Genomic DNA, 144,179 nt, shown 5'->3' on the forward strand with positions numbered 1-144,179 from the left:
ATAAATAGATATATGCATGCATAGATGATGTTATAAACATGATGGAGAGATGGCAGATAGGTAGAATGATAGATGGTCAGTGGTTTTTAATCCTTCTGGAATCACAGACCTCTTTGGTAATCTAACTATAGCTTGACTTCAGAACTCCCTCACCAGGACAACACATGCATACACGTACACAGAACGCAACTTTGCACACAGTTTTAGGGGATTCATGAAAAGCTGCTGCCACAGAATGATTGATGATTTTTGTGTAGTCCCATGAAAAGGTATACTTAATTTCATCATAGAAACAAAGAACAACTCAGCAAACATGGAAACAGTGTTATAGGCATGCAATATATTCACAACTAGGAGCAGCTGCCACATTGCCTGCCCCAAAGCACACACACCACACCCACACCCACAAGCAAAAGAGTGAACCAAGCAAAACCAGCTGCTCTGACCTTTTCCATGAATGTATATTTGCTACTTGTTCATTCGTTCTGTCATCTGCTGGCACTTGCTCTCCAGAAATGTGAAAGGTCATGAGCTCATCCAGGACCTGCTATCCTCCCTGCATTTAGACAGCTCCCACCTACCTGATGCCGGCCTGTCTGATGATGATGAGCCTCCCAGTGCCAGCCTGCCCCCCGACCCGCCACTCCGATGCACAGTGCCTGTGACCAGTGGCTGCAGGATGCCTTCCACATCAGCCTCTGAAGAGCTGGGGGTCGGGTGGGCATGCACCCATGCAAAAGGCTCAGAGACTCCCCCTTCCATAAGCCCTCAGACTGCAGTGCTGGTGCCTTCCCCCATACTGCCTCACCTCACAGAAGGGCCAGGCACCACTTGTATCTCTCAGATGCAAAACTGCCAACCCCTTTCTCCTGTCTTGGGTTGGCTGGCACTGGGGTGGGCACCTAGGGTATAGTCTCTGCCCATGGCACTGGGCCTCCATTTCTTCCACATGTGTGCACCTCCAGCTTGGCCTGGCTGTAAGGCCCAAAGCAACTTCCCTTCCCCTTGGAGGCTCTGGGATTGGGATGAGTGCCTGGCACCCATCTCCTTCTCCTCTTTTGTGGCTATTGGCAGCTGCTGGCTCAGGGGCATCCCACTTGCAGGCTCTGGGTTCCACTCTCAGGGAAGGGCTCCAGGACCCATCCCTACACCCACCCACAGCCAGGAGGGCCAAGGTCCCATGCTGGATATTTAAATTTAGAGGCTGGCTTCCAGGGTGCATAGATAAATACTCTCTCAGAGTCAAAAAAAAAAAAAAAAAGAAATGTGAAAGGTCAAAAAAATGGATAGAAGAACATTTCCAACTTAAGAGCATTCTATTGGCTATTTTAAATTATTTTCCTGTGAATTGGAGACACATCACCATTGTAATATTGGGACAAAGCAGTGTGGTGTGTGAGGAAAAGCCCAGCTGCACCATTTCCGTGACGTTGGCAAGTTACTGTATTTCTCTATTTCCTCACCTGTTGGTGAGGAGTGAGTGTAATGACATCTTAGTGTTATGACACAACTAAACAAGACACAGTAAGCAGTTGACACAGTAAATGCTCAGTGCTAGTGGTGGTGGTTATAATAATCATAGTCTAGGCAGCTTAAAGACAATAGTAAATAGGAAATGCTACATTAATGCTAATTCCCTTAAAATGCAGTGTCGGTCAGTGTTCTGTGGGCACACAATGTGAGAACTATTGGGCTTTTTAGCAAGTTAACATAGGATGGGAAATAGTGCTGTGGCCAGCTTTGAAAAAATAAAGTCTGCCCAACTCCCTCAGTCTCTTCATTCTCCTTGAACACTTTTCTTTTTCTTTTTTTTGAGTCAGAGTCTCGCTCTTGTAGCTCAGGCTGGAGTGCAATAGCGTGATCTCGGCTCACTGCAACCTCTGCCTCCTGGGTTCAAGTGATTCTTCCGCCTCAGCCTCCCACACAGCTGGGACTACAGGCACACGCCACCACACCCAGCTAATTTTTGTATTTTTAGTAGAGACGGGGTTTCACCATGTTGGCCAGGATGGTCTCGATCTCCTGACCTCGGGATCCGCCTGCCTCGGCCTCCCAAAGTGCTGGGATTACAGGCGTGAGCCACTGAGCCCAGCCTGATTCCCCTTGAACACTTAATATACTGGTTTCAGATTGGCCAGCACCTATGTTAATTTACAATTGTTCTGTGAATTTACTATTGTCCTACTCTTGAGGATAGGGGAATGTTCATATGAAGAAAAACCACTCAGTTTGTAATTTTACATCACCCTTCTCTACATAAAAAAATTCACAGACAAAGATAGTATTTGACCTCTAATACCAATATCCATGTATTCATTAATAATATTGGATTATTAATCACCCTTTGATGTTACTGGTACCATCAGATGCACAACCCTTGAAATGGCACGCAGAGTTAGTGTCACCTGTATAAAGCACAGAAACTAAGTTCTTAAAGTGCCCAACTAAATCAATGCTTCTTTAACAGAAATGACTTCCTTTTTTAAAAAAAAAGCTCAGAAACTTACCATTCCCACTTTATAAACTACTCACTGATTATCTCTTTATTTGTACAAGGCTGAAAGCAATTTGTGCTGTTTCCTTTTTGGATAATTATTTTTAAAAATAGAAATTGAAATTTACTAATGATTTAGGAAGTACCAACTATCATTAGTTGCCAGCAAATCTAGGCCTGGTTCCGACTACTTGGAGGCTGAGGTGGGAGGACTGCTTTGAGACCACAAGTTTGAGTCCAGCCCAGGGCAGCATCGTGAGACCCAATCTCTAAAAAGAAAAGAAATGTATGCCAGCAATGTAATCTTTTTGTTTGTTTGTTTGTTTGAGACAGAGTCGCCCAGGCTGGAGTGCAGTGGTGCGATCTCGGCTCACAGCAACCTCTGCCTCCCGGGTTCAAGTGATTCTCCTGCCTCAGCCTCCCAAGTAGCTGGGACTACAGGTGCCTGCCACCACACCCAGCTAATTTTTGTATTTTTTTGGTAGAGACATGGTTTCACCATGTTGGCCAGGCTGTCTTGAATTCTTGGCCTCAAGTGATCCACCCACCTCAGCCTCCCAAAGTGCTGAGATTACAGGCATGAGCCATGGTGCCCAGCCCAGCAATGTAATCTTAACAAATTATACAAGGTGTAAATTTAAAAAGCTTCTGCATTTATGTACTGGATGCAGTTGTTGCATGACTTTGTACTATTCTGTGAGCAGCACTTTGTTCTATGAACAGGAGCACTACCTGGTAGGTGGAGCAGTTTCTGTTTTCGCTTTTTCTTGCCTATTCCTAATGGCTCATAATGAGACACTACCCCTTTATGTCCAACTGTTTAATATGCCTCAAGTCAGATTTCTTTAAAACATATTCTAACAATGGCACACATTGATTTTTCATCTGGCCCCTGTCTGGAGGGCAGCCAGTAACCAGTAACTGGGTTCAGCAGGGCACTGCTGTCCACTTTTAGGAATCAGTAGTCTCTACGACAGGGAAAAAGAGAGAGTACTAGAAGCCACCACTCCTGGCCTTATGGCAAGGCGGAGACTAAAAGAAGGTTAAAACAAGGCTGCGTGTGGGAGCTCATGCCTGTAATATCAACACTTTGGAAGGCTGAGGCGGGTGGATCACCTGAGGTCAGGAGTTCAAGACCAACCTGGCCAACATTGCAAAACCCTGTCTCTACTAAAAATACAAAACTTAGCCAGGTGTGGTCGCGGGCACCTATAATCTCAGCTACTCGGGAGGCTGGGACAGGAGAATCACTTGAACTGGGGGCGGAGGTTGCAGTGAGCTGATATCGTGCCACTTCACTCCAGCCTGGCCAAAAGAATGAAACTCTGTCTCAAAAAAAAAAAAAATAAATAAAAATAAAACATAGATGCTGGAATTCTATTCCATAGTTGTCTCTTTTATATATATATATGTGTATATATATATACGTATATATACATGTATATATATACGTATATATGTATGTATGTATACATACATATATATACACATATATATACACATATATGTATGTGTGTGTGTGTGTATATATATATATATATTTTTTTTTTTTTGAGATGGAGTCTCGCTCTGTCGCCCAGACTGGAGTACAGTGGTGTGATCTCGGCTCACTGCAACCTCCACCTCCCGGGTTCAAGCAATTCTCCTGCCTCAGCCTCCTGAGTAGCTGGGATTACAGGCACACACCATCATGCCTGGCTAATTTTTGTATTTTTAGGAGAGACGGGGTTTCACTGTGTTGGTCAGGCTGGTCTCGAGCTCCTGACCTTGTGATCTGCCCACCTCGGCCTCCCAAAGTGCTGGGATTACAGGCGTGAGCCATCGTGCCCGACCTTTTTTATATCTTTACTCTCTCCCTTTCCATCAGATAGTTCCTTCTCCCATGCTGCAAATTATGATCCTGCATTCCTTAACAAGGCAATGATATTCAGTGAAAACCCTGCCAACTTGCAGAATCTGGTGTGGTCGAACAGTGACCTCCCTGGTCATGGGTCATCTGCTGCTGCTATACTTAGGACGGCTGCTCCTCCAGGTAATTTTTTGTTTCCCCTACCCCTCAAGTATGCCTCTGCGGTTCCCCGCCTGGAAATCCAGCCATGATCCCCTCTGTCAATACTACTGTTGCCAAACTGACATCAGTGAAGGGGTGACTGATTCATTCAGTAAATACTTCTTGAGTGCCTACTGGGTGCCAGTTGTTGTCCCTAGGTTGGGGAGACAGCAGTGAGAAAAGAAACCCAAATTCCTGCCTACATTCTAGTAGAGGAAATATACAACATATTAGTCTAGGGAAAAGGGCCATAAAGAAAACAAAGCCAGTTAGGGGCATGGCATGATAGATACATGTGTGTGCTGGTCTAGCTAAGGCATTCAGGAAAGACCTCTCTGATGGGATGTTTGCTCAGTGTCCAGAATGAAGTGGGGAGAGGGTTAGGCCATGCAAAGCTCTAGGAGAGAGAGAAGGCCCTGGGGCAGCAGCGTGCCTGGTATTTGAAGAACCCCGTGTGTGGTTTTAGGTTCTATTTTAAGCGTGGGGTGATGTAAGGAAGGGCACGGTTCCCTTCATCCTACTCTTTCACTTCCCATTAGAAAGTGAGCTCCATGAGTGCAGGAGTTTCATCTCTTCTGTTCGTTGCTGTTTCCTAAATACTCAGAACAATGCCTGGGACACAGGAGACACACCAGAGATGTTGGTCTAATGTGTCAATGTGCATCGTGAACACAAGCCCAGCATGCATAAGAGATGTGCTGTATGTCTGGGGTCAGCCAGAGAAATTTATAACAGAGGAGAAAAAGTAAAATTTAAAACCCAATGCTAGGTTGGGCATGGTGGCTCATGCCTGGAATCCCAGCACTTTGGGAGGCTGAAGTGGGTGGATCACATGAGGCCAGGAATTCAAGACCAGCCTGGCCAAATGGTGAAACCCTGTCTCTACTAAAAACACAAAAATTAGCTGGGCATGGTAGTGGGCACTTGTAATCCTAGCTACTCGGGAGGTCGAGACATGAGAATTGCTTGAACCCAGGAGGTGGAGGTTGCAGTGAGCTGCAACTCCAGCCTGTGCAGTACCACTGCACTCCAGCCTGGGCGACAGAGCAAGACTCTGTCTCCAAAACACACACACACACACACACACACACACACACACGCTAAAGTCCTAAAGAAAAAATAGGCCAGGCATGGTGGCTCACACCTGTAATCTCAGCAATTTGGGAGACTGAGGTGGGTGGATAACTTGAGTTCAACAGTTTGAGACCAGCCTGGGCAACATGGCAAGATCCTGTGTCTACAGAAAATACAAAAATCAGCCGGTGTGGTGATGGGCATCTGTAGTCCCATGCCACCACCGTGCTGGGAGAGTTGCTTGAGCCTGGGAGGTCGAGTCTACAGTGAGCTGAAATTGCACCACTGCACTCCAGCCTGGGCGACAGAGGCAGACCTTGTTTCAACAACAACAAGAACAGAAATTTAGTCTGGCACCAGGAGGTTGAGTCTGCAGTGAGCTGCATTCCAGCCTCACTCTCTTTTTCCTTTTTTCCTTTTTTTTTTTTTTGAGACTGAGTCTCACTCTGTCACCCAGGCTGGAGTGCAGTGGCGCCATCTCGGCTCACTGCAAGCTCTGCCCCCTGGTTCATGCCATTCTCCTGCCTCAGCCTCCCGAGTAGCCGGGACTACAGGTGCCCGCCACCACGCCCGGCTAATTTTTTGTATTTTTAGTAGAGATGGGGTTTCACTGTGTTAGCCAGGATGGTCATGATCTGACCTCCTGATCCGCCCGCCTTGCCCTCCCAAAGTGCTGGGATTACAGGCATGAGCTACTGCACCCGGCCACCAGCCTCACTCTCACTCTCTCTCTCCATATACATAAAATAACTTAAAAAAAACCCAGATTCTCGAGCTCCACTCCCAGAGTTTCCGATTCAACAGGTTTAAGGTGGAGCTTGAAAATTCACAAATTCACATTTCTAGCAAGTTCTCAGGTATTGTTGAGGCTGCTGGTCTGGGAACTGCACTTTGAGAATCACTGGCCTAGAAAGACACCTTAAAAGACATCAACTGGTGCTGGGTGTGGTGGCTCATGCCTGTAATCCCAGCATTTTGGGAGGCCGAGGAGGGCAGATCACTTGAGGTCAGGAGTTCAAGACCACCCTGGCCAACATGGTGAAACCTGGTCTCTACTAAAAATATAAAACTTAGCTGGGAGTGGTGGCATGTACCTGTAATCCAGGCTACTCAGGAGGCTGAGGCAGGAGAATAGCTTAAACCCGGGAGGTGGAGGTTGCAGTGAGCTGAGATCGCTCCACCGCGCTCCAGCCTGGACGACAGAGTGAGACTCCATCTCAAAAAAAAAAAAAAAAAAAAAAAAAGACATCCACTGGTACATAAAGGTGAGCCTTTGTGAATCAAATTTGGTTCCCCTTGAGGTCTCCCCCAAAGGGAGGAAGGGAAAGAGTCCTCTCTGTGGCATTGCACATGGTGGAACTAGTATCCCTTGTATATTATTCTCATTCCCTTTGCTCGCATTAAACTTCATTTACCTTTCTTTACTGATTATTTGTCCTTTCATCCTCTGTCCAGTCTCCCCTAAAGGTGAGTGTTTTCCAAGGTCCAGGATCTCTGCTATTTTCACCTTAGCATCTTGCCCTTCAAGAATCCACCCACTTCTTCTTCTCCTCCTCCTCCTCCTCCTCCTTCTTCTTCTTCTTCTTCATCTTCTTCATCATCATCATGTAATAGCTGACATTTATTTCAACTTCCTATGTTCCTGGTAATGTACAGGACTTTACATAAGTATCAGTTAGGATGCTGCTTTTGGTAGCAATGAGCAGAAAACTCAACTGAAAAAAATAAGGGCTGGGTGTGGTGGAGTGTTCCTGTAGCCCCAGTTACTTGGGAGGCTGAGGTGGGAGGATCACTTGAGCCGAGGACTTCAAGGCTGAAGTGAGCTATGATCGCTGCAGTCCAACCTGGGTGACGGAGTAAAACCCTGTCTCTAAATAAATAAATAAATAAATGAATAAAGAAAAATTTCATCTCACATATCCAGTAGTCCCAGCTAGGGCAGCTGCGGGGTTGGTTGACTCAACATTGTCTCAACATTGTCATCAAGGGCTCCTTCCTTCTTTCTACACCACCTTTCTTGGCCTGTTGGCTTTGTCCTCAGTGTTGAGTCCCTCATGGTCAGAAGATGGCTGCAATGCTGCAGGCATTGCACCCAGTCATGACATTGTCTCTGTCTTTTTAAGAGCCGGGAAGCCTTTCCTGGAGGCACCCTGCAGATCTCCCCCTCACATCTCATTGGCTAGAGTTAACTTGCATGTCCACCTCCAATTGCAAAGAGAATGGGATTCGCATGTTGCTTACTCCTGAGTTGGGGTGGGTCACCTTCTCTGAGTACTTGGCTGTCATTTGGACTGAGCTGGCAGTCTGCTGCAGGGAAAGAGAAGGGAAGCGGGTGTTGGGTGATCAATCAACAGCTGTGCTCTGGTTATCCACTGCTGTGTAACAGCCAAGACAAAGCTGATGAAAACAAAAGCCCCGGTCAATTCCATGTGAATGTCTGAATGTAACTTTACAGTCTATGTATTTAAAACCATGTTTATTTCTTGTTCCTCAAAACCAGCTCTCCCCTGTGTTGGGGAAGAGTTCCACCACCGCATCAGGGTGACCTTGCATGTATCCACTTAGGCAGAGTCTTGGCAGAACGCCTCATGGTCTTCCTGGATGTGGGAGGCTGGGAGGCCTGTGTACATAGCCACTGTGAGGAGATCTTCTGTTCGCCTCCTTCTCTCTCCTGGGAAGCTGTCATGAGACAGTTTCTCATATCTTGGGGGTTCTGGTGATGTGGAGGCTTTCTGTCCCAGCTTCCTCAGAATAGAGCTTCTAGGATTAGCACTTTGGCAACGGGGTATCCCACAAGTCACACTGCAGCCATGTGGGTCTTTGATTTGGTGTCATACACTTCGTGGTATGTAGGACAAAGATCACAGGAAGCTGGCACATTTATTCTTTTTGCTGTCTACGTAAGTAATAAACTCTCTAAATCTTAAAGTAGCTCCTTGTAACTTGACTGGTTGACTGAGAACTTGGCTTTGGCCTTGACACCCTGCACCTCCACACTTCTATCATCAACAGAGTGTACACAATAAATAGTCATTGAACACATCCTTTCTTCCAAGGCTGAAAATCTTGAGCGATCCCTTACCCCTTTCCTCTAGGTATCCTACATCTTGGCCTGTCAATTCTTCCTCCATGAATGTTTTCATTTCTGCCTCTACTTCTATTGAATAACTTTCCTGTTTCTAATCCTTCCCCCTTACAACTCACCTTCCACACTGCTCCCAAAATAATCTTAAAATGCCATTTTTGTACATGGTACCCTAAAGTTTATAGTTCACAGATTTATGGCATGCTTTAGGTTCTTTTTTTTTTTTTTTTTTGAGATGGAGTTTTGCTCTTGTCACCCAGGCTAGAATGCAATGGTGTGACCTCAGCTCACTGCAACGTCTGCCTCCCAGGTTCAAGGGATTCTCCTGCCTCAGCCTCCTGAATAGCTGGGATTGCAGGTGTCTGCCACCATACCCGGCTAATTTTTGTGTTTTTAGTAGAGACAGGGTTTTGTCATGTTGGCCAAGCTAGTCTCAAACTCTTGACCTCAGGTGATCAGCCCACTTCAGCCTCCCAAAGTGCTGGGATTACAGGCGTGAGCAACTGTGCCTGGCCACACATCAGTCTTTTCTTCTTGCCAGCTTGCCAACATGTTGTTCCCAGAACATGTCAGAATGGCATCTCTTTAGAGGTGCAGCCTAAGTGCCACTTTTTTTCTCCAAGAAACGTTTCTCCACCACTAGCTTTTCTGAACCTGTGTGTTACTGACTTCTCTGTGGGCTTGTGGATCAATCAGAATAGAAAATGGCCACAGACAGAAGAAGATAACCAGACAGAACAAGCTCATTGCCAGTTTATACTAAATATGTCTGAGATACCTCAGCTAGGACTGGTATCCTTGGTTCAGAGGTTCTTTACTGGAGTCTCAGAGGCCCTTGAAGTTGGCTGCAAAATTCTGCTGTATGCGCCAAACTGCTAGGGTCAGAGGGAGGGAGGAAGTGTCTGTAACTATAGCCAACTTCTTATAGAGGTTGGCTTATGATACAATAAAGACTAGGAACCCCTGACCTAGGAAAAAGATGGCATAACTTAGTGGGAGAAAAAATAAAGGAACAACAAACTCCACTAAATTTTGGAGTCACAAGACTGGATCAGTATCCTAGCTCTGTGCAGCACTGGCATGTCATAAGCCTTTCTGAATCGCAATGTACTCATTTAGAAAAATTATATCTACTCTGCCTCCTCAATTGGGTTTCTATGGGGAATAATTTATATAAAATTGTTTTATAAATGATCACATGCCCTGCTAATATGTATGTTACTTGACTCCAGACCATACGGCTCTGTTTATATGTTCCCATTTACATAATGTCTCAGTTATTTAGAAATAATAGGTTCTTACTTGTCTTTTCTCCCCCTCCCTCCAGTTGTCTGAGGGTTTCATTGGCCCAGAGTTCATTGCCATTACCTAAATCATGGTCAAGATTTAGTATCAGATTGAAGGTCATGGCTCCTTTCACCAGTCTGATAATGGGAGGCCCACCCTGACCACCTTATTTAATCCTGATTATCTCCCAAAGGCCCTGTCTCTAATCAACTTGTAAATTTGGGGATTAAGTTTCAAATACATGAAATTTAAGGGAATACATGCAAACCATAGCATTAACCAATGCATTGCTAGATATGTGGTTATCTAGATGACTGGGAAGAATCACAACTAATATTAGAACCTGCTCCTACACATGCTTGAGTGAGTAATTCAGGAAACTGCTTTCATGAAAGGGTTTAGTATCCTTCCCTTGGTAGGTAGGTCAGATCGACAAACAGCACTGGGAAGAAGCAATAGAAGCAAAGGAATGGCCTATAACTACTACTGATTTTATCACTGGTAATTTTTCTCTATGCCTAGAGAAAAATCTGTCAATGGGGCTGGGTGCTCTGGCTCATGTCTGTAATCCCAACACTTTGGGAGGCCAAGGCAGGCAGATTGCTTGAGCCCAGGAGTTCAAGACCAGCCTGGGCAAAATGGTGAAACCCTGTCTCTACTAAAAATACAAAAATTAGCCAGGCATTGGTGGTGCACGCCTGTAGTCCCAGCTACTTGGGAGGCTGAGGTGGGAGGATCACTTAAGCCCTGGAAGGAGAGCCTGCAGTGAGCCATGTTTGTTCCACTTAACTCCAGCCTGGGCAACAGATTGAGACTCTGTCTCAAAAAAAAAAAAAAAAGAGAGAAAAGAAAAACTGGGACTAATCTCAGCAGTGGTCCAGACTCCCTCTGTAATCAAGCTCTTTGGTTTGATATAGATTATGGAGACTGAACTACTCTATATAATGATGCAGATATAACACCAGAACATGACCATGATACCCTTAACCATATCATAGAGAGCTCACTGAAATTAGGCATTGGTTCACTGGAAACTCTAGAAGCAAATGGAATGACTCTATAGTACCACTATAGAAAATAACTAGTTTCGTTTATTGGATAAATACTCGGGGCATATTTGAAGAGGAAACAGTCAACCTTAGTTGTTGATGACATACATGAGTTACTTTATCAAGTACAGTGAACTGTTTTTGGTTCCAACTCTCCAATTTTAAAGCATAACCATTCAACGTGGCAATGTGCAAACGTAGATATGACAAAGAATAGCTATGGCATTCATGTCACCCCCAACTGGTGGATAATGGGATTCACTTTACACCTTTCTCTCAATAATACTGGATTGTTCATCTTTTTTTTTTTTTTTTCTTTGAGATGGAGTTTTGCTCTTGTTGCCCAGGCTGGAGTACAATGGCATGATCTTGGCTCACTGAAACCTCCTCCTCCCGAGTTCAAGCGATTCTACTGCCTCAGCCTCCCAAGTAGCTGGGACAACAGGCACCTGCCACCACGCCCAGCTAATTTTTTTGTATTTTTAGTAGAGACGGGGTTTCACCATGTTGGCCAGGCTGGTCTCAAACTCCTGACCTCAGGTGATCCGCTCGCCTTGGCCTCCCAAAGTGCTGAGATTACAGGCATGAGCAACCGTGCCTGGCCACGCATCAATCTTTTCTTCTTGCCAGCTTGTCCAACATGTTGTTCCCAGAACATGTCGAATGGCACCTCCCTAGAGGCGCAACCCAAGTGCCACTGTTTTTTCTCCCGGAAACATTTCTCCACCACTAGCTTTTCTGAACCTGTGTGTTACTGACTTCTCTGTGGGCTTGTGGATCAATCAGAATAGAAAATGGCCACAGAAACAATGATAGACTGGATTAAGAAAATGTGGCACATATACACCATGGAATACTATGCAGCCATAAAAAATGATGAGTTCACGTCCTTTGTAGGGACATGGATGAAATTGGAAATCATCATTCTCAGTAAACTATCGCAAGAACAAAAAACCAAACACCGCATATTCTCACTCATAGGTGGGAATTGAACAATGAGAACACATGGACACAGGAAGGGGAACATCACACTCTGGGGACTGTTGTGGGGTGGGGGGAGGGGGGAGGGATAGCATTGGGAGATATACCTAATGCTAGATGACGAGTCGGTGGGTGCAGCGCACCAGCATGGCACATGTATACATATGTAACTTACCTCCACATTGCGCACATGTACCATAAAACCTAAAGTATAATAATAATAATAATAATAATAAAAGAAAAAATAAATAAATAAATAAATAAATAAATAAAAAAAGAAAAAAAAAAAAAAAAAAAAAAAAAAGAAAATGGCCACAGACAGAAGATAACCAGACAGAACAAGCTCATTGCCAGTTTATACTAAATATGTCTGAGATACCTCAGCTAGGACTGGTATCCTTGATTCAGAGGTTCTTTTTTTTTTTTTTGTTTTTTTTTTTGTTTTTTTGTTTTTTTTGTTTTTTTTTTTTCTTTCTTTTATTATTATTATTATTATTATTATACTTTAGGTTTTATGGTACATGTGCGCAATGTGCAGGTAAGTTACATATGTATACATGTGCCATGCTGGTGCGCTGCACCCACCAACTCGTCATCTAGCATTAGGTATATCTCCCAATGCTATCCCTCCCCCCTCCCCCCACCCCACAACAGTCCCCAGAGTGTGATGTTCCCCTTCCTCTGTCCATGTGTTCTCATTGTTCAATTCCCACCTATGAGTGAGAATATGCGGTGTTTGGTTTTTTGTTCTTGCGATAGTTTACTGAGAATGATGATTTCCAATTTCATCCATGTCCCTACAAAGGACGTGAACTCATCATTTTTTATGGCTGCATAGTATTCCATGGTGTATATGTGCCACATTTTCTTAATCCAGTCCATCATTGTTGGACATTTGGGTTGGTTCCAAGTCTTTGCTATTGTGAATAATGCCGCAATAAACATACGTGTGCATGTGTCTTTATAGCAGCATGATTTATAGTCCTTTGGGTATATACCCAGTAATGGGATGGCTGGGTCGAATGGAATTTCTAGTTCTAGATCCCTGAGGAATCGCCACACTGACTTCCACAAGGGTTGAACTAGTTTACAGTCCCACCAACAGTGTAAAAGTGTTCCTATTTCTCCACATCCTCTCCAGCACCTGTTGTTTCCTGACTTTTTAATGATTGCCATTCTAACTGGTGTGAGATGGTATCTCATTGTGGTTTTGATTTGCATTTCTCTGATGGCCAGTGATGGTGAGCATTTTTTCATGTGTTTTTTGGCTGCATAAATGTCTTCTTTTGAGAAGTGTCTGTTCATGTCCTTCGCCCACTTTTTGATGGGGTTGTTTGTTTTTTTCTTGTAAATTTGTTGGAGTTCATTGTAGATTCTGGATATTAGCCCTTTGTCAGATGAGTAGGTTGCGAAAATCTTCTCCCATTTTGTAGGTTGCCTGTTCACTCTGATGGTAGTTTCTTTTGCTGTGCAGAAGCTCTTGAGTTTAATGAGATCCCATTTGTCAATTTTGGCTTTTGTTGCCATTGCTTTTGGTGTTTTAGACATGAAGTCCTTGCCCATGCCTATGTCCTGAATGGTAATGCCTAGGTTTTCTTCTAGGGTTTTTATGGTTTTAGGTCTAACATTTAAGTCTTTAATCCATCTTGAATTGATTTTTGTATAAGGTGTAAGGAAGGGATCCAGTTTCAGCTTTCTACATATGGCTAGCCAGTTTTCCCAGCACCATTTATTAAATAGGGAATCCTTTCCCCATTTCTTGTTTTTGTCAGGTTTGTCAAAGATCAGATACTTGTAGATATGTGGCATTAGTTCTGACGGCTCTGTTCTGTTCCATTGATCTATATCTCTGTTTTGGTACCAGTACCATGTTGTTTTGGTTACTGTAGCCTTGTAGTATAGTTTGAAGTCAGGTAGCGTGATGCCTCCAGCTTTGTTCTTTTGGCTTAGGATTGACTTGGCGATGCGGGCTCTTTTTTGGTTCCATATGAACTTTAAAGTAGTTTTTTCCAATTCTGTGAAGAAAGTCATTGGTAGCTTGATGGGGATGGCATTGAATCTGTAAATTACCTTGGGAAGGATGGCCATTTTCATGATATTGATTCTTCCTACCCATGAGCATGGAATGTTCTTCCATTTGTTTGTATCCTCTTTTATTTCCTTGAGCAGTGGTTTGTAGTTCTCCTTGAAGAGGTCTTTCACATCCCTTGTAAGTTGGATTCCTAGGTATTTTATTCTCTTTGAAGCAATTGTGAATGGGAGTTCACTCATGATTTGGCTCTCTGTTTGTCTGTTATTGATGTATAAGAATGCTTGTGATTTTTGCACATTGATTTTGTATCCTGAGACTTTGCTGAAGTTGCTTATCAGCTTAAGGAGATTTTGGGCTGAGACAATGGGGTTTTCTAGATATACTATCATGTCATCTGCAAACAGGGACAATTTGACTTCCTCTTTTCCTAATTGAATACCCTTGATTTCCTTCTCCTGCCTAATTGCCCTGGCCAGAACTTCCAACACTATGTTGAATAGAAGTGGTGAGAGAGGGCATCCCTGTCTTGTGCCAGTTTTCAAAGGGAATGCTTCCAGTTTTTGCCCATTCAGTATGATATTGGCTGTGGGTTTGTCATAAATAGCTCTTATTATTTTGAGATACGTCCCATCAATTCCTAATTTATTGAGAGTTTTTAGCATGAAGGGTTGTTGAATTTTGTCAAAGGCCTTTTCTGCATCTATTGAGATAATCATGTGGTTTTTGTCTTTCGTTCTGTTTATATGCTGGATTACATTTATTGATTTGCGTATATTGAACCAGCCTTGCATCCCAGGGATGAAGCCCACTTGATCATGGTGGATAAGCTTTTTGATGTGCTGCTGGATTCTGTTTGCCAGTATTTTATTGAGGATTTTTGCATCAATGTTCATCAAGGATATTGGTCTAAAATTCTCTTTTTTTGTTGTGTCTCTGCCAGGCTTTGGTATCAGGATGATGCTGGCCTCATAAAATGAGTTAGGGAGGATTCCCTCTTTTTCTATTGATTGGAATAGTTTCAGAAGGAATGGTACCAGCTCCTCCTTGTACCTCTGGTAGAATTCGGCTGTGAATCCATCTGGACCTGGACTTTTTTTGGTTGGTAAGCTATTGATTATTGCCACAATTTCAGCTCCTGTTATTGGTCTATTCAGAGATTCAACTTCTTCCTGGTTTAGTCTTGGGAGGGTGTATGTGTTGAGGAATTTATCCATTTCTTCTAGATTTTCTAGTTTATTTGCATAGAGGTGTTTGTAATATTCTCTGATGGTAGTTTGTATTTCTGTGGGATCGGTGGTGATATCCCCTTTATCATTTTTTATTGCATCTATTTGATTCTTCTCTCTTTTTTTCTTTATTAATCTTGCTAGCGGTCTATCAATTTTGTTGATCCTTTCAAAAAACCAGCTCCTGGATTCATTTATTTTTTGAAGGGTTTTTTGTGTCTCTATTTCCTTCAGTTCTGCTCTGATTTTAGTTATTTCTTGCCTTCTGCTAGCTTTTGAATGTGTTTGCTCTTGCTTTTCTAGTTCTTTTAATTGTGAAGTTAGGGTGTCAATTTTGGATCTTTCCTGCTTTCTCTTGTGGGCATTTAGTGCTATAAATTTCCCTCTACACACTGCTTTGAATGCATCCCAGAGATTCTGGTATGTTGTGTCTTGGTTCTCGTTGGTTTCAAAGAACATCTTTATTTCTGCCTTCATTTCGTTATGTACCCAGTAGTCATTCAGGAGCAGGCTGTTCAGTTTCCACGTAGTTGAGCGGTTTTGAGTGAGATTCTTAATCCTGAGTTCTAGCTTGATTGCACTGTGATCTGAGAGACAGTTTGTTACAATTTCTGTTCTTTTACATTTATTGAGGAGAGCTTTACTTCCAAGTATATGGTCAATTTTGGAATAGGTGTGGTGTGGTGCTGAAAAAAATGTATATTCTGTTGATTTGGGGTGGAGAGTTCTGTAGATGTCTATTAGGTCCACTTGGTGCAGAGCTGAGTTCAATTCCTGGGTATCCTTGTTGACTTTCTGTCTCGTTGATCTGTCTAATGTTGATAGTGGGGTGTTAAAGTCTCCCATTATTAATGTGTGGGAGTCTAAGTCTCTTTGTAGGTCACTCAGGACTTGCTTTATGAATCTGGGTGCTCCTGTATTGGGTGCATATATATTTAGGATAGTTAGCTCTTCTTGTTGAATTAATCCCTTTACCATTATGTAATGGCCTTCTTTGTCTCTTTTGATCTTTGTTGGTTTAAAGTCTGTTTTATCAGAGACTAGGATTGCAACCCCTGCCTTTTTTTGTTTTCCATTTGCTTGGTAGATCTTCCTCCATCCTTTTATTTTGAGCCTATGTGTGTCTCTGCACGTGAGATGGGTTTCCTGAATACAGCACACTGATGGGTCTTGAGTCTTTATCCAATTTGCCAGTCTGTGTCTTTTAATTGGAGCATTTAGTCCATTTACATTTAAAGTTAATATTGTTATGTGTGAATTTGATCCTGTCATTATGATGTTAGCTGGATATTTTGCTTGTTAGTTGATGCAGTCTCTTCCTAGTCTCGATGGTCTTTACATTTCGGTATGATTTTGCAGTGGCTGGTACCGGTTGTGCCTTTCCATGTTTAGCGCTTCCTTCAGGAGCTCTTTTAGGGCAGGCCTGGTGGTGACAAAATCTCTCAGCATTTGCTTGTCTGTAAAGTATTTTATTTCTCCTTCACTTATGAAGCTTAGTTTGGCAGGATATGAAATTCTGGGTTGAAAATTCTTTTCTTTAAGAATGTTGAATATTGGCCCCCACTCTCTTCTGGCTTGTAGGGTTTCTGCCGAGAGATCCGCTGTTAGTCTGATGGGCTTCCCTTTGATGGTAACCCGACCTTTCTCTCTGGCTGCCCTTAACATTTTTTCCTTCATTTCAACTTTGGTGAATCTGACAATTATGTGTCTTGGAGTTGCTCTTCTCGAGGAGTATCTTTGTGGCGTTCTCTGTATTTCCTGAATCTGAATGTTGGCCTGCCTTGCTAGATTGGGGAAGTTCTCCTGGATAATATCCTGCAGAGTGTTTTCCAACTTGTTTCCATTCTCCCCGTCACTTTCAGGTACACCAATCAGACGTAGATTTGGTCTTTTCACATAGTCCCACATTTCTTGGAGGCTTTGCTCGTTTCTTTTTATTCTTTTTTCTCTAAACTTCCCTTCTCGCTTCATTTCATTCATTTCATCTTCCAGGGCTGATACCCTTTCTTCCATTTGATCGCATCGGCTCCTGAGGCTTCTGCATTCTTCACGTAGTTCTCGAGCCTTGGTTTTCAGCTCCATCAGCTCCTTTAAGCACTTCTCTGTATTGGTTATTCTAGTTATACATTCTTCTAAATTTTTTTCAAAGTTTTCAACTTCTTTGCCTTTGGTTTGAATATCCTCCCGTAGCTCGGAGTAATTTGATCGTCTGAAGCCTTCTTCTCTCAGCTCGTCAAAGTCATTCTCTGTCCAGCTTTGTTCCGTTGCTGGTGAGGAACTGCGTTCCTTTGGAGGAGGAGAGGTACTCTGGTTTTTAGAGTTTCCAGTTTTTCTGCTCGATTCAGAGGTTCTTAATTGGAGTCTCGGAGGCCCTCGAAGTTGGCTGCAAAATTCTGCTGTATGAGCCAAACTGCTAGAGTCAGAGGGAGGGAGGAAGTGTCTGTAACTATAGCCAACTTCTTATAGAGGTTGGCTTATGATACAATAAAGGCTAGGAACCCCTGACCTAGGAAAAAGGTGGCATAACTTAGTGGGGGAAAAAATAAGGAACAACAAACTCCACTAAATTTTGGAGTCACAAGACTGGATCAGTATCCTAGCTCTGTGCAGCACTGGCATGTCATAAGCCTTTCTGAATCGCAATGTACTCATTTAGAAAAATTATATCTACTCTGCCTCCTCAATTGGGTTTCTATGGGGAATACTTTATATAAAATTGTTTTATAAATGATCACATGCCCTGCTAATATGTATGTTACTTGACTCCAGACCATACGGCTCTGTTTATACGTTCCCATTTACATAATGTCTCAGTTATTTAGAAATAATAGGTTCTTATTTCTCTTATCTCCCCCTCCCTCCAGTTGTCTGAGGGCTTTATTGGTCCAGAGTCCATTGCCATTACCTAAATCATGGTCAAGATTTAGTATCAGATTGAAGGTCATGGCTCCTTTCACCAGTCTGATAATGGGAGGCCCACCCTGACCACCTTATTTAATCCTGATTACCTCCCAAAGGCCCTAATCAACTTGTGAATTTGGGGATTAAGTTTCAAATACATGAAATTTAAGGGAATACATGCAAACCATAGCATTAACCAATTCACTTTATAATGAGATTCACTTTGCACCTTTCTCTCAATAATAATGGATCGTTCATCTTTTTTTTTTTTTTTTGTGAGATGGAGTTTTGCTCTTGTTGCCCAGGTTGGAGTGCAGTGGCATGATCTCGGTTCACTGAAACCTCTGCCTCCCAAATTCAAGTGATTTCTCCTGCTTCAGCCTCCCAAGTAGCTGGGATTACAGGCACCTGCCACCATGCCCAGCTAATTTTTTGTATTTTTAGTAGAGACGGGGTTTCACCATGTTGGCCAGGCTGGTCTCAAACTCACAACCTCAGGTGATCCACTCACCTTGGCCTCCCAAAGTGCTGGGATTACAGGCATGAGCCACCATGCCCAGCCGGATTGTTCATCTTGTATGACAAATCTATAAAGGTTTTTCCACCTAAATAATCAGAATGTTTTGGCTGTGTCCTACCTAAAATGGCCAGATGACTCTAAATGTTAGTCAAATTCTGAACCTCAGGTCACTTGTACATAAAGTGAACCCTCAGAAATGAGCCTCCTGAGTGATCTCCGGACCCAATCATACAAGGGTTACAGATTTCATTCTTTTGTAAGAGCTCTTTTTCCTCAGCTGGGAGCCTCTGAATTGAAAAAATTGCTTATTAGTATTTCAGCAACTCTTGAAAAAAGTTTTAGTGATACTTACGAATTTTCTTCAAGCAGTACAATATGAGATGAATAATTTCACCTCAGCAGTACCCCAAAGTAGGAGTTATTGACACTTGAGCTGCTCAGCAGGGAGGAGCTTATGGTGTTTTTATGTTAACAAAACATTAAGTGTTTGTTATATTTGATATTGTTGCCCAAAATGTAAAAGTTCCTAAAGAACACAAGGTTTTCATCTCATTAGCACTGCCTCCCTTGATTTATTCAGTTGGTTAAATCTTGGCTCCTGGGAATCTTTACTCAGGGTTATTTTTCAATCCTTTGCTATTATTCTCCTTGTAGTTATTGTGTTTACCCATACACAGTGGGTACCCATACACAATGGCTTACCCAACACAGTGCATTGTATTCTCTCAATAATTTTTAAAATTTATTTTTGAGCGACAGTGTTGTGCTCTTTGACCCAGGCAGTAGTACAGTGGTGCAATGCTACCTCACTGTAGCCTGGAACTCCTGGACTAAAGTGATTCTCCCACCTCCGTCTCCTGAGTAGCTGGGACTACAGGTGTGCGTCACCACACTCAGCTAATTTTTTTTTTTCCAATTTAGAAAGTTTATTTTGCCAAGATTAAGGACATGCACGGGCACGGGACACCACCTCAGGAGGTCCTGATGACATGTACTCAAGGTGATCAGGATTCAGCTTGCTTTTATACGTAAAAATATGGAACATTTCATGAATTTGCATGTCATCCTTGTTCAGGGGCCATGCTAACCTTCTCTGTATAGTTCCAATTTTAGTATATGTGCTGCTGTAGTGAGCACTACCCAGCTAATTTGTATTTTTTTGAGATGAGGTCTCAGTCTGTCACCCAGGTTGGAGTGCTGTGGCGCAATCTCGGCTCACTGCAACCTCTGCCTCTCAGGCTTAAGTGATCCTCCTACATCAGCCTCCCAAGCAGCTGGGACCAGAGGCGTGTGCCACCATGCCCGGCTAATTTTTTGTATTTTTGGTAGAGACAAGGTTTCATTATGTTGCTTAGGCTGGTCTCGAACTCCTGAGCTCTAGCAATCCACCTGCCTTGGCCTCCCACAATTCTGGGATTACAGGTGTGAGCCTCCATACCCAGCCCTGCCCAGCTAATTAAAAAAAAGTTTTGTTTTGTTTTGTTTTTTTGTAGACATGGGGTCTTGTTACATTGTCTAGCTGGTCTTGAACTCCTGCTCAAGCAATTCCCCTACTGTGGCCTCCAAAGTTCTGAGATTACAGGTGTTATTCACAGAGGCTGGTCCTTTCAAGGATTTTTAAGTGCTTTCCAGTAGTCACTCATATGTCAAAAGATTGCCGTAAGGATCAGACAACTGGAGGAAACCAGCATGGACTATGTCTTTCCCGAGGGTGACTCTGAGCCCTAGCGCAGCTATTGATAAACATCTGACTCTTCTTCCTAGACTATGTCAATAGCAGTAACTGAGAGTAATGCTATGCCATTTGGTCACACTCTCAGCTTGCTGACAGGGTGACTAAAAGTGGGGAACTGTCAAAGCAAAATTAAAATGGAAACTAGGCTTGAAACATTCCTGAGCAAACCAACCAACTAGGCCTTAAAAATAGCCCTAACCTACTTAAACTGTAAACATAAATGAAACTTAACTTGGGTCATTTTTGGTAAATGCTTATGTTAGAAACAAAACTTAACCTCAGCCAATCATAAGCAGCCAACTAACATGATCATGAGACTGGGGACTTTCCAAGAAAGTAAGCCAAAAAAGGCAACCAATCAAATCATTTCTTAATTTTGCTTCTGTATCCACTCTATGAATACTTGCCTCTGATGTTGTGTCATTGAAACACTAAATCCTCATCGGGTTTGGGGTTTCCCAAGTCACGAATTGCTTCTTAAGTACATTCTAAAATTTTATTGTGCTTGCTTTTTTTTTTCTTTTACAATAGTCCATGTGTAATACTTTTAGCTCATCATCTCCAAACTCCTTCCATGAGTAATTTTTTGGTATATGATGCTTCCTTGTACAGGGAATTCCTCAGACAGCCGCATACGCCCTAGTTCCAGTGCTCAGAACAATGACACGTCTGCCAATATTTAACACTTTTAAAATACTGGTGTTGGTGGTTGTGTTGATGATGAAAGGCAGTGGGGAGGATGGCCTGGGTTCAATCTCTAGCTCTGGGCTATCAATGTATAACATGGAGCCAATAATATCTACCTCACAGAAATACAGATTATAAAATAAAAAATAAAAGCATGTGACACCTAACTGTACAATGTGTGAAGCTGTTTAAGTCCAAACATGGAATCATTACAATGTAAGATGGCCTATATGTGAACGTCAGCAGCTATCACAGCCACGTTCACATATATGTAAATTATCAAGGGGCATTACGCTTGGCACTGTTTAAAAGAAAGCAGGCAAGTGATCAAGTGAATTTTTATTACAAAAATTTTATAAAAATGGATTTCCAGGTAAAGATGGCAGAATAAAGCAGGACTACAGAATATTCTTCCTCTAATACCTAATAAAATGAATAAAAGATGTTACATGCCACAATATGTTTTTCAGATCATTACTGATAAATCAGAAAGCTTTATGAAAATCCAGATGGAAGGAAACACACAGTTCTGCCACGCATATTAAGATGCATTCACTCTCCTGCCCTAATAATTATCATATAACCTTATGGTAGACGACAGTCAATTAGTTGCCAACCAATACTTAAAAATTAGATTTCATATACTCTAAACTTCTATCTTTTCTAGAAAAATAAATTCTGTTTACACTAGGCCTGCTTCCCAGGAATCATGTGCTCCAGTTTACCGAAGTCTCTACAACTCTTACCTTCATTGCTTGCCTAGCTCCTGTAAGCACTTGCAACCCGTAGGTGGGCATTAATTCCCATTCTTACAGAGAAAGAAAATTTGAGGCTCAGGAAGAACAAGTAACTGCCCAGTGTTAAGTTACAGTAGTGGAGGCTGGGTTTCCATTCAGGTATTTCAAATAAATGATACATTTTTCCATACTCTACCAACTGAAAATAAGGTGAATTCACCTATTTAATCCCACTTTGCTCTACTCTGCCAGGAGCCAGTTTATATGCGTGAGAATGAATGTTTCTCCTAACACATGTGTATGATTCTGTGCTCTTAGGCTACAAAAGCCATGCGATATGAATTTTTTATTCTTTCTGTCTAAAAGTATGTGATTCAGAACTTGCCACATATATGTTTACCCTGCTGTAGACCAAGAACCATTTTTTGGGACACTAAGTCAAAGCTGCTTATTGTATCTCATGGTTGTGTCAAAAAACTACACAGTATCATACTTAAGTGCTGCACTTTTAATTTTATTAAAAAACAAGCAAGTATCTTCAACATACCAAATGCTTTCACATTTCTGCCTGCAGGCACTGACCACAAAAATACAGACCCAACACAACAAAAGCAATTAACACAGGGTATTTAAGTGGTAGTTACAAGTGGTGGGGAGGGGAAAGTGCAAGAGGCCAGTTGGCTGCGCAAGTGGAGTCATCACATGTGTCCCCAACATTGTGGGTTTAGGGATCCAGTGCAATCAGTTCACTTCTAAGAGGACTGGGGTTGAGGACTCGAGCTAGGCTGCTCTAAACTTGTACAAACAGAATTACAAATCAGAGTGCCAATTTATCTGTAGGGTTTGTTTAAGCAGTTCAAATCTGAAAGACTGCTGGCAGAGCCCTGAACTGGATTGAGAACAAACGTTTTTATGAGCCATCATCATCCAACTCCACAAAGTGCCTGCCTTACTCTAGCGTTTTTCTCAGCCAAATCTACTCATCTGATCAGGATGCCCTCTTGCCTGGACAATGTCAGAGGAACAAGGAAAACAACTGAGCTTTCCAGCTCTTCCTTTTCAACATTCCATGTTAGTCACCAAAAAGTAACACATAATGGAAATTCTCTAGATTACAGCTTATTTCCTGTTTAGTGCATTCTGTGTTGATGTCGTCCTTTAACAGTGAGGTAGCTCAGGGCATCCTTAGACAGACTGAAGTGTTCTTGGTCTGGTATCTGATACCAGCAACACATTTTTTTTTTTTTTTTTGAGACGGAGTCTCACTCTTTGGCCCAGGCCGGACTGCAATGGCGCTATCTCGGCTTGCTGCAAGCTCCGCCTCCCGGGTTCACACCATTCTCCTGCCTCAGCCTCCCAAGTAGCTGGGACTACAGGCGCCCGCCACCACGCCTGGCTAAATTTTTGGATTTTTAGTAGAGACGGGGTGTCACCGTGTTAGCCAGGATAGTCTCAGTCTCCTGACCTCGTGATCCGCCTGCCTCAGCCTCCCAAAGTGCTGGGATTACAGGCGTGACCCGCCTTTTTTTTTTTTTGAGATGGTCTTGCTCTGTTGCCCAGGCTGGAGTGCAGAGTGGTGTGATCTCGGCTCACTGCAAGCTCTGTCGCCTGGGTTCAAGCAATTCTCCTGCCTCAGCCTCCTGATTAGCTGGGATTAAAGGCATGTGCCACTGTGCCTGGCTAATTTTTTTTGTATTTTTAGTAGAGACGGCATTTTACCATGTTGACCAGGCTTGTCTCAAACTCCTGACCTCAGGTGATACGCCTGCTTTAGCCCCCACAAGTGCTGGGATTACAGGTGCCCAGCCTCAGCAGGACATTTCTATTTATAGTTTCTAGGTGATTTATTTTCTGCAGACATTCTTGCAGATGGTTAAGCTCAATCATTTCATTTAAGTTTTATAAACGTCTGTATTAGAGGATGGCATTTTAAAATTCTTTCCCCAGAACCCTGGAATGTACCTTTTTGGGCTATGCAAGCCTCATGCACTGACTACACAGGGCAACATGGGTAAATATATATGTATTGATGTGTATTTACATATCTAAAATTAAATAGACTATATACTTAAATTAGAAACACAAAGAACAAAGGCTAAGTTCACTGCTTTACTATTCAATAAAATAGCTTTAAAAACTGTGAAACAGCCAAGTGGCCACATTCTAAGCAGCGATGGAGACCTCCAAAATATTCTGTCCACCAAAAAAACATGAAGTTTCTGAATATGTAAAAATTAGTAGAAAATCAATTAGGTGAGAAAGTCATTATAGTATTGGCTTTCAAACTCTTTATAAAAAATAGCAGAATCATTTTAAATGTGGAATTATTTTATCTACTGAGATCTGAAGCAGCACTCAGTATACACAAGTGTGGCTGCATTGATTGCAGTGAGAAGGCAGGAGCCTCCATGGCTCACTGCCCCTTGGAGGCGCACTGCACTAACTCCTGAAGCAACTCCTTGTCCCCCAACACTGCATGGGTCACAGTCCAAAAACTGATTCCACATATGAATCATATCAATTTTTATGTAACGGAGTTCAGACAAATATATCTATTTGGGTATGATACAAATAAGTTTTTCATAGAGTTCTTTTAGAAAAGTGATTTTGAGGGAAGAGGACAGTGGAGTAGAAGAAAAACAATTTTAAGAACATACAATTAATTCAATTTTTCGGCATGGTATCCCACCTAGCAAAAGCCCTAGGTGAATACATGAGGTTCAGACCAGAAGCTTTCAAATTTCAGTATGCTTAAGAATCGCCTGAGGCACTTGTTAATAAAAACAGAGATTTCTATGTTGCATCTCCAGAGACAGGGAATCATTAAGTTAAGGGTTGGGCTCAGGAATCCATACTTTCAACAGCCTGCCCAGGCATTCTGATGCTGCAGATAGCCTGCAGCGCGTACTCTGAGGAACAAGAGAAAGGCTTCAAGGGAAAAACTGAAAAAGACAGGGGGATACGGTTTAAAAGCAAAACCCAAACCCTTTTCTGTCTTGTTGCTGAGAATGAATTCAGATTGGGATAAACAACCTTTTCTTTCTTTTTAAATATCTAGATATTTTAAATATATCTACTTATATTCCACTGTCCTCAACTGGGTAGAAATAGTAAAAAACATTATCAATATAAAACACTGGTTCTTGCTTCAATATTATCATTTTGAAGGAAAACCACACAAAGCCATTACCCATTCTAATGACTTTTTTGGCCAAATTATGTATTTGGGTCCATATTAATCTTTAAATTAGTATAACCTTTAAAGTTTTCAAGTTAGTGCAAATTTAAAATTCAATAAATATATTAAATACAATTTTACTTTATATTACAAATGCAAATTATTTTTCTTTTGACATGCCGGTAGTATTCATTTTTACAACGCAAATTGACTTTACAATTTCTGAGTCACAGTATACTTTATAACTCTAAGCAAATGTATTTCACAAAGCAAACACTATATGTTTTTGACATACTCTAAAAAAATAAAAATCAATAATTTTGATTATAAAATTTGTATAAACATTAGCTACATTAGGGGTTCACAGCTAATTGTTGCAGAAAACCTAAAACACACTTAAATCATGTAACTTTACTAGTAGACAACTTGTATTTTAAAACACAAGTCAGTCTGATTTCTATTAAACATGAGAAAACACTGAAAATCATCATCACCTGCCGACGAGATCTTTAAGAGCTGCCAGGTATTCAGTATTTAAGCCACTACGTTTATAGGAATTAGGAATGTATTGGGATAGTAAAAAGATGAGAGAAATCTGGAAACAGACATGGAGATATGATTTCCTTCATGTATTTCTTCCTGAGAATGTAGAAGTTATTTTTTTAAATATCAAGACAATTTAAAATGGAACAGGAAAATCTTACGGCAATTTTTTTGGTAAAGTGTAGAATCCCTGGTAATATAAACAATCACTACCCTAATATGTAACTTGCAAACATGAAGTCTTATAAATTGTACTTATTTAAACAAGGCACATGCCTATACACTTATTTGAAATGCTGGGTAAATGTGCCCAAAAAAGTAAGTGAATTTTGCAAAAACAAGATAATGATACGTTTTATGATATGGTATTCTGAAATAGCTTCCCTAAATGAAGTCTAAATAAGTGAATAAGCCAGCAGAAAAACTTCATGACAGATCAGTAGTGATGCAAAAACCTTACTAGATTACGATAACCAAAAAATCAACTTATTTAGATAAATGAGGGCATTTTACATAAGCCTGTTCCAAATATAATGTAATATTATGGTTGGTATTAAAACTATAATTTTTAATTGTAGTTTTCACAATTAAAAAACTGTATTAGTTATTGTGATTATTTTAATTCCAACATCCTAAACTGATTTGCTTCTACTACAATTAGCACTACGAATTATATAACAGGTAAACTACAACCTACAGCAAAGTGGATTTAACAGTGTATTTACAAAATGTGATGTCTTTAACAATTTTGATCATGAATGAAAGGATAAACTTCATAATACTCAGAACATGATTGGCCCATTAAAAAAAAAACAACAACAAAACTCTGCCATCCTCAATGCCATGGTTACCTACCATGAAAAGTATATAAATAAGCTGAAAACAGATCTGCTCACAAAGTTTCTCAAGACTAGAATTTAAGATCACCCGAGGAGATCTGGAAGAGGTTAATTTAGCAAAATAAAGTATTTCATAAAATGTACTGACTACTGTATACATTACAAAGTTGCTCTTTGAAAACATGGTCTGGGCCTTAGGTGAGGCAAACTTAGGTTTATGGCAATTCACGGATGACAGATTCATAACAGACCCTCAAAGACAGCTAATGGTATTTTGGGGGATACATTCTGATCTTTCAGAGATTAATGTCATTAAAGACCACAAAGCCTACAAATGGGCCATGTGTCAGAAAAACACCAGGCTGGATGCCCACTGGGTCAGCCTACCTGTGGGTCATGACTCTTGGGCTGGTCAACAGCAGCGAACAAGTACCCTTTAATGGGAACCATGAAACTAGCCCTTCAGTAAGTTTGTGGCAATTGAGGGGCAAATAAAACAATGAAACAAAGCTTTCAGTTATCCAAAAGTAATTCCCTAGTGCTTTCCATGCCCTCCTTCATTTTTCAATACAATGAGGAAGATTTGTGAAGAATAAGAATATCTAGATTTCTGTCAGGAGAATTAAATTAGAATTTTAATTAATAGACTAAATTTCTATCTGATTGTGACTAGCAGAATTTATGTGATCAATTTAACTTAATAAATAAAGCTACAGAACGTAAACACTAAACACAGGTACCATACCACAAGGTAAATAATAAATAATTTAAAAATATATCTCTCTCATTTTAAAATAAATATGATATAAACATTTTAGCAAAGATTTCTGTCCACTTACCTCTCTAAGGGGAAATTCTGTTAAAAGACTACTGTATTTCAAAATACTACAAGACCACCAAATTTTTAAAACTTATCAGTCAGCCTTGAGCTTTTCCTAAGCAATTAATCTCACCATTTAAGCACATTTTTTGAAATGTTGACACTGTCTTTTAATAAAAAGAGTGGCTGATAAACTGTTCAGCTCAGAACCTATAACTTACAATCCCAAGTGCTCTGAATCTTATTTCTTACCAATTCAATTATCTGTTTCTCTTTTGGCTACACTGGTGTTATAAAAAAGATCCTGAATTTCAGCTCAAATGGTTACCTACAGAATTAAACAACATTTACGTGTCTGAATAAGTTCCTAAAATATACACTTGGTTTGGGCTGTAGAAAATCTTAAGAGGCATGCTGCAGGAGGATGCCCACAATTAACCATGCTGGTTTGACAGTAATCATTTCCTTTCAAAAAAGCAGGTTAATTTGGTCTTTCCACCCACACCTTGTTGGAGATACAATGTGTCCATCCATTGTGTGTCCGTCATATGCATGGTTCAAAAATAAGAAATGAGACAGCACATACTTCAGAGTGAGTCCCACTCTCAAAACAGTCATAACAAATTTTCACTCTCATGTAAGTTTTTGTGACTTTTCGTAAGTTAATACTATTCATTTGAAGTATTTTGCTGAAAAAAGAACAAACATTTGTAAATAACTGAAGGCTGGCAGGTTTGGGGATGCTATTTACAAAAAAGTATACCCATTATACTACTAGTGAAATTAAGACTGAATAGCTGATAGAGAATTTCTATTAATACTTTTGGATGAACATGTATCTACTTGCGTGAGGATTCTATGCAAAGTTTTCACTCCCTCATCCATCTATTCAGTCTCCTTTATATCTTCTTGATCCGAAGTACTAGAGATGTCATCATCTGTTTGTTCTCCAGAGAAATATAACATCATTGCATGTGTCTTGTGAGTTATGGTGACAGTGCAGGGCCCTTGGGCCCAAGGCTCCCCATCCACCTGCATTGGCATCATGGAGCACTTCAAAATCAGCTGATATTAGGGAACAAATAATGTTTAAAAGTCAGTCCCCCAAAATTTAGAAAGGTCTTCCTTAATAATACCATCCACAATCCCTTAACCCTATGCATTTCATTTTTAGAAAATATTAATCTGAATATGTTTTTATTCATTGATTAAGGAATTCTTTTTTCAAGTGAACGTTTTATCTCAGGATCTTGAGCCATGTTTCTGTTTCTTCCTCATCCCACTCTAGCCCCTAGTGTACAGTGACCAGCTGCATGAGCCATAAACCACTGTTTAAAGAAAGGTATAGCATGTATATTTTACATATCAACAGCTCAGAATTGGATTGGGACAAATTAGCCTGTTACAGCTATATTTCACCTACCCTCACTGTATGTGCCTGTCCTATTCGAAACGGATTAGCCAGTTTTACTTGAATCTGAGCACAGTGGAAAGACCCATATACTCCAACGACTTCCAGTAGACCATCGTCATGCCTAAAATTGGAAAAAGAAAATATGGATTATATGATGCAATAAAATAAAATCAGTTATGCTAGAGCAATTACTTTTTAACAGAGTTGGACCATCAACTTAAAAAATATTTATAACTAATGAGATACACAAAAAAGAAAATTTGAGGAAAAATGTTAAAGACTATAAACAAGAGATTGCTTTAAATAAAATAGTGACATAAAAAAACAGACCACAAATGTACATACCTGGCTAGAGGGTAAGTCTCGTCCCCCATCCCTTCCCATAGTCTGCAGCCACCGCCCCAGTATCCGATGTTCAGAACTATAATACCTTCCAAGCTGGGCAGTGCTACTCGCTCACCATCCAGTTCTAGCTTTAAAGAAGTACAAATAGATAGTGACTACAGGGTACACACATCCATTTAGAATTCACATCTATTTTCATAAATGTGCTTATATATGAGAGATGCACGTGTGGAAGATGCTCCCTACCTCTCACTCAGGGCCTTTCATCTGCCCTTTTCTATCTCTTCAGTAGAACTGCTTCTATCAACATCATCAATAATGTTCTTTTTGTTGAGCCCTGTGATTTTTTCAGGCCTTATCTAACTTGCTGTTTCAGTAGCACCTGACACTTGCTGACCCCCTTCCTCTTTTCCTAAAATCTTCTTTCCCTTTGCTTCCTGGGAACCACAGACTCTACTTCCCTGGATGTTCCTTCTCAGGAAAGTAAACTGCACCAGATCCATCTATCCACTGCCTATAAAACACGTCCATGGACTGGCACCAAAAACTCTTATGTAAAAAATTGATCAAGCAACTTTTCTGCAATTTGTTCCCTGTTCCCCAATGTACTTATCAGGAAAGAGTAACAATCTCCCCCTCCTCCGTCTCTTAGCTAACTCTTACTTACTCTTTCCTGGTAAGTAGGTTAACTCACTCCCAACCCAGCTGTTTAAGCCAGAAACCTGGCAGTTATCTTTGATTTCTTTGACTTTTTACCCTCCACATCCCCTTAATCACTAAAAACAGCTGATGCTATTTCTATGTCTTTCTCTCTCTTCACCATTTATTCCCTAAAATGTTCCTATCTGGCCTATCTGCCTCTAGCTTTACTTTCTTATGCATCCCTCACAGAGCAGTTGGATCGACACTTAAAAAATACAAATATGTCATCCTCTAATTACAACCCTTCAATGGCTTCACTTCAACCCTTCAATGCCCATGATGAAATGCAAGCTCCAATACCAGGCAAATATGACACTCTGTGATTTGACGACTGTCCATCTCTCTAGCCTCAGCTTTTGTCACTTTCCTTCCTGAAAGCTATGCTCCAGCCTGAACTCACTCAAATATGCCATGTGTGCCTCTGGGTCTTTTGCAGATGCTGTTTTTAGCCTACAGCAATCTTCCCCTCCTCCTTCTCTTAGCTAACTCTTACTTATTTTCAGATTCCAGCTTGTCACTTCTTCCAGAAAGACTTGCTTATACTGCCACTTTCCCTAGTCTCTGTAGCTCCTAGGTTACGTATTGCAGTTATTTATTCCTGTAAGACCACATGCTTTTCTTATATAACTTCTCATACTGCATTGCAATGTGATTTAAATATCTTTTTGGTTTTTTCTTGGAGACAGGGTCTCAATCTGTCACCCAGGCTGGTGTGCAGTGGTACAATCATGGCTTACTGTAGCCTCTGCCTGCTGGGTTCAAGTGATCCTCCTGCCTCAGCCTCCTGAGCAGCTAGGACCACAGGTACGTGCCACTATGCTCAGCTATTTTTATTTTTTATAAAAGTGGAATCTCACTATGTTGCCCAGGCTAGTCTCCTTGCCTCAAGCAATCCTCCCACCTTGGCCTCCCAAAGTGCTGGGATTACAGGCATGAGCCACTGTGCCCGGACTGGTTTAAATATCTTTCTTCACCCTAGACTGTAAATGTAGAGCAAGGGATTTATCACTGTTTACCTCCAGTATCGAGGACAATGACTATTTTACAGGTGTATAAATAAAATTTATTTTATTTCTGTATAATTAAAAATAATTTGTATTTTTATATAAATAAAATGTCAGACAATAAAATAAAGGTCTTTATTTTATATGCTTGTATGCTTTACTCTACCAATACTCTCAAAGCCTAGGAAAAATAAAATATGATAAAGTAACATAACACTCTTTTTAACAGAAAATCTTGCTTACTTCTACGCCATGACAGCTCAGAGACTTTGAGCTAAACATTATGCCTAACGGCAACATTTTTCCTTGACTAATGTATAATCAGTCTCCTTACTCCCTGCTCACTGTCTCTTTTCCCAAGCTGTTTATGGTCTCTTTTTATTTATTTTATCAGTTCTAGGTTTCTCTGAATTAATGTCTTTGTTGTTGCTATTAACCATTACAGATTCTTTTTGGAATCAAGCAAGGAATACATATAAGACTGCCATATCTGGCTGGGCGCGGTGGCTTATGCCTGTAATCCCAGCACTTTGGGAGGCCGAGTCGGGTGGATCACGAGGTCAGGAGATCGAGACCATCCTGGCTAACACGTGAAACCCCGTCTCTACTAAAAATACAAAAAATTAGCCGGGCGTAGTGGCGGACGCCTGTAATCCCAGCTACTCGGGAGGCTGAGGCAGAATGGTGTGAACCAGGGAGGCAGAGCTTGCAGTGAGCAGAGATCGCACCACTGCACTCCAGCCTGGATGACAGAGTGAGACTCCATCTCAAAAAAAAAAAAAAAAAAAAGACTGCCATATCATGATGTCAGAGATGCTGTTGCAATAAGCAATCATTAATATTCTATTTTTACTATTTATACATTTTTATTATTTTTTATTTATTAATTTTTTTTGAGACGGAGTCTTGCTCTGTCACCCAGGCTGGAGTGCAGTGGTGCAACCTCAGCTCACTGCAAGCTCCGCCTGCCGGGTCCATGCCATTCTCCTGCCTCAGCCTTCCAAGTAGCTGGGACTACAGGCGCCCGCCACCACGCCTGGCTATTTTTTTTTTTGGTATTTATACATTTTTATTTTGGTATGTAAGAGAGATACCCGACAAAAATAATCCAAATTAAACTTTCCATTTAAACTTCCTCTGTGTCTTTATGTTGAGTCAGGCACTGAATTAGATAACTGTAAATTATTTATCATGTATGAATGGAGGCCACTCACCCTAATAGTTAAACAGACTGGATTTACATAAACCTGGGTTCACATCTTGATTACATGTGCATTTGGGCATTAAATGAGAGAATTTGGGCAAATTACTTCATTTAAAATAGTTTTCTTTTCTGCATAATATGAATATATAATACATGCCTTGTAGAATTGTGGAGAGAATTTAGAGGGACAATGTGTATAAAGCATGTAGCAAAGTGCCTGGCACACAAATAAATACTCTATGTATGCTGGCAAAATATATTAACAAAGTTTAGCATTTCTGTTTAAAAAGTCTTCATAATCCAGAGACCACCTAAAACTTTAAAAAATAAAAAGTGTTAATAGCTTACCTCAACTTTTTTATTCAAATCTTTACATTCCTGCACTAAACAATCTTTGGTTCCATAGAATAAGTAAACCGCCTATGAAAAATGGACAGAAAATATAATATTAAAACAATCTAACCCTGTAAATAATAAGAAAAAATACGCTGTATCACAGCTCCCTTTAAGAATGTTGAAGCACACATTTTCCTTACGGTAGACTAGATGCTGATGAAAAGAAGGGCAACCAAAGGGGACACTTTTGGTGTGCAACCTCTGGCCCTATCCAACACCTCCATTCTAGTAATTTTAAAGGGTAAAATTGGAATCCACTAGGAGCAGCAATGGAAATCTATAATTAAAACACAATGTAAAAATAAAAATGCCTTTTACATATTACAGATACTTTTGGCATCATTTGTATTTTACATTTTATTCTCTTAGGCTATTAATAGTTTAAAAGTTCTAGGTGAACTGTGGTACAGTACATGAAATGTTACTCATCCTTCTTTTTTGGAAGATGACAATACAGGCCATTCCATTTAAGTTTAATTATCCTCTTTCTCAGGGGAAATGTGGGATAGAAGTGATTTTTTCTTTTTCTTTTTTTTTTTTGAGATGGAGTGTCGCTCTGTCACCAGGCTGGAGCGCAGCTGCGCGATCTCGGCCCACTGCAACCTCCGCCTCCTGGGTTCAAGCGATTCTCCTGCCTCAGTCTCTCAAGTAGCTGGGACTACAGGCGTGCACCACCACATCCGGCTAATTTTTGTATTTTTAGTAGAGATGGGGTTTCACCATGTTGGCCAGGATGGTCTCGATCTCCTGACCTCGTGATCTACCCACCTTGGCCTCTCAAAGTGCTGGGATTACAGGCGTGAGCCACCACGCCCAGCCTAGAAGTGATTTTTTTCTAAATGGTGTTTTCTCCCAAATTTATCAAAAAAGTTGTATTTTATAAAGAAAAATATTCGAATTAGAAAATTCCACTTTTTCCTAGTACTTCCGATTACTTAAGAATAGTAATGCGTATTAATCTAACAAACATTTTCTAATCACTTATGAATACAAAAAGGTTGATGTAAGGACTGAGTAAATTATCAATTGTATAAATAGTAATACGTATTACCTTAGTAACTATATTAATAAAAGGGAACTATTTCAAAATTTGAAATATTTGTAAAACAGAACCAGGAATACAATTGCTATGCATTTATTTTTGATATCCTGTTGGTTAATCACCAAACGTTATTAAAAAAATTCCTAAGCGAAACTCCATCAACGGAATCAACTATACTAGAAATCAGAGATGACCTCAGTTCAAAGCTGTGGCTAACAGGCTGCTCTTTTATCTCATCTGCCTTTTGGAGGTTTTTCAAACCAATGAAATCTACTTTTCCATTAATGACTTCACCAAAAATTTATTCTGCCTAAAATTTCCTTCCAATTTTAGCTGCCATTTAAGATAAACTATCATATATTCCATTTAGTTGCCATCTAAGCAAAATATGCTATAAAATATCCCAAATTTGAATTTAAAAAATTTGTTAGAGTTATATAATACTTTGATAAAGTTGTTTTGTTTTTTGAGATGGAGTTTCATTCTGTTGCCCAAGTTGGAGTGCAGTGGTATGATCTCAGCTCACTGCAACCTTTGCCTCCTGGTTTCAAGAGATTCTCCTACCTCAGCCTCCCAAGTGGCTGGGATTACAGACACCTGCCACCATGCCCGGCTAAATTTGTATTTTTAGTAGAGACAGGGTTTCACCATGTTGGCCAGGCTGGTCTTGAACTCCTGACCTCAAGTGATCCACCTGCCTCTGCCTCCCAAAGTGCTAGGATTACAGGCGTGAGCCACTGTGCCTGGCCTGATAAAGTACATTTAAAGATCTAATTAAAAAAAAAGATCTAATTTGACAACCCTACACAAAAGACAGCAGGTAAATATTTCTGTAAGTTAGTTAAATCTGAATCTAAGAGTGCTAAATATAATTGAACTATTGATTTTTACTGTACCTTCGGTGATAAGCAGGAAATGTTATTTTATCCAACACACCTTATTAAGAATTCTGCTAGAAAACAGAGATGGTGCCTTCTCACGATGAGCATGAAAATTGAGAGCCATGAGAGCATCAGGTCCAACAGAAAAATAGTTGTTCATTGTGAATTCCTGTGAGAAAGGGTAAGAATAAGCAACAGACTATGGTTCCACCTAAGCCTGAGCCATAATTAAATGTCAATCTTAGTCTTTGTGTTCTTTTGAAAACGGAGATGCTTTCTGCATTTACTTTTCACATGGCTATTTTATACTGTCCGGTGAAGTTACCAGAAATAAAGCTTCCATTTAAGGCTGATAACTACAGATGTGAATCTCATCTTCCATTTCTGTTTTATATGCTACACCTCGGACCTCACCATCTACTAGAATGGCTCTACTTGATGCTTCCAGGCTTTTCATACCTGTGTTCCCATTACATTTGTTCTTTACATTTATCACAGCCTCCAAGCTCTCAGCTTCTATTAGTCCCAACCCAGGCTACTGGTCTCACCTTAATTTATCTTACTTCCCAACGCGGCCTGGATTCTGAGGTCAATCATTTCAATGACTGTACTCAACACCATCCTTCGTTCCAACACTCCCTTGACCTCTTCTCAATTTAGCCTTTTTTTTTTGAGATGGAGTCTCGGACTGTCGCCCGGGCTGGAATGCAGTGGCGCGATCTCGGCTCTCTGCAACCTCTGCCTCCCAGGTTCAAGCGATTCTCCTGACTCAGAGTAGCTGGGATTACAGGCGCCTGCCACCATGCCCGGCTAATTTTTTTGTATTTTTAGTAGAGATGGGGTTTCACCATGTTGGCCAGGCTGGTCTCGAGCTCCTGACCTCGTGATTCGTCCGCCTCTGCCTCCCAAAGTGCTGGGATTACAGGCATGAGCTACTGCACCCGGCCAGCCTTGTTAATCTTCTCTAAATCAAACTGTTTTCTCTGCTCTATTTCCACATTGCTGATAAGAATCTTATAATTATGATCCTGTTACAAAGTTATTTCTAAGGATGGCTGGACACAATCGCTAATAGGACACAGTAACCCTTTAGATGTCTCCTTTCCTGTATTCCCTAGTGGTTTATTTCAAAATTTACAACTCTCTTCAAGTCCCTGATAACCAGCTCCCTTGCCTTTGTTATGTTCAGATGATCTTGATTCTTGCCTCACTGAAAAAAGTGAGATCCTCAGGTATGAAAGGTATGAATTCTCACGCTCTCTTTCTGCCATCTAAAAATTCTGACTTTACTCAAGTGCACCTTTCTCCTTCAAATCAAAGACGCTCTTCCTCCTTTTGATGGTTAAGTCTAAATTTGGTCACTTGTTCTTTTCATCCTTTTCCCATTCATCTCTTATGGAACTAAATGTCTGTCCCTTCACTGCCAAAATATAATTTTCAATCCTAGTTGTTCTTTTTTTTAAAAAAAAACCCCATAAACACCTTATTTTAAATAAAATATGTCAATGTTCATTAATTTGCCTTTATTTTTTAACTGAATTTTTTTTTTCTAGTTTCCTAGGTGTCCTTTATTCAGAAACTAAGAGTGGGGCAATATAAGCTTCATAAGGGCAAGGCCTTCATCACTGAAACTCCAGCACCTACGACAGTGCCTGGCACCAGATGGGCACAAAATACTTGCATGAATGTATAGAGAAATGAAGTTCCTTCTTGTATTTGATTGTTTGGATGTTCTTCTATAGAGGTAAGCAGACCCTACTTGATTGTAGTATATTTATTTTTAATGACATATCTTATTTCTTGACAGCAAACGGCTGAAGGACATATCTTCTTATTTGAATCATCTAACTGGTGTGTGTGAAACTTTGTCCATCTTTCTTTGGAGGAATGATCTCTGATAAATATTTTTAAATATTCAGCTCTGCTTTATTACTGAACAGTAATACATCCTGGTATGAATGAGAAATACATCATTTTTTTTTTTTGCATATCCATCACCTCAAATGTTTATCATTTATTTGTGGTGAGAACATCTAAAATCCTCTCTTTTAGGCTGAGCACAGTGGTTCACATTTGTAATCCCAGCACTTTGGGAAGCTGAGGGGTGTGGACTGCTTGAGCCCAGGAGTTTGAGACCAGCCCGGGCAACATAGAAAAATCTTCTCTCTATTGAAAATAATAAAAATAAAATTGGCCGGGTGTGGTGGCATGTGCCTGTAGTCCCAGTTACTAATGAGGCTAAGGTGGGAAGATCACTTGAGCCCTAGAGGTCTAGGCTGCAGTGAGCCGTAATCACGCCACTGCATGGGCAAATGAGACCCCATCTCAAAAAAAACACAAGAAAACAAAAAAAACCAAAAAAACAAAAAACCTCTCTTTTAGCAATTTGAAAATATACATTATTATTAACTATAGTCACCAAGCTGTGCAACAGCAGAACTTATTCTTCCTAACTAAAACTTTGTACCTATTAACCAGTGTCTCCCCTTTCTCCATCTACTCTCCTACTCTCTACAGCCTCTGGTAACCATTATTCTACTCTCGACTTTGAGTTTGATTTTTTAGATTCCACGTATAAGTGGCATCATACAATATTTGTCTCTCTGTGCCTGGTTTATTTATTTAAAATAATGTCCTCTAGGTTCAGCTATGTTGCTGAGAATGACAGATTTTCCTGTTTTTTTTTTTTTTTTAAGTCTGAATAGTTTTCCATTGTGTATATATGGCATATTTTAAAAAACCATTCATTCACTGATGGGCACTTAGGTTATTTCTGCATCTTGGCTATTGTACATAATGCTGCAATGAACATGGCAGCATGGACATCTGTTTGATATACTGATTTCAATTCCTTTGGGTATATATCTATAAATGGGATTGCTGGAACATATGGTAATTCTAGTTTTAGTTTTTTGAGAAACCTCCATATTGTTTCCCAAAATGGTTGTACTAATTTGCAATACCAATAGTGTATAAGGATTCTCTCTTTTCCACATCCTTGCCAACATTTGTTATTACTCACCAATGAAATAGGATAGGAAAGCCCAAAATAAATACACATATCTACGGCCAATTGATTTCTGACAAAGGTGCCAAGAATATACAATAGGGAAAGGAGAGTCTCATCAATAAATGGTACTGGGAAAGCTGGATATCCACATGCAGAACAATGAAAATCAACCCTTATTTCACCCATTATAAAGAATCAACTCAAAATGGATTAAAGACTTAAATGTACAACCTGAAACTATAAAAGTACTAAAGGAAAATGTAAGGAAAAAGCTTCACAACATTGGCCTGGGCAGTTATTTGTTTGATATTTGTTTGATATGATCTCACAAGCATAGGCAACAAAAGTAAAAATAGACAAAAGGGATTGCATCACACTAAAAAGATTCTACACAGCAAAGGAAAACACTAGAGTGAAGAGGCAACCCACAACTTGGGAGAAAATCTCTGTAAATTATACACTCGATAAGGAACTAATCTCCAAAATGTAGAAGGAACTCAAGTTACTCAATAACAACCAATAATCTTATTAAAAAATGGGCAAAGGACTTGAAGAGACATTTCTCAAAAGACATAAAAATGGCCAACAGATACAGGTTCAGCATCCCTAATATGAACATCTGAAATCTGAAATGTCCCCAAATCTCAAACTTTTTGAACACTGACATGACACTCAGAGGAAATGCTCATGGGAGCATTTTGGATTTCAGCTTTTCAGATTAGAAATGCTCAAGGGGTACATATTCTGCACATATTCCAAAATCCAAAAAAATTAGAAATCTGAAATACTTCCGGTCCCATTTTTTTGGATAAGGGATATTCAACCTGCATATGAAAAAATGCTGAATATTTCTAATCATCAGAGAACTGCAAATGAAAACCACAATGAGCTATCACCTCATACCTATTAGATTGGCTACTATCAAAAAGAGAAATACATCTTTAATGTTGGCATTTCAGGCACTATGATAACTGACAAATACTTCTGAACACAGGAACCATTTTAAAGGATCTCTCAATACTTTATTTTTTTACGTTCAATTTTTTAAAAAAATAAATCAAAGCAATCCACTTTAATAAGCTATATAGTTCTACAAGGCTTCAAAGGAAACACTGCAGTTTTCTGTCTACTCCTCCTCATTTATAATTCCTGCTCCCAGAGCTCTTTCCATAGTTCTTTCTTCTGGTATTTATCTCTATATTTCTAAATAACATAATCAGATCATTACTTCTTGATTTTTTTTTTTTTTTTTGAGACATAGTCTTGCTCTGTTGCCCAGGCTAGAGTACAGTGGCGTGATCTTGGCTCACTTCACCCTCTGCCTCCCGGGTTCAAGGAATTCTCCTGCCTCAGCCTCCCGAGTAGCTGAGATTACAGGCACCCACGACCACACCCGGCTAATTTTTGTATTTTTAGTAGAGACGGGGTTTCACCATGTTGGCCAGACTGGTCTCAAACTCCTGACCTCAGGTGATCCGCCCGCCTCAGCCTCCCAGAGAGCTGGGATTATAGGCGTGAACCACCGTGCCTGGCCAATTTGTGATTTTTAAATTTTAAATGTTACTTACTGTATTCTTTTTCTTTTTTAGAGATGGGGTCTCATCTGCATTCTGTCACCCAGGCTGGAGTGCAGTGGCATGATGATAGCTCACTGCAGCCTTGAACTCTTGGGCTCAAGCAATCTTCCTGCCTCAGCCTCCTGAGTTGCTGGGACTACAGGCGTGTGCCCCCATGTCCAGCTCCTTTGCTTTTTGTTGTATTTTCTGAGTGGTGTCTTCAATTGTACTTTCCAATTTGATACTGAATTTTAGTTTATAAGAGCCTTTTTTGAGGTATGTGTTTCTGAATGTTCCTTTTATAGAACTCTGTTCTATTAATATTTTCATTTTTCTCTGAGAACATTAGTCCCACTCCCTGACTTCCTTCAGCTTCCTGGACTGTGTTTCCTACAATTCTTTCTTCTTCTTTCTTTGGGGCTCTCTCATGGCAGAGGCTTTCCTTAAATGTTTGTTTGTGCCTCCAATCCTTGGCTGTATACATTCATGTTTTAAGAGTAAGGCATAAAAGGCAAACTGTGAACTTTGCATCCAAAAGCAGGTCTTGCTAGGGTATAAGCTTCATTATAGGACTACAGTGCAAAAATCTGGTCCTTTTGCTAGGGGACACTCAAATATTGGTACCTGTTAATTTTTTCCTTGGGCAAGTTAGCTTCCCCAGAGAGAAATCCTCTCTGCCACTATTCTTGAAGTTGAGTGGATGAAAAGGGCCAGTGATCTCACTTTGCACTAAATCTGTTTTCAGTATGGTGTTAGCTGGCTAGAGTCTCTCTAAACTTTCCAGAGTAAACCTCCAATCTACTACCTGAGTTGAGGAGGGTAGTAAATGACCACGTGAAGCTGGGGAAAGGGGAAGTGATCTAGGGGACAAACAGCTTCTTTTGCTCACTCCTTCTATTTTCAGACCCACTCTATACTACTGCTGAGTGATGTGGTGACTTGAATTCCTAAGCCTTTGCTTGGTTCTGCTCAATAAACTGGTTTCTTTCTTGGTTTTCTGCAGTGTAGGCACTTTTGAGCTTTTTTCAATATGCAAACCTTCCTAGTTTTGGCTTCTGAAGACTGCTGTGATCTCTTTCTCCTTAAGGTTTTGTGCCTTCTCAAAGATCTATACAAGATCTTTTAGAGGCACATTTTAGAGGGATTTCAGTGGCAAGGAGATGGAGAAGCAGAGAAACATGCATCAGTGTTCCCCAAATGCTCTTCTTTAAAGTCTGCTTTAATTTTGCTGTTTATCACCCACCTACTGTAATTCTCTTTCTCTGTTTTCTCCTTATTTACTTACTAAACTCTTTAGTCTCCTTTAGTGGCCTCTCTTAATCTGTGTCACCTAAATATATCTATTTTCAAGATGTAGTTCATGGCTGGGCATAGTGACTCATGCCTGTAATCCCAACACTCTGGAAGGCTGAGGTGGGAGGATTGCTTGAGCCTAGGAGTTCGAGACCAGCCTGGACAATATAGGGAGACCCTCTCTCTACAAAACAGAAACAAAAACAAAAACTATCTGGGCATGGTGGCACATGCCAGTGGTCCCAGCTACTTCGGAGGCTGAGATGGCAGAATCGCTTGGGCCCAGAGGTCAAGGCTGCAGTGAGCTGTCATCACAATACCGCACTCCAGCTTGAGTGACAGACCGAGACCTTGTCTACACAACAAAAGAAAAAAAAAAAGAAAAGATGTAGTTCTTTGCCCTCTTTTCCCCTCTCACTCCCCACATTCTCTTACGCATTCTCAGCATTTAAACAATTATCAGAAATAAAGCTTCAGTTCAAAGGCTAATAGGGATGTGAATCCCACAATTTGGGCTACTCCCCCTGCTCCCATCCCAGTTTATTTTACTTCCTAACCCAGTCTAGATTCCTCAATCTGCATCTCTAGCTCTGTCTTTATTCCTGAGCAATAAGCCTAAACTTCCAACTTCTTGTTTAACACTTCAAAAACTTTTAGATTGATATGCCCAATATCTGTCTCATTTTCTTCCTACCCAAACCTGAAACTTGGTATTTTTCTTATAGTCATTTCCATATATCCAGTTATAAAAACTAGAAATCTAATAGTAATATGTATTTTCTCTTTTCCCTTTATACTAATCATTTGTCAAGTATTGATTAATTCTACCTCTAAAATGTCTTTGCATTGTCCTCATCCTGATTCTACCTAGTGCAGGCTTCTAAGCTATTTTCACATTATCTCCAGAGTATCTTTTAAAAATACAGATCTACTCTCTCTGTATTATTTGCTACTTGCTAACCATGCTTTGCCCTCTCTCACCTCTATTACCTCTGCCTGGAAAGTCTTTTGCTTTTTTAAGGACCAACTCCCGTATCACTTCCTCTGAATCTTCTCAGGCTGATCAGCTAGGGCAGAACTAAGCATATCTGCACCCTGTTCTCTCCCATAACACATTTACAGTCCAGCTTGTGAGGTAAGCATATAAGCTTCTGTTCTGCTCCACAGCCAACTCCCTTGAGATAAGCACCAGGTCTCTGTATCCCACCACAGAGTGCCGTATCTCGTGCAATGAAGCTGAAACCACTTGCAACTGAGGCACTAACAACATACCTTGGGTTTTCTTAAGTTGTAGTATCCTTTATTTGTTACTTGAACTTTCCATCTAAAAAACAGAAGTTAAAAAAAACAGCACTTTTTACAACAAACCCCGTACTCTGGATGTTTGGATAAATGAGGGTTTTCTATTAAAATACCATCTAAAAAAGTAACCACATGTATATGAGCATGCAAATTTAGGGATAAGTACTCACTGTAACTAATTACTTCGGCTCTTACATAATAAAACAAAACACCAGTATCTATGTATAAGTACAACTAGTATAGTCTTTCACATTTAAATTACATGGCACATTTCATCTACACAAGTCTTCATTTGTAAACCAAACAATTATGGCTAAATCTCAAGAAATCTACTTTTTGGGGAAACGTAACTTACCGATCCAGTTTAATTCCATCTGCTTCCATTACATTTCGCAAAACCTGTGCAACTGGAATTTCTCCAGCATAACCTGTACCCCAACCCAATGTATTGGATAGATCGTTGCCTGTTCCCAGAGGCAAAACTGCAACTTGTGGAATGTACTTTTCTTGTCCCTAGAATATGGAAGATATGTTTTAGATTTTTCTCTGCAGACTATTTGCTGGGTAATAATATTTTGTAAAATTTAATAAGACCAAAACAGTAAGGATACAAATATAACAACTGTATGTTGTTTTGCTAAAGCTTGTGCTAATTGCTTAATCAAAACATCTCATTTTTAACTATTTGAAGCTGGCAATGTCTAATATTCATCTGCATAATAAAAAATATAAAGCAAAAATATTCTATATTAGGTTGGGCATAGTGGCTCACCCATGTAATCCCAGCACTTTGGGAGGCCAAGGTGGGAGGATCGCTTGAGCCCAGGAGTTTGACAGCAGCCCAGGCAACATGGTGAAACCCTGTCTCTACAAAAAATACAAAAATTAGCCAGGCGTGGTAGCGCACACCTACAGTCTCAGCAACTTTGTAGGCTGAGGTGGGAGGATGGCTTGAACCTGAGAGATGGAGGTTGCAGTTAGCTGTGTTTGCGCCGCTGCACTCCAGCCTGGGTGACAGTGTGAGACTGTATCTCAAGAAAAAAAAAACAAAAAAACAACAACAAAACCCATATATATATATATGTATAGCATATTTATCTTAGAAGTCCTTCTGTAGTAGTTCTTAAAGACTAATACCTTAATCTTCATGTCATCAACTGCATCCAGGACCCACCCTACAGTCCCATCCCCTCCACAAACAAGTACTCGAGCTGAATAATATGGAAGAAGAGTACAGAGTTGTAGGGCTTTGATAGGAGGAGTTTTAGTTACATCAAAAACCTAGAAACAAAAGAAAAAGAAAAATTATTTTTATCCAACATTTTCCTTCATCTGTAAGGATGATTTCCCTCTAGATGAGTAGAGATATAGTTAAATAACATTACTGGCTACTATGTATTTAACAATATGCCAGGCACACTGCCAGACTCTTTATATTCATTGTAGCTCATCCCCACACTGACTCTACAAAGCAAGAGTTAGCCTCATTCTATTGGGCTGGAAACTGAGGTGCAGGAAGGTTAAATCACTTGCCTGTGATTCTCCAGGTAATTAAGTGCTGAAATACAAGGCTAGGTGTGGTAACTCATGCCTATAATCCCAGCACTTTGGGAGGCCAAGGCAGGTGGATCACTTGACGTCAGGAGTTCGAGACCAGCCTGGCCAACATGGTGAAATCCTGTCTCTACTAAAAATACAAAAATTAGCCAGTGTGGTGTTGTGTGCTTGTGATCCTAGCTACTCGGGAGGCTGAGGTAGGAGAATCACTTGAACCTGGGAGGCAGAGGTTGCAGTGAGCCAAGATCATGCCCCTGCACTCCAGCTTGGGCAACAAAGCAAGACTCTGTCTCAAACAAAACAAAACAAAACAAAACAAAAAAAGTTATAGTTTATCTACTATACCACACTGCCTCCTTCCTGTTCACATAAACCACAATGTGCTAAGTTCACCTTTAATTAGTGTTTCATATCTTATACTGGCTTAAAAAAAAATCACCAGTGCAAGTTAGCACAAATTTCTGGAAAGCAATTTTGCAATACATAGAAAATGACATAAGCAAATCTCTACCTCTACAGACTTGCCTTTTCTAGACAAGTCACATAAGTGGAGTCATACAATGTAAGGTCCCTTGTATCTGCCTTCTTTCACTTAGTATGTTTTTGAGGTTCATTTATTGTAATATATACGTATCAGTAGTTTGTTCGTTTTTGTCATTTCATGATATTCCATTGTATGGCTACATCACATTTTGTTTATCAACTCACCAGCTGATGAACAGCTGGGCTGTTTATGCTTTTTGGCTATCATGAATAATGCTGCTGTGAACATTTTCATGCAAATCTTTGTGAGAAATATGTTTTCACTTCCCTTGGGTAGATTCCTAGTAGAGGAATTGCTAGAAGATATAATAAATTTATATTTAACTTTTTAAGAAACTGCCAAGATGTCTTCTAAAGAGGTTGTACCATTTTATATTCCCACCACAAGAGTTCCTGTCTATCCACATATTTAAATGGCTGATCTTTTTGTAATTATTATTCTTTCCTATGATCAGGTGATTAGCGACTTGAAGCATTAATAATCATTGCATTTTAGGGAAAATGCAAACATTAATATAAAAAGGAAGTTTTTTTCTTTAGTTACCTGGACTGGATTCAACAAGATCCTAAATTCTCCCAACAGTCCTTCTCCCATATTAGTTCCACTACGAGAGTTGGCCAGGATTATTAATGGGGTCCATTGCTTTCCAAGCTTAGAGGCTAGCTAAAAAAAATTGCCATGAGTGAAAAGGTTTAGTATCTTAAAGATGAAAAGCACATTTTCCATGCCTTGAGAACAATGGTGCTATAATTTGCTGAAATAAAAACAACTATACTAGTTCTCTCAATTCAATATAAAAATCAAAGAATTCTAAGAATGGAAGGGAACCTCAGAAATTAACTATTTTAAGCTCCCATTCAATGTTTAATTATCTTCTACATTATTCTAGATAAGTCATCCAGCATATGCTTGGACACTCACATAAGGAACTCACTAGTAATGCAGCCCATTACACTGCTACATCAAATTATTAGAAAGTTTGGACTTAAACTGAGTTGAAAATCTGTCTTTCTATAACTTTCAACCATTCACAGAATAGACACTGATTTTTTTCTCTGATCTTTCACCTTGATTTTCCTTTACTGGATGTATTCTGGTGTGTTTTGCAAGGTTTTATTTCTTTTTTTTAAAATGGGGTACTCAGATTAAAAAATCTGGACTTCTAATAGCTCAAAGTCAAATGAAATTAATACTTTTCACAATGTAACCATTTCTTCTTCCCCTCTCCTTGTAAATGTAACCATTAATGAAGTTATTCTGTGGTTTTACTTAGAGATTCTCCTCTCTTGTGATCTCAGGTTGAACTCAGGTAAGTAAGAGATTGTACATTTAAAAAAAGTGTCAAAACAATATTGTTTGAAAAATTTAAAATGTCCCTTTCCTTGCAGGAATATTTACAAAGGTGGCATGTAAGACATAAAATCTTAATTTGAAAAAGGTACAATTTTAAAATAAAATAGTTCAATTATTTTGGTATATCCAATTAGAAAATAAATCCATAAATTTTTATAATGTTTCCTTAAGAGCTACATAAAGACTGAGAGATTCAGTAAGTTACATCAATTTCATACACATATCTACATACTATAAACTGTTGTCAATAGGTTTAATGTTTACCATTATTTGTGGGAGCATTTAATGTGCAATGTAAACTTATCTTTAGGGACCCTGTATAAAGTTCAAAATAGAAAAATATTTTTAAAACAAGGTGTGAGGAAAATCTATTTTCTTTTCACTGACAATAATGAATCCCAAAACTGACTGTTCATCAGAATCTTCTGAGGACCTTAAAAAAAAAGATGAATTCCTGAACTTACCCTATACCTACTAAATCAAATATGGCAATGAAGGTACTACTCAGAAATCTGTATTTTTAAAAAGCTCCCTAAATCATTCAGATGCAGGCAATGATTTAGAAACCACTAATATAACATTTCCAATTTCCTTTTAGACATGAAAGAACTCAAGAGCCAAAATTTTTGACCCATCTCTAGGAACTAGGTAGGATTTTATGGCTTACCATAATGGCATTTTATTTCCCTCCTTGGTCTTGATCTGTTATTTAAGTTTATTTTATTCCTGGCACCAATTCTTCTTACATACTGTCTTAACTATCTCAAACAATGACTTACACAGCTTTTAAAAAATCAATCATATAAGAGAAATAAACTCTAATTACCACTTCATAATCTGTTTTTTTGTCTTTACGCATCTGATTAATGGAGGTTAAATAACTTGGTGGAATGATTAGGTTTTTGAATTCTCCAAAATCACATTTTTCATTCTTTAAACTATTTTTCATACACTCATCATGTACTGTTTTCTGGCACCAAATGCACCTGTGGGAAGGAAGAAACAAGCATTAACTAATTTTAAACCATAATCTCAATGATAACCCACAAAACAATCATTTTTGTTAAAAAATAAAACATAATTTTATCACTACTTACCATAACATTTGGCAAATAAAAGATATGCACTATCTGCACAGTGAAATGGAGCAATAAGGTTTGAACATATTTGGCAGTTTAATCTAACAGCATTTTTTTTTTTTTTTTTTTTGAGACAGGTCTCACTCTGTCCACCAGACTGGAGTGCAGTGGCATGATCTCAGCTCACTGCAACCTCTGCCTCCCAGGCTCAAGTGATTCTTCTGCCTAGTCTCCCAAGTAGCTGGGATTACAAGTTCGTGCTACTACCACCTGGGTAATTTTTGTATTCTTGGTAGAGACAGGGTTTCACTATGTTGACCAGGCTGGTCTTGAACTCCAGACCTCAAATGATCCACCCACCTCGGCCTCCCATAAGTGCTGGGATTGCTGGAGTGAGCCACTGTGCCCCGCCTAACAGCATTTCTTAAAATGTGGGCCCCAAGATCCATTCAGGGCATCTGTGAGGTTAAAATTTTAATAATAACACTAAAGAGTTATTTCACCCTCATCCTCTCAAAAGTGTACAGTGGAATTTTCCAGAAGCTTTATGACATGTGCTATGACAATAGAAGCAAATACGATAATCTAGCTGAATTATAAGTGAAAGAAATGTGCAAAAATTTAAAACAATGTAACTCTCCTCACTAAATTTTCATAAAAATCATGTTACTATTATTTAAAAAATATTTTAAAAATTTATCAGTTTTAATTTATGACATGGTAAATATCAGTAGATATGATCCACATAAACAAAAGCTGATCTAAAATGATAGTTTTATATATATTTGTGCTTTGGCTGAAATGTAGGTTCATGAGGCCTAAAGTCCTTACTGTTTAAATGCCCCACTGACATGGACCCTTGAAGAGTTCCTGAGGGTCCAGCTTGAAAATCTCTTAACCTGTAAATATAAGTACAACCGTGCATTTCTTTTTGTCAGTTAATACGAAAATAATTCATATGCTTGCTTTTGAAATAGACATTAAGAACATGTGCATTCAGATTTGCAACTATGTTTGGACCCAATTGGTAAAACAAGCAGAGAACAGAGCTAGTAAAGGTCCTGGGTTTCTATTATTAATTTGCTAAGTATTTAATCCACTCACAGATAAGGCAGATCTGACTGAAGAGATAAAGCAGGCCACCAGAAAAGAATGGTTATAATTAAATGAATATTAAAAAAAAAAAGAGGATAAACATTCTTTCACCCAGAGGTCCTCTGTTGACCTTCTATTTTAAGCTGTTTTTTCCTTTTGGATATTCAGATTTGTCAAGTACTTAGTGCTGTATACTCGAGTCCTATTTACTGCTAAAAGCAAGAGTTCTCTGCATAATCTGTTACAGAGAAAACAAATAATTTGCATAATCACATTTGTTAATTTTAAACTCAACTTGAGAAACTATAATAGACTGGTTATGTGGCTGAAGTATAATATCTTTACTTATTGGTCTACCATAACTTTAAAATAGCATATCACTATCAAAAGCAATCAGAAAGGATACCCACTGAATTATTTCATTATGGTTTCCTCTGGGAAAGTAGGACTGAGGAATGGGAAGAATATTAACTTTTTAGTCTACATTTTTTTTTGTATGTATTGATTGAGATCCTAAAAACCAGAATATAAACATGAACTACTTGTATAAATTTTAAAAATTATTTTAAATAATACTAGCTTATAAAAATTTAAAAATACAAAAAGGCATAAAATAAAATCATCCAGAGAGTCACTCTTAACTTTTTGACTTATTTATTCTCAGTTTTATAGTGTATACATTTGTTTTTCACGTTAGAAGCATGATGTATATATATCTGGATAATGCTTTTCTACATTGTATAATAAACTTTTTTGTATATCATTTTTTTTAAAACATGGTTTGTAAAGAATGTATATTATTACATCATGTGAATATAGTATAATTTATTTGACCCTGTCTCAAAAAACAAGAAAAATGAACAAAAATTAGCTTGGCATGGTAACGTGTGCCTGTAGTCCCAGCTACTAGTGAGGCTGAGGTAGGAGGATCACTTCAACCCGGGAAAGGGAGGTTGCAGTGAGCTGAGACTGTGCTACTGCACTCCAGCCTGGGCATCAGAGCGAGATTCCATCTCTAAAAACAAAACAAAACAAAACGAAAAAAACCTGACCCCTTTTCTGTTTTTTAAAAAAGACATTTAGCTTATTTTTGAAAATATAAATAACATGGGTAAATGAATGAGATTATTTCTTTGCAATCTCAGAAGTTACTGAATCAAAGGGCATGCATTTTCCTAAGGTTCTGGGTGTTTGTCCAATATGCTTGTTACGAGCGCATGAAAGTGCCCATCATAACTAACACTTATTAATACTGCTCATTAGTACTTAATTTTTCTTTGATAATTTGATAGAAAAAGGTATCCTATTGTTTTATTCTGGAAGTCTTTGATTAGTAGGTAAAACTGAGTTTTTCAGCCCCCTTTTGTGAATTCATTCATGTTCCATATTCATCTTTCACTAGGTTTTAATAATTGCATGTACTTTTATTTATCTAGAATATCAACCTTTTTTTCTGGCATATTTATTGCAAACATGCTTCCGTGTTCTTTAAAATTGTCTTTTTAATCTACTTAAGTTTTTTAAAAATATATATACAGGTATGTATTTCCGTTTGTAGTTGGCTTAAATGCTGTTTCATTTAAAAAAAAATTTTTTTTTTTTTTGAGACAGTCTCATTCTGTCGCCCAGGCTTGGAGTGCAGTGGTGCAATCTCGGCTCACTGCAACCTCCACCTACCGGGTTCAAGTGATTCTCTTGCCTCAGCCTCCTGAGCAGCTGGGACTACAGGTGCGTGCCACCATGCCCGGCTAATTTTTGTATTTTTAGTAGAGACAGGGTTTCACCATATCGGTCAGGCTGGTCTCAAAAACTCCTGACCTCATTAGTCTGCCTCAGCCTCCCAAAGTGCTGGGATTACAGGCGTGAGCCACCGAGTGTGGCCAAAAATTTCTTTTTAAGAGACAGTGTCTCACTATGTTGCTCACACTGGCCTGAACTCCTGGGCTCAAGTGATCCTGCCTCAGTCTCCTGAGTAGCTAGGCTACAGGCACCTAATTAAATGCTGTTATGCTTTAAAGTCTTTTACCATTTCCTAGATATTCACCTATAGTTATTCCCCCCCCCCCCCAGTTCAGTTGTCATAGTTACATCTTTAATTCAGTGCTTCTTAACCTTCTGGGGCTATAGATTCCATTCAGAATCTCATGAAAGTGTCGGGCTTTTCCATTCTCTGTATTGGCTGGACGCAGTGGCTCATGCCTATAATCCCAGGATTTGAGAGGCCAGGCGGGCGGATCGCTTGAGGTTAGAAGTTTGAGACTAGCCTGAGTAATGTGGTGAAACCCTGTCTCTACTGAAAATATTAAAAAAATTAGCCAGGTGTGGTGGTGCATGCCTGTAATCCCAGCTACTCGGGAGGCTGAGGCAGGTGAATCACTTGAGCCTGGGAGGTAGAGGTAGCAGTGAGCTGAGATCGTGCCACTGCACTCCAACCTGAGCGACAGAGTGAGACTGTCTCAAAAAACAACAACGACAACAAAACTACTGCATTAATCTACCCGTAATTAATCTGGTGTATTATGAAGAGTTAACCTTCTCCCCTCCCCCAAAGAGCACTTGTCCTAACACGATTCATAAAACCATCTTTTCTATCCCCAATAATTTGTGACAGAACACTTATCATTTATTAAATTCTCATAAATGTCAGAAAAGATTATTATTATTACTATTATTTTTTGAAATGGAGTTTCGCTCTTGTTGCCCAGACTGGAGTGCAATGGCGCGATCTTGGCTCACAGCAACCTCCGCCTCCTGGGTTCAAGCGATTCTCCTGCCTCAGCCTCCCGAGTAGCTGGGATTACAGGCATGCGCCACCACACTCGGCTAATTTTGTATTTTTAGTAGAGATGGGGTTTCTCCATATTGGTCAGGCTGGTCTCGAACTCTGCCCGCCTCGGCCTCCCAAAGTGCTGGGATTACAGGCATGAGCCACTGCGCTCAGCCCAGAAAAAATTATTTTAACCAAGATAATAGCTATTATGAGCCTTTGCTCTATAAAGGTACAGCTAAAATGCTTACTAGGGCCAGGCATGGTGGCTTACGCCTGTAATCCCAGCACTTTGGGAGGCCAAGATGGGAGGATTGCTTGAGCCCAGGAATTTGAGACCAGCCTGGGCAATACGGTGATATTGCTATCTCTGCAAGAAAGAAAAAAAAAATGTCAGGCATGGCGGTGCATGTCTGTAGTCCCAGCTACTTGGAAGGCTGAAGTGGGAGGATTGCTTGAACCTGGGAGGCTGAGGCTGCAGTGAGCCATAATCATGCCACTGTCTTCCAGCCTAGGCAATATAGAGTAAGACCCTGTCTCAAAAAACAAAATAAAATAAAATGCTTACTAATTACTCAGTATTACATTCTTCTTTAGAAATACCATATTCAAACCTGAATCCTATTCTCTTTACATATGTTGTAATTGGTATTTAACAACCTAGATTTCAAACTCACTGGGAGGATAAGACATTACTAAAATGTCTTGATAGTTCAGCTTTAGCATCATGTCATTGGGTAACAGCTTATGATCTTTTTTCTTTTTATTTTGAAAAATTCCAAACTTTCAGGGAAGTCAAAAGGATAGCAAAATGAATACCCTAAGCCCACCCTTCACGCTGATTCTTAATAACATTTTCTCCCACAATATTCGCTTTCCATATAAATTCATATTTTGCTGAATCATTTGAAAGTAAACTGCAGACAGTGTAAGATCTCACCCTTCAATATTTCAGCAAATATATTCTACAAGCAAGAATAGTTTACTTGCTTTTTAAAATATTTTACTTAAAAATATTTTTTACAGGTATGCCTACCACCTACATTCTACCATTAACATCTTTCTGTAATTGCTTTGTCACATTTCTATCCATGAATCCGTCTTATTTTTAGTACATTTTCAAGTAAACTGAAGACATCAGAATACTTCCTAAATACATCAGCAAATAGGCTTATCACTACCTAGAATTCATGATGTTTTTTCCTTTTCATGTAAAATTTACATACAATGAAATGTACGTATATACTTCCTGAGTTTTGATAAATGAACATATGTAACTAAAACCCTTATCAAGATATAGAACATTACTCTAGAAAGTTCCTTCATATGAAAATATGGAATGCCTCATGAATTTATATGCCATTCTTGTGCAGTAGTATTTATAGAAAAAAAAGGGTTTAACAAGGCTTGTTTTCTCTAAAAAATTACCTTTTCACAATAGCTCTATTTTTAGTGTGCTGAAGGAGGCAGCTGAACTATACATACAGTTGAGATGGTCATTTATGAGATTCACTAGAACAGGGTTCTGCAAACTGCAAATATGTCTGCCATCTGATTTTGTGAATGAAGTTTTACTGGAACACAGGTAACCTCATTCATTTATGTATTGTCCATGGCTGGTTTTGCACTGCAACTATGGCAGAGTTAAGTAATTATGACAGACCAAATGGTTGGGAAAGCCGAAAATTCTTTTGGCTCTTTACAGTAAGTTTGCCCACCTCTGCTCTAGAAGATGATTTGGTATCTTTCACTGTTTCAGATAATTAATGAAATGAATAAACAAATATCAATAGAATATAGAAACAAAATTTATGATCAAAGCTGAGACTAGTTACACTGAGGCCAATGTAACTGCCTCCTGAGAGTCAGCTTTGTTTTACTAATCACAGTAATTGTAAGTGAGGTAGATGTAATAAAAAGTCCTATAAATTAAAAAGCACTTTAAGTTCTTTTTCTCTTAATGAGATAGAACACTACAAGAAACAAAGGTTCATTTAATAAATATATTGAATATGTAAAAATATAACCTAATTCCCTATTTTAGTCAGAGGAGAGATAAGAAAAAGAAGATGTAGTGGTTGGGGGTAGAAACAGGAGCACACAAAAAGAAAAAATCTACAGACAAAGTAGACTCTAGCACAGTGCCTAGCACAAAAATAGATGCTCAATAAGTATAATGACCTAATGAGTATAAATTAAAGGGCCTATCTCACTTATTCTGCAGGCTTTAAACTCAGTCATCATCTCTCATTAGTGTCCTTTGAAATGCTAACTTGTCTGCAGAGTTCACTCACTTCCCTAAGAATGAGATGCAGACAGGGAAGGAGCTCTCCTCAGGGCTAGATAAAATCCAGAGAAGGACTGTCTTGTCTGTGTTTAAAGGTTCTAAGTAGCTATTTATTTTGTTTCTCCTTCCAAAATACCTCATTCCTACAGAAGGTCACAGAAGACTGTAATCCTGTATACAATTATTGGCCAACATAAATCAGTTCAGAACACTGTAGAATATGTACAACTTCAGGACACTGTGGTCTCTTCTCTTGGGAATAATAAACATCTCCTAAATTACACAGAGATAATTTCTATTATGGAGTAAGGGGTTACTCTGTAAAAATGCACTAATGAAGAAAAGATTTATTATCTCAAAGATTCAGTGTGCTCAATGGGAGGATACAAAATTAAGAGACAGAGGTGCATGTTTTTAAAGATATGTAAATATAGCAGTGGTTCTCCATCTTTAGAAAGACCTGTAGGGCCTGTTAAAACCAAGACTGCTGATGTCCAGCCCAAGTTTCTGATTTAGAAGGTCTGGGGTTGGGCTAGGGTTGCCAGAAAAAAAAAAAAGGCAATGCCTAGTTGAATTTGAATTTCAGAGAAACTTTTTATGTTCCAAATACTGCAATATTTTATTTTTATCTGCTAAATCTAGCAACCCTAGAATTTGCATTTATAACAGATTTTGAAGAGATGCTGATGCTGCTGGTCTAGGGACCTTACTTTGAGAACCACTGAGATATAGGATATTATGTTATCACCAAAAAGGAAAAACTGGGGGAGGAGGGAAGGTGAGTAGATCAGGCAAGAGTTCCTGGAGGAAAGGACAACGACACGGGATGGGTCTTTAAGGGTGCCTAGAAGCTAGCCAGAAGAATATTGAGAGGAAAAGCTTTGAGCAAAGGGACAGAAATGTCAGAAAATGCCTGACATTTTAAGGAAATTACGAGAAGCTTGGTGTTGCTGGTGCATAAAGTTTAATGCAGGTGGTGGCAGATAAAACTAGAAGGACAGAGGCCAGAAAGTACTAGGACCTTATGTACCCTGTGAAAAAGCACTTAGGGGTTTACACTGTAAAACAGCTTACCCGATGGGGAGCAATTTAAAGGGTTTTAAGCAGAGCAGGGACTTGATCAGATTTGCATTTTTAGAAAGATCATTTGGGTGGAGGATCAGAAGCATGATTATGTGTTCAAGAGTATTTGAAATACGGTTATTTATGGAAACCATTTTTAATATAATTCTGCACAGACACAGACTGCTGGAGGCTACACCAGAGAAGGGAAGGAAATAGAACAATACTCAATTCATTATGAAATTTATTTAAAGTCCCTGCTAACTTGGCTCTCACTGATGCCAGAAGGACAGCATTTAATTTTTAAAGACACCAAATAAAAATGCATGGTTACAAAACTTTGTAGTTGTCTAGAATACATTATTTTGAACATTTATTCTTAAGCCTCTTTGATAATATGTAAAATTATTTAAAATAAGACTTAAAAACAGGTATTGACATTATAATAGGGTTCATGCTAATTAAAGAATTTCTGCAAAAAAAATTAAAAAAATTAAAAAGCAGCTTCCTATTTACTGCCTATTTCATTTCTTAAGCATGTTTATGCGCCTTTCTACTTGTCAGAAATAAAATCCATTACAATGAAGATGTCCAGACTTAAGGCTCAAAGGAGGCTAGGTGTCAGTCCGGAGCTGGAAATCCTGGAGGCCAGTCCTATTTTACCAGAGTGGACCTAACGGGCTTTAATTTTCTCAACTGCGAACTGAGTTAGAATAGATCATTTGCAAAGCAGCATTCTCCTTTACCAATTTCCAACATCAGCAAAGGACATCTTCACCTATTTTCAAACAATATTTAAGGACAAAAATGTGTTGTCCGGTGTGTATATAAAAGACATTAAAATATTCTTGGCTTAATCAAGGCCACTTATAAGATTCTACATATCCTGAAAGACCAAGTGTCAAAAGGAATATTCCTTTCAGTGTTCTTTTTGAGTATATTTCGCTATGGTACCAACAGCTATATTAGCAAAAGACATAAAAGTGCTGCCTTGGAATGACACTTGTTTCCGCTGCACATTCACAGTACAAAACCTGTGACCCATCAGTTTTGCGGCTGAAGGGAAAAGTTAATTTGTCCATATTTCATTTTTCCTTATTTAAAATAAGGAGATAATCGATAGGAACAAAAGCTAAAATATACAGTGGCCATGAAGCAGGCACCACTTAGAAACCTCTGTATTAACGTTAGGAGCCAAGTTTTATTACCCAAAAGGGCAGGCTGGCTGAGGAGTGGAGGCTGGATGCATCATCTCAGCAAATGACTACTGCAAAGCTGCCACGCTTGCACAAACTCAGGGATGTTTATTTATTACCTTGCTTCCTCAAAATGAGTTTAGGTCATCAGCAGAGATTAAAGCAGGCCTCTACACCACTCTAGAAATCCTGATTCCCACGGCGCATTCTGGGACAGTGAGTGTCCACGAAGACCATACCTGTAATCGCAAAGCTTGGGTTGACAGCCACACTGCTGCTTGCAAACCATACAGTAACTGCACAGGGGCACGTTGCCCCGGATCCAGTGGTGGGGCATGGCGTCCAGGACCTTGGTGTCATTCTTGAGCATAATCTCCTTGCACTGGAAGCGCTTGTCGGCCTTCCTGACGCAGCCCTCGTCCACGCGGAGCCCGCAGCAGTCGCAGAAGGCGCCCTGCAGAATGTGCTGCGCGCACACGCAGCAGTAGGTAGGCTGGCTGAACAGGTCCGTGTCGCGCCACCCGTGCTTGCTCTTGCGGAAGATGTCCCTGCGGTGCAGCTGCCGGCGCGACCGCTGAAGGCTACACCAGAAGGTGATGAACACCGGCAGCAGGACCGAGCACAGCGTCCACAAGATCAGGTGCCCGTCCGCAAACAGGCCCTCGGAGGGCGAGCCCGGCGCCGGCCGCCTCTCCGCTTCCATCTTCTCCAAGGACGATACCTAACCAGAAAAGAAACAGGCGGTGCACCCCGAGCTCGCCATCCCTTCCCCGCCCCCATCCTGCCTTTCCGGGGCCAAACCGGGAGCCCTCAGTGGAGGTGGCTCCGCTCTCCCGAGGGCGGGACTGCGCCTCGTCCCAACGTAGCCCGGGACCTGCCGCGCCGAGAAGGCGACGTCCAGCCGTCACGCTCCAGTCCCCAATCCCCAACCCGCCCCACGTCGGGAGCGCGTCCAGGAGCCCAAGGCTGCTGCTGCTGCCGCCGCCGCCTCACCTCGCCGCCGATCTGACCCACGGAAGGGCGCAACACACAGGGGCAAGCTGCCCTCCACCGAAAGGCCGGGCGTTCAGGCCAGGCGACGCCGGTCGGCGCCCGTAACCGTCGGCCCAGGCCTCGCACTCCCCTCCGGGGCGCCGTCTCCTCCCGGGCCCCACCCGCCCCCACGCGCAGCCCGGTGCCCTCGCCCCTCTCGGGAGGCCTCTGGAGACCTGCGCCGCGCCGGTCCTCGAAGCCCTACCTCGCGCGAGTGGAGGGGCGGCTCCTGGCCAGCAGGCCTTGGCCGCCTCGCGCAGGAGAGCGACGCTGGGTCCCGGGCAGCGATGAAGCCGGGCGGAGGAAACGCTTGAGGCTCTAGCCGCACGCACGCCGATCCGGCGCGCGGGGCCGCGAGCTGGAGGCGGGGCCTGTGGCGGCAAGCCCCGTGGCTGGGCGGAGCCAGGGCTGACGGGCGGGGCGGAGGTGTGAGGTGGGAGGGGAGACAGACCGGTCTGAGGGGGCGGGGCCGTGGAGGAGGCTGGAGACTGATGGAAGGGGCAGGGCACTGCGGCTGGGGGCGGGGCCTAGGGGAAGGGGGCGGAGTAACAGTGGGGCGTTTGAGAGGATGGAGGGTTGAATGCCAAAACTGCGTTATCGTAGAAAATTCTGGAGCGCCGCCGGTGGGGCAGGGCCACGAGCATCCTCCTCGCAGCACCGCGCCGCGCGGGGCCCGGGGGCCGCGCTCACGCCCGCCGCTCGGCGCGGACACGAGTGCCACCGGCTTGAGCCGAACCTCTAGCCGATGCCGCCGCCGCCGCCGCCGGGGATGCGTACGCCGACTGGGAAGCGAGTGGGGAGGCGACCTGCGCGGCGTCGCCCGACATGGCCGCGGCGGGCTGAGGTAGGTGCGGCGGCCGCAGTAACGCAGACCCGAGCGCTCCTCCGCTGCGGAGCGGCGGGCGTGCGCGGAGGCCGAGGGCGAACGGGGTACCCGCCCGCTCGTCGCCGCTGACCCGGAGCCCGGCCGCGGTTTCCGCCCCCTGCCGTGGCGGGCGGGCCTCCCCTGCACTACCCCGCCGTCCGCGCCCGCCAGCGCCCGAGGCCGGGGAGAAAGGGGAGCAGCGGGAGCCGGGGACTACCGGAGATGGGAGCACGCCTCCTGCTGCTGTCGTCCAGCCCCAGGTTCCGGAGGAATGCTCGCTCCCCGCTGGAGTCCCACCGGCCCCTCACGGACCTGAGCCGCGACCACGCGGGCTGCAGCATGCAGCACATCAGCGACCCGGAGAATGCGGACGCGGAAGCACCGCCGCTCAGCACCCCCAAAAAAACACGGAGTCCAGAGAGGCACAGGCACCGCCCCGGCGCGCACAGCTCCACTCAGCGGCTTCCTTGGGTACCACATACATAGATAGGAATGGGAGCCGAGGACCACTTGATGCTTGCGGACTTCCTCTAGCATAAAAGATGGAAAGAAAACACACACCGAAGCAAGGGACCAAAGGAAAAGAAAAGAAACGCAGAGATCATAGGAAAACTGCAAAGAAATACCTGATAATATCTTCCAAAGGATTAGAGAAGACATAACATTCATTAAGAATACACATATAGATGTATATATACGTGTATGTGTGTATGTATATATTGTTATGTGTGCATATATATGCATGTGTATGTGCGTATATTTGTATTAACTGTAGAAGATAAAGCTAGACACTAGTAAAAGTGGTAAAGCAGATTTTAATAATATACTATTGTAATAGGGAAGAAGGTACTTCGTGAACGGAACTGAACTTTGTGCAGAAGTGACTGGGTGTTTTAAGAGGGAGGAGGAAGGAGTATGAAGGGGATGAGCAGGAACTCAGTAGTCAGGAAAGTGAAACTTGTGAAGGGTGGGTCAGTGTAAGTAAGGTTAGGCGACAGTGCCTGTTAGATGGCTGTTATGGGAGTCAGGGTCCTATCCTCCCACAGGAACTGGGAGATAGGCCCTTTGCTTCCTGGTGATTGCATGTTGGAGGAATGGCTTTCAGGTTCTTGAGAAGGATACTCCTGATGTGTAGGAGACATTACATCCCAGAGAGACAGAGGAAGGATTCACAATTGTTTAGTTTGTTGTTGTTGTTGTTAACTCTTTAAGAAAGGGACATCAGGGGCTGCTTGTAAGGTGTTGGCAATAGCCAACAGTGAGTTGTTTTGGCAGCTTTCCCAGGCAGACACTTTAGGGGGTCTGGGGTCATCCTATGGATGCAGCTTTGAGCAGTTAAAAACTATGTGTTTAGGCCGGGCGCTGTTTCTCACGCCTGTAATCCCAACACTTTGGGAGGCCGAGGCAGGTGCATCACGGGGTCAGGAATTCAAGATCAGCCTGGTCAAGATGGTGAAACCCCGTCTCTACTAAAAATACAAAAAATTAGCTGGGCGTGGTGGTGGGTGCCTTAATCCCAGCTACTCGCGAGGCTTGAGGCAGAGAATTGCTTAACCCGGGAGGCAGAGGTTGCAGTGAGCTGAGATCGCACCAATGTATTCCAGCCTGGGCGACAGAGCGAAACTCCGTCTCAAAAAACAAAACAAAACAAAACAAAACCTGTGTGTTTAAGCGTTTTAATATGGGGGAAGGATGGACCCGATCCGTTTTGCTGAAGTCTGCAGATTTCATAGGCCAAGGTGGAGGCCTAGTTGAAAAGGGGGCTCAGGGAAGCCTGGCTACAGCTTGGTCAAGGAGGGGATCTTCATCAGTCCTAGGTATGTACACGGCACGTGGATCTGCATAGACACGTGTTTGGTGGAGGCTGTCTTATAAGGATTCTGCACAACTCAAGTCTTCTAATGGGAACAGACTTGGGGAGGTCACTCTTGAGGCTTTTTGTGGTATTGTGGCTACTGAGAGACCTGAGGAGGGTTCTGGCCACTAGCAGACTCATTTCATTCACCCCTTGGAATCTGCCCAGGCCTTGGACTTCTGCGTAGTAGTAACTTCACGCCCCAATGATCCCCCACGTTCCTTGCTGATGCTGTGATTGCTCCTCCAAGTTCTCCACCTATGTCCATCTGAGCACTTGGTATTTCTACTCTAGTGTAAAAAGGTCCTGGTCCCAAGTCTCCTCCCAAACATTGATTCCAATTTATCATCCAGATGCCCCTCCTTTGCCATCCCTCTCTGTTCCAGCAAAGGACAACACCCCTCAGGGAGATGCTCACAGTGGACTCCTTGTCCTCATCCTGACTCCCCTTTTCTCTGGCACCCGCAGGCCTCAGTGAGTCTCTCGGTCTCTGGCTGCAGCACAGGTCCTGGACTCGAGCCCATCTCTCCATCCCCCGCTCCACTACTCCCCTGGTCCAGCTGTCACCATTCTCACCCTCGAATGACTGTCACAGCCTCCCACCTAGTCTTCCTGCTTTACCATGTTCCCTGCAGGCTGCCTCTGAACTTTTATATTGAAATGAAACTCTTACTGTGGGGAGAACCCCTCCATTCTCAGACCCCTGGTACCCTTCACTCATTTCCCACTCTGGCCATCGTTCACTGAGTTCAGGCCACTCTGGCCTCTGCATGGTCCTCACGCCCACCAGACTCATGCCCTCTTCAGGGCTATTGTCAGTTCCACCCCCTTTTCCTACAAAGTTCTTCCCCATGTCTTCATTGCCCAGGTGCTCCCTCCCGACAGAGGCCTTGCTGACCACCCCTACCAAGATTGCCCCACATTTATGTAAATCCAGTCTGTTTAACTATTAGGGTGAGTGGCCTCCATTCATACATGATAAATAATTTACAGTTATCTAATACAGTGCCTGACTCAACACAAAGACACAGAGGAAGTTTAAATGGAAAGTTTAATTCAGGTTACTTTTGTCGGGTATCTCTCTTACATACCAAAATAAAAATGTATAAATACAAAAAAAAAAAAAAAATTAGCCAGGCGTGGTGGCTAATTGAGAGGAGATGGGGAAAAGTGATGTGGGGTTCCCCAATGTTGTCCAAGGAGATTTCTTCTTAGAAATCTCTCCCTACATCACTCTTGTAGTGAAATAAAACCATCTCCATGTAATTTATCAATTTTGTTTTTTGAAAAATATCCACTATTTGAATCTATTATAGAAATTTCTCTTTAAACATTCCTTTTACTTTACCCCAAAATAAATCTCCCTTTGCATTAATTTTTTTTTCTTTTTTTTTTTTTTGAGACGGAGTCTTGCTCTGTCGCCTAGACTGGAGTGCAGTGGTGCGATCTTGGCTCACTGCAAGCTCTGCCTCCCAGGTTCACGCCATTCTCTTGCCTCAGCCTCCTGAGTAGCTAGGACTACAGGCGCCCGCCACTACGCCCGGCTAATTTTTTTTGTATTTTTAGTAGAGACGGGATTTCACTGTGTTAGCCAGGATGGTCCCGATCTCCTGACCTCGTGATCCGCCTGCCTCGGCCTCCCAAAGTGCTGGGATTACAGGCGTGAGCCAACACACCCGGCCAAATTTTTCAACAAATACGTACTCAAGCCAAAAAATGATGCTTTAACTTATGACTTAAAATTGTTGGGACTATAACTCTAGAAAAAGTATTGCAGTTGCGTACCGAAAGTATTGATAAATGAAATCTGTTTTCAAAGTATAATACAATAATTTTGTAGACGATAAAATAGAAATTGTTCACCTAGGAGATTAATACATAAATAATATTTACAGAGCATTGTCTTGAGAAATGCAGTTTGATGATGTTTCAGTTTGAGCAAAAGATGAGGCTCTCAAGTATGGCATTTCTTTTGCTGCTAATGAGAGAGAATCCAGACTTTGCTGATGTGCTCCAGGGTCTCCTGTATTCTTTAGATTTGGAGGAATCGACCATGAAGGAGCTGGCTGCAGTGTCAGAAGGGGAAGGGGGAAACTTCAATGCAGAAAGGGGCTCCCCCGGATCCACTGGCCTCAGGGACCCTCGGATGGAGTCAACATGGGAGAACCTGGCCTGGCAGCTCTAGAGGCCTGAGTGGAGGGGAGAGAACAGCGCTGCACTAAGACCCAGGCCCTCCTGGGGAAGGGAGCAGCAGGGCTTGGCTCTTGGCTGCCTGGCTGGTGTGGAAAAGCTCCTTGTGATGGGGTGACTCCCATGGCCTCTTCCAGAGACTCCAGCATAGATAACGTCTCTGCCAGCCCTTCTTGTTGCTTAGAGAGTCTGGATCTCTCTTCTTTTTTCTTTTCTTCTTTAAACCTCCCTTCTTTCAGTTCTTGAACCAGGGATGTGATTTATTTTTATTATTTTATTTTATTTTATTTTATTTTTTTTTTGCGATGGAGTCTTGCTTTTGTTGCCCAGGCTGGAGTGTAATGGTGCGATCTCAGCTCACTGCAATCTCCACCTTCCAGGTTCAAACAATTCTCCTGCCCTAGCCTGCTGAGTAGCTGGGATTACAGGCGCCCGCCACCATGCCTGGCTAATTTTTGTATTGTTAGTAGAGACGGGTTTCACTATGCTGGCCAGGCTGGTCTCGAACTCCTGACTCAGGTGATCTGTCCACCTCGGCCTCCCAAAGTGTTGAAATTATAGGCGTGAGCAACTGTGCCCCGCTGGGATGTGAATTTCTGCATCAGCATTGCGTTGGTGCTGTTCACCTTATAAGCATCTACAAAACTGGGGATGTTTAAATACTTTCATACCCCGACATCCTCTAAAGATCCCTCAATCTCTGCGGTGTTTTTTTTTTTTTTTTTTTTTTTTTTTGGCATCACTATGCTTGCCCGTGAGTTGGCATTTCTCCTCCATGTGTGAATCCAGTGTTTCTGCAAGCTGCTTTTCATGTTACGTGGAGTCGATTCCTAACAGGTTGACTAAGGAAATGAAAGCCACGAAAGTTAGGATAGTAGTTGCCTCTGATGGGGGAGAAGGTGTACCAAACAACTGGGCACACCAGAGCTCCCAGTCTTCAATATGTTAACCTGGGTAGTGGGTACACAGGTGTTTGTTTTATTGTTATGTTAGAATCTGTGTATATGTGTTTTATAAACTCTTCTGTATGTGTGACGGATTTCAAAATATAAACAACATCAAAAAAGTTTTGAATAAAGAATTACCTAGGGAACTTGTTAAGAAGGCGGATTCCTAGCTCCATTTCATATTCTGATTCCAGAGACCTGGTCAGGATCACAGAATCCACATTTTTTTTTTTTTTGAGACAGAGTTTTGCTCTTGTTGGCCAGGCTGGAGTGCAATGGTGTGATCTCGGCTCACCACAACCTCCACCTCCTGGGTTCAAGCGATTCTCCTACCTAAGCCTCCCGAGTAGCTGGGATTACACGCATGCGCCACCGCGTCCAGCTAATTTTGTATTTTTAGCAGAGATGGGGTTTCTCCATGTTGGTCAGGCTGGTCTAGAACTCCCGACCTCAGATGATCCACCCACCTTGGCCTCCCAAAGTGCTGGGATTACAAGCATGAGCCGCCGTGCCTGGCTTTTTTTTTTTGAGACTGAGTCTTGTTCTGTCTCCAGGCTGGAGTGTGGGTACACCCAGCTAATTTTTGTATTTTTAGTAGAGATGGGGTTTCACCATATTGGCTGGGATGATCTCGAACTCCTGATCTCGCGATCCGCCCGCCTTGGCCTCCCAAAGTGCTGGGATTACAGGTGTGAGCCACTGCGCCCGGCCCAGCATCCACATTTTTAAATGATGCTAATGGAGGTGGTTCGAAAACCACAGTCTGAGGTGTGTTATATACTCCATGCCCACGTTACACGGAGTCCATTCCTAATACATTGACTAAGTCTGAATAAAACTAAGACCCATCACTAAGCCCGTGAAGTGTGGACACACCAGTATCTTCCCATGGAGGCTGTGGAAAGTGACTTGAGGACTTGGGTCATGGGGCGGCAGCCCCACCATCTCCTCATCGAGCTTCCCAGGGTTCAGTCCAGGGTCCAGCTCCACAGAGGATCGCAGTTCCTCCATGACACTGCAGTCCCACACAGCTAATAGTGGGACTGAGATCACTGTTTTAACTTGGTCAATCCAGTCAGCTTCAACTGAAATTAAACCATTAAAGACAGACTTTCTCTTATTCTGCTACTTCTCTGAGAACCTTGCCCTGGGAATCTTGTTAAAATGCAGATTCTGATTTCCTTTCTCAGGGAAGAGGCCTGATAACCTGCGTTTCTAAGAAGCTCCAAGGTGCTGCCACAGGGCTCTGCCTAGTAACCATGGATTCCACAGCCACAACAGACACCAGAGAACACCCCACCATTCCTCCTGCAACCAATCAGCAGTGGGCATCCTGGATTGGTTAATTTTATGATCAGTTAGAGGGATAAATTTGTAAATAAAATCTACTTGTCTCAAAAAAAATTCTGGTAGGAATGATTTACAGTATGAGTTAAGTTTATCTATGACCTTCAGCCTATGCACTTTCTCACCATCTGGTGAGAGCTGGCACAGTTTTGAATATTGGGATGCAGAAAACTGGCAGTTTTGAGAGTGTTATATACTAAAGAATGGGACAGTTCAAGTCAAAAATTGATAAATGATAACCTGTGCTCTTGCTGGTTATTTATTAAACACGTACTGGCTGAGCACTTACTATGTGCCAAGCGTTGCACAGCTCGTGCAGAGCGCCAGGCCTGTCAAAACATACCCAACAAGAAGCATTATTTACGGGCACTGTTTACAGGTACTGCACCCCGCTTCCATCTCTGCACTTCGTATGCACCATGTAAGTTTATGATCCACATTTTACAGATGAAAAAACCCAGGCACAGAGAGGTTGAGAAACATGCTTCATGTCACACAGCCAATGGTGGGACTGAGATCACTGTTTTAACTTGGTCAACCAAGTCAGCTTCAACTGAAATTAAACCATTAAAGAAAGACTTTCTCTTATTCTGCTACTTCTCTGAGAACCTTGCCCTGGGAATCTTGTTAAAATGCAGATTCTGATTTCCTTTCTCAGGGAAGAGGCCTGATAACCTGCATTTCTAAGAAGCTCCAAGGTGCTGCTGCTAGTTCCAGGACCACATTTTCGAGTTTGGAGGCTGAAGTATTTAACAGTCTGTATTGTGAAAACGGAGGGGCAGTGTAATGAACTGGGAGGAGTGTTAGATGGGATTGTGAGGCCTGGGAACAGAACCTGGACCTCAGACATCTGTGTCCCCTTGTGCTTGTCAGTTCACCTCCTTGGGCTCAGGTTAGATGAGATCTCTAAAGCATAACTTCTGCTTCAGTAGCCTGCACAGTGTGTGAAAGTGTCATTGTCTTTTATGAATCCTAGCTGATGCAGAACCCTTAAATTAGTTTAGATTTGCAGATATAACAAAATAATACACTTTTAAAAAGTGACAGACTGGGCATGGTGGCTCACACCTGTAATCCCAGCACTTTGGGAGACTGAGGCAGGTGGATCCCTTAAGGCCAGGAGTTCAAGACCAGCCTGGCCAACATGGTGAAACCCCATCTTTACTAAAAATAAAAAATTATCTGGGTGTGGTGGTGCGTGCCTGTAATCCCAGCTACTCGGGAGCCTGAGGGAGGAGAATCACATGAGTTCAGGAGGTAGAGGTTGCAGTGAGCTGAGATTGTGCCACTGCACTCCAGCCTGGGTGACAGAGCGAGACTCTGACACACACACACACACACACACACACACACAACACACTGATGGGTTTCCCCCAATCCCCATTATAGAGTATTTGAAAAAGTAAAAAGGAAGAAAAGAATCACCATCTCTCACTCCAAAGACACCCTGTGTTTGAACATTTTGGTCTATTCCATTATTTTTATGGAAACTGATTTACTTTTTTGTATGCATACTTTTGATGATGTGGTAGATATAGTGTCAATCTGGCTCTTATTTAGCATTACAAAATAACTTTTATATGTTATTAAAAAGTCCTATTTAATGGCTACATTATGCTCCATTTTATGAATATAGCTTACAGTGTGTATAACCTTACTTTTGTTGTAGCTATTTCTAATATTTTGCTATTATAAATAATTCCTCTGTTGAGGGTTATTTCCTTAGATTCTCAGATTTAGTTAACGAATTTTAAAAGTTTAAGGCTTATGGGAAAGCTTTTAAGAATAGTAGTCTCTCTTTGCTAAGTAAATTTTTATCTGGAAAATTTACCTGTGTAGGGACAGATTAATAGAAATTACCACACCTGAGGAGATACACTCTTAATTCACTAAAAGCAATAATAATAATAATATTTGTGGCCAACCTGTGTTGATGAGTTAGTAGGTCCTAGGCACTGTGTTAAGTTTATCATCCTTATTTTACAGATGAAGAAAACCTGCTTGATATCACACAGTCAGGAGTCAACTGAGTTGGGGCTTTGAACTTAGGTTTATCTGATGCCAAAGTTTGTGATGCTCTTCAACCATTTAGGGTACCTCAGAGTGTGGATTTTGAATCACCTGCATCAGCATCATTTAAAAATATAGATTCTGTGGTCCTGACCAGGTCTCTGAAGTCAGAATATGAAGTGGAGCTAGGAATCTAACTTCTTGACAAGTTCCCTAGGTAATTCTTTATTCAAACTTTTTTTTGTTTATATTTTGAAATGTGTCACACATGCAGAAGAGTTTATAAAACACATATACAGTTTTTAAAATAATAGTAAAACCCACTACACCGGTTAACATATTGAAGATTTGAGAGCTCTTGTGTGCTCACTTGTTTGATACACCTTCTCCCCCATCAAAGGGAACTACTATCGTAACTTTTGTGGCCTTCATTTCTTTGCTTTTCTTTATAGATCCCTAAGGGTATCCCTGAATGATACAGTTTTGTTTGAAAGACTGAAAAGCCCAAAGCTGGCCCTTTTGGGAAATAGCAGTAAATCATTGATATGTGAAGGTTCCCAGCAGGAGGTAAGCTGAGCAATGTCTTTGGGACAGAGTCTGGATTCAGTTTCCTTGAGAAGATTCCACCTGGGGAAGTCAGTGGGCAAGGTCTTGGGAAGATTGTTAATCACAGTGAGGGCATCTGAGCAGGGCTGTGGTTTGAACAGCCGGCAAAAATACGGCTGAAGAGGAAGGAGGCAGCTTTTTCTCTTTGCAGCTCAGCTCACTAGGACCTCCCTCGAGTTCTCAGAAGAAGATTAACAAAGAATGACTCTCAGGGAGACATAAGTATCTTTAGCTAATCCATGCAATGGGGCGTGGGAATGGGGATGTGGGAGAATGGGGAGCCCATCAGCTCCTGGTTCTTGTCTTAATCTGTTTTCTGTTGCTATAGCAGAATACCTGAGACTTGGAAATTTAGAAAGAAAAGTGGTTCATCTGGCTGATAGCTCTGGAGGCTGGGAAGTCTAAGGGCATGGTGGCAGCCTCCGGTGAGGGCTTTTGCTCTGTGTCATAACATGAACAAAAAACTGAAGGGCAAGCCAGTGTGTGCAAAAGAGACCACAAGAGTGAGCCAAGCTCAATTTTATAACAACCCGCTTTCAGGAGAACTAACTCACTCCTGTAAGAACTAATTCACTCCCAAGAGAACAAACTCACTCCCCAAATAACAGCCTTATCCATTCAGGAGGGTGGTGCTCCCATGACTTAATCAACCTCTTAAAGGCCCCACCTCCCAACACCATCAGTGGCAATAAAATTTCAACATGAGCTTTGTCAGGGGCACTCCAATCATAGCAGTCATTAAGATAAAGTACAAATAAGCTTCTGTATCAGGCTCAACAGGCAGCCTGTCTTTAGACTGGCTTCTTTCATTGAGTAATATGCATTTAAGTTTTCTGCATGTCTTTTCATGGCCTGATAGCTCATTTTTTTTTAGTGCTGAATAATATTCCATTGTCTGGATGTGCCACAGTTTATTTATCCATTCACCTCCAGAAGAACATCTTGGTTGCTTCCAAGTTTTGCCAACTATGAATAAAACTGTTATAAACATCTGTGTGCAGGTTCTTGTGTGGACATTAGTTTTCAACTCATTTGGGTAAATGTCCTGTCTTTTAAAAATATGTTTTTCTCTCTTGTTTTTTTAAAACTTTCCTCCTCATTTTTGCTCTATTTTTCTAAAAGATTTCCTTAGCTTTTTTCTTGACTCTACTGAGTTTTAAATTTCTGCTATTATGGTTTTTCATTTCTAGGAAGTATTTTGGTTAATTTGTTTTCTGAACATTCCTTTTTTACAGCATCTTGTTCATGTTCCACACAAGCAAAACTTTGGTCTCTTAGAGGATATTATGTTATTTATTTATTTTCTCCAATTGCATGGTGTCTGATTGCCCCAAGTTGCTCTTTCTTTTATCTTTTTTGTCTTTACTTTTCATGTCAGAGGCTTTGCAGATGTCTGTTGAACCTCAGGTGATTCTAATGCACCTAATGGCCTGAGAAGCAGTGCTAGAGAGTCTCCTAACCTCTCCGAAGCTTAATCATCCCAACAGAGGTCCCACCAAGAAAAGTGACACAGTTCAGTATTTTCCCCCAGAACTAGAGCTTCTCTCTTCCAATTAGAGGCCTAGCACTTTTCCTGAATGAAATGTCTTATGACAGTAGCCTTAGAAGTGGTTTCATAAATTATTTTGTGCATGGTTCACTCCCCTAGTATGTTTATTCGTACCCATCTTACGTTCTTCTGCCTGTGCCAATGCTCCTTTGCCCCTGTTTAAGTTGGAGAGAAACCTGACACTGGCCATCAGGAACATGATGCTGACCTTGGCTGTCCTCACCTGCTGGGCAGACATAGTTGAGGCCAACATCCTGGACCCAGAGTAGAAATTATAGTCCACTTGTGGAGGCATGCAGCAGGCCGGAAAGGCCCCTGTCCAAGGCCAAAACATCTTACCATTGTATTGCTGCGGCAAACAGGAAGGGGTGTATGCCTGTAGAAGTGCTGAGGATATGTAAAGGGAAGCCAGGGCCCGCGGTGTTGACACAGGGGGCAAGTCAACTCACATTAGAAATGAACCATATTTTCTTTTCTAATAAATATATATATTTCAACAATAAAGTTGTGTGTCTTAATACGTGTGATTAATCTATCTTTAGTCATTCAAAACATTTTTACAAAATAGGGTGCATATGCAAAGAGATTTGGCATAGGGAAGGAGGAGAAATAATAGCAATGATTTCCAAGTAGTAGACTTTTACTATGTGTCATGAACTTTACACATACCTCTTTTAAATAGTAACCTTATGAGGTGAATTTTATTATAATTCTTTTTTTTAATAAGTGAGAAAACAGTGATCTGGAAAGTTAAGAAATTTCCCCAATGTCACCCAGCTCCAATGTAACACAGGCAATAAGTTTGAGAATCAGCATTCAAGGCCAGGTCTGTTGATGACTCTGCTGCCCACAGTCATAACCATTATACCACACTGCCTACACAGTAGACACTCAGTCACTTTTGAATGAATGTTCTGGCAGGACCTTATTATTAACTTAGATGCAATAGCACCCGGATTTGGACACACCAACCATCCCATTAGAATCCCCTGCATCAGTTAGCTATTGTCAGAGTAATGCTATGAAACAAACCACTCCTAGTCTTAGTGGCTTAAAATAACTGTCATTTATTCTGAGGGATCTGCAGGTGATGTGGCTCTGCTTCAGGCTGTGGTAGCTGGAAGTCAGCTGAACTAGGCCAGGCTGGGTTGAGTGGGTCTCTTTTAAGCTACAGATCTGCATAAACTTGGCTCCTTTCTTAGCTATTTTGCATGTAAGCTAATTCTGAGACTCAGCTTGAAGGGGCAGTAGCCAACGGGGGGAAGGTCTTTTTGTAGCAATGACAGACATGTCAGAGGGCACACTTAACTGCACAAACCATTTCACACCCTTGTTAGTGTCATGTCTGCCACCATCCCACTGCCCAAAACAAGTCATCTGGTTGAGTCCAAAGTCAAGGCATGGGGCTGCAAAGTCATGTGGCAGAGAGCATAAATTTGGGGTGGTAGTGAAGAACTGATGCTAATAATTCAACCTACCACACCTGCCCAGACCTAACATATGCCTGCACAGTGTGACTGTAAATAAATGTTTACAGGGAAGCAAAGTGATGAGGTTTAACATATTTCCTATGTCTATTTCATGAAGATCATCACTGCTGCTGCATAGAGAATGGATTGAAGGGACAGGGAGGGAAGCTGAGATGCCAGCTGGGAGCCTGGTGCTGGGTGAGAGATAACAGTGGCCTAGATGTGGGTGGTAACAATAGAGATGGAAGGATCTAGACCCATAAGCACCACACGCAGCTTATGGAGTTACTATCATTGCTTTAAAGTTACTATCATTATTTTAAAAAATACTGTAGTCTAGTCTACCAACTATACTATAAATTCCATATTTTTACAATGTATATATAATTCTTTACAATGTACATGTGAGGTAGACATAAAAAAGATGAAAGCAAATATGGAAACGACTGTTAGAATTTATTTAATTGACCCTGGGCCTAAAAAATGTTGACACATGATAATTTTCTTTTTGGGGACAGATTTGGCATTTTTCTATACTTAAAAAAAATGTTCCTTTGGGAGGCCAAGGTGGTAGGATTACTTGAGCCCAGGAGTTCAAGACCAGCCTGGACAACATAGCAAGACCCTGTTTCTACAAAAAATAAATAAATAAAAATAATTAGCTGGGCGTGGTAGTGCACGCCTGTGGTTCCAGCTATTTGAGAAGCTGAGGCAGGGGGATCATTGGAACCCAGGAGGGTGAGGCTGCAGTGAGCTATGCTTGTGCCACTGCACTCCAGCCTGGGTGACAGCGCGAGACCCTCTCTCAAAAAACAAACACAAAACAAAGTTCTCTTGTCTCTAAAGTTTCTTTAGTTCAGTGTGATGACATTTAGAACTCTAGAATGTTGGGTTTGTCATTTGTCAATGACACTTAAATATCTATGTAATGGGACAGCTCCTTCCAAAAAAAAAGGGAAACTCACTCAAACAAAAAGTTGTGTTTGGGTGTTGTGAATATGGGTGGTAGCATTATTCCTTTACAGGCTTTTAAATGTTATCAAATAGTTAACACAACAGGTCCTCAAATAACATTGTTTCCTTCAACGTTGTTTCATTACAATGTTGATGAGAAAAAAAAATTGATTCCAGCCCCGGGCCACTGTCTGTGTGGAGTTTGCATGTTCTTTCCATGTCTGCGTGGGTTTTCTCTGGGTACTTCGGTTTCTTCCCACATCCCAAAGCTGTGCACATTATGTTCATTAGTGTGTCTGAATTGTCCCTGTGTAAGCGCATGTTGGTGGGTGTGTGAGAGTGCCCTGCGATGGAATGGTGTCTTCTCCAGGGCTGGTTTCTGCCTGGTGCCCTGAGCTGCTGGGACATGCTCCAGCCACCATGGCCCTGAACTAGAATAAGTGGGTAAATATTAATAACTATCTTACTTGTTTTTATTAATCTTTCTTAAATACATGTATAGCCTTCAACGTTTGATATTAGAAATGTTTTGGGTCCTTATTTAGAAGTTTGGTGATGTTTTGTGACCAGAAATATGCCATAGGAACTCACCTCTTGTGTATATCAATTAGCTTATGGTAAAATTGGTTCATTCTGGACCATTTGGCTTAAAGTCGCAGTTTCCAAGAATTTATCAACAATAATGTTGTGAGGACTTACCGTACCGCTTTCCTAGGCCACAACATCTGATGAATGCCTTCAAGTAGTACATCAATTAAAATAAAAGTACGGAAATAGTTTTAGGTGCAGCAGCACCCTCTCTGTCCACCTCCAGTAGATTCTCTGGAATCGCTGGCAACTTCTTGAATAATTAACCTTGGTGGCCTTGAGCTCTTTCCCCTGATCTTAGTTGTCCCTGGTTCCACCTTCTGCTCTGCCACCTTGTGGATTTATTGGGAATTGCGTCTTCTACTGGGAGCCTTGCCGACTCACCTAGTTACCGCGCTGGGGCTTTTCCTGAGAACCGGGATGGGGTTTAGAAGAGAATTCTCACCGCCGAGTGACACTCACAATAAGACACTTTGCTCTTTCGGTCTTTCTATATTCCTCCCCCTCTCGCTTCTTTTGGGACAACATCCAGAGGCCAAGCTGAAGGGCATTTGATGGCCTTGCCAGTATCACACCTGAACGGCCCTCCCCACCTAAGACCTTGCAGCAGCCTCCCAGGGTGTGATACAGGCCCCGACTCTCTCCAGTCTCACCATCCCAGTCCACCAGAGGTTTCCTTATGCTTTAAAAAAATTATAAAAATAATACAAGCTTGCTTAGAGCTTACCAGTGAAGGAGACAGATTTTTAAAAAGTAAACAAATAAATGCAATATGTATAAATTATGGTGAGTGCTGTGAGATGGAGAGTAGTGGTGGTGGTGGGGGCAGGGAACTTTTTATTAAGAAGGTTGGTAAGGGCAGGGTTTCCTGAGTAGGAGAAATTTCAAATTGAAACCTGAAGGATGAGATAGATCCAGTCATTAAAAGAGGGAGAAAAAGCACATGCAAAGGTCCTGAGGCGGGAGTGGGCTTGTTAAGCTGAAAGTGAGTGAGTGTGGCCAGATGGCAGTGAGCAGGAGGGGAGTGGTTGAAGTAAGGTTGGAAAGGGCAGTAGGCACAAAAAACACAGGGTCCTGTTGTGCTTGGTAGGGATTTTAATTTTATTCTGACTCTCATGGGAAGATGAAAGATCTTATGCAGGGAAGTGATGAGGTCTAACTGATACTTTCTATTTCATCCTTGCTGCTGCCTGGAGAACGGATTGAAGTGAACAGGGAGGGAAACTAGAATCCCATTTAGGAGCCTGGTGCCAGAAGCTGGGTGAGGGAAACAGTGGCCTAGACTTGGGTGGTGGCATTAGAGACGGAAGGATCTAGATCCATGTTGTCTAATAGGGTAGCACTAGCCACATGTGGCTACCAAGCACTTGAAATGTATAAGTGTAAAATCTACACCAGATCTTGAAGATTTAGTACAAAAAAAGGATATAAAATCTCTCATTGATAACTTGTTTATAATGATTATGTGTTAAAATAATAATATTTTGGATATTTCATCATGTTAAAATATAATATTAAAATATTTAACCTTTTTACTTAAAAAAAGTGGCCACTGAAAAAATTTAAATTACATATGTTGTTTGCATCTGTGGCTCTCTTTATGTTTTTATTGGACAGTGCTGATATAGAAAAAAGTTGCAAAATTTAAAAAAATACTTTTTTTTGGATACAGGGTCTTGTTCTGTTGTCCAGACTTGAGTGTAGTGGCATAATCTTAGCTCACTGCAAGCTTGAACTCCTGGGCTCAAGTGATCCTCTGGCCTTGGAATCCCAAAGTGTTAAGATTATAGGTGTGAACCACTATGCCTGGCCCAAAAATACTTTTATTGTGAATTTACATTGGACACATTAGAAATTTATAGCTAAGTATAGATTTTGTTTCGGGCCCACAGAAGATATTTATTTGATATAATAAAACAAAATAGTGTTCTATCCAACCACAAAGAATAAAAGGAGTGAAAAATTTGAATATACGCATACAAAACTCAAGCTGTTTAATGTGACATTTTTTCTTTTTTCTTTTTTTTTTTTTAAAGAATGCTACTGGCTGCATGCGTTGGCTCACATCTGTCATTCAAGCAGTTTTGGAGGCCAGGGTAGGAGAATTGCTTGAGCTCAAGAGTTTGAGACCAGCCTGGGCAATATGGCAAAACCCATCTTTACAAAAATATACGAAAATTCGCTGGGCATGGTGGCACATGCCTGTAGTCCCAGCTACTAGTGAGGCTGAGGTAGGAAGATCACTTGAGCCTGGGAGGTTGAGGCTGTACTGAGCCAAGTTCGTGCACTCCAGCCTAGGTGACAGAGGGAGATCCTGTTTCCAAAAAAAAAAAAATGTTTCTAAAATTCCTTAGTTATTGGAAATTATGTGAAAACAGAAGGATGTTAATAGCAGCAGAGTGCATGAAATCAAATATCGAATTTTGAGCAAATGGGCCAGGTGCAGTAATTCTTTCTTGCCTGTAATTCCAGCACTTTGGGAGGCTAAAGCAGGAGGATCACTTGAGCCTGCGAGTTTGAGACCAGCCTGGCTAACATAGTAAGCCCCTATCTCTGCAAAAAAGAAAAAAAATCAGCTGGGCATGGAGATGCACACTTGTAGTCCCAGATACTCAGGAGGCTGAGATGGGAGATTGTGAGCTCAGGAGGTTGAGGCTGTAGTGGGCTGTGATTGCACCACTGCACTTCTGCCTGGGCAACAGAATGAGACCCTGTCTCAAAAAAAAAATTATATATATATATATTTGAGCAAATGAACATGTGAGACAACTTTGCTAACATTGCATGATTTTTTTTTTCTTGTTTACAATCTGCTCAAAATATCTTTATGCTGACTGTGTGGGCAGCACATTCAGGTTTAATATCAGTTACACATTAGCATAAATTTGGAGAAATACACGTAGGGTATTGTTTTCTTTTGAGCTGGCAAAGTGACCACAGAAACATCAGATCATCTCTCTGAATACAGAATTTTATCCAAATAAATGTCACATGCCTTCCAGACATATTTTAATCATGTATTTAATTTCTTAGGCTGAGAGCAGTGTCTCATGCCTGTAATCCCAGCACTTTGGGAGGCTGAGGCAGGAGGATCGCTTGAGCCTAGGAGTTTGAAACCAACCTGGTCAAAACAGTGAGACCCTGTCTCTACAAAATAAAAAAATAAAAAAGTTAATTGAGTGTTGTGGTGCGTGCCTGTAGTCCCAGCTACTCGGGAGGCTGAGGTGGGAGGATTGCTTGAGTCCGGGGGTTAGAGGCTGCAGTGAGCCTCTGCACGCCAGCCTGAAGTGAGACCCAGAGTGAGACCCCCGTCTCAAAACCAAACCAAACCAAACCAAGCCAAACCAAACCAAAACAAAAAAAGAAACCTTCTTCATGTGATATTTATAGATGATTTGAATTTGAAATGACTTCAGCTTCTTAAACTTTTGTTGTCTTTATAAAAATACCCTTGAATCTGGAGCATGGCTGGTTCCAGTCTTATGACAGCATGTTGCGTGAGGCCCTGTAAAAGATGAGGAGTTGTCCCTGAGGTTATGGGGCTTATTGGGAAGAGCACATGTTCTAGGTTTGAAGACAGAAGACGTAGGCTCTACCTTGGCATCCATAATGTGTGAACTTGAACTTGATTTCACATCTTTGAATCTCACTTTTCTTACTTGTAAAATGGAAGTGGATGATGAACAGTACTAGCTGCCATGAAGGTCGTAGCTTTCCCCTCATCCTTTATCACACCCCACAAGGTAGGTGCTCTTATCTCCTTTTGACAGGGGAGGAAACTGAAGTTTAGAAAGGGTAAGTCACTTACCTAAGGCTACATTGCTGGAAAAAATTGAAGCTAGGATTTGAACTCCGTTTTTCTGTCTCTAAAGTCAGCTGAAAATTGTTTTTCCCCACTCATCATGCCCCTTGCTAATTTCCCTGCCTACCTCTGAGATTATTGGGAAGATCAAATTAGACTGGTGAATGGGCTTTAGAAAAATGTCATAAAAGATACAAACGTATAACAGATCATGAATTCTCAATGAAACAGGAGCATAAACGGAAGCTCCAGAGAAACACTCACAGACGTCTGTCTGGTGCTTATCTGTCTGTTTAAATGAAGTGAATATCACATGTTGCTTTTTCTGATTCAAGCTCTGAAAGTCATATTACAGAGGAACAATTTCCTTCCTCAGGATGAAAATTTACAGGAATTCGGAGGAAAATATTTCAGTGGTCATTACTAAAACGCTCAGAGTCAGATACATTCAGCATCATACCGTAAGTCCCATTAGTCAAAGCATAAACAAGTGCAGGGCCTGGCGTGGCTTCCTTCAAGTTGGCTGACTCAGTCTGGGAGGATTCACTCAGCAAGAGGCAGAGGAACCAAGGCAGGATGAAGACATTGCCTGTGCTCGTGCTGTCTCTTACCTTACTGACTGTCTTCTCAGGTGGGCACTGACTCCAAAAACAGTCTATTTCTATGCTGACATGATAAATAATAGTCTATTTGATATTTAATTTTTAAATTTTAAATAATATATAGTGTATATAGATATTTCAGTGCTCTTTCTTTTCTTATTTTTCCATAACAGCAGGCTTCCAGAATTTTTATCATTAAAGATATGTTATATTTTAAAAAAAAATCTTTAAATGTATTTGAGCACTTATTCTCAAAAATGCTGATAAATCTTCAGCTTCTGATAGCTTATTTTAGAGTTTATATGAGATCACCAAAATTTGATATATTTTTATTATGATAATATCTTTTAGAATTTGCAAGTAATTATCAAAGCACTTTTATACTATCTTCCTTGAGGGGTTGTGATGATGAAGTTTAACATAATCTTATTATCACTGGGCATCTTCCAGTAATGACTTTAAACTTGATTTAGTATATTGAGGATTAAAAAAAACTTCCATGAAAGCAAACCTAAGAGACACAGACCAGTGAACTGAAGATTCATTAAATTAATACCCACTTTTAAAGAGAGAGACCATTGCAATCAGTAAATATGTTTAGGTTGTGCAGCTTTTGCTCTGAGTTAATCATGTTAGAAAAAATTCAAAATTCCTTCCTGAGCCCTCTGGAATGCTGTGTCCTTTGGGACAGGTCCCCAGGAAAGAACTTTCGTGTTTTAACCAAAATTGAACTTGAAAATCTTTTGCCTTGGACTGTTGAGATGGCTCATGAACTCCTGAGCCTGAGTGTCCTTAAGGCACCTTCCCAACTTTTCCAGAGACCTCCCCGATTTTGACGGAGAAGCAGGCCAAACAGCTCCTGAGATCTCGGCGACGGGATAGACCAAGCAAACCCGGATTCCCCGACGAGCCAATGCGGGTGAGTGCTTGGCTCTGGCAGTTTCAAAGAAAATGTGATCATTTGAATGCCATTCACTATGAAACTAGGTGTTGGTCCCAGCATGGGCTGCTAGTTAGGGGTTCGGTTAGAGTTTCAGGTATAAAATACCTGCAATCTCAATCTTTTACCTATGCATTTTCTCCTTTGGAGGTGCCAGCCTGACTCACCTGTTGTGAACAGGATAACTTAAAATAGAAAATAATGAGGCCAACGGTGGGAGTTCCAGAATCTGGAGAGGGCTGCTGAATGTCACCCCTGTCCTGCTTGCTGGGGAGCTGTTCCCTTTAGCCAACGCTAACCCCATCTACTGCCTCTTCCCTTGGGCCCCGGAGCAGGCTGGACCAGCATCCTTGGTCAATGATGGTCTGTCCAGGCAGGGAGAATCTCTGCCCCAGCTGCCTGAGGGGTTCTGCTCCGATCTCATCCCTCTGATTTTGGTCTCTGGCCTTACTTCTACCCTGTGGGGTCATGATATCCACCTGCCTAGTCTTTCTGAACCAGGCTCCCTCTGTGAGTAGATGTTACTAGACCCTGCTATGCTGGCCCCGGACCCAATTCAGGCCTGGCTTGGTTCCTCCTGTTGCTAAAATGATACTGACTTTGGTGGCATTTTAGCCCCACCCAGTGAAGGGAAGTAGCAGTGACCTAGCAAAGTTAGAATGTCTGGGAAGCCGTGTCTGTCAGGCTGGTCTCCCATCCTGGCCCCTTCATCTGGGCACGATGCTTATCCTGTCTTCCCTGAATCTCCATGTTGAGGCTCAGAAGGAGCTGCAGTAGCATTTACCTTCATTCACTGCAAAATCTCGTGCATAATTAGATTATTTCATTTAAAGGCTCTTATTAAGATATAGTATTGCATAGTGATGAAGAGTGCTGACTCTGGGGTCAGACTGGGTTTGAATCTCCCTGTTTTCTAACTGGGTAAGTTTGGGGAAGTTTCTTCACATTTCTGCAGCTCAGTACTCTCATCTATAAAATGGGGATAATAAATACTATTGCTGATATTACTATAATATTATTATTATAAATAATAATGTAAAATAATTATTTTATGATGATAAAACAAAGTACTTCTTAGGAAAGCACTTAGAAAGTGCTCAGCAAATGGTAACTATTCCTCTGAGTATTAAGTACCTGGTACCTGCTAGGTGCTGGGGCTGTAGGTTTCTGCTCAAAGTCTGTGGTGGAGACAGAAGTAAGCAAATGGCTGCTATGCAGTATGATTTAAGAACAGATGACTTCCGGCTCTTAGGGATAGATGTGGCTTTTAATTTTTTTTTTTTTTTTTTTTTGTAGAATAAGAGGTATCTTGGGTTTTATCTTGTATCTGGTAGAGAACAACTGAAGGATTTTTCAAGTGGGGGAGTACAGATCTGGGTGTTAGAGAGTTTGAGACAATGAGAGGAGGCCCATGACTAAAGTCTGGGGTCACCAACACTCAGAGGTGGGCAGGGGAAGAGGAACCCTGAAAGGGCTGAGAAGAAATGCAGAGAGATAGAGAAGCCAAGAGAATGGGGGTGGCAGAGCAAGGTGGGGAGGCATAGGAGGGGGTGGGGTGAAGGAGGGGCAGCATGTGCACAACTGTGATGGGCAGGAGGATGCCTGGAGGGAGGGATCCTGTTGGCAGCCGGCGGCGGGGTGGTGGGGGCTCTGGCTGGCCCCCTGTGCTTTTGGCATGATGCCTGGAGTGGCCATTCTGCAGCTCTTCCTCAGGGACCCGGCAGGGGCTGGGGGAGCTGTTTGAAGAGTTCTCAAAGCAGTGGCTCCTGCTCAAGGTGCTCGAGAGGCAGCTCTAATGACTCCCACATCTGCCCCCTGACATTTTCTGTGCCAGCATCCGCACCTGGCTTTTTGAACTCTGTCTGTGGAATAACAGTCTTTGTCCTAACTGAGGCATTGTAGATGTGGGTGAACAGGTGGGTTTGAATTGTTGCAGCCCGTTGTTGCAACTGTTGTTGCCAGGCTAGACTCTGGCGCTAAAACCCTGTTTTGTGTGGTCCTTCCCCTGCTCAGAAACTTCTGAAAGCTCCTCCTCTGTTTGCTTTTTCCCACTTGTGGTCATCACCTCCCTTAATCCTTGACAGCCCTCTGCTTGCTTCCAACTTTGCAATTTTACTGAATATCTGGCTTTTTCTGGTTTGTTTTGCTCATCTTTTATAGGCTTGACCACCACCCGCTCCTCTTAACTGCCTCGAACCTACCTGATTAGTTTCCATGTAACTCCTTCTTGCCTCAGAACCTATTGCTGAGCCACCATCCCATCCTCCATGTCCCTCTCAGAGACACTACATCCAATGTCCAGAATCCTCAGGCATTCAGTCCAGTTTGGAAAAGTGGTCATATGTTTTACAATTGAAATGTGAAACAAACATGCAGTCAATTACTGGGTGGCTAGTCTACACCAGTAGTTCTCATCCATGTGTGATTATGCCCCCTCATCCCCAGGGACATTTGACAATATCTGAAGACATTTTTGGTTGTTACACCTGTGTGGGGCATTGCTTTTGGCACCCAGTGGGTATAGACCAGGGATGCTGCTAAACACCCTACACAGGGCACAGGGCAGCCTCCACAACCCGGAATTATCTGGCCCAAAATGTCAGTAGTGCCAAAGGAGAGGACCCAGTCTACACACTGCCAAGTAAACTTTTTCTTGTTTACTCTCTGTCACGCTGTGTCTCTCTCTGTCTCTCTCTATAATTGCACTCACTTGAACACACACAGAATTGGTTGAATTAACAAATAGTTTCTGGTATCGTATTTTTTCTAGAAATGTGTCTCTTAACTTTGGTTACATTCTGGAACCACCTGGGGAATTTAAATTCTGATGCCTGTGTCCCACTCCCAGAGGGCTGGCCTGGGGTGGGACCTGGGTATGGGGGATGGGGCCAAAGCCCCAGTGATGCCAACCTGCAGCTGAGGCTGAGAACCACTGGGCTAGGCCAGCTGGGAGAAATCAGCCACGTGTGTACCAGCTCCTGTGGTCTAGTTGGGAACATAAAAGCATTTAGAAAGCTGTTAAATGTTGAACTGGGTGGTATGGAGAATATCTTAGTTGTTTAGACAGAAAGAGAGAGTGAGGGAGTCAAGTGGTGGGTGCTGATCAAGATGTGCACTTAATTAGATTTTATATTGACTGTGCCCTACTAAGCACCAGGGACTGAGGATGAAAGATAAACCAGACATTCTTCCTTACTCAAGGTGCCCATTGTGTGGAGGTGGAGCCAGAGTGCTCCAGCCTGATTTGGGCTCACCAACGAGATTGTCTGGTACAATGGACTGTGGCTCTGCAAGAAGAGAGTCTCTAGCTCTAACTGGAAGGAAAGGGGAGGCTGGGAAGGCTTCCCAGAGGAGGTGCCCACCCAGCTGTGGCTTGAAGGATGACCAGGAGTTCTCAGGCAGTGCAGGCGGTAGGGATGAGGCAGGAAGAATATTCCACCCAGTGCATTTCCAGTCCATATTCTGCCGCTAACTAGTTGTGGACTTTGGGTAAGTCACTCCCTCTTTTGCGAGCCTAGTTTTTTCATCTATAAAATGCAGAGTTTGGCTGGAATCTGGCCTAGATTCCAGAATGTCTAATTCCAGGTCTCATATTGTAGGGCTCTGGATAGAACCTTGGGGCTGACACAGGTTTCCTGGTGCCAGTCTGCAATGTGACAGAAGAGCCAGAGGCAGCAGGATACCAACCAGAGTGAGGAGTCTGGCAGTTTATTCCGAGGCCCCTGGAGCGGTGTCCCTAGAAACCACAGGCCTCCTTGCCTCATGCTGGCTCTGCTGCTGGGAGTACTCCACATCCTCGACTTACTATTTGACCCACTCACGCCTCTTGGGTCTCCTTGTTGACTTCTTCTTTTATGAATTTACTGAAAGCAAAATTAATAATGCCAGTCAGTGGCACATAAAAAGAGGTAATTTACTGCATTTAACTGTGACTGTCAAAATGATCCTGGCCCTGCACTCCCAGTTGGAGCATAAGAGGCAGTGGCCTCAGGTTTGTCCTTGGGTGGTGAGGAGCCGATGAGGCTGGACCTCTGGCCAGGGGAGGTCAGAGGCTGGCATTAGAGCTGCCATACGGGCCCACATCTTCATAGCCCGGGAAGGAGGGAGTTCAGAGGCTAAGGCCTTTGCCTCCTGGGAGCCAGCCCTTCTGGTTCTTTGCCTTTTGCCAAGACCTCCTCACCCTCCTTGTTTCTGAGTGTAGGCCAAGAACAGCCGCGCACAGATGTCCCTTTGCTTGGGAAGAGGGTGGGATGGATGCACCATGCTGTGAATTTGGCTGCCAGTATTGTGTATGTGTGTGTGAATGTGTGTAAGGGGTGTGTGTATGAGGGTATGTGTGAGGGTGTGTGTGTGAGGGGTGTGTGTGAGGGATTTGTGCGTGTGAGGGGTTTGTGTGTGAGGGATGTGTGAGGGGTGTGTGTGTGAGGGTGTGTGTATTCGAATGTGAGAACTGTATGAGGGGTATGTGTGTGAGGAGTATGTGAAGGTGTGTGTGAGGGTGCATGAGGGGTGTGGGAGAGCGATGCATGTGTGTAAGGATGTATGTGAGGGGTGTGATGGTGTGTGTGAGGGTGTGTGTGTGAAGGGTGTGTTCAAGGAGTGTGTGTGAGGTGGGGGTGTGCGAGGGGTGTGCGTGAGGGGTCTGTGCAAGGAGTGTGAGGGTGTGTGTGAGAAGTGTGAGGGGTGTGTGAGGGGTGTGTGTGAGGGATGCATGTGTGAGGGTATATGAGGGATGTCTGAGGGGTGTGTGTGAAGGGTCTGTGCAAGGATTGTGTGTGAGGTGAGTGAGGAGTATGTGTGAGGAGTATGTGTGAGGGGTGTGTGAAAGTGTGTGTAAGGGTGTGTGTAAGGGGTGTGTGTGAGAGGTGTGTGAAGGTGCAGGTGTCTGTGAGGGTGTATGTGTAAGGGGTGTGTGAGTGTGTGAGGGTGTATGTGTAAGGGGTGTGTGAGTGTGTGAGTGTGTATGTGTAAGGGGTGTGTGAGGGGTCTGTGTGTGAGGTGTGTGTAGAGGGGTGTGTGTGAGGGTGTATGTGTGAGGGGTGTGTGTGAGTGGTCTGTGTGTGAGGGGTGTGTGTGTGAGGGGTGTGTGTGTGTGTAGAGGGGTATGTGAGGGTGTATGTGTGAGGAGTGTGTGAGTGTGTGTAAGGGGTGTGTGTGAGGGTCTGTGTGTGAGGATGTGTGTGTGGGGGGGTCTGTGTGTGAGGGTTGTGTGTGAGGGGTGTGTGTGAGAGGTGTGTGTGAGGCTGTGTATGTGTGAGGGTGTGTGTGAGGGGTGTATGTGAGGGTGTACGTGTGAGGGGTGTGTGAGGGTTTGTGTGTGTGTGTGTTTTGAAAAGGCCTTACTGAGTATTTTTTCAGAAGGTCTAAGTTCCAGCTCCCTCTTCTACTTTCACCTTGACTTGCGGACCTGGTTTTTGTGGAATGATGGCAGATGCATCGCCAGGTTGTTGTGCGGCTGGGTTGGAAGGTATTTGGATGCCACAGCAGAGTTGGGTTTCTGTACACAGTAGGGAGCTGTGCAGGGATTTCAAGCAGGGGAATGATGTGATTAGATCTTGCTTCCAGGGGCCCTTTAGAGGTTCAGGACACAGCCTCTTAAATGCTTGCCTTTAGATGCTGTCATACCCGGGAAATAGGAAGTGACGTTTTGGATGCGCTATTGCACCTTCTTGCCATGGTACCCAGCAGACAAACAAGTGGACTTGGGCAAATGAGTAGAGTTAGTGATCATTGGAAAATGCATGTGCCCTTGAGAACAGAGCCACACACCCTCACACACACCCCTCCACACTCTCAATCACCGAGAGATGACTGGTCGGGTTACTTTATTTTGCTTCTCCGTGTTAAGGGACTGTGCAAAAGAAAACACTTTCAGAGAGGGAAGAGGCCATTGATGAGGGTAAACAAATGGTGCTTTAGGGGAGGTGTTAAGAATTCAAAATGAAAACAAGTATGAAGATTTGCAGAAGTCTCTCCCCATGAAGATCTACTGAGCCATGTTTATAAACTTAACACTTGGCTTAAATATTGGCAGAGGCTGGCTTCTGTGGATTTATAGGCTTTTTGGAAACAGGTTGAGACAAGCTGTGCCCGTGCACACAAAGGGCTAGACTGTTTGACATAGATCCTGCTGATTCACTGCAATAAGCTGTTCTTTTCTGACTTGGTGGTGGGAAGGACAAAGTGCTTTTGAGAAGATTGCTGGATAACCCTGTACTGTAGGGAGGGCCAGTATTCAACCCAGAGGAGCACGGACATTTTGCAGGGACCCTAGATGGAGGAAGGCAAGGCCCAGAGGGGATGGAGAGGGAGATCAGAGGGAGGCAGATGGCTCTGGGTAAGAGAGAAGGAGGGATTTTGAGTGTATGGAGGCAGCGTATGGAGGTAGCATATGAAGAGAAAGGTGGGAAGGTAGAACCCAAGGAGGACAACCCACTGAAATTCCCAGCAGCAGGAATAACTGATACATTTATTTTATGGTAACTCTCGACACTGAGTTTAAAGTTGCTTTCTGCTCTGTGCTGTTATTACCCACTGCTACCCCCAAACCTTAGGACAAGTCCGCTACACACAGAAACTTTGTGTTAGTAGTTCCTTGAGGGAATGGTGGATGGCAGGGGTGCGTTGTATGGGGTGGTGGGGGCTGACAAGAGAGCAAGGGAATGGCTGGAATATGGAAGTTGCAGGGGTAGAGAAATTGGTTATGAGAATAATTCAGAATAAACTTGACCCCACATTTTCAGAGATTTTGGAGAGTAGGGTTCTAGACTTCCTAGGAATGGGATGAACCCTCTCCGAAGGCTGGAACTAATTTGCTTGGAGACATCCCTTTTGGAGGCATGTAGGTTTCAGCTGAATTGACTTTCTACTATTTATTTATTTATTTATTTTTGAGACAGGGTCTCACTGTGTTGCCCAGGCTGGAGTGCAGTGGTGCGATCATGGCTCACTGGAGTCTCGGCCTCCTGGGCTCAAGCGATCCTCTTGACTTTCTACTTTAGACAAAGTGGCCCCATCATGTTAGAGAGCTCATGGTATAATGAAGGCTCAAGATCCTGACAGAGAAAAAACAGCTGTTTGGGGAGAAATTAATGACGATCAGGCTGTGGGAAAAGAAGGGCTAGGTTTGTGTTTAGAGGGAAGAAGGTAGAAAAATATTCTGAGCTTTCTTTGAAGGTTTCCTTAGTGATGAATGTGCTTATGTTGATTTTCAGGATTGTGGTCTAAGGTCTTGCTATTCAAAATATGATCCCCAGCTGGGCTGCACGGGGCCTTACCTGGGATCCCGTCAGACATGCAGACCCGGGCTCCTCTCCACACTTCCTGAAGGCAAATCTGTGCCTTCCTAACCCCCAGGTGATCCCTGTTCACCTTCAAGTCAAGAAGTGCTGTCTTGGAGAACTGCAAAGGTGGTCCATCTTAGCTCCTGGCATCCTGGGACTGGGAACCAGTACATGTTGGTTTTGTTTTGACACAATTGATCTTTCTTCCTTCCTTCTGGGCACTCTGCTCACTTGGTTTCCACTTTCCCAGCATGTCTCGCCCAGGCTTCTCATTCCACTTAGTGGCTCCCGCTGCTAGTTTTCCTTTACTGGATTCTTGGCCTCTGACGGTTGTTTAAATGTCAGGAGGTCCCAGGGCTCTGCCCTCCATGTGGCTTTAAAGCTCACCTCCCTGCTGATGGCGCACACTTCTATCTCCAGCCTGACCTCTTCCCGGTCATTTACATGACTGTCTACTCCACACCACTGTTTGTACTGGAGTATTTAACAAGCATTTCAGATCTAACAGCCCCAAACAAAATTCACTGTTTTACTCTCATAATGGCTGCTGTCTTAGCATTCCACATTGGGCTAAGGGGACCACCTCCAAATCCAGAACCTGACTACTTCTCACCCTCCACTGCCACCTCCACCACAATTATCTGTAGAGTGGACTAAGCAATAATCTTGTAATGGTCTCCTTACTTCCTGTCTTGCTCTCAGTGGAGCAGTCAGAGTCATTTCTTAAAGTGTAAACAAGATCCTGACCCTCTCCTGCTCAAAACCTTCCAATGACTTCCTGTCTTACTCTGAATAAAATTCACAGTCCTGGTCAGGTGGGGTGGCATGCACCTGTAGTTCCAGCTACTCAGGAGAGGCTGAGGTGGGAGATCGATTGAGCCCAGGAGTTCAAGGCTGAAGTGAGCTATGATTGCTGCACTCCAACCTGGGTAACAGAGTAAAATTCTGCCTTCCTAGGACTCACACCCAAAACAATGCTATATGCATGTAAATTTCTAAAAGAAGGCCTAGAGAGGTAATCAGTTGACGTTTAACTGTATCATCTCATTTAGGAGACTAGGATTAAAGGTAGTGATTTGATATCTGAATTGTATACTAGAGTAATTACTTGTATAATTAAAAATATTTAAATCTTTCACATGTACTATTGAAAAATTGGAAACCAAGAAAGAGTCAAAAGAATAAAAGAAAATCAACTGTAGGCCGGGCGCTGTGGCTCACGCCTGCAATCCCAGCACTTTGGGAGGCTGAGGCGGCCGGATCACGAGGTCAGGAGATCAAGACCATCCTGGCTAACACAGTGAAACCCTGTCTCTACTAAAAATACAAAAAATTAGCCAGGTGTGGTAACGTGTACCTGTAGTCCCAGCTACTTGGGAGGCTGAGGCAGGAGAATGGCGTGAACCTGGGAGGCGGAGCTTGCAGTGAGCCAAGATCACACCACTGCACTCCAGCCTGAGCGACAGAGAGAGACTCTGTCTCAAAAAAACAAAAAACAAAACAAAACAAAAAACAGGAAAATCAACTGTAGTCCTGTCCCTTCTCCCCAAAGACAGGCATTTAAAAAATGTATTTCTTTTTAGTCTTTGTATATATTTTAAAAAAGTATCTACAATTTTCTATCCTGTTTTTTCCCTTAATATTAACATACACATGTCTTCATATTATTATAATCTATTTGTAACCATGAATTATCCTCTTTTGTTAGATAGTTGGATCATTTCCAATATCTTTCTGTTATAAACAACACTCAGAACATTTTTGTGCATAAAGTACTTTTAATATTTTAAGTTATTTTCTATGGGTATATTCCCAGAAAATGAATTACTAAGTCCAAGAATCAGAATATTTTTAAAGCTTTTAGTATACATTATTGAATTGCTTTCCAAAAGACTTTAAACAATTCATGTTATTTTTAATATTCAATGTCACTGTCTTCTGAGAGAGTATTCTAGTAGAGGTTTTAAGGTAGAGATATGATGGGAACATGATTATGGTATCTTGAATTGGAGACCAGTGGGCTGTTGCTGGAGCAGGAGGAGTGGGTGCAGGGAGGGAGGAATAGGGATAAAAAATGACGTGTAGGGTTTTGTATAGGCAACTTAGTGCCATTCATTGGCATTGGAAATCCATGAGTAGAAACAATGTATGTGGGATGATGGTGTGTTGCAAGTTCTCCTCCCACGGCACCTGCTTTTGTAGTTGTATCTTCTGCTCTTGTTTACCTGGTTAACTCTTATTCATCCCCAAAAACTCACCTTAAATGATGTCGTTTTTGAGAAGCCTTCCTGGTGCCTCCCCCTAGTAAATCAGAACGTCCCGCTAGCATAGCAATTGCAGCACAAGGTTACTATTTTTGACTCTTTTATGTCTCTCTACTAGACTGTTCTAAATTACTTGAGGAGATGGACTAGTTGTTTTACTTCTGGGTCCCCACCACCAAGCACCGTACAGTATTGGCATTTACTAAATGATTGTTACTTCTTTCCATTCCCTCCTTTGCTTCTTTCCAGGGTAGAAATTTTGTGGGATATAGCTCTGCTATAAAACCTGGAGGTTATTCCAAAGAAATATTTTCTGTCGCCTCACTTAGACTCATTAAATTTCTCTTAATCTACTCAAATTTTAGGGAAGAGGTTGTTTGCCAATTGCTCGGGTGAACTGTGGAAATTCTTTAAAAAGATGACATTCAAGCTTAAATTATTTCTTTTGTGATTATATTTGTAAGTGCTTGTGAAACCTGGGAATACACTTTCCTTGGAAGTGTTCCATTTTGGCCTGTGATCCTTTAAGGAATGTTCTTGTTGGGAAAATATAAATCATTTTAGCTTTATAGTAAGTAGTCTTTGTAAAATATACTTTCATGTTTAGCTCCTTGACAAATGTATGTAGTAACTCCATTACCCTTTTGTTCCCCATTACCTCAAAGGCCAGTTTGGAGTGACCGAGGTGTAAATTGCCCACAGCACTGTTCTGCCTTTTTTTTACGATGGAGCCTTCAGTATTCCAGTGCAGTTAAATTCTGAGCCACCATTCTATCTATGGGATTACCTTGCTTGTACTAATGAGCAAAATAATTTTTCCAAATGCTGATGGATCTTTAATTCTGCAAAAATGTCACAGAAAGGATTTTGCCTTCTTGGAAAAAGGTCCTGCCTTGATAGAATAACTGTCCACTTTATGATTCTCAGCATAGGTCTAGTTCTGGTGGGTATTTAAGTTCATTATCACACCACTCCAGAGCCATAATAAAGGACTACTTTTAATTTCTGCTCTAATTACTGAGAAATAATTTACTTAAATCATTACAGTTGGCATTTGACATGGAACACAGATAATGGTTTTTGTTTTGCTTTGATTTACAGCCCCCCACTTGGAGAAAGGAATCTGAAGAAATTAAAACTCATTTTCCATATACCCCTTCTTCCTTGGTCCAGGAACATTTGAGATTATCATTAATGTTGGGCCATTTTAACTCAGCCAATACAATTGTTGAATTTGTGGTTTTCAGCAGATTTGCAATTTGCCTTTTGATTTGACTAATGATTGCTTTTTAAGCCTTTGTGGCATATTCGTTTTCCTAACATGTTAAATAAATAGTGAAATGTCATGGAAACCAGTGCTCATTTCTTTCTTATTCTAAGTGTGTGTCTGTTTCGGTTGTTTTTCTTCAATGATTATTTCAGTTGGTATTTAGGAGTGTGAAATATATATTACTTTTTGGTGCTTTTAATGTACATTTGGCCTAGGCTGTTATAATGAGCAGACTGACACAGATATCAAGAAAATTTCCAAGGAGGATTTAGCAAGGGAAAGAACAGTTATTTAATTTATTCATTTGCTCCTTTCTACATTTTTCCAGTGAGCTTTGTTGTGGTCCTATTGTGTGCCAAGCACTAAGTCACAGACCAGATATACTTTGGTCACTGCCATAAAAAAACTGGTTGGATATTTGGCTGAGAGGGACAGAGATTAAATAAGTAAAGATGCAAATGAGTATATAATTATAAAAGGTGCTGTGTATCAGTAGTGACATTCGTTAATATCACCAGTGATCTCATTATAAAGGTCTTTAAGTATTGGGAAGTTGCCAGCCTTCTGTAGCAGATGCAAGTTTTCCAAAATCCAGTTTCCTCTGGGAAGCTCGATTTAATAAATACTGTAAATTGTTTTCCTTGAGGTGACAGGCTCACTTCATTCATTGTCAAGATGTCTGCCTAACATGCACATAAAACATGCATAGCCAGTTCAACACCAGCAATTGCACACATGCTTTTCCTTGTGAAAACCATTGCACTTTGTCATACAGCAGAAGTACTACCTGCATATGCCCTTTTGGGTCGCTCTATACTGTTTCACCAGGGCATTCTTCAGGGCAACTGGCATTTTAAGAATGTTTTATTTTTACTTTCGTACTGTAAGTGCGTGGTGGGGAAGGATACGGTGACCACTAATAGAATTGGGTACCACTGCCTGGATTCCTGCTAAGGCGCCAGTCATTTTAGCTACCACTGCCTTGGCACATCAGTGAAAATGCCAATACAGCAAGAAGACAAATAATGTCTGAGTATTAGTCTAAAAATAGCTTGGCCTTATGGGCCCCTGAGGGGATCACAGCTCACACTTTGAAGAATGATGCTGTAGTCTTTTCTTCAACAAGCCTTTACGGAAAGTTTCCTGTGTACCAGTTCCTGGGAAAGATGCTCTCCTTCACAATCTTGATGTGTACTCAGATCTTTGTTATCTAATAGTAGCCAAAGTTAACAGCTAGCATTTAATGCATCCCTACTATATGCCAAGAATCATGTGCCAAGGCCCTATAGTATTGGGGTCCCAGCAGGAGACTGGGTACCTGAAGAGTGTTTAATAAAGAGACTTTTTACAAAGGCGTGGGCAGGATTAAGGTAAACCAATAAGAAATAATAAAAGATGAGGGTTAACAACCTCTAGACCATAAAGGGGTAAGGGAGGCAGATGTTTCCCGGAGCTGGAGAGGACAGCCTCCTAGGAGCTGTGGCCTTCAGGAGAGGGATGCAGCCAATTGCTGAAGTGAACTGTGGAAATTCTTTAAAAAGATGACATTCAAGCTGAAATGATATCTTTTGAGATTGTATTTATGCTTGGTGTGGCTGTGACTCCTTGGTGACGAACTAGGGGATTGAATACCCTGGCCTCTCCCTCCTCCTACTTTCTAATCCGTTCTGGTGCCTCCCACTGATGAAACTCAACCCGAAGCCACAGGCCAAGGGAGTCTATGGCGACAATTAATCTGGGTCTCACAGCCAGGCAAAAAGGGAGACAGAATGGATCTGGAGGGACAAACGCAGGCTGCTTATTTGGCACAAAACTTTATTTGCACCATTTCATTTAATATCTAACCCAAGGAAGCAAGTTAACTAACTTAAGGAAGCAAGTGCTAGTGCAATCCCCATCTTGCAGATTAACAAATTGAGGCCGGAGAGGTAAAGCAATAATGACAGGGTCCAGGTTTGAAGGAGACTCAGACTCTTAGCCTCTATTCCTCCCTGTCTGGCAAACAGGCCAGCAAGAAGCAGGCAGCAGGGGTTCCTTCAGTGTGCTGCTTCCACAGAATAGTTGAACAAATAAAGTTATGTGCTGGGAACTTGTTGTTCCTTATTTACAAGACTGCACACGGCCTTCCTGTTCCTCCCAATTACTATTCTTCTGGCCAAAGACTCCCTGGATAGGGAAGGAACTCAGCCCAATATCCGCAAACATGTTCAGAAAGCAGCCAGGGAATCATTGTTGGATCCCACAAGGAGCCCTCTCACCATCTGCCCTCTACCCCAGCTGACCCAGAGACTCCCTGCCAGAACACTGAGTATATTTTGATGAGTTAAATGAAAACAACAACCATAACCAAAACAAATCCAAATGGCATGGGTCCTGGAGGAAAGAAAAAAAAATGAGAAAAGTTGGACACTTCATAATTCCTTCCGTTGCACATTTTTTTTTCTTTTTAAATGACTACATTTGATGTAGGATGCAGAGTTCCTAGAGGGTGTTCTAAAAACTTAAAAACTTAGAGTTCTAAAGTGGACCCTTTGTTAAAGCCTTCTTAATGCCATAGGAAGGTTTCCATGATTTAGAGTTTTTATGATATTGATACATTCCAAAAACAATTTAATCACATCACAAATATGACTGAGTATGTCTACTCTTTCCTAAGGTCAAATGCCACTTCTCTGATTATTGGCCTGCTGTTTGTATGGACCTGTTCTACGCATACTTTGCAATGGTTCACATCCTATAATTACAGCACCAACATTTCCTTCAGGGCAATATAAAAAACACACTCCAAGTTAAAAATCATTCCCATCTCTATCCATTCTCTTTTGGAGGGAACATAAAAGACATCAAGTATTTTGTTTTTGTTTTGAGTTTTGTTTAAGCCTCGCCCTGTTGCCTGCGCTGGAGTGCGGTGGCATGATCATAGCTCACTGAAGCCTCAAACTTCTGGGCTTAAGTAATCCTCTCGCCTTAGCCTCCTGAGTAGCAAGGACTACAAGTGTGCACCACCACATCCAGCTGGAACATCCAATTTTGATACCAATATATGAGCCAACCCACCTACCACCTCCACTAAACAGTATGAGGCAGGCCAATAAAGTCCCTACTCTCAGGGAGAGCTCACTGCCACACAGAATGACCAGGGAGGGCTATGCTGGGAAAAGTCTATGGAGCTTTGGAGACCCGGAGAAGTGGGGTCACAAGGAATCTGAGAAGGCTTCCTAGGGGAAGTAACGTCTAAGCTGAGGCCTGAAAAGTCAGGTAAGAGTGAGACGGGAAAATACGAAGGTACAGGGGTGTTCTAGGCAGAGCAAACAACAGGTGCTTTGGAAGCCTTAGAAAGAACAGTAAGCATGGCCCGTTCAGGGAAAGATGGAGAACAAAGCTCAAGTGTATTGATGGTGAGAGAAGAGGCTCAGGACATGGGTGTAGCTGGGTCATGGAAAGCCCTTAGCCACATTAAGGAATCAGAATTTTCTCCTGAGACCAGTGGGAGGCATGCAGGCATTTTAAGTGAAGAAGCAATGTGGGTAAATTAAAAAAATATATCACTTTGCCGCTTGGTGCAGTGGCTCACGCCTGTAATCCCAGCACTTTGGGAGGCTGAGGCAGGCGGATCACGAGGTCAGGAGATTGAGACCATCCTAGCTAACACGGTGAAACCCCATCTCTACTAAAAATTCAAAAAATTAGCCGGGCGTGGTGGCAGGTGCCTGTAGTCCCAGCTACTCAGGAGGCTAAGGCAGGAGAATGGCATGAACCCGGGAGGCGGAACTTGCAGTGAGCCGCGATGGCGCCACTGCACTCCAGCCTGGGTGACAGAGTGAGACTCTGTCTCAAAAAAAAAAAAAAAAAAAAAAAAAAAAAGAAAAAAAAAATTAGTTTGCAACAGGATACAGAAAAATCAAGAGGGATTTTTCAGCCTCTTCTTTATAACTTTCTTTTTCTTTTTTACATGACTTTAAGAAAGTAATATGTATCACTGTTGTGAAAAAAATAAAAACCAGTAAAGCTATTTTTGTTCTTTATATTTTAAAAACCCATTCTGACAAAAGACTTGAATAGACATCTGCTGAAGAAGATATACAGATGGCAAGTAAGCATGTGAAACATCATACATCATTAGGGAAATGCAACTTAAAACAGCAATGAGATGCCACGATACACCTATTAGAATGGCCAAAATCTGGAACATGGACAACACCAAATGCTGGTGAGGATGTGAAGCAACAGAACTCTCACTCATTGCTGGTAGAAATGCAAAATGGTGCAGCTACTTTGGAAGACAGTTTGGCAGTTTCTTACAAAACCAGACCTACTCTTAACATACCATTCAATAATCACGCTCCCTGGTGTTTACCCAAAGGAGCTGAAAACTTACATCCACACAAAACCTGCACCCAGATGTTTATAGCAATTTTATTCATAATTACTCCAACTTGGAAGCAACCAAGATGTCCAGGTGAATGAATAAATAAACTGTGATACATCCAGACAATGGAATATTATTCAACCCTAAAACAAAATGAGCTGTCAAGCCACGGAAAGACATGGAGTTAAACTTAAACGCATATTACTAAAGAAAAGAAACCAATATGAAAATTCGATTACATGTTCTGTGAGTCTAACTACATGACATTCTGGGAAAGGCAAAACTATAGAGACAGTATAAAGATCAGTGGTTGCCAGGGGTTAGGCAGATGAACAGGCAGAGCAAAGCAGATTTTTAGGGCAGTGAAACTTCCGTGTGATATTGCAATGGTAGTGCTAGGGTTTGTGTGTGGTTTGTTCGGCCCCACCAAGTCTCATGTTGAAATTTGATCCCCAGTGTTGGAGGTGAGGCCTTGTGGGAGGTGTTTGAGTCATGGAGGTGGATCCCTCATGAATAGCGGTAATGAGGGAGTTTTCACTCTTAGTTCCCATGAGAACGGATTTCTGCAGAGAGCCTGGCACCTTCTCTCTTTCTTGCCTCCTGTCTCACCATGTGATCTGTATATATCAGCTCCCCTTCACCTTCTGCCATGAGTGGACGCTTCCTGACGCCCTCATCAGAAGCAGATGTTGGTGCCACGCTTTTATTTTTATTTGTGTTTATTTTTTTTTTTGAGACAAAGGCTCGCACTGTCTCCCAGGCTGGAGTGCCATGGTGCGATCTCAGCTCACTGCAACCTCTACCTCCTGGGCTCAAGAGATCCTCCCACCTCAGCTTCCTGAGTAGCTGGGACTACAGGCATGCACCACCACATCTAGCTAATTTTTTTTTTTTTTTGTATTTTTGGTAGAGACAGGGTTTCACCACGTTGCCCAGGCTGGTCTCGAACTCCAGAGCTTGAGTTATCTGCCCACCTTGGCCTCCCAAATTCCTGGGATTACAGATGTGAGCCATGGTGCCCGACTGCCATGCCTTTGTGTAATGCCAAGAGTGAGCCCTAATATCAACTATGGACTGGTGATGATGCTGTGTCAATGCAAGTGCATCAGCTGTAAAAAATATCCCATGCTGGTGGGGGATGTTGATAGTGGGGGAGGCTGTGCCTGTGTGAAGACAGGGGATATATGAGAATGTTATATTTCTGCTCAATTTTGCTGTGAACCTAAAACTGCTCTAAACAATAATGCCTATTAAGAAAACAAAATAAAACAATAAAAAAAACTCCACAAGAGGAAGAAGGTTAAGACAAGGGGTAGTAAGAGCCTGCAGAGGTTGTGGCAGGGGTCTAGCCCCAGCCTGGGGCCTGGGCTGGGGCCTAAGCTGAGCAGAGGCAGTCGGGCTGGGTAGAAGGGGTTCAGGAGCATTCACAGGAGTTAGGCTGCTTAGATGGTGGGAGGGCAAGGAAGAGGAGTGCACTGAAGCTTCTTGCTTAACTAGCAATGTGGTGCCATGAACAGAGATATGATGAACCACCTTCAGTATGACAGGCAGTGCCTGTAGGCCAGAGATTGCACCAGAAGATGGAGAGGGAAGGAGGAGACCTTATAACTGACTAAGACAAGAGAAATCACATTTTATTCTTTTATTTAAGAGAGGTCCTGTTGATTTATTATTTTTCTGTTTTACGCATCACTTATAGGACATAATGCCATGAGTAACCCATATACAGAAAATTCACAGCCTGAACTGGCTTTGGGGAAGACCAAGGCACATTTGGAGGAGAAGGACAGCCCTAAAGGCTGGAAGTGACATTCTTGCTGATAAAGGGCAGAGCACGAGCAAACTGAGAGAGGAGATGCAAAGACAAAAATTTCATGCAAAGGATGGGTGTGTTCAGAGGCTGATGAGCTGCAGGTTGCAGAGAGGCCCTATCATGGCCCTCTGTTATTTGTGCTGTCTGCTCCCTTCTCTGGTGATAGCACATCTGCCACTCCTCATCGTCCTGGTATGGACGCGGTTTTTCTCTGCCCTGACCCCAGTCCATTCTCTACCCTGCTGTGCCCCACTCTGTGCTCAAGGAGACTGGCTCCTGTAGACTGAATCCCCTGCTTCCCTGACCGACTGGCTTCTGATTGGGCCCTGCAGGAGATTGAGGGGAAGAGGAGGGAGAGGAAGGGCTCTTTGTTCCCTGTTCCCTCCTTGCCTTGCAAAGGTTGTGCTGTGCCCCCAAGCCCACAGCAGCCCCACCCCCCTGGCCCCAGGCCTAATGGCTCCTCTAAGGGTTCTCCACCCTTGGCCCTGCAAACTTAGACATGGTCATGACTTCCCCCTATTGCTAGTCCCTGAGTGCTAGAATATTCTTTGACAGTGCCCTTAACCCTACTCACATGGCTATGAATGTTCCCTTCATTAAAGTCTCTTCAGGCAACCATTTCAGGGAGAAATTGCGTTCTTGAGAAGCATAGAGATTACCGAAGGCTGTCAATGACCATTGTAGACCAAGGTGGGAGGGCAGGGCCACTCCCTGCTGTTGGGAGGAGTGGGGGAAGGTGGGGAATCCTACCCAAAGCTGTACTCATCTGCTGGCTTGCAAGTACATTATCCAGAGCCACAGACAAAACCCATGGGTAGAGGCAGATGCTGACTCCTTGCAGGTAGACAGCACTGGTGTAGGCTTCGAGGACGAAGGTGGCCCTGGTGGGCCACCTTTGACCCTTTTGTGTCACTCTGTCAGAGTGGAGCAGGGGTGGGGGAGGGAGGAGGCATGGGGTAGGAGGAATGCAACACAGAGGGGTGGGACAGACAGAGGGGTGAGGAGTCTGCGGCAGCCTTGGTGGACAATGGTGAAGACCTGACCTAGGGAAGTGGCAGAGATGAGGGAGGGCATCTGAGAACTATTCAGGAGATAGCCTCAACGTCCCGATGCTCAGTCTTATGTTGAGTTTGAGGGTGAGGGAGGCAATGACAGTTCGTGTTCTGGAGCGGGTTCCTGAGTAGATGGAGATGCTGGCCACAGTAAGGGGCAGGACTGGTCAGGGCAAGGAGCTGCTTTCTGTTGTGGATAGATTAATGTATGGGGCTGGCCATCTTTCGCATGAACAGAATCATACACCGTGTGGTCCTTTGTGACTGGCTTCTGTCACTTAGCATAATGTTCTCAAGGTTCATCCATGTTGTAGCAGGGATCACTGATTCATTCATTTTAATTGCCAAATAATATTCCATTATATGGAAGTAGCACATTTTATTTATCCATTCATTTATTGGTGGACATTTGGGTTGCTTCTGGTTTTTGGCTGTGACAAATGATGCTGGTGCGAACATCTGTATACGAGTTTTTGTGTGGACATCCATTTTTGTTTCTCTTGGGTATATACCTACAAGTACAGTTGCTAGCCAGGAGTACAAATGGTAATTCTATGTTTAATATTGTAAGGAACTGCCAGACTATTTTTACAAAATGCTTCTCTATTTCTAGTAACATTTTTATATTTTAAAGTCTTTTTGTTTGATATTAGCATAGCAACCCTAGCTTTCTTCTGCTTATCCCTTGTCTTTTAAAAAAGATGATTTTATCAGAAATGTATATAGCCATAAGTAATATATTACATGATTTAGTTATACATATTTGAACTTTATAAAAATAGTGTCACACTATAAATGTGGTTACTTGGACTTTTCACTCAGTATGCTATTTCTAAGACCCACCTATGTTGTTGTATATAGCTACAGTATAATTTATGTTCTCTGCTGTATAATATTCCATGGCATAACCCTACCATAATTTATTGATTCACTCTCCTGTAAGTGGCTATTTGGCATGTTTCCAGTGTTTTGCTATGACAAATTTATTGCTGCTATAAACACTTTTATACGCCTCTCCTGATATAAGAGTTTCTCTTGTTCTCAGAGCAACTAGCAATATAACTATTAGCTAGGAACTTGTTAGAAATGCAACTTCTCAAGTCCCACCCAAGACCCACTGAGTCAGAAACTGTAGGATAGGCCCAGCAGTGTGTTGTAATAAGCTCTCCAGGTGACTCTGATATCTGATAAAGTTTGAGGTCCACTGCACTAGGGTATAAAGTAGGAGTGAAATTTCTAGATTGCAGGCAATCAGATGTTTTCTGAAGTGGTTGTTCCATGTTTTCATGGAAATCCACCCACTCAGCACTTAGTATTGTCAGACTTCTTTATTTTGCCCACTGGGTGGGTCAGTCTGACTGGTCTTCCCTACAGAGAGGCATGGGTGTGGCTGTTGATTTCTTCTCCCTGCCTGTCCTCCCATCCTGCCTTGTCTAGGGAGCCAGAGCCACACCACGCATGTTGACCCCTTGGCTGTCACTGTGGATGAAGCCTTCTTCAGTGTGGTTTGTTTTGACAGGAATACATGCACCACCTGCTCGCCCTGGAGCATCGCGCTGAGGAACAGTTCCTGGAGCACTGGCTGAACCCTCACTGCAAACCCCACTGTGACAGGAACAGGGTTCATCTTGTGTAAGGGGATCAGGACCAGCCTCGGTACGTCTCCTTCTCTCTCCCAGGCCTCTGTCTGAGGGAGTGGCGGGGGACAGCATGGCATGGGCTGGGAGACTTTCCAGACCATGTCTCAGGGGGGCCAGCTGGTTAGCTGGTTAGGGGTTTGGAATGGGGGTGGCAAGAGTGAGGCAGGAGACATAGTGGGGAACCAGGTTGAGAGGAGCGCTGGGGGACAAACGGGGGAGCCCAACTTTTATTGAATCACAAAGTGATCCCAAATGGGGAGGGATGTGACCCTATTTGCCATGCAGAAAAGCTCTCTCTGGACCCCAAATGTGGAGAAGTGTGTTTTGTTGAGACTTGGGTCTCTTCAGGTGGGCTCAGCATTCGTGGAGTCAACCTGTGACATCTACCACGATCATCACCACTGTCATCAGGATCAACAACCTCTTTCCCAGATCTCACTCCTGTTCCCCACTGCCTTCCTGCAGCCTTCAAGGCTGCCAATCTGCCCAGCCCACCCTCTGTCTTTCCCTTTCCCTGGGGCTTGTGTTTTCAGCCCGCCAGCAGGGGACTGCCCAGCTTTCCCCCCACACCCTACATGCCCCCAACTCTGTACCTCTGTGCCTAGATGAGGCTGTTTGCTTCTCCCTCTCTGTCCTCATCATCTTCCTCCCTTTCCAAATCCTGTTAGATAAGGTAGCAAAATTCCTTCAGAGGGTAAGCCCAGTGAATTTCATTTCTCCTCTGTAAGTTTTATGGACCAAGCAATACAAGATATAATCAAGTAGTTTATCTTCGTGGTTAAGAGAAATCTTATACCTTTGTTGTTTATTTTGTGCTACTGTGAATTGACACAGGGACACTCCTATTAATCACTCTTTATAATGTAACATAAATTGCCTCATATGATCCTCTTAATACCCTGGTGTCATTGCAGGGCATGCACTTTAACCCCATTTTAAAGAGGAGCTAATTGAGCATGATTAAGCTACTAACTCAGGCTAAGCAGTGGTTGGTATGCTAGGCTTCTGACCACTGTAAATCTGCATGCTTTATGTGGACTATGTTGCACAGTCCTGTGTGTGTGTGGGCATGGAATCACTCTGAGGGAGCTTTCACAGATAGTGAGAGGATCACCTGCTGGCAGTGGAATAGAAGTTCTGCTTTTGAGGGGTAGGGATGGGCTGCATCCCTCTTTTAATTCTTCCAGCTGCTGGAGCTCTATTCTAGGTCAGGGTTCTGGTGTGCCTGGGCTTGGCTCCCAGCTCTCAGGGTGCTGGCCTCCCCTGCACCAAGGGCCTTTGTCTTTTAGCACTGGAAGCTCTCACTTGGCTTCTTCCAGAAAACAGCACTGTGGAGTAATTGGATGCTTAGGCTCTGGAACTGGCCAGAGCTGAGTTTGACTTTCTGATTTCCAGCTCTGTGCCCTTGGGCAAGTTGCCTAACCTCACTGACTCTTTGCTTCTGCCTCTGTAAGTTGGGGTAATAATGATGTCTAGGGAGCCTGGTGCATAGTAAGTGACTCTAAAAATAAAAGCACTTATTACTGTTGTGCAGTTGAAGTTAAAGGAGAGGTTTCTGGGTTCAGCCCCACAGTAGTACCCTCCAAGGATGACTGAGGCCTCTGATTCTTGGTAGGACAGGCACTGCTGGTGAGCTTGGGTGCCTAGCTCCTGCAAACACAGGGTTCTGCAGAGGCCTCACTCCAGGCAGCTCCCACTTACATAAAGACAAGGAAGCGGTGGCTGGAGAAATGTGTTAACTTGGAATTGGGAGTCAGACAGCCTTCAGTTAATGAGTCCTCCAGTCACTGGCTGAATAACCTTAGAAAAAAATGCCTAATTGAATAGTTTCCTCATTTGTAAAATGAGGATAGTAATGGCTCCTTCCTTATGATTCTAGGATTAAAAAAGTCAATGCCTGGAAAATAGTTAGTGTTGCCCTGGCATACAAAGGAAGTGCTCAGAAAATGATAGCTATATGGTGTTTGTTCTTCCTTGGTCTACTCTTCCTCTTCCTTAGTCTCCTCCTTTTCCCCTCTCCTCCTCCTCCTTCTTGTTCTTCATCACCATCACCAACATCATCACCATCACTACCACCATCACCATCACCACCATCACCACCATCATCACCATTACCCTCACCACCATCACCACTATTACCCTCACCGCCACCATCACACCCACCACCATCATCACCATCATCACCACCATCACCACCATCATCATCATCACCACCACCACCACCACCACCATCACCACCATCATCACCATCACCACCACCACCATCACCACCATCACCATCATCACCATCACCACCATCATCACCATCACCACCACCACCATCACCACCATTATCACCATCACCACCACCACCATTATCACCATCACCACCACCACCATCACCACCATCACCATCACTACCATCATCACCATCACCACCACCACCATCACCACTACCACCACCATCATCACCATCACCACCACCACCATCACCACCATCACCATCAACACCACCATCACCACCATCACCATCACCATCACCACCATTATCACCATCACCCCACCACCATCACAACCACAATCACCACCATCGCCACCATCACCATCACCACCATCATCACCACCATCACCACCATCACCATCACCACCATCATCACCATCACCACCACCACAATCACCACCATCACCACCATCACCATCACCACCATCATCACCACCACCACCAACACCACCATCACCACCATCATCACCATCACCACCACCACAATCACCACCATCACCACCATCACCATCACCACCATCATCACCACCACCACCAACACCACCATCACCACCATCATCACCATCACCACCACCACAATCACCACCATCACCACCACCACCATCACCCCCATCATCACCATCACCACCACCACCACCATGACCACCACCACCAGTCTCATCATCGTCATCACTGTCACCACCACCACCACCATCACCACCACCATCACTACCATCATCACCATCACCACTACCGCCATCTCCACCACTACCACCCCCACCACCACTCTCACCACCATCGCCATCACCCCCATCATCACCATCATCACCATCACCACTATCATCATCACCCCCATCATCACCATCATCACCATCACCACCATCATCATCACCACTGCCACCATCATCACCATCAAACCCATCATCACCATCACCACCTTCAGCACCTCAGCACCATCACCACTATCACCACCATCACCACCACCATCATCATAATCATCATCACCATCACCACCACCACCACCACCATCATCATTATCACCACCACCACCATCATCACCATCATCAATATTACCACCACCACAATCACCATCATCACCATCACTGTCACACCATCATCACCACCACCACCACCACTATCATCACCACCACCACCATCATCACCATCATCACTATTACCACCACCACAATCACCATCATCACCATCACTGTCACACCATCATCACCACCACCACCACCACCACTATCATCATTATCATCACCACCACCACCATCATAGCCATCATCACTATTACCACCACCACAATCACCATCATCACCATCACTGTCACACCACCACCACCACCACCACCACCACCACCACCACCACCACCACAATCATTATCATTATCCTAATGTTATTTTCTTGTTCTTTTTCAGCAAGCAGTTTAATAGACAACAAGCTGGATAATGTTGAAACAAGACAAGGCTGCTTCTTTCACTTGTTTTTAAATTGCAGAAATGGATGTCTTCAGACCTCGTGAAATGTGGTCATATCAAAGATTGCCTTGGAAATGGCAAATATATATACTGCTTCATTTTACTAACCTGCATAAATCACTAAAACCAATAGCTTAAAGCATAGACACCTCCCAAAGGTTTTCCCATCAGTTTGCAAGAGTGAGAACAACCAGAATCTTACCTGGGGTTGATGGAGCTGGAACTCCCAGACCAGGAGTTGGGGCAGGCTGCTTGCCTTAAGGAATTTGGGGAATCCTTGTTCAGAGTAGTGAAGCATACCACTTGGGGTTGCTGAGTTGTTTTGTCCTCTATTTTTTTCCTCTTCTTTTCTGCCCTAATAAACATTGGTATTAAATTTACTTTTAGTGGTCTCTTCCTTTCTCTCTCTCTCTCCCTTTTTTTTTTTTTTTGAGATGGTGTCTCATTCTGTCACTCAGTCTGGAGTACAGTGGCATGATCTTGGCTCACTGCAACGTTCGCCTCCCAGGTTCAAGTGATTCTCCTGCCTCAGCCTCCCAAGTAGCTGGGACTATAGGTGTGCACCACCATGCCCAGCTAACTTTTGTATTTTTAGTAGAGACGGGGTTTCACCATGTTGACCAGGCTGGTCTCGAACTCCTGACCTCAGGTGATCCACCCACCTTGGCCTCCCAAAGTGCTGGGATTACAGGTGTGAGGCACTGCGCCTGGCCTCTTTCTTTCTCTATAAGTGGTGAAACAGAGATTTCCCTCTCTTGTTTATCTTTGCAAATCCAGCATCAGAAAGCTTACTGTTCTTTGAATGAATGAAAATACAAACACCCAGCAATTTTGCACAAGGGTTATATATATATTTATATACATACATATATATATGAGATTATTTGCCTAAGGCCAGCTCTGGAAATAGGGCCATTGCTTCATACCAGTTGTACACCCTGGTCTTTTAGCAAAGGCAATATTTCTTGTGAAAAGTGGGTTGTAGTTCCTGTATCCCAGAGGCCCTCACCTGCCCCACAACCTCGGAATCAGATTGGACAATTAGAGGCCAAGAAAAGCAGAAATTTGGAGGGCAAGGGAAGGTGGGCCAAATGGTTCTGGGGAAAGAAGAATCTGGCATCCTCAAAAAAAAGGTAAGGAGGGATGCCCACACACCCTGGGCTACAGAGGAGGGCTTGTCCCAAGGGAGGTTGGGTGGTGTATTAGTTCATTATTGCATTCCTATAAAGAAATATCCAAGACTGGGTAATTTACACAGAAAAGAGGTTTAATTGGCTCACAGTTCTGCAGGCTGTACGGGAAGCATGATGAGGGCACCTGCTTGGCTTCTGGGGAGGCCTCAGGAAACTTACAATCATGGTGAAAGATGAAGTGGGAGCAGTCACACGGCCAGAGCAAGAGCAAGAGAAGAAGCAGGAAGATACCACACACTTTTAAACAACCAGATCTTGTGAGAACCCACTCACTATTGTGAGAACAGTACCAAGGGGATGGTACTACACCATTCATGAGAAACTGCCGCCATGATCTAATCAGCTCCCACCAGGCCCCACTTCCAACATTGGGGATTAAATTTCAACATGCAATTTGGGTAGGGACAGAGATCCAAACTGTATTAGGTGTGTTTGTCTAGGGATGAAGGTACTGAATCTCTCAATAATAACAATACCAACATTTTGGGTCAAACTCTGTACAGATGGTCCCTGAGTTCTGGTGGTGTGAAAGTGATATGCCCTTAGCCAAAACCGTACTTCAAGAACGCATACAACCATTCTGGTTCTCACTTTTAGTACAGCATTCAATAAATTACATGAGCTCTTCAACACTTATTATAAAACAGGCTTTGTGTTAGATGATCTTGCCCAACTGTAGGCTAATGTAAGGGTTCTGAGCACATTTACAGGCTAAGCTGTGATGTTTGGTAGGTTAGGTGTATTAAATGCACCTTCAATTTCCAGTGGGTTTATTAGGATGTAACCACTTTGTAAGTCTAGGAGCATCTGTACTATCCCCAACTTATAGATGAGGAAACTGAAGTTTACAGAATTTAGGCAGTGTATTAGTTTTCTATTTTGACTGTAATTACTTAGTGGGTTAAAACAACACATTAATTATCTTATGTTCTGTATGTTAGAAGTTCAAAAGGAATCTCCTGGGTTAAATCAATGTGTCAGCAGGGCTGCATTCTTCTCCTCTCTGGAGCCTCTTGGGGTGAATCTATTTCCTTGTCTTTTCTAGCTACCTGCGTCTCTTAGCTCATGACTCCTTCCATCTCAAAGCCACCAATGGTGAGTTGAGCCTCACATCATATCACTCTGCCTTTCTCTTCTGGCTCCATCTTCCACTTTCAAGGACCTTTATGATTACATTGGGCCCTTTAGATAACTCAGAATAATTTCTCTATCTTAAGGTCAGTTGATTAACAACTTTAATTCCACCCACAATGCTAATTCCCCCTTGCCATATAAGGTAATATTCTCACAAGTTCCAGGGATTAGGACATGGACATCTTTGGGGAAGCCATCATTCTGCCTACCCTAGGCAGTTTGTTCAGGTTCATACAGCTGGTAGGTAGAGGACCTGGGATTTGAACCTGGGAAGCCCCTCACTACTATGCCCTCCCTCCCCCCATCCACAGACACTCTGCACCTCTGCCCTAAACCTGATATTCTTATGCCTTGAATGAAGTAGTTTTCTAAACCCAGTTCCTTAAGGGACGAGGATGTGTCTTATTAAGACTCAACTGCACTCCTTACCTAGCTGGGATGTCATCTGAGCACAGGCACCTTCCATGGGCTCTGATATTTAGTGCCAGGACTTGCCCAGGGTACATGGAACAGTGGTGGACAGAAGGCTTCCTCGTCCACTTCCCCACCTGCCTCTCACAGTGGTTTACAAGAAGTAGGAGCTGAATCTGTGCATGTGGGACAGAGTGCACAGGAACAAGACTAACAGGTCCCAAAAGAGAGAAGGAGGGAAGCAGAATTAAAAATAAATCAGACCCACAGGGAGCCAGGGTCCTGCATCCAGGAAGAGAAGGAAGGGCTTCCTTAAGGTTCTAAGGACCCTGGGTATGGCCCACATATCAGGGGCAAAAACTTCCTTTAAGAACAAAGAGGATTCTTCGTCAGTCACATACAGCCTGGTTCTCAGCCTCCTCCCCTTGACACACAAAATGCATGTGTTTACCCAGAACACACTCTCCTGAGGCCCACAGATGAAGGGGCTGAAGTGCAGCAATTCACAGTGAGCTTGCTGCAACTTCACACCCCATTTGCCCACCACCAAAGTTTCTCAGAAGGCAGGTGAGTGACAGAAATCTTGAAAGTGGCAGACCGCAGTAATTCATAATCCAGGCTTGGAGCCAGACTGCCTGCATTCAAATTCTGGCTCCACTGACTAGCTGTGTGTGTGTCCTTGGGCAAGCTGATTAACCTCTTTGGGCCTGAGTTTCCTTACTTTAGAATAGGAATGATTATAGTACTTAGTTCAAAATGCCATTGTGATAATTAGTTTATTGGGTAAGCACTCCATGAAACTAGCTATTACTGTTTTTAAAATTCTTGGGCATTATTCTATTAAGACAAATGATCTTTCTCTGTCTGTCTATATATTTTTAAAAAAACTATTATTTTGAGAAGAGGTGGAGAGTGTTTGGGAGACCTAGAGTCAAAAGGCCTCCCTACTTGAGAAAGGGTTTCCTTCTTTACAGTATTGCATCTTCCTATCTATCAACCTGGTCTATCTCTCCATTTACCTAGGCCATTTTTATGTCCATCATTAAAATTTTGTAATTTTCTTTGTAAAGATCATATATATATTTTTAAAATAGCACTAATCCTAGATACATTATGGATCTTTATGAATTATAACTGGAATTTTCTTAAATTTACATTTTCTAGTTGGTTATTCTGGTATGTGTAGGAATAATATTGATTTTTATATATTGTTTGTATCCAAAAGCATCCCTCCTGGGAAGGTTCTATGGTGGAGCAGAAACAACTTTACCAAGAGTACCTCCAGTGCGGCAGCTCATAGGTCTCTGAGCTACTGGCAGAAGCATTCAGTCTTATTGACTAATACATGTGCTTCCTGAAACAGGCAGACCGTTGGCTCTTATGGTCTGGGTTTGGGGTCAGAAAAAATGGGCAGAAGGATTTCCAGAGGGAATTGCATTTCATATTTCGTGTAACCAACACTGAGACCCTTGCAAAAAAGTGTGCTTATTCTTCCTAGAGGTTCAAAGAGAAATAAGATCCCAGTTCAAATGAACTTACTGTCTAGTGGCAGAGACAGATATATAAGCAGGTAGCTGCTCTATAGATCAGGGATTGGTAAACTTTTTCTGTAAAGGGCCTGATAGCAAGTATTTTTGTCTTGTGGGCCATGTCATCTCTGTCTTACAACTACTTTGCTATTGTATTTGTAAAGCAGCCAAAGACAATAAGTAAACAAACGGGCATGGCTACTATATAGAGGGAAAGTAGGGGACAAGAATGGGGTAAATGGTGGACTAGAAAGAAACCTAGTTTTCGAGTAAGACAGATTCTAATTGCAATTTAACCTTCTGCTGAGTGGTGTGACTGGGTGAATCACTTAATTTCTCCAAGTCTACTGCTCCCCTATCTTTATATGGGATAGTCATATTGGTCTCTATGTTGCTGGGAGTATTAAATGGAACAACTGCTAACATTCTATTGAGCACTTGAAATGTACCAACCACCATGCTAATTCCTTCACTGTATTCATTTAATCTTCGCAATAATCCTGTGAGGTAGGTACAATTATTATCCCCATTTTACAGATGTGGGCTCTTGAGGTTTCGTGATGGACCCAAAGTCATTAAGTCACAAAATTAGGAAGTGACTTGACCCAGAAGCCACAGTGTTAGCTCTGTGCTGTGCTTCTTCCTCAGGGCCCATAGAAAGTGTCCATCTCAGAGGCTGGCACACGTGAGCTGGCCAAAAAACATCACAGTAGTTCCCCCATCTGTGGTTTCTCTTTCTGAGGTTTCAGTTACCCAAGGTCAACCACATTCTGAAAACATTTAATGGAAAATTCCAGAAATAAACAATTCATCAGTTGTAAATTACGCACCGTCCTGAGTAGCGTGATGAAATCTCACGCCATCCTGCTGCTTCCTGCCTGGGGCATGAATCACTCCTCTGTGTGTACTACCTGCCCTGTTAGTCAGTTAGTAGCTGGCTCGATTATCAGATTGACTGTCAGGTGGCATTATGGCAGTGCTTGTGTTCAAGGAACCCTTCTTTTACTTAATAATGCCCCACATTGCAAAAATAATGATGCTGGCAATTCAAATATGCCAAAGAGAAACCATAATGTGCTACCTTTAAGTGAAAAGGCGAAGGTTCTCAACTTAGTTAAGAAAAAAAAGTGTGCTGAGATTGCCAAGATCTGTGGTAAGAACAAATCTTCTATCTGAGAAATTGTGAAGAAGGAAAAATAAATTTATGCTAGTTTTGCTATTGCACCTTGAACTGCAAAAGTTAATGGCAACAGTGAAAAATGCTTCGTTAAGATGGAAAAGTTCTAAAAGATGTGAACAGAAATGTGGTCGGCAATTGGGTTTAGTGCTATGCTTAGTTTCAGACATCCACTGGGGGTCCTGGCATCCCCGGTGGATAAGGGAGGTGGCTGTTGTTTGCTGGAGCAGTAGCTGAGAGTCACAGACAATTTCTGTGTACTGTATCTCCATGCCTAGCTCATTGCTCTGTGCATAGGTAGCACTCACTAATATTTATTTGTTGAGTGGTGAGTTCTTTCCGTGTCCTGCCCCACCCCACCCCAGCACCGAAATGCAAACATGGTACTATGATAACTCTTTCTCTGAGGCAGGGGGTTAGGGATGGCTCAAGACAAGGCATTACTGGAAGCTTACTTAGCAGGAGGGGTAAGAAGCCGTCTTCCAGGTGGAAAAGGTGAGGAAGGGCATTTCAGTCTGAAGGAAAAGCTCTTTGCAAAGGTGCGCTTTTCTATGCCACCTGGACTTCGTTCCAAACCCTTACTCCTCCTTCCTCTGGCAGCTTTCTGTCATGGACAGTGCTCTGACGCCAGACTATGGCTGGCCTTGATTGCTTTTGGCTTCTGGATCTGGTTTCTTGGTTTGTTTGTTCTTTGCTTATTTATTCCCTATGTGTTACGCACTGCACTAGGTACTGGAGACTCCTCCTGAAACTCCCACTTAAACAGAGGCCAGTATGGAAGAACACATTGTGTGCTGAATGTTAGGAAGGAGCAGTCAAGATGAACAGGTATGTGGCCATTGACAGGTACCCTACCCAGAGCTGCTTGTCAGGAAAGGCTCTAGGAAGAGGGGGTACCTTCAGTGATTTGTCAAGGAATTAGCTTGACGAAGGAGATGGAGATGGGGATACAAGGCAGGGAAGGGTGGGGATAGAATGAGTGGCACAGGATGCAGGTGGAGAGAGTTGGTGCAGGCAGAGGCAGCAGCAAGTGCAAAGACCCTGAGGTGGGGAAGGAGCAGGTTTGTCCTAGGAGCTTCCAGAAGGTCACCGTGGCCTTCCCTAAAGAGTGAGGGGAGAGTGTCTGCAATGAGCCTGGGAGGCAGGCAGGGGCCAGTTTATGGGCCTCACAGACCTTTGTAAGGAATTTGGATGTTATCCCAATGATACAGGGAAACAGATGGGTGTGGAGGCAGGAAGCCACAGTGAGTTCTCTGATTTCAAATCAGAACATGAGTCTACTCCCACGATCCAGCAAGTGTCATACAGCCAAGTTACCCTCCCCCAAAACCTGTAAACTCACCTGAGAGCAAACAAGCTCCTGCTTCAGAGGTTCTTCAATTGATTAAAATTGACAACTTATTTCTTGTGAGGTTCAGTTTTCAGGTGGTTGAAATCTCTCTTTCTCTTTCTAATTACATGTGGGCCCGGCTTTTCCTCCATCCAGGTCATGTCAATATGTGTCTTGTCTTCTCTTGTGGTTTAATGGGTAGCTACAGCTTCTGTTCTCAAAGTGTGGCCCCCAGGCAACCTGTTAGACATGCAAACTCTCAGGCCCAACTCAGATCTTCTGTTACCAGAAAGGAGTCTAGACCCAGACCCCAAGAGTGGGTTCTTGGATCTCATGCAAGAAAGAATTTACAGCAAGTTGCAGAGTGCAGTGTAGTGAAGATAGTTTACTAAAGACTGCTCTATTTCAGAGTAGGCTGTCCTCCAAAAGCAAGAGAAGGAACGCCCCTACCTCAGATACAGTGCTTGCTTGTATAGGATAACAGAGCTAAAAATAATGGCCTTATGTGCTTTACTACAAAGGCTCATGACAAGCTTGTGACAGGCTGTTAGTATTGTTATTCTCTTGTGTAACTATTGATTTTTGCAAAAATTTATGAACATACTATTATCTCTAAAGCAAAACCTGTTCTTAAACTAAGAATGCTTTTTGTTCTTAAGATATTGGGACATCAGGAGATTTCCTTAAGTTCTGAGTCCTGTTCCATTAGTAAGCATCATTAATCTGTTCCCTCAGCCATAAACATCTTGTGACCAGGAGTGCCTAGCCTCCTGGGATTGTAACCCAGCAGGTCTCACTTTCTTCAGTTCTTATTCAAGACGGAGTTACCCTGGTTCGGATGTCTGTGACACTTCTGAATCAGAAACTCTGGGGCTGAGGCCCAGCGATCTGGGTTTTCATAAGCCCTCCTGGTGATTCTGATGCATGCTGGAGTTTGGGAACCACCAGCGTAGAGCTTCCTGAAGCTTCATGTGTGGAAAGAACCTGGGGCTGACAAGAAACAACAGATGCTGTTGAGGTTGTGGAGAAATAGGAACGCTTTTACACCGTTGGTGGGAGTGTAAATGAGTTCAACCATTGTGGAAGACAGTGTGGCAATTCCTCAAAGATCTAGAACCAGAAATACCATTTGACCCAGCAATTTCATTACTGGGTACATACCTCCCAAAATATAAATCATTCTATCATAAAGATACATGGACGCGTATGTTCGTTGCAGCGCTATTCGCAATAGCAAAGACATGGAATCAACCAAAATGCCCATCAATGATAGACTTGATAAAGAAAATGTGCTACATATACACCATGAAATACTATGCAGCCATAAAAAGGAACAAGATCATGTCCTTTGCAGGAACATGGGTGGAGCTGGAAGCTATTATCCTTAGCAAACTAATGCAGGAGCAGAAAACCAGACACCACATATTCTCACTTACAAGTGGGAGCTGAACAATGAAAACACATGGACACAGGGAAGGGAGCAACACACACTGGGGCCTGTCAGGGGGTGGGATGGGGGAGGAGGAGCATTAAGAAAAATAGCTAATGCATGCTGGGCTTAATACCTAGGTGATGGGTTGATAGGTGCATCAAACCACCATGGCACACGTTTACCTATGTAACAAACCTGTGCATCCTGCACATGTACCCCAGAACTTAAAAATAAAAATTAAAAACAAAAGGAACCTGAGACTGAGACATGGGAGACCTGGGTTCTCATCTCCTTTACTCATTTCTCTAAAAAATAAAAAATATATTCTGAGACCTACTGTGTACCTTGTAGTGCTCTAGGCTCTAGGAGTGCAGTGATGAATCAGACAGACAAGGCTGATTTAAAAAAAAAGGTTGTAAAATTCGTATAACATAAAATTAACCATTTTACCCATTTTAAAGTATACAATTCAGTGGTGTTTAGTACATTTGCAATGTTGCACAACCATTACCACCATTTATCCCAGAACTTTTTTGTTTTGTTTTGTTTTTGTTTTTTGAGACAGAGTCTTGCTCTGTCTCTCAGGCTGAAGTGCAGTGGCGCGATCTCAGCTCACTGCAACCTTCGCCTTCCGGGTTTAAGCAATTCTCTGCCTCAGCCTCCCGAGTAGAGTAGCTGGGACTATGGGCGCGTGACACCGTGCCCAGCTGGTCCTGAACTCCTGAGCTCAGGTGATCCACCCGCCTCGGCCTCCCAAAGTGCGGGGATTATAAGCGTGAGTCACTGCGCCTGGCCTATCCCAGAACATTTTGCTACCCCCAAATGAAACCCATACTCATTAAGCAGTCACTCCCCATTTCTCCCTCCTTCCAGCCCCTGGCAACCACCAATCTACTTTCTACCCTTATGCATTTGCCTATTTGGGGTATTTCACATAAGTTGAATCATACAATATGTGGCCTTCTGTATCTGACTTCTTTTACTTAGCACATGCTCTTAAGGGCAGCAATGTTGTAGCATGTATCAGCACTTCATTCCTTTCTAGGACTGAATAATATTCCATTGTATGGTTATACCACATTTTATTTATCCACTCTTCAGTTGATAGACATTTGGGTTGCTTCCACCTTTTAGCTATTGTAAGCCATGCTGCTATGAACATTCTTGTACAGGTTTTTGTTTGAAAACCTGTTTGCAATTCCTTAGGGTATATACCTTGGAGTAGAATTGCTGGATCAAATGGTAATTCTCTGTTTAACTTTTGAGGAACCAACAAACTTTTCCACAGTGGCTGCCCCATTTTACATTCCCATCAGCAAGGTACAAGGGTTCCAATTTCTCCATACCCTTGTCAACAACTTATTTCCCCCTGCCACCTCCTTTTTTTAAATTAAAAATTAAGCCATATGGGTGTGAAGTGGTAGCTTACTGTGGTTTTGATTTGCATTCCCGTAACAACTAATAATGTCAGCATCTTTTCATGTGCTCATTGGCCATTTGCATATTTTCTTTGGAGAAATGTCTATTTAAGTCCTTTATCCATTTACAAATTCTGCTGATGTTTTTGTAGTGACTAGAGCACAGCTTACTCAGGGTGAAATCTTGGACAGGTTACTGAACCTTTCCTGCCTCAGTTCCCCCTTCTGTAAAATGAGGGTTAAGGACAGCATCCACAGTAAAGGGTGGTTGTGAAGATTTCATGGCTCACTGTGAGTAAAGCTTTTGGAACTTTGCTTGGGACATTATCGGTTTGCACTCTGTAATTGATACCCCTTATTATACATGACATGAGTCTAACAATAGTAACTGAATAAGAAATTACCAGAGATTAATACCTGCTGGGAAGTAAATAAAACCGTGATGCAACAGAGTGACTGGAAGGCTATTTTAGGTTGGGTGGACAAGGAAGGCTTTTCGGAGGAGGTGACATTTGAGCTGACACCGGAATGACAGGAAGGAGCCGACTGTGTGAAGACCCACGTACAGGAAGGGCATTTCAGGCTGAGGGAATGGCTCAGGGAAAGGTCTTAGGCAGGAACAAGCCTGGCCAGTTCAAGGGGCTGCTTGAGAGAAGGCCAGAGCTGCTTGGGTGGGGGATGGGGAGGCTGGGCTTTCTGCGCGTGGGGTCCTGGCTGACAGCAACAGCGTGAGAAGGGATAAGCTTTGGAGTCAGGAAGCCAGGATTGCAGGTCTTTGCTTATTAGTTAGGAAAACCTGAGACACATTACCTAGTCCATTTGGAAAAGGCCTCCATCTTCTCATGTTAAAATGGAGGCTGGTTATACCTACTTCATGGGGCTACTATGAAATGCAAATAAGAAAAACTAAAGTGGGGACACACATTTTAGATGGTATTAATCACATCACTGTGGAGTAGGGGGCTGCTCAGTTGCAGTTAGCTCATCCCCTTGTCCTGGCCAAAAAGAGTACATGCAGTGTGGGTGTGTCTGAAAATGTGTTTTCATGGAGTGCTAGGGGACCTGTGTTTCTCTACGGCAGTGTTGTGGTTCTTGCAACTCGCTTAGCCTCTCTCCTGCCTTCACACCTTCCTTGGACCTTCCCTCAAGGTCCAGTCCAGTTCAGCTTTTATTAAGCACCCACTGTGCGCCAGGGGCGAATGAGGCTCTGGAGGTGATGACATGGTCTATGTTTTCATAGACACCTCTTCACATACCTCTTCATAGACACCTCTTCAGACAACTCTTCCACAAGTTGCCTTCCTTTTGTGGCAGCCAGAATTATTGCTGCCTGTCCTGCATTGCTGTAGTACTTCATCCTTAGGGAACAAAGGAGGTACACGCAGAACAGCTTGGATTTTTGAGCCCTTGATGTGTAGACTAGACTCCTGGTCTCCTTTTAACTAGTATCCATGGGGTACACACACACACACACACACACACACACACACACACACACAGCCCAGCGCAGTGGCTGAGAGCACTCTGAAGCCAGGCTGCCTAGATTAAACGCTAGACTCACGCTCATTAGTTACTTAACCTCTCTGTGCCTCCGTTTTCTCATCTGGGAAATGGAGGTAATAGTAGTACTTACAGGGTTGTGATGAGGATTCCACACAGGTAATTTTAATATAGGTAAAGCACTAGAAGAAAGCCTGGCAGACAAGTGCTATATAAACATTTGTTTATTAAAATCAACACAAATGAATAAAAACATCAGCTTTGTGACCTGGACAAGCCACGTGACAGCTGGGGCCTCAGTTTCCAAATCTGGGGCTATCATCAGGCTCCAAGGGATAACCGTGTGCACAGTGTCTGGTACTAGGAGTCTCCACAAACGCCACCCCCTTCCTTCCTCTCAGCCGTGTGTCACACTGGGACCCTGTCTGTCTTTCCCGTAACTCCTCAAGAGCAGAGACACATGCCTGAGCAACAGCACAGAGGCACACTGCTTAAGGTTCTCAGGCATCTGTGTTCTCTGGAATTGGACAAGGAGACCAGAAATTGCTTCTCTGGTTTGGAAGAGCAAATGGACATAGGGTGTATGTGCGCGCGTGCTTGCGTTGGGGCGGGCGGTGGAGACACAGCACCGGCCACACCCCCGCCAGTCCACACAGAGCTGCTCTGTGCAAAGAGCGACTTGACTGCGACTCTGGCCGCCCGGAGCGAGGGCGGGCGCGGGGGCTGCGAGGGCCCGGTCGGCCACTAGGGGTCAGTGTGTCTCCGCCGCAGGCGCCCGCGCGCCGCTTACCTGATTGGGGCAGGCGCCCGCTGACAGTTCTTGACAGTTTGCAACATTTCCTGCCTAACATTAAAAAAAAAAATTAATGTATCTTTCTCCGTAGTAAAGAAGGGAGCCCAGACAACCGAAATAACAAGCCAGCTCTCTTTGCAGGAAAATGCAGAAGGCGGTTAAACCGTCCCGTCCTTCGCATTCCTGGGCTGGAAGAATAAGGATCCAATTGTGGTTTCTGCCCTGGTTATCTTGGTGCCGCCGAGGGGGCCACCGGGGAAAATCTGCTGAATTCTTCCTTTTCTATTTTCTGCCTCGGCGAGGAGGAGGGCGTTAATGCCGGTTGGCAGTTACATGAAACTGAGATGGATGGTAATGGGGTGTGTTAGCAAACAAGGGCAGGAAATAAAGTGTCATATTTTCTGGAGGGTGAACCGCTCCCCGGAGACAGAGCTGCACCAGGCGTCTGCAGAGGAGACACTTTGAAGGAAAAAAAAAACCCTGTATAATCTCTCTCTCTCTTCACTTTCCTGTGCCTCGTTGGTGAGACATAAATTCAGTTTTATCCTCAGTCTAGCTAACAGGCAAATAACAGGGCATGAAAAAAGAAAAGAAAAACCCACTTGGATTTCTACTTCAATGTTCAGTACTTATTCTCTTGTCTCAAGGTGAGTCTGGAGGTAAAGAGAACTTCAGGACTTGGAGGCAGACTTCACAACATCAGAGCTATCTGCCTGGAATCTCGAACTGAGTGTCCCTGGAATCAACTGTGTGTGGCCATCAAGGCCCATCCCCAATCCTACCCACTCGGCAGATAGGATGCCCTAAAGCTGCCTGCTTGCCGTTGCTTTGTACACGTGGGAAACACCCTCACCCCATTCCTGCATTCCCGTCACCCTCCTCCAAGCACCCTCTCCGATTCTTTTTGCAAGGACTCAAGACTCCCACCCTCCTGGCAGCCTGCCTCCCCCACTGTCCCTTTCTCTGGAGGATGAGCTCTTTGAAAGCTTGGCTACGGTCTCATTCTTCTTTGTAGCCCTAGCACCTGGCACAGTTCCTGGTGCATTGTTAGGAGGTGCTTAATATATGTTTGTGAGTGAATATATGATATCCCGAACTCCTCTGCTAGAAATAAGGGCCAATGCATACTGAACATATCATATCCCTGTCCTAAATGCTTTGTATGCTTTCTCTCATTTAATCCTTACAACAGCCCTGTGAGATAGGAACTAGAGATGATGTCATCATCATCATCATCATCATCATCATCATCATCCCATTTTACAAATTGGAAAGTTTATCCTTAGCGGGGGCAACCAACTTGCCCACAGTTACAGAACCTGGCAACTGCAGAGCAGGAAGGCAGACCCATCAGTAGATGCTTCAGACCTCTCTCTCCTTGGGCAGCGTCTAAATCCCTTGCATGGCATTTCACACTTACTAATTTATGTTACTGTAAATACATTGTGCTCTTGTTTGATCTCCTTGCAAAAATGTAAACTCCTTGAGTTTCTCTGTGGCCCTAAAGAGAGAAAAGACCAAATTAGGGCAATGGTCTGAGTCCTCTGGAAGTGGGCCTTTGGGTTTGTCTTTGCTTTGGACTGAATGGATCTCCATGGGGCCCGACTACTTCTGAACTGTGGAATTTGAGTTCCTGGGTGAAAATTCCAACTCTACTGCTTGCTAAACTGGACTGTCACTTAAGCCTCTCTGGGTCTTGGTTTCCTCATTTGCAAAATGGGGGTAATAGTAGCCCCTACCTCTCAGAGGTGTCATGAGGATGAAATGAATTAATGTATTTGTTTTGAATGGTGCTTGGCACAAATCTCCACTAAGTGTTAGTGGTTCTTATTTTGAGACACTGGACACAGAATTTGCATTCTTTGCTGCCACTTGTGACCTGGATGTTTGTCCTTATTCAGTTCATCAAATGACTGTGGGCCTCATAACTCCCTCTTTCTCTTTTAAAAAGTCATTCTTCCATGAAAAACAAACAGTACACCAAACCAACAACCTTGCACGTTTGAGAAGACAAAGGAAGACAAACATTTGGCATCTCACCTTAGACATTCACTTCTTGTTGCTTATTAACAATATATAAATCAACAAGGATATCCATATTAGGCTTGATACTCGGTATATTTGGTATATGGCTGCTTTGAGTGGACGCACGTTCACAATTAATGATGCCAGCCGGCTTCTCCGGATGGATATAAATACTCTAGGAAGAGAAACCCAAGACCAAAGGCTTGGGACACCCTGCGCTGTCAGCACCAGCTCATGCTCTTCCTGTGGATGATGCAGCATGACCTGATACTTATTCCTTCCTGAGAGCTGGGTGAACCCACTATGGCCACATTTTTGTCAATGTTCCCAGTAGTGTCACGAGACACCACGTTCTCCAAGACCAAAATGCATGCTATTGAGTTTTCTCCAGAAAGTGGATGGAGAGGAAGACTCAGATCTCTTTGTGGGGGTGGGGACTCAGGCTGCTTGGGAGTGATTCTCACAGTTACCACTCAGTCTCCAAATATTTATGAAGCACTTGCTATATTCATGGACACAGTACTAGCTGTGGGGATATTGGTGGGTCCATCTCCATGATGGTGCAGCCTAACGGGGAACAATAATTACTGTTCTGCTGAGTGTTGGGAAGGAGAAGGAGAAGGCCAGTGTGCTCAGAGTGCTATGGAGTTTATATAGGGGTGAGGGGACTCTATTTTGGCCCAGAGATCAGGGAAGGCCTCCAGAGGATTGCTGTCTGGAATGAACAGCAGGTAGCTAGGCAAAGAGAGGAGGTGGAGTGTTCCAAGCTTGTGCTAAACCCTGAAATTGAACACGTGGAAGGTTTGAGAAAACAGAGAAAAGCCCTGCAGGGTTGGAGCGGAGAGAACAACAGGGAAGGGAGAGTGAGTTGAGGTGAGCTTGCAGAGATGGGGCAGGAGTGGGGTAGGCCATCCATAGCCTTGATTGATAGCCACGGTAAGGCTTTGAGGATTCATTACAAGGGTAATAGGATTCAGCGGAGGTATTTTAAACAAGGAGAAGAAGGTAATGAGATTTACATCTAAAAAATGCCTCTTATAGCTATCTGCAATATGGAGTGGAGAGGGTGAGAGAGAAGCCAAGGCGGCATGGGAGATTAACTAGGAACCTCTGTAGTAGGTGGTGGGGAGAGATGAGTGTGGCCTGGAGTAGGGTGGGAGGGGTCAGGGCGGAGAAGGTGGGTGGATTCTCCAAACATTTAGGTGACAGAATTGATAGGATGTGGGAACAAGGGAGAAAGAGGAATCACAGAAGACTTCCAGGTTTTGAGTTTGAACAGAAGAGTGGATGGTGGAAGGGAGTGGGTTTGGGGCAGAGCAGGTCGCATGTTCAATTGACATTGAGGTCCTAGTGAGATATCCAGGGGCAGGTGTCGGGTAGGGTCTGGCATGCAGCTGATAGGCTGGGCTGGTGTTGTAGATTGTGAATCATTGGCTCATAGATGGTGTTTAATGCCATGGAGTGGGTGAGGTGGCCCAACCGAGTGAGCAGGGCAGTGCTGGAATGGAGAAGGTGAATGGCGTTCCTGGAATTGGAGGGGCTGTATAAGGGAAGATCACACATGGCGGGGTTAGGCTCTCCTACAGGATGATTTGGCATTTGTTTGAGAAACCAATCTTAGGTGGCAAACCATTTTTTATACTTTTATGTTTTTGGAAGAAATAGTAGTGACTTGAAATTTCAGCCACATGATGAATCTTCAGTCATTCTTAGCTTGCTTTGGGGAGTTGGCAGAACCTTGTTGAGGTCGAAAAGCCATAGGTCTTTTGCTGCTGCTTTGTTCTGCTGAAATTCTTCCCATGTGATCTTGTTGGAACAAGGACCTTTCTTGGGTGCTCCTCTCTGTCCTTTGGCCCATTATAGTACTTCCTAGGTAGCCTTTGGAGCAAGGCGGAAATTCCTGAGAAAAGCAAGTTTGTAAGGGCATCTTCTCTCAACTGGTGGCCTGTCTGACTTGGTGTGTGTGTGTGTGTGTATATATATATATATAATGTATTATACATATTTGTATATATATATTATATATACTAATATAATAAATAATATATTAATATATTATATATAATTTATTTAAGAAAATTAATATAACATGTAGTATTATATATAATAATATATAATATTATATTATATACATATATAAATGGAGACAGAGTCTCACTCTATTGCTCAGGCTGAAGTGCAGTGGCAGGATGATAGCTCACTGCAGGCTTGACCTCCTGGGCTCAAGTGACACACCTGCCTCAGCCTCCCGAGTAGCTGGGACTACAGGTGCATGCCACCATGCCTAATTTTTAAATGCCTGGCTAATTTTTAAATTTCTTTGTAGAGATAGGGGGCTCAATATGTTGCCCAAGTTATTCTTGAACCCGTGGGCTCAAGGGGTCCTCCTGCCTCAGACTCCCGAGTGGCTGAGATTACAGGCATGAGCCACCTTGCCCTGTCTGGATTAGGTATTAATTAGTGGGAAGAGCTACTTTGGAAGGAGGAGTGCCCCTAAATTTAAATGGATGACCCAGCCTTCATCCTCTCACCTTTATACTCTCTCTGATTCCAACTTCCCAAATGTGTGTGAGGTGCTCTGCTGATGGCAGGGAGATAATGTTAAGTGGCAAACAGACATGGCATTAAATTACATTAAATCACAGAGTGATGAACTTACTTTATTTTTAATCCTGCTATGAAAAGGAGAAAATTCCAGGATTTTTTAACGCTTACTTATCTCTCCTTTTTAACAAACAGTGAGCAGGCCCCTGGGGCCAGATGGAACCTCAGCCAGCACTGCTACCTAGTGATAGTTGTTTTATTTTCATCGATTTTTTATTTTTCCTTCACTTTATGGCAAGCGACACTAGTTTGCTTTTACAATTGTAGTGCTGTTCACTGCATATTCCAGCCCCCTACTTTGCGGGGCTATCTGTTGCCTCAGCTGACCTGGTCTATCATGACTGTGGCAGTAGTGATGTAATATATTCTTCTGAAGTAAATGTATTTGAGTAATTTTACAGTTTCCTACACAGCTATGGCAAAATATATGATGGTGGTAAAATAAGCAGCAAAGTTTGGGAAAATGATGGACTAGATGATATAATTTTTTACCTAATTAGGATGATCAACCATCCTGGTTTTCCTGGAATTATGTTCCTGGGATATGAAACTTTCATTTTAGAACTAGGAAAGTCCCAGGCAAACCAGGATGAGCTGGTCAACCTGGTCCTAAGTGTGTATCTTCACTAGTCAGTCTTAATTAAAGTGGGGTGGCTGGGTGTACCCCTTGGAGTCTACAGGGTCACTGGATGATATGAGGGAGTCAGTGGACATTTGCTAGGCCTCTCCTACCCAATCTGGTTGACTTTTCTCACCTGACAGATGAGGAAACCTAAATGAAGTAAAGTGACTATTGGTTCAAGATTGCACAGATGGGAAGTGGCAGAATGAAGAGTAGAACCACATCTCCTGACTGTTAGTTTCAGTTAATTTTCTTCCCCGTGGGGGAGGTAGGCCTCTTTGCTCAACTCTGTCCTGCCCTTCACAGCCTCTGTTTGCTTTCAGGTGCATCTATAATAATGTTAAGACAAATAACAATTAGATGATATTAATTAAATTGAAACACTGTCCTAAGAGCTTTATGTATATTAATCATTGATTTCCACAGTCATCCTCTGAGGTAGGTACTATTATTAACCCCTTTTTAGCCATAAGGAAAATGATATATCAAGAGGTTAAGTCACTTGCCCAAGGTCATCCAGCTGATGAGTGTCAGAGGCAAGTTTTAGAGCCCAGGCCGTCTAATTTAAGAGTCCGTGTGCTTAATCACCAAGCTTCCCCACCCTCTGTGCTTGTGGTGTGTTTCTATGAACGCTGCTGTTATGTGGCAGCTCCCGAAGGCCATGTCCACATTTATTTTGTGGGTGGTAGTGGAAAGGGTTCCGGTTTATGTATCACAAGACTGGGGTTGAATTCTAGCTCCAGCATTCACTTAATGTGCCTGGATCTTACTTTACTTGTGGGTAAAATAGGAAAATAATAATAATAAACAATATTATATCGATTTTTCTTTTCTTTGCTGTGTTTTCATAAGGATGACATGAGTAAGTGTGTGTGAAGGGACTTTGTGAACAGCCAAATAACAACAGATATCAGTTGGTTTTTGTAAAACAGTAGCGTAATGAGATGCTTGTTAAAGGCATGATAATGATGTGTAAAGCCCACTGTGAAAAGGCGATGAATTGGCTAATCATAAAGGCTCTGATTAAAAGTCTGAATGGCAGAGACATAAATAGAAAGTACTCAATAACACTGTGGAATGGACAAATGAATGACAAGAGTTGGAAATAAGAACCATGACCTGGTCAAAAAAGACAAAGTGAAAAAGCGAAAAACAAAAACAAAAAGCCCTTGAAGCCTTGGTATCGTATTGTTACTAGGTCCATTCACTTTACAGGTGAGGAAACCCAGGCATAGAGCGCCCAAGAGACTTGCACAGATCACACCTCTGCTCCCAGCTCTGTCCTCACCAGCTGCTGACACTGGGCATGGCCGTGAGCTCTTTGATCCTCATTTTCCTCCTCTGGCATCCAGGCTGGTGAGGCATAGATGATATATTTCACCTAACACATCAAGTGCTCAGCATAGTGCCTGGGAATAGTCGATATTAGCTATTATGATTACTGATGGAAGGGCCTGGGTTAAGGTGAACCAATAGTTACTGCCTGGAAGATATTGATTTGTATTTCTCCATCTCTGCGGAGATGCTGAAAAAAGTTGCCATGAGAGGCTGTGAAATCTTCCTCTGGGTTCAAAACCTCTCTGATCTTTCCTGGAGGCAGAAGGATGCCTTCAAGATGCCTTGCAGCCTCTCTTTGACTCCAGCCCATCCTCTGGGTTTGAACTTGTCTTTTAGCCAATCGTTTCACATCTTCAAGCTTTAGTAAAGAGGCTACCCAATAAAAAAAATTATCTGCTGCTCCCTTCAGCAACGAAATGCTTGGTGCTAACAAAGTGTCTTTCAGATGACCAGAGGCACAGATCACCCACAGGCTGAGCTTCTGGGAGCAATAGCAGGCTCTCTTGCTCCTCCCCCTCTCCCGCCACCCCCAGCATGTTATCTGGGGGACTGGAAAACATTATCAAAACAGGCCCCATCTGTTCCTGAAGTTGTGGAAGAGTACTCGTGAGATAAATTTACAGGGTCACTGGAAGACCCTCTAATTTTCTGGGAAATGACAAGGCGTCTGTGGCCACGTTGTATAAAATTTCCTCTTTTATACCCAAGTTACATGCCATGGACTATTTACTTGGAGTCTGAGGATATATTTACCATTCAGGCAACATCACAAACTGTCAAAGAAATCTACTCAGAGTAGGATGTGTTGGGTGTCTCACCTTTCTAAAAATGACACTCGCCCCCTGCTTTTTAATTTTTTTTAATAAATCTTTTTAGGCGCTATGTTCACAGTGCAAATAGCTCAGAAAGGACACTGGAGTCAAAGTTTAAGTCAGGGCAGAAGTGTTGCATGGAAATAGGACTCAATCCGGCGGCTTTGCCAAGACAGGAAGCAGGCTATATGTTGGATTTCCTCTACGATGTTCAACCAACGTACGCAGATGATGGGGGTGATGATATATTGATCTTTGAGTAAGCACCTCCCGTGTTTGAAGGCTCTGTGTGTCATTCAGAGCAAACAATGGACAGCTACATAGTACAGAGAAGTTGCCTCCAAAGTCAATAGCCGAAGGAGTGCTTTGGGGAGATATTAGAGACCATGTTTTTCCAAATTTAGAACCCGCTCACATTTCGTGGGTTCTGACATTAATATTGAGCTTGAACATCAAGTTCTGGCAAAATAAAATTTCCTGATTCAAAACAAGACGCCGTCTAAGGGAGCCTGTGAGGGTGTCTTGGAAGTCCAGGGTCTCTTATAAAACAGCCTGTTTGAGGATTCAAAGGTGAATGAACCAGGACCAGACTGATTCCATTTCCCTTGTAGTGCATGTGGCTTTTACAATTAGCAGCAGCTGGGTGGGAGTAGGGATGCGAAGGGGAGGAAAGGACTCTGGAAAAAGTGCTTATGAGATTTTGCTGACCAAAGACATTTGAAAATGAGTATGAATTCTCTGACCAGGTCTTGTGAATCTTGCGGACCTAGTTTTTGGTCTGATACATACCCAAGAAAAGTTGTTAGAAAACAGAGTGGGCATTAGGCCACCTCCCCGGGGACACAAGGACGGCCACTCTGGGCTCTGACTGTCTGTCTTTATCACAAGACCTTAATCTCCGGGACTGGTCTGGTTCCATATCTACTCCTTGGAAGGGGAAATGACTGCTGCCTTGTAATGATTTTGGCCTTGAGCTGGAGGCTCCCACAGCCTTGAGGTTAGGGTTGAGTGACCCCATATCCCAGCCCCTACAGTCTTTCTAAAATTCTCAAATCAAGTCACTTCTAGGCTTAGGAGCTCTCAGTAGCAGTTCTGCTGCTGTAGCTTAGAGTTCAGAGTCCCGAGCATGGCCTGCCCCACCTTTTATGGGCAACCCCCATCTGCCTCCCTCTCCAGTGTTGTCTGCTGCTGCTCCCCATACTGTATTCTCTAGTCCTGTTGAACCAGTTTTGTCCCCATTGCAAAGCACAGTAATCTTTCTGGTGTCTTTGTCCTTGTTATTTGTTGTGCTTGAAATATCCTCTTCATCACTACTCTCTTTATCTAAGAATCTTTCCCAGAAGCCACTCTCGAAGCCCAAGACTAGTTTAGGTTTGGCTTTTCTCTGCCACCTCTGTGTGCGCCTCCTGAACTTACCTCTGTTGTAGAGCTCACTGTTCTCTGTATTGTAGCAGTCTATTTACATGTGTCATGAGTTGGAGCGCATTATATTCACCAGATTAGAGGGACAGCTGACTGTCCTGGGGCAGGGGCAGTATGTCATATTAGGGAGTGAGGACTAGATTACACTTTCAGGAGTCTGTGCAGCAGGGAGGGTTCCAGTTCCATTGGGCTTTGGGGAACTGGACAATTATTGGTGGGAAAGCAGCAAGATGGTGGAAGGCTGTAGCATGTAGAATATAATCCTTTACAGTAGCTTGTCAGATCTACAGTCAAATCACTAAACCCACAACATCACTGCTGGATTTGTATTTCTAGTGGAAAAATGGTAAAGGGGCTTAGAACTGTCCCAACTGGCTCAAGACCATCCTGGGATGACACCTATAGACACAGGAATGGAGACAGGATCAAGAGGAAGAAAGTGAAATTTCCGTAAGTTGTGAGAAGGGAATCTGGATTCATATAGGTTATGAAATTGGGGATTCAAGCTATGGGTGATACTTGTCTGTCCTTCCACTGGACTGTCAGCTCTGTTGTGGGGAGGAAGTGTAGCTTATTCATTGCTGGATCTCCAGTGCTTCACATAGTGCCTGGCATATAGCATATGAGACTAAGTGAATAATTGTCGAATGAATGGAAAGATGGATGAGTGGATGAGTGGAAATATGGATGGATGGATGAAGGGATAGATGGATGGAAGGATGATTGGATGGATGGGTGGATGTACGCATGTATAGGTGGATAGATGGATTGAAGGGTAGATGGATAGGTGAATGAATAGATGAATGGGTGGGTAGGTGGGTGGATGAATAGATAGGTGGATGGATGGATAGATGGATGACAGATAGATGAATGAATGGAAGGAAGGATGGATGAATAGATGGATGAAAGGGTGGATGGATGGGTGGATGAATAGATGGATGATGGATGGATGGAGGAAGGATGGATGGATGGATAGATGAATGGAAGGGGGATGGGTCGACAGATGAAAGGGTAGATGGAAAAATGAATAGGTGATAGGTGGATGGGTGGATGGAAAGGTGGATGGATGGCAGGATGGATAGCTATTCCAAAGATGCAGAAAAATTAGTCACAATTTCCCTGGGCCTCAGCTGCCTTTCCTCATCCCGCTGCCTTCCTCAGCTGGCTTACTTGTAGTCCCCCTTCTGTGGGGGGGGCCTCAGCTGGGCCCCAGCTGCCTTCCCTGGGCCTCAGCTGCCTTTCCTCATCCCGCTGCCTTCCTCAGCTGGCTTACTTGTAGTCCCCCTTCAGATAACACAGCATCTGAGGCAGAGAGAGGGCCAGGAGCAAAGGCTTGGAGGCCAGAAGGAGCAAGGCCCAGCTGGGAAATGCAAGAAGGTGTATGTCGTAAAGCACATTTTGAAGGAGCAGGCAGAGGTGGGCAGTGCAGCTGGAAAATTTTAATCAGGGGTCAGACTACGACAGGACTCTGTGCATCAGTCTAAGCCTTTAGGCTTTGTCCTAAGAGCAGTGGGAATTGTTGAAAGGTTTCACACAGGGCAGCATCATGAACATTTCTCTTCAATTTCTTTGTCTATATCACCTTTTAAACAGATGCTTCAAACTGCCCTTCCAGGAACACTGCAACTCAGGCAGAAACCAGGGCAGTCCTGTTTCAGCAGGAAGTCAGAAGTCCTGAGTTTATTTTGAGGCCTCACTCTTTCAGTGAGCTGAGTGACATTGACAGAGTCACTCTACCACGTGCCTTCGTTTTCTCATCTGTAAAGTGAATGAAATAGAACTTACTCAGGGCTGGCTTTATGTATGCACAACTCGTGCAGCGGCTTTATGTATGCACAACTCGTTCAGCGACACTGGATCCCCTGCCCACAACAATCCTGCACTTAGTTTAATGCTCTGCTGTCATTTGTCTTGAAATTCTTATTAATTGGACAAAGAGCTCCACATTTCGTTTTGAACTTGGCTCCACAAACTAGGTAGCCAGTGCTGAATTCACCTCATCTCCACAACATTAACAGGGATACTGTGGGGGTAAAATAAGATCCAGTATGCGAAAGGTCTTTAAAGATGATAAAACATGAAACAAAAATTAGGCCTTATTGATACTTCCTTTATTGATATTTCCCAAGGTGACAAAATCATTCTAAGTTTGCTGGTTCTCCTGCATGTCAGGTGATGGGTCCTAGACATAATTAAACTCAGTCACTGTCCTCATGAAACTCTGGTTGTTCAATAAAAAGTAGAATTGAAACTTGAACCTATGTCATTAATACTGAAGTCCAGTGTTCTTTCCTCTATAGGTAACAGTTGCTAATATGTCTATCTGCTCCACTATTCTGTAAGAGACTTTGTGGCTGGGGAAAATTCTCTATCCTCACGTGCCTTGAACAGTCTTTTGTACATACAAAGCACCCAGTAAATGTTTGTTGAATGAATTAATACATTTGAAAGACTGGCAAAATTATATTCCAAGCATCCTGCTTAAATCTCCTTTAATGCTTCTTACTATTCTCAGAATAAAACTCAAACTCCCTATCTTGGCACAAGGATCTTAGTGGTCCAGCCTCTGCCCAGTTATTCACACCCACTGTGCGCCTGCCATCCCAGGGTCTTAAGACATGCTGTTCTTTCTGCCTGGAACACTGTCCTTTGCTTCTCATCCATTGCCTGGCTACCCCCAGCTCATCCTGTAACATCCCAAGCTTTACTTTCTCAGGGAGACCTATGCTGCCTGTGCTGATCTCCCTGACCAAGTCACTGAAATCCTGATGGTCTGTCAAAGTACTGCAAATCCCCCTCTCCTAGTACTTGTTGATGACAATTTTGCACTTTTTTTTTTAATGTGGCTATGTGGATAGTTGCCTGCCTCTGCATTTGTAGGGCTACATTTGTGTTTGTTCTCTGAGATATTTCTGGTGATCAGTGCAAGTGCCTTTCACAGAATGGGTGCTCAATAAATATTTGGCGAGTGCATGAAGCAGAGTGAAGTGTTTGCAGTGTTTGTGCATGGATGTTTTCTCCAGCATGATGAGGGAGATCAGAGAAGTTCCTTTAGGCCTGGGACTATATAATAATCATATAACAATGACCCGTAACGGGGCTTTTCATATGCACCTGATATTGTGCTAAGTCTTCCCGATGCACCATCTCACACCAGCCCCACAGTACATCTGTGGGGTGGGACTGTGATCTCACTTTACAGATGGCGAGATTGAAGCTCACAGAGATTAAATGATGTCTCCAAGATCATAGATCTAGTAAGGGGCAGTGTGAACTTGAGGTTAGCTCTGGCTAACACTGAAGTCTGGGTTCTTCATTCTTCTCTTTTACCACCTTCTGCTGCTGTTGCTTTTTTTCCAAACCTGACTCCTCCATGAGGGGCCACGCTGGTCTCTGGGGGTCACTAAATGTGCAGGAATCTGCTGGAGGGTCTGTGCTGCACACACGTGAGCCTTGACACACGTGACAGACATGAACAGTGGAATGACACTACACAGTAGTGTCCGCAGGCACAGGGACCTGTCCTGGCTCTGCTCCTGATTGTTGGGTCACCCTGAGAGAGTCACACTTTCTCTGTGAGCTTCAGATTTTCCAAGTGTAAATCTGGGAATTGAGTCCAGTGACCTCTAAATTTCTAGCTGGCACTAATTCTGGGTTAAGTTCCAGCTGGATCTATATGATTCTTTCCAACTCTGCCCCTTCCCTATGCCCCAGCCACCCTGCCCTTCTTCTGTTCCTTGAACATGCCAAGCTCCTTTTTGCCCCGTGGCCTTGGCACCTGGCAGGTTCTCTGTCTGGAGCTTCTTCCCCTGACTTCAGGAGTCAGGCTGGTTCCTGGACATGCAGGAAGTGTCAGCATACGTGTCACAGAGAGGCCTTTCCCACCCACCTGAGCTAATATTGGATCCCACTCCAGTCACTCTCTATTACCTGAGCCTGGTTTGTTCTCTTCATAGCACTCAACACCATTTAAAATTATTTGATACATACATAAATTTAATCATTTTTCTACTGATAAATATAAACATTCTTCTATCTATGTATCTCTATTATATATCATTGTTCATTGTTTATGGGTGTCCTGTCACTAGGATGTGAAGCCCATAGGAGCAGGGCAGTGGGTGGGAAATGTCTTATTCCTTGCTGTATTTTTAGCTCTTGGGAAGAGTGCAATGAGTATTTACTGAAGGCATTGAATAATTGAATGAATGAATGAATGAATGAATAGTTCTGTGCTCTCCAAAGCACCAAGGATAGGGACATAACAGGGAGGGAAGATCAGGCAAGATCAGGGCCACTGGTGCCATCATCAGAAGCCCAGCTCCAACCCCTTATCTCACTTCCTGAAGCAATGCAAGGGCCCAATAAATATTCATTAAATACGTGAACTCATCTAACCAAGTAGGCCGTGGCGTCTGCTCTGTGTGGCAATTGTGCTTACAAGCCCATTGAGAATTATCCTGGAAGAGGATCACAAATCCCAACAGCCCAGATGAAAGGGCTCCATCCTACCCCACCCTCCCACCCTTTCTTTCTTCTTCAAACCAGGGAACATCAGTGTCCAGCTGCCGGAGGCACAGCCTGCTTGCGTCTGACTGGGTCACCCAGGGAGTTTGTGTTCAAATTTTGGGAGCATTTCCAAAACTCTCAGACATTCTTCTGGTATAAAATCTATAGCTCCCCAGGACTCTGAGGGTTTGGGTCTGATTATTTTAAAAAAATGTTCCACAACAGGAAGAAAATGCACTTTCTGCCCCACCCTTGCCTGCCAAGCCCCCAACCTCTCACCTTCTACCTCCCACCTCCCATCATCCTGATTGACCATTTGATACTTTAGAGCTGCCCAGGGGCTGGAGAGAAATGGATTTTATCTTACGTCCCACAGCTGTTGCAATGCTGGAGAAACCCCACGTATTTAAAATATTAAAATGGTTTCCAGGCTGAAAATATTTCTTATTTAGTGTTTGAAGATTTGGAGCCTGCTACCCAGTTGACCCAACTCTGGAAAGTAAAAGAAGAAAGTAAAAAATGAAGGCTTAATCCTACTCCTGTTGCCCCCAAGGACATTAGAGCAATTTAGGCAGAGTTTAATATTTGCTGCCCCTGCTGGTTTTCTGGACCCAATGATCTACCCAGAAAGGGGGAAACCTCAGTTCTTAGGCTGGAAAGTGCCTCCTGGGGTGAGATGGAGTGGCCTGAGAATTCATCAAACCTCTCTGCCAGCCTCCGGGCTGGCCCTCAATCCACTGCCTCCCCTCCCCACCACCAAAAAAAAAAAAAAAAAAAATCTAAAAACTTTGAGAGAAGGCAATTTCACAGTCTCTCTAGGAGTCCGTTTTCATGGTCCAATAAGCCCTTACAGTCAGGAAGTCATTTCTTGGTCTGACCTAAGGCTCTTTTGCTGCATTAAACCGTGTTGATCTTAAAGAGTCTGGGTTTCCTGGATGGCACCTATCTTAGGCTTTCCCGGGGCCCATGAAGGCAAATGAGCTGCCTTTAAAGGCACATTTTAGAGGAAATCTGTCTTCCACTGTCTGATGGCTGGAGCGTTCCTGCTGCTGGAGCCTTTGATGATTTCCTTGCCCGCCAAGGATGCCTGTCCCACAGCAGGGAGGCTCCCCCAAGTTCCGCAGTGCCCTGGGGTTGGTCTCTTTGGCGAGGTTTAGATGAGGCTCGCTGTGCTCTATTCCAATCCATAACCTTCCTTGGGGGCCAGTGCTAAGAATGCTCTTCATTTTGTTCTTTAATTGTTTTACTAACCCACTGGCTCCATCTCATTCTTCATGCCACTCTTTAGGATACCCCAGCTGGAGAGGGATCTCTAATGGAGACCCTGCCTCCAGGCTACACTCAACCACATTGTCTAGACTGAAGGCACTTTCCCTTATTCTAACCACTCTGACCACCACTGGTTATCCTTTTTCAGTTCTGAATGAAACTTCTAGACCCGAAAGCCCTCACACTCCGGTGGACAGAAAACAGATATTTGTGAATGGAGAGATCAATGAATGAATGGGGTAGTGCATTACCGTGTACTTGACTAGACATGCTGGCATTTTGGGTTTTCAGTTGCTTCCCTGTCTAGCAGTGGGTTTTCTGCTTCCCACTAGCTGAGATCACAAAGCACATTTAGTAAGTAGAGAAAATGCCAGTAATCCAGGACAGGGGAGACCCAGCTGGAAATCCGGGAAAGAGTTTGACCAAATTTTGGCTTCAGCACTCAGCCATGGGTCAGGCAGAACACAGGCTGAGGAGACAAAACTGCTCCTTGTATTGGTGACATCAGCTCCTAAGTGCTTTTACAGCTTAACCTCTTGGATCCAGTAAACTCTCCTGTCTTCCTTCCTCTGATCCCCCACCTCCACTTCATGCCCAGCAGAGCCAAATTAAGGACGATAGTGTCATACTCAAGGTAGCGCTGAACTGAGTTCACTTCTCTGAAATTCCTAACAAAGGATATGCCATAAATATGATGTCTGCATCTCCCTGTCCTCCTCTGACAAAGCAGCCCCCAGAACTTTGAAGCCTGGCTTCTAGAACAAAATGTAATAATATAAACTACTGGACTGGAGGGGTTGGCACTGTTTTACAAAGGCCCCAAATAGGCAGTGAGTTTGGGAATGGATTGTCCCAGGAACCAAATCTCATTCCATATGGTGAAAGAAAATTTTAACACAAGAAGCTTCTCTTTTTTAACTTTTTTTCTTTTCTTTCTTCTTTTTTGTTTTTTTGAGACTGGATCTCATTTTGTTGCCCAGGCTGGAGTGCAGTGATCCCGGCTTACTGCAGCATCAACCTCCTGGGCTCAAGCTATCCTCCTGCCTCAGCCTCCCCAGGAGCTGGGATTAAAGTCACACACCACCACACCCAGCTAATTTTAAATTTTTTGTAGAGACAGGGTCTTCCTATGTTGCCCACGCTGGTCTCAAACTCCTGGGCTCAAGTGGTCCTGCCACCTCTGCCTCCCAAAGTGTTGGGATCACAGATGTGAGCCACATCCAGCCTCTTTCGAACATTTTCTATTGCTAGTGTAATAACTCTCCTTTTCTGGCATCCTGCCCCTCCAGGCTGGAAGAGACATTATAGCCTCTTGCTTGTGGGCCAGAGTGGTTGACTATTCCCTAAACCTGACGTAGGAGTACCCAGGATCTTGGCTCCCTAACACACTCAAAAAACAAATCTCTGCATCAGCCCTCAGCCATCAGACCAAGTAATATCCCCAAGTCATTAGAGTACAAACGATAAAACCTGCAAATTAACAAGTCATGAAACTGAAATAATACATCTTCTTCCTTGCTCTCTAGTTAACTAAGCTAATTAATTTTATGATTCTCCTCAGCTTTTTGTAGCTTGAAAAACAAAATAAAATACATTTTGGTAAATCTTGAGTTTTTCTCTCTTGGAAGATGCTTTGAATGCCTTCTCTTTTTCCCTCATCCCAAGCTCCAATCTCCCCCACAAAACAGAATGCTGCCTTTAGGATATAAAGCCTTAGCTTGAGGTTCTCATGAACTCTGAAAAGCCCTTCTTTTTTTATTTTTATTTTTATTTTTTTGTGTGTGAGATGGAGTCTCGCTCTGTTGCCCAGGTTAGAGTGCAATGGCGTGATCTCGGCTCACTGCATACTCCGCCTCTGGGGTTCATGCCATTCTCCTGCCTCAGCCTCCCGAGTAGCTGGGACTACAGGCACCCACCACCATGCCTGGCTAATTTTTTGTATGTTTAGTAGAGATGGGGTTTCACTGTGTTAGCCAGGATGGTCTTGATCTTCTGGCCTCGTGATCTGCCTGCCTTGGCATCCCAAAGTGCTGGGATTACAGGCATGAGCCACCGTGCCCGGCAAGGCCCTTCTTTTTAATCCCAAGGTAATTATTGAGTTCACAGGTCTGTGGGACATTGTCTTCACTGTAGGAAGTTTTCTGCATCTGAATTTTATCTTGCTTACTGTACTTGATGGTCCCTAGGAAAAAAGGTGCCTCAATTAACAAACTAGCATGCATATTTTAATTGTGCATCTCATTATGTTTTCCTTTGGCCACACGGAAACTCAGTAAAACTTTTTGCTCAATTGCACTAGCTTTCCTTAAAGTTTTTGATGCTGACGTCCGCTAAGATGCAGCTCCTCTTAAGGCACAAGTGTCCAGTGTACCCTTTCAGCTGGACAAAAGAACTCATAGAAAAATTAAGGGTGTGAGTCTAGAGAGAAAGAGAGGCATGTCTCTAAGAAATTGTGGATTTTGTGCTTTTAGTGCCTGGAGTTGAATGGAATCTAATGCACAGAAAACCCACAAAATTTTTGAGAGAGTTTACTGTCAAAACTACCACCAGGCTTGTCTAAAAGAGAATGAAACTGTTGGAGATAAAAACAAATTTCTGGGGCCCCACCTTCTTATAGACAGGAAGCAGACTGAGAGTATGGTCATTGTCATATTCTCTGATGTGCTCTTTCGAAGTGATCAAGGCTGATGGGAAGAGAAAACCTCTCACAGGGCAGAGCCAAGAACCCAGAGAAGAAACGACTGAGTGTGGAACAGGGGCCCAAGCAAGGAAAATTCTCAGCTCCTGGATTAGGAGGACCTGGTCAAAAATTCCCAGCAGAACATCAGAATTGCTGCAGCCCAGCGAGTGCTGAGTGACTCTCATTCCTTTTCTTTCCAAGTAGCAGTGTTTTTTGCGATTCTACACCTGTTCCACCGCACCTGGATACATATGGAAAACAACTTGTCTTTTTGATTTTTTAGGTCCTTATCAAATCAAAAGAAGCCTCAGTGAGATCTGGCATGGAAAAACATGGATTTCTACTTCAATACCAGCGTTGGATAAGATTTTTGGAGTGTCCTAGGGATGCAGTGAGTGTATTTTGTGTGTGGGAAAGGAGTGAATATTGGTGACCAAAAGGGCAAAGAGTGGCCATTGTCTGTAAATATTCACTCCCTCCTCTTCAACCTATCTCCAAGGGGCATGCACACTTCCCTGCCCTTGACTTTGGGCCTTGCCATTTTACTTGTTTTTGCAAATGAGATGTTAATGGAGGTGACATGAGCAGGAGTTAAAATGTGCTTGTGCTGTAGGGCTTGCTGTCTTGCACTTCTGCCATTGCCACAAGAAAAACACGATACGAGCCCAGTAGGATGAGAGGTATTTGGAACAAAGCCGCCCCAGGTGACCTGTAGACCTGTGGCCTGAAGCCAAGCCACCCCATGTGACCCTCAGGCATATGGGCGAGAAATACCTCCTGTTGTATGGCACTGTGATGTTTGTGGTTGTTTGTTACACAGTAGTGGCTGACTGAGACAACCTACAATAGCAGCCAGGAGCCCCATGGCTTCCTTAAAGATAGAAAGTACAAAAGTAAATGGCAAACAATTTGGGAGTGGGCTGATACCAACAGAAAGGAGAAATGATCATAGACTTTGGGATGAACTGACAAAGTTCTCATGACTGCCTGGAAAACTCAGCATACATAGTGGGTCCTGGAAAAGGTGAGAGGCTATACATACAGGAGCAAGTGTACCTCAAAGTCTCCCGTGCCAGTCAAAGAAAAGGAATAAAGAGTCGGTTGAGGTTGTGGGTGAGGTGAATGGGTTTATAGACTGAGGTTGCCTAGGAATTCGCAGAGTACATATACAGTGTACATACTTAATGTTTGATATATTTATTATACAGTAATTTTCTGATAATTAAACTTCTTAATATAACTTTGTGGTAAGAGTGCTTTTCCCACATTCCAGAGATTACCAGGAGTCTGACTTTTAAAAAATCTTGTTGTATTGTATGTATTTTTAGAAAGAGGTAGAGTAAAAATAAATAGATTAACTAGGACTGCTGGGAAAGGGGGTTGGGTGGGAAAGAAAAATGCCATTCAGAAATAGACCATGAAAGTAATTACCTGGATAAACCAATGTAAAAAAAAAATTATTGTTTCAGACAGGGTCATAAACTCAAATACCTTAGGGGACTGGCAGGTGACACAAACAAGTGAGGTAGGTATGGTGGGGAGTGTGGTGATGTGGGAGTGTGCGCCCTGTCCCAGAAGGGCAGCTATGACTGAGCTCCCTCCAATTGTTGCCATGTGGGAGTGGCATCTAGCGTTGCCAGCTCTTCTGAGGAAACAGGGCTGCCATGTTTGCTTCTGCAGGTTGTACGCTGCACAAGAGTGCTCAGCCGAGAGGGTAGCTGGAGCCTAAAATTCAGTACAAGCTCCATGTACCAAGCCCTGGGCCAGGACACCGGACTTGAAGAGCAGAGGTAGGCTGGGTTTCAGCCCCATGCACCCTCTTTAGCCTACCTTTGTGTAATACACAGTCACACAAGGTGGCCCGGGATGGAGGATCTTGCTTCCCATTGTGGAAGGTAAATAAGAAATATCTCTTTATCTTTGTTCCTGACAGCTCAGGCACAGGTGCCCTTTCTAGGCTCAGCCAATAGATGCTCCTTTCTAAGGCCTGGAACCTTGTGTGAGTGACAAAAGCACAGAGGTGGAGAGATTACATGGGGTGTCATCCACTGTGTTTAGGTATGTCTGAATGGTGACACATACAGCACTTCTGAGAACACTGAGCTACTATTGAACAAAACTTTCAGGCACGCTGATTGACCCAGTGGGTCTCCAGCTAGCCATCTCTGGATTAAGACATTCCAAGTCCAGGAAGTTGTATGAGGGTACTCACTTGTTCCCAGTAACCTTTGCACACGCTTGAGTTTCTCTCTCCTCCCTCCCTCCCTTCCTTCCTTCTTCCTTCCTCCCTTCCCTCCCTCCTCCTCTTCTTTCTCTTTCTTTCCTTTCTTTTGTTTCTTTTCTTTCTCTGTCTCTTTTTTTCCCCTCCTTCCTTCCTTTCTTTTTCTTTCTCTCTCTCTTTCTTTCTTCTTCCTCCCCTTCCTTCCCTCCCTCCTTCCCTCCCTCCCTCCCTCCCTCCCTCCCTCCCTCCCTTCCTTCCTTCCTTCCTTCCTTCCTTCCTTCCTTCCCTCCCTCCCTTCTCCTTCTTCTTCCACAGGCTCTTTCTCTGTTACCCAGGCTGGAGTGCAGTGGCACTATTGAAGCTCATTGCAACCTCAACCTCCCAGACCAAAATGACCCTCCCACCTCAGCCTCTGAAGTAGCTGGGACCACAGGTGTGCCCCACAATGCCTGACTAGTTTTTTATATTTTTTGTAAAGATAGAGTCTCCTGTTAGCCCAGGCAGGTCTCACGCTCCTAAGCTCAAGTGATCCTCCTGCTTTGGCCTCCCAAAGTGCTGGCATTACAGGCATGATCCACCACGCTTGGCCCTGAGATGTCCTTTCTCGGCATCACAGTGCAGAGCAGTGACAAGCTTCCTGTCTCAGAAGGTTTGGATTTGGTTCCAGTTCTACTAGAGCTTTGTCCCAGAGCTTCCTAGCTCTGTGATTTTGGTCATGTTTGCATCACACTGACTCTTAATTTCCTTGTCTATAAAATGGAAATTTGAATGCTGGTACTCCTTGCCTGTCAGAGATATTGGAAGACTCAAATCCAATAAGAAAATGCATGAGAAAGCATGTCATAAGCCTAACAAGCTATGTAAATGTAAGGTATTATTATACTGCTGCAGAGACATGAGAATTCATGTTGCTGATGCTTGAACCAGAGATGGTGGGAATCTAGCATGGAGCAGGCCCATCTAATTATTTTCAAAATGCTGAAAAAGGCTTTTCCAATTCATTGCCTTCCCTGGTTACCCATCCTGTCTGCTGCTGTAAACTTTCACTTTCCCTTAATAATAAACATTTATATTGTGCCTTACCATTATTTTATTTGACCCTCACAACATTCCTATGGGGTAAGGGTTATTCCCCTTTGCTGATGAGGAAACTGAGGCTCAGGGAATTCTGGGAGATACAATTCAAGTTGAGATTTGGGTGAGAACACAGCCAAACCATATCAATGTGCCCCTGTACCCTCCAAATCTCATGTCCCTACTTTTTTTTTTTTTTTTTTTTTTTGAGACGGAGTCTCACTCTGTCGCCCAGGCAGGAGTGCAGTGGCGCGATCTCGGCTCACTGCAAGCTCCGCCTCCCGGGTTCACGCTACTCCCCTGCCTCAGCCTCCCGAGTAGCTGGGACTACAGGCGCCTGCCACTACGCCTGGCTAATTTTTTGTAGTTTTAGTAGAGACGGGGTTTCACCGTGTTAGCCAGGATGGTCTCGATCTCCTGACCTCGTAATCCACCCGCCTCGGTCTCCCAAAGTGCTAGGATTACAGGCGTGAGCCACCACACCTGGCCCATGTCCTTACATTTTAAAACCAATCATGCCTTCACAACAGTCCCCCAAAGTCTTAACTCATTTCAGCATTAACCCAAAAGTCCACAGTCCAAAGTCTCATCTGAGACAAGGCAAGTCCCTTCTGCCTATTGAGCCTGTAAAATCAAAAGCAAGCTAGTTACTTCCTAGATACAATGGGAGTACAGGAATTGGGTAAATACAGCTGTTCCAAATGGGAGAAATTGGCCAAAACAAAGGGGTTACAGGGCCCATGCAAGTCTGAAATCCAGTGGGGCAGTCAAGTTTTAAAGCTTAAAAATGATCTCCTTTGACTCCAGGTCTCACATCCAGGTCACGCTGATGCAAAAGGTAGGTTCCCATGGTCTTGGACAGCTCCGCTCCTGTGGCTTTGCAGGTTACAGCCTCTGTCCCGGCTGCTTTCACAGGCTGGTGTTGAGTGTCTGCGGCTTTTCCAGGCAAATGGTGCAAGCTGTCAGTGGATTTACCGTTCTGGGGTCTGGAGGAAGGTGGCCCTCTTCTCACAGCTCCACTAGGCAGTGCCCCAGTAGAAACTTTCTGTGGGGGCTCTGACTCCATATTTCCCTTCTGCACTGCCCTAGCAAGGTTCTCCATGAGGGCCCCGCCCCTGCAGCAAACTTTTGCCTGGGTATCCGGGCGTTTCCATACATCTTCTGAAATCTAGGTGGAGATTCCCAAACCTCAATTCTTGACTTCTGTGCACCTGCAGGCTCATCACCACATGGAAGCTGACAAGCCTTGGGGCTTCCACCCTCTGAAGCCACAGCCTGAGCTGAAGGTTGGCCCGTTTCAGCCATGGCTAGACAGCTAGGACACAGGGCACCAAGTCCCTAGGCTGCACACAGCACCGGAACCTTGGGCCTGGCCCACAAAACCATGTTTTCCTCCTAGGCCTCTGGGCCTGTGATGGGAGGGGGCTGCTGTGAAGGTCTCTGACAGGGTCTGGAGACATTTTCCCTGTGGTCTTGGGGATTAACATTAGGCTCCTTGCTACTTCTACAAATTTCTGCAGGTGGCTTGAATTTCTCCCCAGAAAACGGTTTTTTCTTTTCTATAACATAGTCAGGCTGCAAATTTTCCAAACTTTTACACTCTGCTTCCCTTATAAAATGGAATGCCTTTAATAGTACCCAAGTCACCTCTTGAATGCTTTGCTGTTCAGAAATTTCTTCTGCCAGATACCCTAAATCATCTTTCTCAAGTTCAAATTTCCACAAATCTCCAGGGTAGGGACAAAATGCCACCAGTCTCTTTGCTAAAACACAACAAGAGTCACCTTTATTCCAGTTCCCAGTAAGTTCCTCATCTCCATCTGAGACTACCTCAGCCTAAACCTTGTTGTCCATATCACTATCAGGCTTTTGGTCAAAGCCATTCAACAAGTCTCTAGGAAGTTCCAAACTTTCCCAAGTTTTCCTGTCTTCTTCTGAGCCCTCCAAACTGTTCCAACCTCTGCCTGTTACCCAGTTCCAAAGTTGCTGCCACATTTCCAGGTATCTTTTCTGCAATGCCCCACTCTACCGGTACTAATTTACTGTATTAGTCAGCTTTCACGCTGCTGATAAAGACACACCCGAGACTGGGAGGAAAAAGAGGTTTAATTGGACTTATAGTTCCATATGGCTGGGGAGGCCTTAGAATCATGGCGGGGGGTGAAAGGCACTTCTTACATGGCAGCAGCAAAAGAAAATGAGGAAGAAGCAAAAGCGGAAACCCCTGATAAACCCATCGGATCTCATGAGACTTATTCACTATCACAAAAATAGCATGGGAAGAAGACTGGCCTCTGTGATTCAATTACCCGCCTCCCTCTGGGCCCCTCCCACAATATGTGGGAATTCTGGGAGATATAATTCAAGTTGAGATTTGGGTGGGGCACAGCCAAACCATATCACCTTATATTTGCAAATATAATAGTGATATAATTATTTGGGGAGAATAAAGGAGGTGAGAGTGATGTAAAACAGTGAAATTTGCTTCCTGATGTCATAAGAAAGAATTAATAACCACTATATAAAATTAACAAATCAAGAAACAGGTAAATAAAAATACTCAGAGATTTGAAATCAGCTACCAGAAGAAACAGATAGAAGAGATAAAAAGTAGTTATCTTTGGAATATGGAACTAAGGGTGGCAAGGGATGAAACACTTCTATATTTATTTTTTAACTGTGCGCATTCTTAATTTTACTTAAAACAAAAGGCAAAAGGCATGGGTTTTAGTTAAGCAATTCATATGTTATTCTGGTGGATTTGGAATCCCTCTTTGACACTTGCTAACCGTGTAGGTGCCTGGCCCAGATGTGGGGGGTAGGTAATGTTAATTTCCTTTCCCACCTTCTGAGGGTTTGTTCCTGTAATCACCAGAAATGTACACTTCCTGGGCTATTTCATTCAGCCCCCAACCTTGTCCACTGAACAAGACAACTGAGTCGCTACACCAAATTCTGGGATCCACTTTGTCACACCAGGCCTCCTTACATATATGACTCCACCTCCAGATACATAATAGCACTCAGTGAACATTTGGTGAAACTGAATAAAAATGCCTGTAGAGACCAAATGCCTCATGCAGAGACCAAATGCCTAGAGAGACCCAATGCACTCTGTCTGTGAACTTCTCTTTTGATGCTGCACAGAAACAGCACCATGCTTATTCCTTCAGCATGTGTCTGTGCAGCTTCTACTATGTCCGTGGTAAGCAAGTGAGTCATGGCCTCAGTCTTCATGGAGACAGACATTCAGTAAGTCGGTATGTAATTACACACTGCAATAGGTGCTATGAAAGAAAAGAACTGGACTCTTAAGAAAAAATAACTTTATTGGAAGGTCAAGGGGGCCTTTTCAGAGGAAGTGACATTATGAGCTCAGGACATATGAATCTCAGAGTTCAAGATTTAAAAAAAGGAGTGTGGCTGGGCGCGGTGGCTCACACCTGTAATCCTAGCACTTTGGGAGGCCAAGGCGGGCAGATCATGAGGTCAAGAGATGGAAACCATCCTGGCCAACATGGTGAAACCCCGTCTCTACTAAAAATACAAAAAAAATAGCTGGGCGTAGTGGCGCATGCCTGTAGTCCCAGCTACTCGGGAGGCTGAGGCAAGAGAATCACTTGAACCCGGGAGGGTGGAGGTTGCAGTGAGCTGAGATTGCACCACTGCATTCCAGCCTGGCGACAGAGCGAGACTCTGTCTCAAAAAAAAAAAAAAAAAAAAAAAAAAGGAGTGTTCTAGACATAGAGAGCTACATGTGCAAAGGTCCTGAGGTGGAAAAGCTGAATGTGTAAGAGTGGTGCTTCTCACACTTCACTGTTCACCTGGGGGTCTTATTAAAAGGCAGACTCTGTCTCGTAGTTCTGGAGTGGGGCAGAACTCCTGAATTTCCAACCCGCTCCTAGGTGATGCCAGTAGCATCATGTTTGAGGAACTGAGAGATTTCTGGAGAGCATAGTGAGCAAGGGTGAGAGCAAGGAGATGGGACTGGAGGAGGCAGAGACCAAATCATGCAGAAGCTTGGGAGCCACCTCCTAAATGTCAGCAGGAGAGTCACAGAGTCTGATGTGGCAATTGACAAAATGCCTCTTAAATTTTTAAAGTGCTCTGTAACGTTGCTGACAATGGTGGTGGTTGAATTAGACCCACTCTTGGGAGTTTACAATCTTGGGCTTGTTCCTTGTTGCTGGAGAACCCTAAAGAGCCAAGGGGTTGCTAGAAGTATTTATACTACAGGCTGGCAAATCACACAGCCAGGAAGTCCACCCTGCCTCTCTCCTCTCCCCTTTCGTGCCCCACTGGACCTGCTGTTGTGTTCACAAAGGAGGCAGTGGGGTGTGTTGGAAAGACTCACGGTGAAACCTCAGCCCACTACTTGCCTCCTATGTATCTTCCTAACCTTGGCCACGCTCTTAATGTGCCTGAGCCTCAGTTTCCATATCTGTAAAATGGGGATGCATAAACCTCTCTGGCAGGGATGTTGGGATGATTGGAGATAATGTAGGAAAAACATGGCCATTCAGTAAATATTAAGATGGGTTATTCCTGATTTCTATTCCCAAGTGCTGAATTTAGGAAAAGCTCACAACACCTTCTGCACAAAGTTTAATGAGTTGAGGCTGTCAGGACCCTTTTTTTTAACATTGAAATGCCATCCCCCATCAAAGTTCAGGTGAAAAAGATTCCCTGTTCTTAAGTAAACCAGTAGTATCTTGGGTTAGACTGGCAAAATACAGGCCAAAAGAAAAAAAAACTGTAAATTTTTTCTTTCTGAAAAAGCAAACTTCATAGAAAAAAAAAAACAACAACAGCTGAGCTCCACTGCTTGGGTCTCTGCTGACCTCTCCCTCTGCTGTCTGTCTGTCTGTCCTTTGGCCTCTCTGTCATTTCTACTCAACAACAGGATGCCTTCCTTCTCCCTCCCCCTCCCCTCTGCTGCAAACAACCCCGGAGCCACTCTGTCTGCCCTGTGCTCTGTTTAAAGGAACAGACACCCATTTCTCACAGAAGAACTGTTAGGTAAACAATAATATATTTTTTTAAACCCAGAAAGTGGCTCAACACACTCAGCATGGACTGACTGTCTCTAGCATTCCCCGGCTAGCTTCAGGACAAAGGTCTCCAGAGGAAGGATGCTTCTTTTCTTTTCTTTAAAAGAGTAAAAGAGGACAACAGGAAACCCAGGCAAGAAAGGCCCTCAGACTTGAGGCCGGCAGACAGGAGCCTGGCCTCGGCCTGAAGAGCCCTGGGAAGCTGCTCTTGGCAGCCCTGGCCTGAGTGGCAGGAGAGGATGGCTTTTGCTCCCTGAGGCCCTGTCCCTAAATGCACCACCCAGCACTGTGTGAAGTCTCTTCCCAAGCCCTGACTTCACTGCACCCTCCTAATGACACCGGGAGTTATACCTTATTACCTCTGTTTCACAGATGGGGAAACTGAGGACCAGAAGGATGAAGAAACTTGCCTAAGGTCACATAGAATAAAGTTCACATCAGGACTCACACCCAAGTCTAGGTGACTCCAAAGCTCATTTTGGAACCACCCACAACATGGACTTCCTGGATCCCAGACTTTTGGATGACTTGACTTCACCCCATAGCCTTTCAAGAGAGAAAAGGGTCTACTTTCAAGATCTGTAGGATGGGACCTGGGGAAGTGAGCAGCTTTGGGTTACTGGTGGGCCAGGAATAGGGCTGGGGTTCCCAGGGTCCTGACTCAAAACCCAAGGCTGGCCATTTCAATAAAAGAAAAAAGCAGACCGGTCGTGGTGGCTCACACCTGTAATCCCAGCACTTTGGGAGGCTGAGGCGGGTGGATTACTTGAGGTCAGGACTATGGGCAACATAGTGAAAACCCGTTTCTACTAAAAATACAAAAATTAGCCTGGCGTGGTGGAAAGTGCCTGTAATCCCAGCTGCTTGGGAGGCTGAGGCGGGAGAATCTCTTGAACCTGGAAGGCAGAGGTTGCAGTGAGCCAAGATTGTGCCACTGCACTCCAGCCTGGGCAACAGAGCCAGAGTCCGTCTCAAAAACAAAAAACAAAAAAACCTAAAAAAATCAATAAAAGAAAAATCCAAAGAACAGGCTGCGGTCAGCCCCTCCGTGTCCTTGCTTGGATGTGCTTCTCTGAAGAAGCAGAAGTCTTCCCTCCTGCTACCCTATGTTTTTCTGAGCTGCGTCCGTAGCTGCCATCCACAGAGGCCAATGGCTGCACACCCACGTTCCCATCTGTCCGTAACAACAGAGAAATAATTCCCAGAAAAATAAAAATACAGAATATGTTCTCAAACCAAGAAGGAAGAAAATGTTTTTGGTTTCTTTGAAACACTGCACCTATCTGCTGATGGGGATAAGTCGACTGGGAGAGACAATGTGGGGTGCAGAGCAGAATGCCACCGGCTTTGGGCCAAGGCAAACCTGGGTTCAAGAGTAGCTTGCTAGTGTGGGTCCAGGGAAAATCCCTTGTGTATTCTGATGCTCGTTTCTTCATCTGTCACACCTGCACGGACAGGTTATGGAAGGTCTTCTCTGTGCCAGGCCTTCTCCAACTATCCTCAGAGCAGCGTGCAGGATGGCAGCAGGCTTATTTTTGCAGGGAGGAAACTGAGGCTAGAGAAGTTTACTAGCTGGCCCAAGATTGGCCTGGCTCCAAAGTGAATGCCCTTAACTACTAAGCTGAATCGGGTATGAGTATAGAATGTGCAGGGGACAGCATAGGTGCTCAGTCAATGCTGATTGATTTCCTTGATTCCTTGACAAATCAAATGGAATCAATAAATCAATTCTGAGCAAAGGGTTCTAAGTAAGGCTTTGGTGAGGATAAAGAAGGACTTGGTGTCTCAGCTCCCTTTGTCCCTAGCACCCTAATAAACTCTGTAAAGTGAGACCAGGGATGAGATTTGATCATTAGAATGGAGCTGAATGTTGTCATCTTTATTTTTCCTCCCTAAGAAGACAAGGTATTATCAGTGGAGGGTCTTGACTATGAGTCATCCAGGTTCTTGGTGCATTGAACAAGGAATTGGACAAAATGCACAATCAAAGCAACAAAAGCACAGCTTTATTGATGTGAAAATATATTCCACAGAGTGGGAGTGGGCTCAAGCGAGCAGCTCAGGAGCACGGGTTGCAAAATCTTTAAGTACCTTTTAGAGATTTTCTATTGGTTTCACCCTATTGGAGGCTGAAGTAAAGTTACACCCTATGCAAATGAACACTTGGCCCGTGACCAATCAGCCCTATGCAAATGAAGAATTGGCCCATGACCAGTCAGAGGCTGAAGTGAAGGCTTCCTGTCTCCAGACCCTATTCTCCTGCCTCAAAGGGATACCCAAGTTAATTCCCTAGAATGGAGGAAGAGGGAACAGAAGAACAGAGCTGTAGGGAAGGGGCAGTTTTCATGCCAGACAAACAATGCAATTGACAATGATGACAACAGGAACCAGAATGCACTGAGCGCTTACTATGGGCAGGCACTGTGCCAAGTGTTTCACTTAATGGACAAGCTGTGAGAGGGTGTGATGGCTGTTCCCCTTCCAGATCCATGTTTTGCCCTTCCTTCTATGCAGGGGAGGCTGGACCCTTATAGACCACATTAACTGGGCTAGCTTGCCCTCTGGCTTCCTTTTGGGCTTGTCCAAGGGGAGATACTATCAGGAAATCAGAGGGTGAGAAGAGAGGTTGGGGTATTTCCTTTCTGCCCCGTCTATGCCACAGCTCTGTGTCTCTCACAGTGACAGCTCTTAGTGGTGGGTCCCTCCCTGTCACCAGCAAGAGCTGGTGGCGTCTCAGCCCTGAGGGAGGTAACAGCTTTATATTATCTTGTCCTTGGGCGTCTCAGCATCCCACATTGGGTCCCTTAGCCCTGCTTCCACCTCCATAAACAGTTCCTTCATGAAGTTCTCTTCAAGCCCACCCTACCCTGCATCTTCTGTTTCCTACAACCCACCAAATCCTTCTTTCTCTGTTTTGCAGAGGAGGAGGCTGAGGCTCAGGGTAACAGATCTTGCCAGGGCTGCAGTGCTTGTAGGAGACATAGTGGTCTTTCCAATTTCACTATCTCATACAAGCTGGCAGGCCGGATGGGCTTCCCCTAGAGCTGCAGGGGAGTACACATTGGGCATATGGAATATACATGGCTTCTGAAACAAACTCCTGGGTGTCTGACATCAGGGCTGCAGGGAGGCCAGAGGTAGGTGAGAGTAGGTATGTGGGGTGCAGGGTGGGGGTGTTGGGGAGCATGTGGGGTGGGGGTTCAGACCAGCTGTCCATGTCTTCTCACCGTGACTTGTTCTGAGAACAGATCACATCACTCTGCCTGGCTGATGGATTCTGCATGAATGTGCCCAGCATCTATTTATTTCCTTCCTGTACGAAGCAACAGGACGTCTGGGAGCAGTGAAAGTAAACGAACACCAAATTCTGCTGCCCAAAGCTATTACTGGTGTTGCTTATGCTATTAAATATTTTAAATGCTTTTTCACACTTACAAAGAGTTTCCCCCTTGCTCCTCTGTCCGCACTCCCTTCCTCATCCTTGTGGCCAAGCTAGGAGACAGCTGGGCATTATCCCCTCAACCCACTTTCCAGTTTGGGGCACTGAGGTGCTGACAGAGGTAGAGCTGGCCTGGAGGACAGGAGGTGACACGGGATGGGGGTGTGTTGCTCCTCTGGGGGATTAGCTCCAATAGGAGCCAGTGACATCTGCTCCAAGAACCACCAGCAGAGATGAGCAGTGAGTCTGGCAAGGAAAACCTAAAGCTTTGGCAGGAACAGAAAGGCAGGAAAGAGGGAAGAGTGGGAGAAGCAGCATTTTTGGGAACAAATGTAATAAGACTGTATGCAGTCACCTTGCTGTCTCTGCTGGACTACCTTATATCATTATACCAATTGTCCAGATGAGAAAAGAGAGGCTTGGAGGGAAACCAACATATAGTAGGTACCCAATAAATACATGTTGATAGACCAAATTAAGTAACTTTACCCAGATCATCAGCAGCAAAGCTGAAGCTGAAACCCCAAAGCCCTGTGCCTGCCCCAGCAATGCTGTCTGTGCCAGAAATAAAGAAAGAAAGAAAGAAAGAAAAAAAGAGAAAGGATGAAAGACTGAGAAAAGTAAGAGAAAGCCAAGAGCCTGCTCTAGGGGAGGTGCTATAGCATTGCAGTTAAGATCGTGGGCTCAGGGGACAGGCTGCTTGGGTTCACATTCCCTCTCCAAGATCAGCTGTTTCATCTTGGGGAAGTTGCTTAACTTTTCTGTGCTTCTTCATGTGTAAGTGGGGATGAGAAAGGTACCTGTGCTGGTCCTGGGCCTATTTGCTTTGATATCCATTCTATGCCTTTCCCTTGCTCTGCATCAAAGTGGCAGTGGGGGGTGGGGGAGGCTGACCCTTGCAGGCTGTGTTTGCAGGCTCCTGTGACATCTGGTCTCCAGCAGAGTTTTACCAGTAGGAGGCATTGGCAGGAGGTTGGGGGGTAGAGTAAGAGAGAAGCCAGAGGGTTTCTTCTTTCTCTCTCTCTCTGCTTTGGGCCTACTTTCTAGAAGCAGTTGCTTCTCCTTCAGGACTCTGACTTCTGCTGGACAGGGATGCTGTGATTCCAGCTTCTGGGTGACCCCAGAGCCAAATGCCCAGCTGTGCCTAGGGGGGAGGGGTGGTGGTTTCTTCCTATTGCTCATCTCTGGGCCCTGTCACTATCTTTATTTGGCTTCTTTGCCCTTCTGTCACCAAGAAAGCCAATTCCCTGCATTAAGTTCCCTCTATTTTAAGTGCTCAGAGTGGTTTCTATTTCCTAGTTGGTGCCTCATGGGGGTTTATGTGAGAAATAAGTTAATCAAGTCCTGGGCACTCAACACATGGTGGCCTCTATTCTTGTCATTACTTAGGCCCCAGTTTGTCCAGCCCAGCTGGCAGGTTCCTGAATCTTCTGCTCCTCTCAGGCCTTTTCCACGGGAGGCAGAACACTCCACATCCATCATAGTTACGAGAGTGATGGCAGCTGCCATTTGTTCCTCCCTACCGAAACACCCGTGCCAGCAAATCACTACAATGGTGGCCCCTCAAATGAACCCTGCAAGTCAGCAAGTGTTATCCCCATTTTACAGATAGGGGAGCAGGCTCATAGCCCTTGTGTGCCTTGCTTGAGATCAGACAGCGGGGAGGAGATTAAACCCAGGTCTGTGAGATACTAGAGCTGATGTCATCACCACCGGTCCCCATGGCTGCCAGGTCATGGTGGAACCACTGTGGTCACATTGCCATAGTCATTGGCAATGGCAGTGGTAAGGGTCTTGTCCCTGGACCTTCTCTGAGGTTCTCTTTGGATGCTGTTGCCACTGGCAGTGGTGTGTGTGTGTGTGTGTGTGTGTGTTGTGTTTGCACCTTCCCTGAGTCCTGCTGGAATGGATGTAACCTTTGCCATCCATCCAAGAAGATGGTGGAGGCAGAGGCTGATCTGCATCAGAGTTGAGTGAACAGTGTGGTCACTGGGGAGTAAATGTAAAGGCTGCGTAGACTCAGGAGCCATGATCGTGCATGTGCGTGGACTTGATAGGCCGGGGCCTGTGATGAGGAGCAGGGGGCCCTGTGATGAGGAGCAGGAAGAATTAAGTGATGCTAAGGAAAAAGCAGAGATGGGAGACCATTCAAGTGGAGAGTGTGGGAGAGAGCAAGAGAGAAGAGAGGTGTCTATGCTTTCTGCAATTGAATTCTGAGAGATTCCCTTGAATGCTTAAAGTGAGTTTCTCTTTTACTTGACAGGAAGGAGAGTTGGGTGGGGAAGTGTAAATGACAAACTCAAACCCCCATCAACAGGGATGAGTTCAGTAAATGATGGTAAGTCTATAAAACAGGATGCTAGTAGCCATCAATAATGATATAGCTCCACATTTGTTGACATGGGAAGACACCCACAGCCTATTGTATAGTGAGAAAGGCAGGTTACAGGATGACCCACCGACTGGGGACCCATCCGTGCAGCGCTCAGCACATGCACCTATCTGTGAATAGACAGAAGCCTGAGAGCAAGTCATGCAGCATCATACAAAACCTTGTTTTCTCTGCAGAAGAAATTCTGACTTTGGTTTTTAAATGTTCCTGCATTGTTTGACTCTTTTGTAAGTAAATGATGAGCATATGCCCTTATATTAACAGAAAGAAAAAGCCCTAAAATATTTTCACATTTAAAATCTGTAAGCGGCAAATAAGGAAGAAGTCGCAGACCGGTTCTGGCTTTCAGGTCTCTCCGACAGGAAGGTAAGGGGGAAACAAGTTGCTACTAAGGGCAAGGACGAAGGTCTAGGACTTTCTTTTTTTCCAGAAAGAAGAGACATGACTGAGCATATGTGCTGAGAGAAAGGTGCCTATGGTTGGGGGAAAGGACACAGATAGAGTAGAGGGGGTGCTGCTTCTTGGGGTGGAATCTTGGGCACAGGAAGTAGGATTAGCCCTTGACAGGTGGAGGAGCATCCCTTTCATGCAGCAGGAGGCAAGGCAGGAAGGACAGTGCTCATGTGCACAGCTGTAGGTGGGGTGGCAGGAAGATGAGGGCGTCCTTTCCTGATTGCCTCTATTTTCTCTTCAAAGTAGGAGGCGAGGTCATCCCATGAGAGTGAGATGGTCAGCTTTCCAGGCTGGGGGCCTGAAGTTCCTGGGAGGAGGTTTGGAAGGCACGGTGTGGGGCTGGGGGTGGGAGTAGAAGAAGGGCTGGTGGGGACAGTTGGGAGGATGGTCAGTCTCTGTTGGGGGCCAGCTGCTGTTGGAGGCCATTCATTTGTGTTGGCATGTGTCCACACAGTTGACTGGTCTCTCTCTAGTGAAATTCTGGTGTCCAGAGCTGGGAATGGAGAAGGTTCGTTGTTGGATTGACTACAAAACTGCAAGGCTTGATGGGTTACATGTGACCAGGGGACAAGGTGGCGAGGGGTTGACAGTGACAGCAGGAGAGTGGTTTATATGGGTAATAAGGACCTGTAGGCCTGCAAGGAAGGGAGGGAAATTAGCATGCAGGAAAAAGGGGATCTTAATCAAGACAAAGGGTGGGCATTCCAGGAGTTAGTGAAAAAGAAATATGAGAGGATGATGGCTACTGTAGCTAGGAGGGAAGTGTTGATGGGGAGACTTCAGAGGTGGGCATTGGAGGGCTGTGACTGTGATCATGGGAGAGGGGCGTTGAAATGGAAGGGATTCAAGGTCATTGACTGAGGCCAGGGTGATGCATGGGTTGACTTGGGATGGAGACAGAAAATGGGAGCAGGAGCCCTTATTGGATAAATATTGGGGAGGTACTGGGGGGTCAATAGAGCAAAGCAATGAGGGGAAAAGGGAAAGGCTCAAGATGGCAAAGGGAGACAGTTTTGTTCAAGGCAAGAAGATAAGGAACATTTAAGGTCTGGAAAGTGAATTTACAGGATAAAGAGTAGCTCTTGGGTCAGACTGTCAGAGGGGCCCCGGACACCATTAAGTACATTTCACAGTGGAGGAAATTGAGGCTGGGAGAAATGAAGTGAACTGCTCATGGCTAATAAGCAGCAGAACCCTTATTGCCCTAATGCTAGCCTAGTGCACCTTCACTGTGTTGAGATTGCAGAACCATGAGTCTTAAGTGGGAAAAGTCATCTTAGAAATCATTGATGGGCCAATCGTTTCATTTTAAAGCTGAACAAACAGAAATCTAAGAAAATTAAGTCAAATTTCGTACAACTGGGACCAAACCGAGGTTCTTGACTCCCAGTTGCTGAGCATTGGTGATGGAATAGGGAAGAAAGTATGTTAGAAAGGGAACATAGACATAGAAGGCTAGTGTATGTGTGCATGTGTGCATGTGTGTGTGTGTGCACCTGCACGCACATTCTCACTCACGTGTCTGTGTTTGTAAGAAAGCCGAACCAGGACAGTGTTCCTTTTCGCAAAGAAATACATGCTGCTGTCTTTGTAGAGGTGATAGTAAATGCTTTTATTTGCCAGGAGTAGAGATGGAAGAAATGAATCACTGGTTCCATATGTCCTGATTCCAGTGGATGCACACTGAAGAGGCAGCCAACCTGTGCCAAGAGAATACTTCATGTCTTGCAGCTCACTGGAGCTACCTGGGCTTGGGCCATACCCTGCTCTAACTAGTAGGCTTGCAGGGCCAGACTCCCCATTGCTTGTATTAGTACCAAGATACATACATTGGGCATATTTGTTTTGTCAGGGCTTGTA

The 144,179-nt window shown here is 43.3% G+C and overlaps 2 protein-coding genes, 1 long non-coding RNA gene and 1 other non-coding gene across 10 annotated transcripts; 2 read left to right on the top strand and 2 right to left on the bottom strand.

Moving 5' to 3' along the window:
* Window positions 1–4,361: 4,361 nt before the first annotated feature.
* On the top strand, window positions 4,362–36,596 carry LOC134738704 (uncharacterized). The gene is made up of 3 exons (XR_010124623.1): window positions 4,362–4,526; window positions 30,386–30,503; window positions 35,780–36,596. It is a non-coding gene; the product is annotated as an uncharacterized LOC134738704 (long non-coding RNA).
* On the bottom strand, window positions 19,730–19,836 carry LOC129018428 (U6 spliceosomal RNA). Its single transcript, XR_008495259.1, has one exon. It is a non-coding gene; the product is annotated as a U6 spliceosomal RNA (small nuclear RNA).
* DGKE (diacylglycerol kinase epsilon) lies at window positions 22,357–55,902 on the bottom strand. 4 transcript variants are annotated; one of them, XM_054460189.2, is made up of 12 exons: window positions 55,565–55,902; window positions 54,567–55,048; window positions 45,668–45,827; window positions 44,032–44,151; window positions 42,525–42,668; window positions 41,743–41,900; window positions 41,358–41,409; window positions 34,282–34,395; window positions 32,256–32,327; window positions 28,998–29,125; window positions 28,662–28,773; window positions 22,357–28,303 (listed from the first exon to the last, which is right to left on the bottom strand). In XM_054460189.2, exons 2-12 carry the CDS (start codon window positions 55,028–55,030, stop codon window positions 28,124–28,126), a joined length of 1,704 nt encoding a protein of 567 aa, XP_054316164.1. In that variant the 5' UTR covers window positions 55,031–55,048; window positions 55,565–55,902; the 3' UTR covers window positions 22,357–28,123. The 4 variants fall into 4 exon arrangements, 3 of the variants coding, with proteins under 3 accessions (XP_054316164.1, XP_054316163.1, XP_063512119.1); XM_054460188.2 differs by lacking the exon at window positions 55,565–55,902 and adding an exon at window positions 55,321–55,469; XM_063656049.1 differs by lacking the exon at window positions 32,256–32,327.
* On the top strand, window positions 55,802–98,872 carry C19H17orf67 (chromosome 19 C17orf67 homolog). Of its 4 annotated transcripts, XM_054460192.2 has the most exons (5): window positions 56,057–56,203; window positions 73,918–74,172; window positions 74,962–75,062; window positions 94,654–94,790; window positions 98,432–98,872. In XM_054460192.2, the coding sequence occupies exons 2-4, from the start codon at window positions 74,118–74,120 to the stop codon at window positions 94,768–94,770; spliced, it is 273 nt and encodes a 90-aa protein (XP_054316167.2). In that variant the 5' UTR covers window positions 56,057–56,203; window positions 73,918–74,117; the 3' UTR covers window positions 94,771–94,790; window positions 98,432–98,872. The 4 variants fall into 4 exon arrangements, with proteins under 4 accessions (XP_063512122.1, XP_063512121.1, XP_054316167.2 ...); XM_054460191.2 differs by lacking the exons at window positions 94,654–94,790; window positions 98,432–98,872 and adding an exon at window positions 85,732–85,969 and having other exon boundaries at window positions 56,064–56,203; XM_063656052.1 differs by lacking the exons at window positions 73,918–74,172; window positions 74,962–75,062; window positions 94,654–94,790; window positions 98,432–98,872 and adding an exon at window positions 62,407–63,611 and having other exon boundaries at window positions 55,802–56,203.
* Window positions 98,873–144,179: the final 45,307 nt, after the last annotated feature.

This window comes from Pongo pygmaeus, chromosome 19 (genome assembly GCF_028885625.2).
Source record: "Pongo pygmaeus isolate AG05252 chromosome 19, NHGRI_mPonPyg2-v2.0_pri, whole genome shotgun sequence".
In the NCBI taxonomy this organism is placed as follows: domain Eukaryota; kingdom Metazoa; phylum Chordata; class Mammalia; order Primates; family Hominidae; genus Pongo; species Pongo pygmaeus.

What these genes read in the sequence shown, in the direction of transcription:
- DGKE (XM_054460189.2), bottom strand. Translation starts at nt 55,030, where the DNA reads ATGGAAGCGGAGAGGCGGCCGGCGCCGGGCTCGCCCTCCGAGGGCCTG. An exon ending in TCTTGTTGAATCCAGTCCAG is followed by an intron (nt 42,669 to 44,031) that starts GTAACTAAAGAA and finishes TTTTGTTTCTAG; the next exon opens with GTTTTTGATGTAACTAAAAC. An exon ending in GATGGAATTAAACTGGATCG is followed by an intron (nt 41,410 to 41,742) that starts GTAAGTTACGTT and finishes TCTGTTTTTTAG; the next exon opens with ATGGAAAGTTCAAGTAACAA.
- C19H17orf67 (XM_063656051.1), top strand. Translation starts at nt 55,851, where the DNA reads ATGGAAGGGGCAGGGCACTGCGGCTGGGGGCGGGGCCTAGGGGAAGGG. An exon ending in CATGGCCGCGGCGGGCTGAG is followed by an intron (nt 56,204 to 56,478) that starts GTAGGTGCGGCG and finishes GCTGTCGTCCAG; the next exon opens with CCCCAGGTTCCGGAGGAATG.